Raw genomic sequence first — 130,015 nt, 5'->3', positions numbered from 1 at the left:
AATTAACATAAAATGCGACAGAAACGAAATGAAAATAAATCCAAACAGCTTTCCAACATCATTTTTGCCCTTGCATGTATTGTGTTACTCCCCAAGCCTGCACAAAATGTAGTCATTTTATTCATATTTAGTTTCAAATTTATTTTCCCTAAAGATTCAACTAAGTGTACTCCATCGAAAACGGCCGAATTAGTGACGTTGGCGTCTGTGGGAAGCCTTTTTCTCAAGTCCTTTAGCTCTCTCCTATTGGCCATCTTCTCCCTGCATAATGGTGTGCCGACTCCTCCCATGGGCGTGCCAAGGAAGCCCCCCTGGGCTTCCCCATCTCGTCGAAGAGCGTCGCAATGTCTGAAATACTCAAAACAACACCGAGCGTTTCTACGTCATCAGGGCCTGCGTCTGGATGTGCTGATTATCTTATCAGCCTTACGTCCCGTTCCCGCCGTTCCACCAGGGTGCCCTGACCTAGCACCACAGCTCAGTCAGTGAATATCTTTTGCATTAAATGTAATTTGTATTCAATCGTATAAAATCCTTTATAGTCCAATGTATAAAATCCTTCATAGCTTAAAAAAAGGCAGCGAGAGAGAAGCCTGGCCAGACCTGAACAAATTTGAATTTGAGTCGGGTCAGGCTTATGTTCACACCTCTGCTTCCTACTCTTGTGCTACTGCCACCTCTGGCCGAAAGTGGGACTGCAATCATGAAGTAGCTGTTTAGCGTCAACGACCTCCGTCTTTCAGATCGAATATCGAATGGCCAAGGACATCATTTCTACATCGATTCCCGTCTGTTAAATACTTTCCGCCTTTGATATGATATCGTGGAGAGCAGCTTGACAGTTTCAGCATTTCTTTGCGAAGTGATTTCATGCCGTCTGCATGTTCAACGAACAGAGAAAAGTGCCTCCACCTTCACTTTGGAAGCGGGATAGGATATTACCCTTAGCTTTCCGGGGCAAGGACATGTGCAAAGGCGTTTGGGACGCTATTATATCTTCACGTACGATGACAACTTGGGTGGTCGTTACGATAAATTTGAAGGGAATCATATATCTTTAAAAACTGAACAATTTCATATACGTGAAATTATCACAATAAGTCGATTTTACGCTTGCAAAGTCTGTAAAACACTAGAGTTGTTTTAGAGAATGCTTCTCAGATATTAAGACTTGAGCTTACCCGGTAGGTTTCTGTGATTGCCTTTGCTTGGCGCTTTCCTATCTATAAGCATTATTGCACAAATTATGCAATAATGCTTATAGATAGGAAACTATGTTGACAATATCTGTGTATTATTTGTCATTGTAACATCCATTGCAGCCTGGTCCTCCTGAAAGGAGGATTACCACCTGTACGGTCTCTTCTCAAGGTTTCTTCATTTTCCTCATGTTGAGGTTTTTGAGTTTTTCCTTGCCCTCATGTTGGTTTCAGATCAGGGGATGGTGTAATACTAGTCTGTAATAATAGTCTGTGCAATAACCTGCGCAGCTCTTTGAGACTCTTTGTGATTAAGGGCGTCACAAATAAAAATGACTTGACGCTCTCCCTGCGTGGAGTTGCAGAAAGCTTTAGAGTGGATTGAAGGGAATTTCTGGCCCCCCTGTTAGTATCACTGGAAATACTGGAACCATTATAAGGCTGATCAGCGTTTGGCTGAAGGCGTCTGGTTACGCCGTGCAGGGATTACACCTGGCCTCAGGAATAGGGGGGGATGTTTCCTAAATAGGCAAGCAGACGGTGAAGAAGACAGCCTGGATGCATTCCTTCACAATAAAGTATAAATCCTCTTCTTCACAGCGCATTACAGGAATGAACATAAGGGATTGTGTCATTGTTGCTCAGTAATCTGGATCAAACTCCTTGTTCTACAAATGGCCCTCTTTAAAAAGCTTGTTCTTTTTTGTTGGTCTTTTTTGGGGGTGGGTTCTTGATCCTGTATTAACCTGCTCTTTTCTCATCAAGAGGCTTTTGTTTCGTTTTGTTGAAATGTACAACAAAAGTGAAGCCCAATGTTAAATTTGGGTAGCGGTAGATGTTGGGGTACATTTTTAGGATTTGTACTTTTGATAATGTCAGGACCAGAACGGTGACAGGACCCACTCGCGAACGTTTCTCACAGTTTTATTGGGAAGAAGGGAAAGGAGTTCACATAAGATCCGGAGATCGCTGGTCGTGGGGAGTAGGTTGCTCAGACGCGGAAGTGGGACTTTCGTAGTAGACCAGCATTTTCAGAGCGAAGGCTCCGGACCGGAACATAGGTGAAATTTAATCTGAAAGATATGAGGGAGCAAGTCCATGCAGGATTTGGTATACTACCAACAGAACCTTAAAATCACATCTTAAGCGAACAGGTAGCCAATGCAGGTTCGCTAAAATTGGGGTCGTGATCAAACTTTCTTGTCTTAGTTCAAAGCTTCGCTGCAGCATTTTGTACTTGCTGAAGTCTATTGATTTTGGACTTTGGGAGACCAAAGAGTAGTGCTTTACAGTAATAGGGACGGGAAGTAACAAACGCATACATTTTAATCTCCGCATCCGACTGAGACACCATAGGGGCGAATTTTAGCAATGAGGCAAAGACGGAAAAAAGCTGTTCTAGTAATATTCTTAACTTGTGTTTAAAAGGACAGATCGGGGTCAAATATGACACCTACATTTTCGACTGAGTCACTCTGGGTGATATTACATTTGTCAATGTTCAGAAGAGTTTTGGAGAACCAGTCACGGAATTTAGATGGACCAATAACTAACATTTTGGTCTTTTCAGAGTTAAGGCCCCAGAAGTTGAGTAGCATCCATTCTTTTATCTCAGTGAGGCAAACCTCACCAACGGAAGATATAGTTGAGTGTCATCTGCTAACAATGGAAACTGATTATACTTGCGAATAATATCACCTAATGGAAGCATGTAAATGCTGAAAAGAAGGGGGCCAAGTATTGAACCCTGCGGAACACCACAGGTAACACGAAAGGGCTCCGATGTCATTTCGCCATATTTAACACAGAGCTGTGGCTTTTGGGTCCACAGCTTCTTGGATTTCTCCATTTCGCTCTTCCGCAGGTCCTCTGTGGCTGGTATCGGATTCTCCTAATTGCCTTTAATGACTTAATTGCCGCGACTATTCGCTTCATTAGCGCTGTTAGCTCTATTAGGAATGAGCAGAGGCATGGAGGAGACAGTAATTGGCGGAGTTAAGGACGGAAAATGTGTGAAATTAAGTGACAGTTGAGATGGATTTTCAGGACGGAGAAGCTGATTGGAAATGACGGTAGGGAGGAGGTAAAGCGAGGAATCGGAGCTGTTTTTTTTTTTTTTTGGTCCTGGGAGCTTAAACATTGTAAGCCTTCAACTTTCAGGAACTCATCTCCAGCTTAAAGTCCGCAAAGTACGGCAGATACAACGGGATTGTGGCTAAAGTAAGACAGATGTTCGAAAGGAAGCGAAGGGATTCTCTCGACAGATGAGATCGGTTCTTCGGAGCTTCTCGAGATCGCCTTAATTGAGGGGAAAGAATGGAGACGGGTAAAACCCAGGGCCGCACCTGAGACGGACAGTATTAGGAAGATTAACTCGAGAATGTGGAGATTATCGTCGAGTGAGTCGGACAATTTTTTGAAACATTGGAGTCTTGAGGTGAACAGTGTGAGTTTGGAAGGCTTAGCTGGAATTAGGAGAGAGGGAAAATTTAGCTCCAAGGATAAAGTGTCTTGAGGAGTGATGTAAAATAGTCTTAAGAACCAAGAACTAAGTAAGTATCACTTCATTTGTGTTAAAAAATTGGCATTTTTGAAAGATTTTGCCAAGATTCAGCCCTGGGAGGTATATTTATGTCACGTACCAGGAACGGAGACGGGACCCAATTGCAATCGATTTTACTCAGCTTTATTTAGAATGAGGAAAGACTTGCACCCACGATCCGGTGATCGTCGGTCACGGGTAGCAGATCGCTGGGAATGCGGAAAACAAGCTGATGGCCGGGGCGGAGGAACAAAAACATAAACGGGTTCAGAAAAAGGTCAAGAACAGGTATCAGACAGAGAACAGGGCAGGATAGAGTAAGGAGTCACAAAGGTTTGCCTAGCGTGTAGCGTAGGTTCACAAACGATCTGACAAATGTTGACAGGAAAGCGGTGGTTTAAAAAAGAGGAACCAGCCAATCAGTGTCCACGGCTGTTGGCGCCAACAGAGCAGACTCAGGTGCCCCCGCATCAGTAATCTGGCTTCCTGTCTTTCCACGCCAGACTGCTGCCTAACTTGCATGACTTCCCATTTCCCGTTAAATAAAAGGCTTGTGTGAGAACGTCACGCGTTTGGGTCCTGACACTGTTCTGGTTCTTGACAATTTGTGTTGGAAGTGGACTTCTTATAAAGATATTGGCAAGATTAACCCTGTAAGTTGATCTTAAATTCAGTCGCCAGGTCTGTCTTGAATATTCTACTGTCATGAGTAGCTTCTAGCGATCAAACTTTATGAAAGGTAGCTATTTAATTCAAACGGTAAAAGGTTTTTAAACTTGCATTGCTCTATGACAATCTAAATAGGCAGGTGTTGTTTCACCAGATGCAGAAAGACAAAGTCAATTGGTCCTTTGTGTTCATTGATTCAAATAGGCTTATCTTAGGGGATCATTTACCAATTAGCTATCTGTGCTACACCATGCTCCTAAAGCTACTGTTCCAACTAGTGGAATTATTTCTAAAAATCACTTAACAGAGAGGCACCAGAAAGGGCTGCCTACATTCTCTTCTACTATTTGCAATATTCATCGAGCCACTAACATCAGCTATACAGCAACAAATTAGGAAAGAATATATTGACTTTGGTGTTACAGAGCTCGAAATCAATATGTATTCTGATTATATACAGTATGACTTTACCTAGCAGAATACTGTAAATTCCGGACTGTAGAGCGCACCCACCGCTTTTTAAATGATTAGGCGCTTTTGTACTTGTACAAGCCGCACCCATGTACAAGTCGCATCCACTGCTTTTTGAGTGATTAGGCACTTTTGTACTTGTACAAGCCGCACCTATGTATAAGCCGCGGGCGCCAGCTGTAAAACTTGCGATACAGTCACGAAATTAACCAGGGCCACGCTGTAGGTTGCAAAATTGTAACTTCATAGATAGTATAAAAATTCAGAACCACAGTTAACATCACAAATAGCAAATGATACCCGTCATTAAGGTATGATGCAGACTTGTAAAGTCGGGGTCCCGTTAAAAGTAATCCAAGGAAACAAAATGTATATTTCCAAAGTTAAGGGTGGGAAAAATATATATCCACTATTGTCCGCTGCGACAACAGACAGATCTACCGGTAACTCAGCTTTACCACATTTCCCATCAGGCCGCGTTTTCTCCGCCCCTTATTTTTGATTTGTCCGTAGAACACATAACAGAATAAATCTCTAAAATAAATACATTACAAAAATATACAGTTGCAAATACATATTATACATGGTTACACATATTTTCGAAGAAAGACGGTACACCGAGAGAGTTTTCAAAGCTTTAATAATAATGATAATATAACTTTCATCCCAAACCGTGCCTTTTAAAGGTACCAACACGATAGTAAGATCACGCTCGCATTGTATCAAACATGCCTGTGAAAAAAAGGCACCCCGTAAATGTTAAATTCGCGGTAACTTGTCTTGAACTTCCTTCTTACAACTATCGCCATCAAGGGCATCTTCCTCAGTATCGGAACATATCCAAACTTTACAGAATACATGTGCTAAAACTTAGAGATTGCAGTCTATCTTGGCACACATTTTTAGCTGGTCTTAATCTTACCTCTGAAATTCCTGCGCCGCTGGTGGCCGTTAGAAAAATTCCATAAATTAGCCGCAGGGCTGAACATTTGGAAAAAAAGTAGCGGCTTATAGTCCGGAATTTACGGTATGTCTATTTTTGTCATTAGTACTGATTGATTATCTATTCTGTCTGTCTGTCCCGTCCTGTCCGGTATCGACCCCATCTGTCCGATATCAACTTGGGCAATTGGAATCGATCTCGTCGGTCTCCATTGGCGCCAACAGCCCTGGTTGCTGATTGGTTCCCTGACCCTTTTCAAAACCCCCGGCTTCCAGGAAGAAGCTGTCAGAACTTACGCTTTTGCTAGGCAAGCTCTGTACCTTCCAACAATCTCCTGCCCTGTTTTCTCCTGCCTGATACCTGTTACCGACCTGTTTCTGGACCCGTTTCTGCCCTGCTCTTCCGTCCTGTCCATCGACCTGTTTTGCCCCGTTTCCTGCCTGATACTTGTTGGCGACCCTTTTTTTACCGCCCTTGCTCCCCCGTCCCGGCTATCGACCAGCTTTCCTGCCGCCCACGACTATCCTTGCTCGACACGGAAGTGCCACTTCAGCGTTCCTGCCATCAGCTACCCGTGTACGACGATCATCGGATCGAGGAAGCAAACACTGCTCTCTTTCTCAATAAAACTGAGTAAAACGAACGCTATTGGGTCCTGTCTCCGTTTCTGGCTTGTGACAATTTATTATTATTTATTATTTATTATAGTGGAAGTATTCATTCTAATAACTATACTGTCTATTTCTCAGACTACTCTATTAATTAGACTCAATTTACAATACTCCTCATTACAAACACTCATGGCACCCTCCAATCCAAGACCTACTCTACTCATTTCCTACGGGTATTGTAAAATATTTAGGTTACACAATCTTAATTCAGGGCAGCACGGCGGCGCAGTGGTTAGCGCTTGTGCGGCACAGTTCATGTCATGGGAACCTCCTGCGTGGGTTCAAAGCCAGCTCCAGACTTCCTGTGCGGAGTTTGTATGTTCTCCCCGTGCTTGCGTGGGTTTCCTCCGGGCACTCCGGTTTCCTCCCACATTCCAAAGACATGCATTTCAGGTGAATTTGGCCGGTCCAAATTGTCCCTAGGTGTGAATGAGCGAATGAGTTGTCTGTCCCTGTGTGCCCTGCGATTGGCTGGCAGCTCCAGCCCCCCCCCCCGCGACCCTAATGAGGATAAGCTGTACGGCTAATGAGATGAGATGAGAATCTTAATTCAATTAAGTGGAAACAAAGTCTGAAGAGCCAAGGACTGAAATGACACACAAAGTCTTCCATTTGTATTAGAAGTGGACATTTTAGACAGATTTTGGCGAGACTCAGTCCTGGAAGACATAATTTTGTCAATTACCGGAACAGGAGGAGGACCCAGATGCGTGACGTTTCTCACACAAGCTTTATTTTACGGAAAATGGGGCAGTCATGCACGTTAACCCAAAACGCCAGTGATTCGGCGATCGTTGGGCGGAAGACATAAGGCAGCAGTCTGGTTTGGAATGACAGGAAACCAGAGGCCGACGATATCAATATCAATTGCATGAGCAGATATCGGACAGATGGGGTCGATACCGGACAGGACGGGACAGACAGGGATGATATCAGCCACTGGAGACTGGAGTCCGATAACAAGCAGGACGAGATGGACGGAAACGATACCAGACACTGGAGATCGAATTTAAACTGAACAAAATAGCCGAGAACGAAACTGGAGTTTGATATTAAACAGGACAAAATAGACGGGAACGATACCAGACAAGAAAAACGAGCAGGAAACCGGACTGAGTCAAAACCCAGAGAGGTTCGTTGACGGACTGACAAAGGGTGAGTGAGAGCATAGAGCTTAAATAGGAGGGAAGCCAATCTGTCAACGAGCCGCAGCTGGCGCCACACGGGCGGGGCCAATTGGGCGCCATGGGTAACCGTGACAAATTTGGCATATTAAACTCCCAAGACCAGGCGTGCACATGCTTATACGTCAATGCACATCACACAAGAGCTCAGTTCTCAAGAGGTTAACATGCTATGTTGTAGCTACAACTGTCACGGTTTGATAGACAAAAAATTCCCAAGTCAAGTCAAGTCAAGTAATTTTTATTTGTATAGCCCTTAATCACAAAGAGTCTCAAAGGGCTTCACAGGTTATTACACAGACTATTTTTTCAGACTATTACTACACTATCCCCTGATCTGGAACCAACATGAGGGCAAGGAAAAATCAAAAACCTCAACATAGATACATAACAAAGCCTTAAGAACAAAGGACTGAAAAGACACACCCAGTATTCCATTTTCGAGTCAAAATTGACATTTTAAAAAGAATGTATGGTACCTTTTCTGAATTTTGTAAACAGTCACCCCTCTGCTATAAAGTTACTATGTCTTTTGACATTGTGGAATGTAGTAGCCAGGTCTTTGAGTATGTATGTACATGAAAAAGTACTGATAAAGGACTGATAAAACACAAAAAGTGGTGTTATGATTACTCATTATACTCACCTGGGCCCGCTCGTTTGGCGCCATCTGCTGCTGGTTACCTGATTGGTTCCCCGTCCTATTTAAGCTCAGCCCTTTCACTCGCCTGTTGTCAGTCCGTCAGCAAACCTGTTTTCACAAGGCAAGCATTTTTTATTCTGACTCCCGTCGGTCCCATTTTGTTACCTGTTTTCCACTTGTCCGTTTGTCTCCGGCTACGACCCGTTTTTTGACCCTGACCATGGTTTGATCTCCCGTCCCGGCTGACGACTCGTTTTTTGACCCCGACCATGTTCTGATCTCCCGTCCCGGCTAACGACCTGTTTTTCCGTCTAACGACGCTACGATCTCCTGCTCCGGAAGATCCACTTCTGCATTCAGAACACGCTCCGATCCCGTGAGTGGCTTGATTCCGGCGTCCAGCGAGCACCGGATCACTTGCACTGCCTTTCCTCTATATTTCAATAAACTTGTGAGTAACGTTACGCATCTGGGTCCTCCTTCTGTTCTGGTCTTGACACAAAGTGTCATGATTACTCATTACACTCCCCTGTGCCCGCTCGTTTGGCGCCATATGCTGCTGGTTACCTGATCGGTTCCCCGTCCTATTAAAGCTCAGCCCTTCACTTGCCTGTTGTCAGTCCGTCAGCAAACCTGTTTTTACAAGGCAAGCATTTTTGATTCTGACTCCCGTCTGTCCCGTTTTGTCACCCGTTTTCCACTCGTCCGTTCCTGATTTCCCCGTTTGTCTCCGGCTATGACCCGTTTTTTGACCCTGACCACGTTCTGATCTTCCGTCCCGGCTAACGACCTGTTTTTCCGTGAAATTCAGTCACTGTACATTAAAAATGTTTTTAAAATGGTATTTATTGTTTAGTTTTATTTGAAGCCACAGTTCTTGCTCAAAACTCACATTCTATCATTTCTGTTATTGTTATTAGTATCACAGGATTTCTAAATCATCTTAGTAAAAGATTTTTGAATAATCAAAATCAATATCATCTTTACATTATCATCACAACTTAAGAGCTTTAAAATAAAAACGAGCAGTGCGTCGTTTGAAGTGTCCTTAAAAAGTATAAATATAAATATTTTCTTTATGAAGTATGTGTTAACAATGCCTGTGTCATGATTACCGATCGGAATCACCTGTGCCCGCTCGTTTGGCGCCCACTGCCGCGGGTTCAGATTGGCTCCCTGTCACTATTTGAACCCCGTCCTGTCAGCCCACTGTTGTCAGTCCGTCTGCGAATCTCCGTGTTTACTAGGCAAGCCTTTTTCGACCCTGACTCCCACCTGTCCCGTTTTTGCTCGCGTCTGTCTCCGGCTATGACTTGTTTTTGCTCCTGACCACGTCTGTTCTCCCGTCCCGGATTACGACCTCTTTTTGTCCCCGATTAGTCTACTCTCCCGTTCTGGCTTACGACTCGCTTGCGACCCTGACCACGCCTTGCTCTCCCAGTCCCGGCTACCGACCCGTTTTTCCGTCCCTGACACCGCCATCGCTCTCTACGGAAGATTCACTTCCGCGTTCGGAGCACAATCTGAGTACGAGAGCGACTTGCTTCCCGCGCCCAGCGAACACCGGATCGTGGGCCCAGCCCTTCCTCTCTCTTTCAATAAAACTTGTGGTACAACATCAAGCAAGTGGGTCCTGTTTCTGTTCTGGTACTGACAGCCTGACTGAGTTCAAAGAGCATTTATATATTTTTCCACTGTGCTTTTGTACTTTTCTCTTACTTTTATCATTGGTGTTCCAGCCCCGAAGCGCATTACAATGGAGGAAAGGAGATGGGTGAAAATGGTGAGAGTAAGAAAAGGACTGTTCCAAATTCTACCCAAACCCCCCAAAAAGATGAGAAATTAAATGAAAGAATTTCACATATTTGCACACGCAACAAAAGGAGCTGCAATGATGATTTCAGCCAGAAGATGGCGTCAGGAAGTAGAATTGTTTTAAGTGACGGACACCACTTTCAAACATGTAAAAATGCACCGATGCACGAAGTAAAACTAAAGACAAAATTCAGTGATTGAATATTAAATAAGAAATCACCAACGTAGTAAGAAAAACAGTTTCAGGTGATGGGTCATTGTGATTTTCTAGGACGAAGGTGTCAAACAGGCGGCCCGCGGGCAAGATCAGGCCCGCTAAGGGATTGAATCCGGCCCGCGAGACAACACTCAGAGAAGCGCGAGAGAAAAACAAGCTGCAGGTTGAAATATGTCAACTTGATGTTGCCAAAGCCAGGTGCCTCTCAGAAAGACACTGTACTTGTAATTATTTCTCTCTCTATCCCTCTCTCTCTCTCTCTCTCTCTCTCTCTCTCTTTCTCTCTTTCTCTCTCTCTCTCTCATCCTTTCTTTCACTGCTTTCCAGTTTTTTTTGCGCTCTCTCTCTTTCTAAGATTGTTGACCCCTGTAGTAGGGTCCTACTATAACATTCACAGATGTCCTTGCAGGAGAAACTTCTGCAATATGCAGTCTTCTTTGGCTCTCACAGAAAATTCAACACCTTGCTCCATGATCTCACCTTTTCTTCTCTCCCAAACTCTTGTTCTCTCATCCTTTCTTTCACTGCACTTCCAGATTTTTTTGCCCTCTCTCCCTTTAAGATTGTTGACCCCTGTGCTAAGGTCCTACTATGACATTTACAGATGTCCTTGCAGGACAAACTTCTGCAATATGCAGTCTTCTTTGGCTCTCACAGCAAATTCAACACCTTGCTCCATGATCTCACCTTTTCTTCTCTACCAAACTCTTGTTCTCTCATCCTTTCTTTCACTCTTTCTCCAGTTGTTTTCGCCCTCTCTCTCTCTCTAAGATTGTTGACCCCTGTACTAGGGTCCTACTATAACATTTACAGATGTCCTTGGAGGAGAAACTTCTGCAATATGCAGTCTTCTTTGGCTCTCACAGAAAATTCAACACCTTGCTCCATGATCTCACCTTTTCTTCTCTCCCAAACTCTTGTTCTCTCATCCTTTCTTTCACTGCACTTCCAGATTTTTTTGCCCTCTCTCTCTCTAAGATTGTTGACCCCTGTACTAGGGTCCTACTATAACATTTACAGATGTCCTTGGAGGAGAAACTTCTGCAATATGCAGTCTTCTTTGGCTCTCACAGCTAATTCAACACCTCCTTCTATGATCTTACCTTTTCTCCTCTACCAAACTCTTGTTCTCTCATCCTTTCTTTCACTGCAGTTCCAGTTTTTTTTTGCTCTCTCTCTTTTTAAGGTTGTTGACCCCTGTGCTAAGGTCCTACTATGACATTTACAGATGTCCTAGGAGGACAAACTTCTGCAATATGCAGTCTTCTTTGGCTCTCACAGAAAATTCAACACCTCGCTCCATGATCTCTCCTTTTCTCCTCTACCAAACTCTTGTTCTCTCATCCTTTCTTTCACTGCTTTCCAGTTTTTTTGCGCTCTCTCTCTTTCTAAGATTGTTGACCCCTGTAGTAGGGTCCTACTATAAAATTCACAGATGTCCTTGGAGGAGAAACTTCTGCAATATGCAGTCTTCTTTGGCTCTCACAGCAAATTCAACACCTCCTTCTATGATCTCACCTGTTCTCCTCTACCAAACTCTTGTTCTCTCATCCTTTCTTTCACTCTTTCTCCAGTTGTTTTCGCCCTCTCTCTCTCTCTAAGATTGTTGACCCCTGTACTAGGGTCCTACTATAACATTTACAGATGTCCTTGGAGGAGAAACTTCTGCAATATGCAGTCTTCTTTGGCTCTCACAGAAAATTCAACACCTCCTTCTATGATCTCACCTGTTCTCCTCTACCAAACTCTTGTTCTCTCATCCTTTCTTTCACTCTTTCTCCAGTTGTTTTCGCCCTCTCTCTTTTTAAGGTTGTTGACCCCTGTCCTACAATAACATTTACAGATGTCCTTGGAGGACAAACTTCTGCAATATGCAGTCTTCTTTGGCTCTCACAGCAAATTCAACACCTCCCTCCATGATCTCACCTTTTCTCCTCTACCAAACTCTTGTTCTCTCATCCTTTCTTTCACTGCATCTCCAGTTTTTTCGCCCTCTCTCTCTTTTTTTGCAGCACATAGGTGGATTAAGGCAGAGGGGGCTTTTGTTTAGATAAAGCGAAGGATTAGGTAGAGATTTGCCCCCATAAAGTTGTGGGCTTGATGGGCCTTTTATCCCTGCATGTCCCTAAAGCTGTGTTGCCTCTGGATTAGGACCATACAATGGGGCCCCTTGTGCAGAGGGATGTGGGCCAGAGAGAGAAAGAGAAGAGCCAAGGAGAGGAAAAGAAAAGACGACGGAGGAATTGAGACAAGGGAGGAGAGAAGGAGGTGGGTCATTCGGTGGAGGGGCGGAAGGGGGGATTCTGCGACTATTAGAGGAAAGTGACAGGTTGAAAACTTTGAGATGTGGGATTTGTCGGCAGGGATCTGCAGATCTTGTCACAATGAAGGCCATATTAGGAGGATTGGGCTGACAAAACCACCTCACGCCTTCTTTAAATCAATTTTTCTCATGCGCCTTTGGAAAATAAATAAAAGGGGGGAAAAAGGGACTCGGGTTTCGAAATGTGACTGTGTGCAAAAAAAAATGAGGCTCAAGGCAAATTGCTTTGTTATTAAAAAAAAGAAAAAAGAAAAAAAAAAAGCTCCCCTGGAATAGTCGATATTAAACTGCACTTCAAAAATGATTAATCGCTGTGGGATGAACAGATGCTGAAATACCCTTGAATGGTGGCGCCCAGGCGGACTTTTGCGGGATTGAGCACTTAATGTATTCATGCAGTTGCAGAAACATCATTAGGAACGTTAATTAGCCATTCGGGAGGCTCGGTCGCCGTTCACGAGGAAAGTCACGGGCGTTTTCAGACGGAAACGACAAAATCGCCTGAAAAAAGACAATAAGAAAGTACAGATGTTAGTAAATGCATTTTGTTTTATACAAAAATTAATTCTAAATCCAGATTAACAAGGGAGTTGGCTCACTTCAAATACATTTTTCCGTTCTTTATTGTGAAATAGTCAAGTCATGTTTTGTATAGCCCTTAATCACAAGAAGTCTCAAAGGTCTGCGCAGACTACAGACTATTACAGACTACAGACTATTATGACACCATCCCCTGATCTAAAACCTACATGAGGGCGAGGAAAAACTCAAAACCTCAGCATGAAGAAAATGAAGAAACCTTGTAAAGTCATGTTTATTTGTATAGCCCACTATCACAAGAAGTCTCAAAGGGCTGCACAGACCACAGACTATTACAGACTACAGACTATTATGACACCATCCCCTGATCTAAAACCTACATGAGGGCAAGGAAAAACTCATGACCTCAACATGAAGAAACCTTGTAAAGTCATGTTTATTTGTATAGTCGTTATTCGCAAGAAGTCTCAAAGGGCTGCACAGACCACACTCTACAGACTATTATTACATCACCCCCTGATCTAAACTCTACATGAGAGCAAGGAAAAACTCAAAATCTCAACATGAATAAAAATAAAGAAACCTTGTAAAGTCATGTTTATTTGTGACGCCCTTAATCACAAGCAGTCTCAAAGGGCTGCACAGACCACAGACTATGACAGACTACAGACTATTATGAAACCATCCCCTGATCTAAAACCTACATGAGGGCAAGGAAAAACTCAAAACCTCAACATGCAGAAAATGAATAAACCTTGTAAAGTCATGTTTATTTATATAGCCCTTGATCAAAAGAAGTCTCAAAGGGCTGCACAGACCACAGACTAATTCAGACTACAGACTATTATGACACCATCCCCTGATCTAAAACCAACATGAGGGCGAGGAAAAACTCAAAAACTCAGCATGAAGAAAATGAAGAAACCTTGTAAAGTCATGTTTATTTATATAGCCCTTGATCAAAAGAAGTCTCAAAGGGCTGCACAGACCACAGACTATTACAGACTACAGACTATTATGACACCATCCCCTGATCTAAAACCTACATGAGGGCAAGGAAAAACTCATGACCTCAACATGAAGAAACCTTGTAAAGTCATGTTTATTTGTATAGCCGTTATTCCAAGAAGTCTCAAAGGGCTGCACAGACCACACTCTACAGACTATTATTACATCACCCCCTGATCTAAACCCTACATGAGAGCAAGGAAAAACTCAAAATCTCTACATGAATAAAAATGAAGAAACCTTGTAAAGTCATGTTTTTTTGTATAGCCCTTAATCACAAGCAGTCTCAAAGGGCTGCACAGACCACAGACTATTACAGACTACAGACCATTATGATACCATCCCCTGATCTAAAACGTACGTGAGGGCAAGGGAATACTCAAAAACCTCAACAAGAAGAAAATGAAGAAACTTTTTAAAGTCATGTGCATTTGTATGGCCCTTAATCACAAGAAGTCTCAAAGGTCTGCACAGTTCACAAACCATTACAGATTACAGACTACCATGACACCATCCCCTGATCTAAAACCTAGATGAGGGCAAGAAAAAACTCACAAACCTCAACATGAGGAAAATGAAGAAAGCTTATTGTTCCAGCTCAGTGGCTTTGGGGGATGGGGGCCCATCCCAAGACTGCGAGAATGCTGGTTCGAGTTATACTTAAGACATACAACATTGGTACCTATTGCCTAACTGCTTGGCATTAGGGGTTGGAACTGGGGGTTTGATCACTTAATGACTCCCAACGATAGGTATTGCGACACATTGGCTGGGTTGAGCGATGGGGCTGGGAATCCCCTCCTGTAAAAAAAAAGATGTGAGTATGTCCTTGACCCGAGCCACCTCCCACTAGGAGGATATTGCTCCGATATATACATACATTTTTAATTGTTCTCGTAAAATGAGAAAAAAAAATGATTTTTATTTTTACATTTGTTATATTAGTATTCTTTAATTTGTATATTAATTTGTATATGTTACAATATGTCTCTAGAAAAAAAACGTTTTTATTATTTTAACTGTTCTATCAAAATTACAAAAATGATAATGTATATTCTATGTACTACTTCGTCCTATTTCAATTATATGAATATTTTATGCTATTATATATTTTCAATATTTAAAATATTTGTGTTAAAGCGGTCATCTTAGAGATATCGCATGTTCTATTCCCGGCACCTCGGGTTAAATGTCGAAGTGTCCTTGGGTAAGGCACTGAACCACTAATGCCCCCAATAAGCAAGTAGGTGCCTTGCATGTCTGACGCCGCTATCGGTGCGTGAGTGAGTGTGTGAATGGCCAACTGTGAAAAACGCTTTGGGAGGTTTTCAATGACTTATAAAGGGTTTTATAAAGTGTCTTGTGAAACTATTTGCTCCCATTGAACTTTGTGACCTTTTGCCACATTTCAGACTTCAAACATCAAGATATAAAACTGTAATTTCTTTTGAAGCATCAACATCCATTTTACCTGTCCCTGCCGGAGAAAACCAGGCCCAAACCATGATGCTGCCACCACCATGTTTGACATTGGGGATGGTGTGTTGAGGGTGATGAGCTGTCCTACTTTTACGCCAAACTTAACGTCTCGCATTGTTGCCAAAAAGTTTGATTTTGGTCTCATCTGACCACAGCACCTTCTTCCACATGTTTGGTGTGTCCCTCAGGGGGCTTGTAGCAAACTTTAAACGACACTTTTTATGGATATCTTTAAGAAATGGCTTCCTTCTTGCCACTCTTCCATAAAGACCAGATTTTTGCAGTAGACGACTGATTTTTGTCCTTTGGAGAGATTCTCCCGCCTCAGCTGTAGACCTTTGCAGTTCATCCAGAGTGATCATGGGCCTCTTGGCTGCATCTCTGATCAGTTTTCTCCTTGTATAAGATGAAAGTTTAGGGGGACGGCCCGATCTTGGTGGATTTGCAGTGGTCTGATACTCCTTCCATTTCAATATTATTGCTTGCACAGAGCTCCTTGGGATGTTTAAAGCTTGGGAAATATGTTTGGATCCAAATCCAGCTTTAAACTTCTCCACAACAGTACCTCGGACCTGCCTGGTGTGTTCCCCGTCTTTCATGATGCTCTCTGCGCTTTAAACAGACCTCTGAGACTATCACAGTGCAGGTGCATTTATACAGAGACTTGATTACACACAGGTGGATTCCATTTATCAACGTTAGTCATTTAGATCAACATTGAATCATTCAGAGATCCTCCCTGAACTTCTGAACAGAGTTTGCTGCACTGAAATTAAAGGGGCTGAATCATTTTGCACACCCATTTTTTCATTTTTTATTTGTTAAAAAGGTTTAAGATATCCAATAAAGTGTGTTCCACTTCTGATTGTGTCCCACTTAATGCTTCACAATAAATGACAGTTTTATATCTTTATGTTTGAAGTCTGAAATGTGGCAAAAGGTGTCAAAGTTCAAGGGGGCCAAATAGTTTTGCAACCCACTGTAATTTGGACATTTTGCAATATAAAAATTATTGAGCTAGATGATTTGATATGATGGATGCTTTTTTGTCATTTCAAGAATGATTCATATAGGAAATCTTGCTTTTCAAGTATTATCAAGATCATTTTGTCAAAACAAACGCACCCAAAAACAGCAACACATACCTGTCAACCTCTATGTTTTTGCCGTGCAAAGTACGTTTATTATGCATTCTTAGACGTGTACGACGTACAAGAAAATCTGTACGGAAAAACGCAAATTTGTCAATGATAGATACCATCCGGTATACACTGATTATCACGAAACGGCAAATCAATCAAGTCAAACGAGTTCGCCGCAGTAGCCTCTATCTCTGTATCGTTTTTTTTTTTCGTTGCAAACCAAGCAAGCGGTTCGATGCTACTGTGCGCATGCATATGCGGCCTCGGATTTCATGTGGTAGTTATGTAGTGAAAGGAGGTCCGTCTCTTTTTAGAGAACCGGCTTTTTCGGCTCAGCTCATTAAAGAGAGCCGGCTCTCAAACGGCTCACTTGCTTTGATGCATTATATTACAAGTTATGATGTTGTATAAAGAAGTTAAGAAAAAAAGGAAGTATAAAAGGAGAAAATGAAAAAAGATAAGTTTGTGGTTATGTCACGAAACGGAACGGGACTGTCTGGAAACGGGTCGGGAAGCAGGAAGTTGGAACTCATTTGCGTAGACGATCTGTCACTTTAATTGAGAAAGAAAAGTTGTCCAACACACAAACGGACCAAAGACAAAACAAAGCAGGCTCAAATGCAGGCAAAACTACAGACTTGGCATTTAACGGGATTAAACAGAACTTGCAGGAATCTCTCAGAATGTTACACCAAAGTGCAACAAAGAATAAACAGGTATGAACAGGTTTTCAACAAGGGTAAACAACGATCTGGTAAAGGACAGTTCCAAAAATACCCATAGGAGTAATCAGGAAATGCAGGTCAGCCGGTGTCAAGGGGCGGGCCAGCTGGGCGCCATGACAACCGTGCAGGACATGACAAGTTATCCCTTTAATCAGTATATTACCAACAATAATTTAATGCAGAAAATAAATCAACAATTTAAATAAGAAAATTCTATTTTATTCTATTTGCATGTATTTTTTTCTTCTACAGTGAACGTCCAAGCGACTTCAATTTTGAACTTTTTTTATAAAAAACCTCATATCTCACAACAACATGTTCATTAACAATATATATGATATAAGGAGGACAGCACGGCGGCGCAGTGGTTAACGCGTGTGCGGCACAGTTCTAAGGTCTTGGGTACCTCCTGTGTGGGTTCAAATCCAGCTACCGGACTTCCTGTGCGGAGTTTGTATGTTCTCCCCATGCTTGCGTTTCCTCCCACAATCCAAAGACATGCATTTCAGGTGGATTGGCCGGTCCAAATTGTCCCTAGGTGTGAATGAGCGAGTGAGTTGTCTGTCCCTGTGTGCCCTGCGATTGGCTGGCTACCAGTTCAGGGTGTCCCCTGCCCAATGCCCGATGATTGCTGGGATGGGCTCCAGCACCCCCGCGACCCTACTGAGGATAAGCGGTGCAGCTAATGAGATAATGAGACAACAAAACAACACAAAATTCATCCGGTGTGACATTTTAGATGACTTCTTTAAATTAATGCACTCATTAACATGAAATCCCAGCAAAATCCAAATTACAAAACCACAGCTGGGGGTCGCTGTTGAGCCAGGTTTTATCGAGCAGTGCACCATCACAGACTGCAGGGGTAAGGAGAGGGGTAAAGGGGGGAATCGGGGGTCTGTTTGGTGGGACGTCTAAGCCCCTCAGATGCGCTGGACAGCTCTCGTCGCTTCGTAAGAAGCTTTGGGTGGAGAGGCGCTCAGAAGAAAACTCTTTCTCGCTTTAATTGCTTTAGAGACGCTCCTTACAAAGAGACAGTGGCCAGATTTACCTCCCGTTTAAGTTCTTATTTCCATTGGTTCACAAGTTAATCCTCTTTCTCTCGCGGCCGAGGGGAGAGAGGGAGAGAGAGCGAGAAAGCGACAGAGCGACAGGGAGAAAGAGACAGAGAGAAAGAAAGAGAGAGAGAGAGAGAGAGAGAGAGAGAGAGAGAGAGAGAGAGACAGGGAGAAAGAGAGAGAAGGAGAGAGAGGGATAGAGAGAGAGAAAGAGATAGAGAGAGAGAGGGAGAGAGAGAGAAAGAGACAGGGAGAAAGAGAGAGAAGGAGAGAGAGAGAGAGAGAGACAGAGAGAGAGAGAGAGAGAGAGAGAGAGAGACAGACAGAGAGACAGAGAGAAAGAAAGAGAAAGAGAGAGGGAGAGAGAGAGGGAGGGGAGACTGAGAGAGAGACAGAGAGAGAGAGAGAGAGAGACAGAGAGAAAGAAAGAGAAAGAGAGAGGGAGAGAGAGGGGGGGAGACTGAGAGAGAGACAGAGAGAAAGAGAGAGAGAGAGAAAGAGAGAGATCGTGAGTGAGTGAGTGAGTGAGTGAGTGAGTGAGTGAGTGAGTGAGTGAGTGAGTGAGTGAGTGAAATAGAGAGACAGAAACAGGGGCAGAGGGAGGAATGAGTGAGGGAGAGAGGCATAAACAACTGGATATAGAGAAAGAAGGTAATGAGAAAGAGAGAGTGAGTGAAAGAGAGAAATAGAAAGAGGGAGAGAGAGATGAGGAACTAACAGAGAGGAATAAGTAAAATAGAAAAAGAGAGTGAAGGAAATACAGTGAGAGGGAAAAACAATGAGAGAAGGGGTTATGAGAGACAGCCAGCCAGACAGCCAGAAAGAAATAGATGGTGAGAGAGGGAGAGAGAGTGAAAAAGAGAGGGGAATAGAGCGAGACAGAAACCGAGGGACATAAAGGGAGGAACGCAAGAAGGAGAAAGGCAGAAACAACTGGATGTGAAGAAAGAAGGTAATGAGAGCCAGGGAGAGAAGAGAGAGAGAGTGAGAGAGAGAGAGAGAGAGAGAGAGAGAGAGAGAGAGAGAGAGAGAGAGAGAGAGAGAGAGAGAGAGAGAGAGAGAGAGAGAGGGGAGAGCGATGAGGAACTAAAGGAGAGGAATGAGTTAGAGAGAAAAGGATAGTGAAAGAAATAGAGTGTGAGAGAAAGACAAATGAGAGAAAGGGTTATGAGAGACAGACAGAAAGAAAGAAATAGAAGGTGAGACAGAGGGGAAAAAGAGAGGGGGAATACAGACTGAAAACCGAGGGACATAATGGAGGAATGGGAAAGGGAGAGAGGCAGAACGAACCGGATATGGAGAAAGAAGATAATGAGAGACAGAGAGAGAAAAGAGAGAGAGGGAAGGAGAAACATTGAGAGAGATACAAGAGGGGCTGAAAGAGAGGAAAGAGGAAGAGAGAGGAAGAGAGTGAAAGATAGGGGAATCGAGTGAGAGAGAAAAACAAATGATAGAAAGGGTTATGAGAGAAATACAGAGAAAAATAAATGGAATTGGAGAGAGGGAGACAGATACAGAGAGAGAGAGAGATAGGGGGGGATGAGAGATGAACAGGAAGAGAGAGAGAGAAGAGCGGCAGAAAGAGAGAAAGAGAAAGTGGAAAGGGTGAGAAAGAAGGAAAGAACAAAAGAAACGAGAGGATTGAGGGACAGAAAGAAAGAATGGGAGACAGGGGCAGAGGGAGAGAGAGAGAGAGCAAGAGAGAGAGGGGGAGAGAGTAAGAAGGGGCAGAAACAGAGACAGAGAAGAGGGGAAAAGAAAGACATAAAAAACGAAAGGAATAAGAGGATTGAGAGAGAATGAAAAAATGGGGCACGGAGATGGAGTGAGGGAGAGAGAGACAGAAAGAAAGAGGTAAAAAACGAAAAGAATAAGAGGATTGAGAGATAATGAAAAAATGGGGGACAGAGACAGAGGGAGAGAGCAAGGAACAATGAGAGAAAGAGAACGAGGGGAAACGAAAGACGGAAAGCACGAAAGAAATAAGAGGAATGAGAGAGAGAGATGGAAAGAATGGGAGACAGAGACAGAAAGAGGTATGAAAGACAAAAAGGAGGACAGAGAAAAAGACAGATTCGTGCCTGTTTAATAATATCATTATTATTGTTATTATCATTATCATTCATTTTATAATTTCAATTGTCATCATTTAATTATTATTTGTAATTCATAATTATTTTATCGTTAGGATCACTTCAATATTATTATCTTCATCGCCTCCTTCAAAATAAACTACAAAGCCATATATTTAAAGAATTAAAAGTAACTTAAATCAATGAAATTTAAAAAGAACGTTTTTTTCGTGCATCGACAAAATCATCAATATTTGTAGATCACTTTAATAGATATGAATTATATAACAAGAATAATACTAATAATTATTTTGAAAATCGTAATTCTCGAAAAACTAAATACATAGAATGAAATGATAATGGCGTTTAATATTATGAGAACGAAAACGATTGAAAACGCGACGTTGTCAATATTCGCCATTTTGTGACGATGGCCGAATAGAAATATCTCGAATGAATATTGCAATATTTTAAAATCAATACTTTACTATTCATCTTTATAACATAATAATTGACTAAATATAATATGCGTAAAAATCGTTTGTATTCTTAGATTGTACATTTTACTTTTGTGCTTAACGAATCACCCACTTCTGAAAAATCGATAATAATAATTATAATAATCTAAAAAATAATCGATTTTTTGGGCCAGAGTTCTGGGGATGCCGAGCACTCAGGGCAGGGGTGGGCAAACTATGGCCTGCGTGCCATAAGTCAGGCTTTTCCATCCGGCCCGCCAAATTAAAATGCTCAAAATGTAATGACAATATATTTAATATCAATACAGCACTACTAATAAAAATATGATTTTTAGTAGCAATTGTGTCCCTATTCTCCCTTTGTGTGTCTGCAACTAAATTCTACTACAAAAATACTACAAAAATACTACAAAATTACTATAAAATTAATGTCAAATTTAGTGCTTCAAAACAGGGACTTAATGTATTTTGATGAGAAAAAATACATAAGAAATACTAAAGATGTACTCCTATGGTATAATACTTTGATACAAAAATATTATTACACAAATATTACCACAGAAATATCACAAAAATCCAAGTAAAGTAATATTTATAAAAAATCAAAATACATACTACAAAGATACATAGCATGGGTACACTTCAAAAATAATTCTACAGAATTATTACAAAAAGGTACTATAGTAATACTTAACACAAAATACTGCTACGTACATTTTACCTCAGAAATACTACAAAAGTACAGCAATAGTAGTATTAAAAAATACTTTAAAATGGTTGTTAAGGGATCCAACCAACCAACTTAAAATACTAAAAAGATGCAAGTAAGAAAATACTTCAAAACACTTCTACAAAAATACTACTAAAAACACTAAAGTAAAAAAAATACTAAAGTAATGGTTGTTAAGGGATCCAACCCACTAAAGAAATACTACTACGGTATGACACTATGATACAAAATACTATTTCACACAAACATTACCACAGAAATACTACAAAAATACAACAACAGTAATATTAAAAAATACTTAAGAAATGTTTTTTAAGGGATCCAACTGACTAAAGGAATACTACAGAAATACTACTATGGTAAAATACTATGATACAAAAATACTACTTTACACAAACATTACCACAGAAATACTACAAAATTCCAACTAAAGTAGTATCTAAAAAAATAAAAAGTAATACTACAGAGATACCAGTATGGAAACACTTATGTTAAAAACAATCCTACAGAAATATTACAAAAAGGCACTACAGTAATACTCAACACAAAAATACTGCTACATAAATATTACCACAGAAATACTAAAAAAATACAATAACAGTAGTATTAAAAAATACTTTAAAATGGTTGTTAAGGGATCCAACCAACCAACTTAAAATACTAAAAAGATGCAAGTAAGAAAATACTTCAAAACACTTCTACAGAAATACTACCAAAAAAACACTACAGTAATACTTAACACAAAAATACTGCTACGTAAATATTACCACAGAAATACTACAGAAATAGAACAACAGTAGTATTAAAAAATACTAAAGAAATGGTTTTCAAGGGATCAACCAACTTAAAAATACTAAAAAGATGTGAGTAAGAAAATACTTCAAAACAATTCTACAGAAATACTACTAAAAAACACTACAGTAATACTTAACACAAAAATACTGCTACGTAAATATTACCACAGAAATACTACAAAAATACAACAACAGTAGTATTAAAAAGTACTTTAAAATGGTTGTTAAGGGATCCAACCAACCAACTTAAAATACTAAAAAGATGCGAGTAAGAAAATACTTCAAAACAATTCTACAGAAATACTACTAAAAAACACTACAGTAATACTTAACACAAAAATACTGCTATGTAAATATAACCACAGAAATACTACAAAAATACAACAACAGTAGTATTAAAAAATACTAAAGAAATGGTTGTCAAGGGATCCAACCAACTTAAAAATACTAAAAAGATGCGAGTAAGAAAATACTTCAAAACACTTCTACAGAAATACTACTAAAAAACACTACAGTAATACTTAACACAAAAATACTGCTACGTTAATCTTACCAAAGAAATACTACAAAAGTACAACAACAGTAATATTAAAGAATACTAAAAAAAATGGTTGTTAAGGGATCCAACCAACTAACCAAGTGAAAAATACTTAAAAGATGCGAATAAGAAAATACTTCAAAACACTTCTACAGAAATACTACTAAAAAACACTACAGTAATACTTAACACAAAAATACTGCTACATTAATCTTACCAAAGAAATACTACAAAAATACAACAACAGTAATATTAAAGAATACTAAAAAAATGGTTGTTAAGGGATCCAACCAACCAACCAACCAACTGAAGAATACTAAAAAGATGCTCGTAAGAAAATACTTCAAAACACTTCTACAGAAATACTACCAAAAAACACTACAGTAATACTTAACAATAAAATACTACTACGTAAATATTACCACAGAAATACTAAAAAAAATACTTCTGCAGTAACACTACAAAAACACAGGTATACTACAAAAATGTTACTACTGAAATTCTACAAAATAAAGTAAATATTTCAATGCAGTGCAGTAATTCCTGACACTGTGTTGTTTATATTTTACTTAAAAACTAAAAATTGTTATCATTTTAAAGCATATTCTTTCCTTTATGAGGGGAAATAGAGTTTTATAATTTTGGGGGGGGGGGTGTTTGGGTTACATTTTGGGGTGCATGACCACCCCTTAAAAAGGCTCTGGTTACGCCCCTGCTTGAAACTCGTGTCAAACACGGTCAAAGTGTCCCCCAAAACCAAACTGCCCCCTCGACAAAAATATGCAAGCTTATGCATTAAAAGGCTACTTTGCGTTGCCTCTAATTCCCCCGCACCACCTAAACGGTTTTGCTCCAAGAGAAAAAAAACCTCTCTTCCCCCAAAAAAGAAGAAAAAGGAAAGAAAAAAAGAAAAAGAAACCCCCTTCAAGAAGAGAAGGGCATTATTGCCGTAATCCTCTTACCCGCAGTCATTTTAAAACAGGGGCTTTTTCTTTCTTTCTTTCAGTTTTTTTTTGCAGGGTGGCGTCTTGGCTTCCCCATCCCGTCCCAAATCCTTTCAGACCGGGAGTCTTCGGGAAAAACTCTATATATTACTTTTACAATTAAATAATGTTTTTTTTCTCTCAATTTTTTCAACAAAAGACGTCAACACACTAAGAAAACAAAACAACAACATCTGCCAGAAATAAACCTCCTCAAAAAGCAAAAGTCTGCGGAACGCGTTGTCATTGGCTGCTTTGTTTGATTGACGTCCCTGGTTAGCCAATAGTGAGCCGGGATGACCCGGCCCCCAGCGCGCTCGTGGATAAAAATCCCCCCTGTGTGTCTCCCACGGACGAGAAAAGTGAACGGAAATCCACCAACACTTGCACTGTGGACTTGGAGACGAAACACGCGAGATCGTGACACTTTTTGACCCACGCAAGACTCCTTTCCGGTGGGCCAACTCGCGAAGATTACAAGGTGAGAGAACTTTTTTGTTAAAGAGTTTCTGCGCATGCTCAGTTTGATTGACTATCCTCAATAAATAAAATATAGTTTTTTTGACTTGTTAACGGATTTTAAAATTGGTTTCGGGTGTCCAAACAAACCATGTTCGATTTTCCAACTCTTTTTATCGACCCACGTGTCCAAGATTTGTTGAAAAACATTCCACAGTGGTATAAAAACACGGACTTTTTCATTCAATCAGCTATAATGCAAAATAATTGTACTGTACAGCTGTTTTTGTGAAAATATTTTGGGGTTTTTCTTTTGATAATTAGTCGTTTTTTTGTGCTGGGTTTAAATAAAATGACACAAACAAACACAATAATATATGAATAAGAAATACTGTGTTTTAAATAGTATAATATTAAAACAATTGCAGAGAGCCCATACGAATAAAATACAAAACGGCCAAGGGGTTCTATTTTTCCGATTTATTTTCATTACAATCGAATCCAATGAAACTTATGACATTATATATATGTATATATATACACTAATAAACACCTTATTTTTAAACAATGTAGGTCTTGACATTATTTGATATCGTAGCTATATATTTTAAGACTTTATTACATTTGTACCATTATTATCCAAAGACAAATCTAACTCTATTAAAATATAGAATTTCCTGCTGTATGAGAACGGTTGAACGCCTAATTATTACTCAAAATGGTTCATAAATTGTGAAATATTTTGTTTAATTAACTGATGTAAAATTGTTTTCATGATGTAGATGTGCTCAACGTATTAAAAGCATTAAAAATAGTAAATATAAAAATATGAACGCAACACTATTGGAAAATATATATTATATATTAAAATAAGCTATTTGAAATTTAATTCACAATTAGTATTAAAATTGTCTTTATTGTCTGATAATAACGAGATTAGACGTGGCACTCCAGGATGTATGTGTAATAAAAGACTTAAAGAAAAAAAAAAGGAATTTGGGGATGGATAGCCAAATATATACAATATAATGCTTGTTGTATGCCCTAAAAAGTAAGTAATTAAGAAAATACTGCAATGATATGTTATTTTCCAAAATAAAAGTCCAGAAATGAAATATGAATATTTATTTTTCAATACACAAAGGCACGATAAATATAAATTTCCACAGTCTTGTTCAAAATATTGCAATGACTAAAATAAGTGCATAGAGAGGTAAAATATAAATATACGTTTTATAATATATATTTAATGAGTTTTTATGTAATAACATTACATATGTGACAAATTAGAATTTCCGATGCAAAACATTAACGATCTTATGTTTTAGTTCTGTTATGTTTAAAGAACATACTGTTGTATTTATTTCACTGATTTAAAAAGCTCTGGATGCAAGAAAATATTAATAAGCGAAATTTGGCTTACAATATTTATTTCGTATTTAATTTATTGTATTTATCTTTTTTTCCTCCTTTAATTATTTTATTACATGTTTAACCTGGAGTGCCACGTCTAATCTCGTAGACTTACCGAGAAGATAACGACTTCAAAAGTATTTTTATCTTCACAATCGATAATTTTTTTCTTGAACAAAAATTCTATCATAAAAAATAAAATAAATCGGAAGGAAAAAAAAATCCCCATTAGCGCTAAATTCCCAAAAGTGTGTCTAAACGCTTGGTTGCGTCCGGAACCCGGAGCAGCTTGTCGGGGCCCCCAGGGACCCCCATTTTTTTCCTCATTGACTCCAAAAGAATCGCAACTGTACATGCCAATTTCCATAATGACGCCTTCATAATCGAAGCATTGAGCGGCGCTGCCAGCCATCATCCCCCTACTCCAATTCACCTCCCTTTTCAGTCTTACTTGAGAAAAAAACAATAAAACATCACAAGAGTACAACCTGACCAATAAAATACACATATATAATATAATATTTATATTTAATCCTCACTTTGCAATCGTCGCCCCGTCCAAGGCCCTGCCGCTGCTCTGCGCATGCGCCGGCGTTGATGATAAATGGAAGGCCTCGCAGTCGAAACCTATTTGCACTTCCATTAGACGAGGGGGGCGTTCAAGGGGTGTGGGGCAAATGGGGATCAACATGCATATTTTTAGCCCCGGAGAAGCCATACATCTCAGCCAAAACGTTGCCCGGGGGCGATGGGATAAGAGGCCGCTAGAGAGGGGAGGGAGAAAGGGTCGAGAGGGGGGGGTGAGGCATTCAAGTCAAATACTTGAGGGAGGAAAGTAAATGTTTAGCGAAGCACCTTCTGTCCTGGGGAATTAAACCAAGCAAGACCACCCCCCCACTCAGCCCCCTCCCCAAAATACTGCAGACGTGTCACATCCATCAATTGATGCAGCGGAGCTCTGCGGAATGCGCACGCGCAGAAAAATAATCATTAAAAAAATGAATCACCAAATGTGGGGTGCGTAGTTTGAGGTGTCCTTAAAAAAGTTGGAAATTAAACATTTTTCTCCATGAGTGCAACCAGCCAGTTTTAAGGGGGTTCTCATCCCAAGCACCCCCAGAAATTACAGCATATTTAAACTCTCTTTCTTATATGTGATGAGAAACTTAGATATTTTTTAAGTAAAATAAAACAAAAATACTAACAACGCGTGGGAAATACTCTTGGAAGGGTTCAGTCCATTTGATTCCTAGCACCGCTATGATACTTTGTTTTGTAGTACTACTGAAGTTCTATTTTTTTATATTTTGTACAACTTCTGCAGTCACATTTTTCTAGTTTTCTGTATTTTGTTAAATTACTGTAGTACTGTAGTTATAGTATTTTTCAGTATATATATGCAATAGTATTTTTGGTACAATTTCCATAGTAGATTTTTTGTAGTATATCTGTGGTATTTTGGGAGTATTGATGTAGTTGTGTTTTTGTAGTATTTCTGTTGTAATGTTTCTGTCATAGTATTTTTGTATTATAGTATTACTGAATTTGTATTTTTATAGTATTTTTTGGTATATATGCAATAGTATTTTTTGTACAATTTCCGTAGTAGATTTTAGGTAGTATATCTGTAGTATTTTGGAAGTATTGCTGTAGTTGTGCTTTTGTAGTAGCTCTGTTGTAATGTTTCTGTCATAGTATTTTTGTATTATAGTATTACCGAATTTGTATTTTTATAGTATTTTTTGTATATATGCAATAGTATTTTTTTGGTACAATTTCCATAGTAGATTTTTTGTAGTATATCTGTAGTATTTTGGGAGTATTGATGTAGTGGTGTTTTTGTAGTATTTCTGGTGTTATGTTTCTCTAATAGTATTTTTGTATTATAGTATTACTGAAGTTGGATTTTTGTAGTATATAAATATTATTGAATTCTTGTCGGACAAAGGCAAAATAATTTATTAGGTCCCTGTTTTTAAGCACTACATTTCATATTTAGTTTTGTAGTAATTCTGTAGTATTTGAGAGTATTTTGTATTTTAAGTGTCAGACACACAATAACACAATGGATAGAAAATTTGCACCCGAAAAAACATTTTGCCGGCGTGATCGTTGTTTTCTGTACTTGTAAGGTGAAAATGGTGAAAGTAAGAAAAGGACAGTTTCGAAAACAGTTTAAATGCCAATGCAAACTTCCAAAAATATGAAAAAGGAAGAGTTTATCTGAGCGCGTCTAAGATTTGCACATACTGCATGAAGGAACTGCGATAATGATTTTAGTCAGATGATGGCGTCAGCGAGTAGAATGTTTTTAAGTTACATACATGACCTTTAAAGAACTTGCCATATAGGAAAATGAATGAATTTGGCAATTATAGTTGTCAGCGACCACCGGAAGAAATAAAAGTTGCCTTATTTTTATCTTATGCGATATACTATTAGACAGTTTTTATTTTCTACCCACAAACAAACTCAGAATTTGGGTTTTACAGTCGTGCGTTTACGTATTCGCGCAATGATTAAACAGTCGAAAAATATCGCTGACTACATTTACAGACATTGTCACGGGGAATCAAACCCGGATCGCAGCGGTGAGAACACTAAATCCTAACCACTAGACTACTAACCATGCAGACGACATTGGAAAAGCCATTTTTGTTCATGTCATCATCACCATTTTCACTCACAGTACCACTGTGTTCAATCATTTATTGACGACGTACAATACAATTGACAATGTATGTATTCAGTGTCCGATTCATCATCAAAAACACTAAAGAGTTATTTCTCTTGTAGTATTTTTTTTGCGTTTACTGTATTTCTTACTTTAAGGACAACATTCGTTTTTACCATTTTATAGCATTTGTCTCATGTACCAAAAGCAAAAATAGTGTAAAGATGATATAAAATCGAATGCCTTTTCCTATGTCATCTACACCCCTTGTGTTCTCGTGATTACACAGTAGAATTGGGTTTATTATTATCATTATCATTGTTATTGTTGTTATTATTTGTCCGGGCAGTGAGAATATTATCAGTTAGAGACCATTTGTTAGGAGAAACCAATAGTTTTCCTCAAAACATAAAGAAATTTGTATTATAATTATAAAATAATTATTATTTTGACGCTTCATGGTGACAATTTATGGGGAAACTACTAAAAACAGCACCATATATTTTTGTATCTTTTGAAAACACAATTGTGAAAAACGTATTTTATAAAACATCTCATTTTTATATTCATTTCTTATATTTTTATATATACTTTTTCATATTTATATATTTTGTGCATCGATTAAATGACCCAAAATAGTAGAGCGAGAATATGTTTTATGTTGGGGTTTATCGTCCAAAATTATGTTTTCTTCTCTTTTTTCTCAGATTGTATTTAACATTTATGCACAGAATGTTTTATTTTGTGATTCTATGTAGAAGCATTTATATCATTTGATTATTGTCATTTAATTTGTGTTAATTAGTGGCAGGTTCCCCCCTTTTGTTTATTTTATTTTGAAAAGTCAAATAAACTAATGAAAAATCATGAAAATGTACTATAACAACATATAGATAGATGGATAGATAGATAGATAGATAGATATTTCCTAAAAACAACAGAAATAACACCAATTTATTAAAAATGGCGGATTTATTCCCTAAATAACCGACAGCGAACACATCATTGAGAAATACCAGACAAATATTATATGAAATCATTTTAATAATGAAAAATATGAATTATTGCAAATACCAATTATGAATATTTAGAATATTTTAGAATTAAGATTGTCATTGTGAGCCTATTTTTTAACGAGAAGAGAGCACAACCATGTAATATAATAATTACAATAGGGAAAAAAAATCAATATTTACAAGGTAGAGCTTGTAGACTGACCTAAGTCTTAAAAGCATGAGAAATATACTACAATAAAAAATAATGACATTTTATCTACAAGTACCAAAAAAAAAACAGTAGTCGATAAATGAAATATGACGTATTTTCCATAGTTTAGTGGGCTTATTTAGGGGGGTGATGGCCCTAGGGAAGAAACTCACTTTAAATCAAGTAGTCCTAAAATTTAATATATCTATATATATATGTATAATAAAAATTTAGAAAAATACGGTAAATTAATATATATTTCAAAAGAAAGGATCTCCTTATTTCGAATATTAGATAAATTAAATATAGCGTATAGGAAGGTAAGATTTGCGTGGCAATTAATAGATTATTAGTAAAGATAAACACACTTGCCTATCTGTAAGAAATTATATAAAAATCTAATATTAATATACGTCAATGTCTTCAAAAATTCGAATAGTGTGATTTCATTTCTGTCAATGCGCTTTAAAAATAAATTACAATCTTGAATCAATTACAAATAAAAACTGAAATATAGGAATTCTATTATTTTCTTATTTGAATAATCATAATTTCCCCCCATAATCAGCAGTATTGAAATACTAAAAGGCTTGCAAAGTACTTCAGGTGATTTTCTGAAGAATCCAGAATATGTATATGTTTTTTTTTATTATTATTTTACAAAAATACAGAACTTTATCGCAATACTACTTCTATTTTTTTTACGACAGTCCCACAAATATATATCTATATATATAACATCTATTCAAACATTTAGTCTCATATCATTTTCCCTTGGGGAATTCCCCTTCTCGCGCACCCCCTCCACATGTATACATATCTAATACTAAGCGCTCCACACTAATACATATCTAATCGGGTCCTCCGGCGCTCCATTTAGCACCTCTCGGGCCGCTTAGCCACAACTAAAACACATTTTTCGCGGAGAATATAAACATTTTGAGTCGTCATTCTCGATTTTCATGATGAAATATCTCTGTTTTATAAATTCGCAGTTAATAACGGTTAATCAGGGGTGCGTTCGATGCGTGAAAGCGAACATTTCCCGCTGGGGGATTTTTGTCTCGAGAGGGATCACTTCATGAATAAAAAGCATCGGTTACGGTTCATTATGGCGACGAGTGATAATTGCTCTCAATTAAAAGCCTCTTTGTATAATTAATAGAATGAGCGGGGCGATAATTGGATGGTAATGGATAACGCGTTACTTGGGGGGCGGCGCGCGCATGAAAGGCCCCTGGAGCGCTTCGTTTATACATGCGAAAAAAAGGTATCTGCAACATAAATACTAAAAAAAAAATACCATAAAACTAAATAATGAATGTAGTACTTAAAACCAGCGACCTACAAAATAATTTGTATTTATTCTGATAAGAAAAAAAAAAGCCTAGAGAAATACTACGAAAATAATACCGCAGTAATACTATGACGCGAAAATATTACGGAATTATTTCAACGGGAATACTACAAAAATATATCCAAATTGCGATTAAAAGAAATACTAAATAAATACTAGAAAGATACAAGTTTAGAAATACTTCAAAATACATGAACAAAAAAACTTTATACTAGAATACAAAACACTGCTACATAAATATTAAGACTGAAATTACAATCAAAACACTACAAAAATCAATGACAGTAATACTACAAAAATACTACAGATATACTACAAAATTTTTACCAGCAAAAGAATACTACATAAATAAAACAACAGTAATACTATGACACGAAAATATTACGGAATTATTTCAACGGAAATACTACAAAAATATATCAAAATTGTGATTAAAAGAAATACTAAATAAATACTAGAAAGATACAAGTTTGGAAATACTTCAAAATACATGAACAAAAAAACTTTATACTAGAATACAAAACACTGCTACATAAATATTAAGACTGAAATTACAATCAAAACACTACAAAAATCAATGACAGTAATACTACAAAAAATACTACAGATATACTCCAAAGATTTAACCACAAAATACTTCAAAATAAAAGTAGAATAATACTAAAAAATACAGCAGAAATACTACAATAATATAACTGCAGAAATACTACAAAATTCCCACAAAGATAAAACTAAAGTAATACTACAAAAACTCTGCAGATGTACTTCAAAGATTCTACCTTGGAAATACTAAAAAAATGCAACTGCAAAAGAATACTACATAAATAAAACAACAGTAAAACTATGACACGAAAATATTATGGAATTATTTCAACGGAAATACTACAAAAATATATCAAAGTTGTGATTAAAATAAATACTAAATAAATACTAGAAAGATACAAGTTTGGAAATACTTCAAAATGCATGAACAAAAAAACTTTATACTAGAATACAAAACACTGCTACATAAATATTAAGACTGAAATTACAATCAAAACACTACAAAAATCAATGACAGTAATACTACAAAAATACTACAGATATACTACAAAATTTTTACCAGCAAAAGAATACTACATAAATAAAACAACAGTAATACTATGACACGAAAATATTACGGAATTATTTCAACGGAAATACTACAAAAATATATCAAAATTGTGATTAAAAGAAATACTAAATAAATACTAGAAAGATACAAGTTTTGAAATACTTCAAAATACATGAACAAAAAAACTTTATACTAGAATACAAAACACTGCTACATAAATATTAAGACTGAAATTACAATCAAAACACTACAAAAATCAATGACAGTAATACTACAAAAAATACTACAGATATACTCCAAAGATTTAACCACAAAATACTTCAAAATAAAAGTAGAATAATACTAAAAAATACAGCAGAAATACTACAATAATATAACTGCAGAAATACTACAAAATTCCCACAAAGATAAAACTAAAGTAATACTACAAAAACTCTGCAGATGTACTTCAAAGATTCTACCTTGGAAATACTAAAAAAATGCAACTGCAAAAGAATACTACATAAATAAAACAACAGTAATACTATGACACGAAAATATTACGGAATTATTTCAACGGAAATACTACAAAAATATATCCAAATTGTGATTAAAAGAAATACTAAATAAATACTAGAAAGATACAAGTTTGGAAATACTTCAAAACACTTGAACAAAAATACTACAAATATACCCTTACAATTATACTAGAATACAAAAACACTGCTACATAAATATTAAGACTGAAATTACAATCAAAACACTACAAAAATCAATGACAGTAATACTACAAAAATACTACAGATATACTACAACATTTTTACCACAAAATACTTCAAAATAAAAGTAGAATAATACTAAAAAATACAGCAGAAATACTACAATAATATAACTGCAGAAATACTACAATAATATAACTGCAGAAATACTACAAAATTCCCACAAAGATAAAACTAAAGTAATACTACAAAAACTCTGCAGATATACTTCAAAGATTCTACCTTGGAAATACTAAAAAAATGCAACTGCAAAAGAATACTACATAAATAAAACAACAGTAATACTATGACACGAAAATATTACAGAATTATTTCAACGGAAATACTACAAAAATATATCCAAATTGTGATTAAAAGAAATACTAAATAAATACTAGAAAGATACAAGTTTGGAAATACTTCAAAATGCATGAACAAAAAAACTTTATACTAGAATACAAAACACTGCTACATAAATATTAAGACTGAAATTACAATCAAAACACTACAAAAATCAATGACAGTAATACTACAAAAATACTACAGATATACTACAACATTTTTACCACAAAATACTTCAAAATAAAAGTAGAATAATACTAAAAAATACAGCAGAAATACTACAATAATATAACTGCAGAAATACTACAATAATATAACTGCAGAAATACTACAAAATTCCCACAAAGATAAAACTAAAGTAATACTACAAAAACTCTGCAGATATACTTCAAAGATTCTACCTTGGAAATACTAAAAAAATGCAACTGCAAAAGAATACTACATAAATAAAACAACAGTAATACTATGACACGAAAATATTACGGAATTATTTCAACGGAAGTACTACAAAAATGTATCAAAATTGTGATTAAAAGAAATACTAAATAAATACTAGAAAGATACAAGTTTGGAGATACTTCAAAATACTTCAACAAAAAAACTACAAAAATACCACTGCAGTCACACTAGAATACAAAATACTGCTACATAAATACTATGACAAAAAAATTACAATCAAAACACTACAAAAATACAATAACAGCAAAACTACAAAAATACTACAGATATACTACAAAATTTGTACTATCAAAAAGACTCCTGTAGAAGTACTACAAAATACTTCAAAATAAAAGTACAACAATACCCAAAAATACTACAGAAATACTACAATAATCTCACTGCAGAAATACTACAAAATTCCCTCCAAAAAAAGTAATGCTACAAAAATACTGCAGATATACTTCAAAGACTATGTAAATACTAAAGAAATACAACTTGAAAAAACAATTCTACAAAAATACCACTACAGTCACACTAGAATACAAAATACTGCTACATAAATATTATGACTGAAATACAACAAAAATACTTCCGCAAAAATATTACGACTGACACACTTCAAAAATACAATTACAGTAATACTACAATAATGCGACAAAAATTGTACTATCAAAATACTGCAAAAGACTCCAGTAGAAGTACTACAAAATACTTCAAAATAAAAGTACAATAATACCGAAAAATACTACAGAATTACTACAATAATCTCACAGCAGAAATACAGCAAAATTCCATAAAAAAAAAAGTAATGCTACAAAAATACTGCAGATATACTTCAAAGATTCTACTACGTAAATACTGAAAAAATATAACTTGAAAAAAAATACTACAAAAATAAAACTACATTAATATTACAGGAATACTATGAAATTATAGGACTACAGAATTTTTTTTTAAAATCCATGTCTTTCTCTTTCTTGCTTTATCTTTATCTTCTTTCTCACGCTAACTCTCTCTATCTTTCTCTTTTTTTCTCTTTCTCTGTCTCTCTCTTTCTTTCCCTCTGTCTTTCTCTATTTCTTTGCCTTCCTCTCTCTTGCTTTTTCTCTTTCTCCCTTTCTTTTTCTTTCTCTCAATATATCTCCCTTTTCCACTCTTTGTCTCCTCTCTCTCTCTCTCTCTCTCTCTCTCTCTCTCTCTCTCTCTCTCTCTCTCTCTCTCTCTCTCTCTCTGTCTGTATTCCTATCTTCCTCTCTCTCCTTCTCTATCTATCACACTCTCCCCTCTCTCTTTCTGTGATTCTTTCACTTGTTTTAACTCTTTTTGTATTCTTTCCTTGTCTCTCTCTCTTCTTGCTCTCGTTCTCCATCTTTACCCCCCCCCTCTTTCTCCTGGTCTCTTTCTTTTACTCCTTCTTTCTCTTTATCTCTCTCTTTTTTCCTTTCTCTATCCTTCTCAGTTTCTCTTTCTTTTTTTCTCTCTCTCTGTTGCTCTCCTTCTCCATCTTTACCTCCTCCCACCTCTCTATCCTGGTCTCTTTCTCTTTCTCACTCTTTCTCTCTCTCTCTCTCTCTCTCTCTCTCTCTCTCTCTCTCTCTCTCTCTCTCTCTCTCTCTCTCCATCTTTATCCCCTCTCTCTGGAGCGCTTCGTTAAAATGCTATCCTGTCGACATTTTTTATGAATAAATATAAAAACATGTATCAGACGTATAAATATTATACTGTATATGTGTGTATTTGAAATACAATTATTATAATAAATTCGTTTCAAACGCTAATATTAAAGCAAAATAATGCATTAGGATATTTAGATTTCAATTTCTGTAAGCAGAGTTTTGTAGTAATTCTATTGTAGTTTTTTTTGTAGTATTTTCTTCTTTTAAAGCGCTCAATTATGATATTTAGTTTTGGGGTATTTTTGTTGGCCTGGAGAGGAATGGGCGCCACCAGGCTGTACTCGCCCATGACACACCATAGGGTCAATACACCCACCCACCCCAGTATTTCCGTGGCAGCGTTTTTATATTATTACTGTAGAATTAGATTTGTAGCAATTCTTTAGCAGTATTTCTGCAGTGTTATTTTTGGATTATAGTATGAGTATTTTTCTAGTACTTCTGTAGTATTGTTTTAAAAATAATATTAGGTCCCTTTTTCAAGCACTATATTTGATATTTAGTTTTGTATTGTTTCTGTAGTAGTAGTATTTCTGTAGTAGTATTTCTGCAGTATTATATTTGTAGTATTTCGGTAGTATCATTTAGCATTACTGTAGATGTTTATGTAGTTTTTTTCTGAAATCATATTTTGTAGTATTTCTGTAGCAGTATTACTGTAGCAGTATTTCTGCATAATAATATTGCTTAAGTAGTGATTTTTTTGCATTTCTTTAGTAGTATATTTGTAGTATTTCTTTAGTAGTATTTCTGCAGTGTTATTTTTGTATTAAAGTTTTAGTATTTTTCTAGTAGTTCTGTAGTATTGTTTTCAAAATAATATTCCGTCCCTTTTTTGAGCACTACACTTGATATTTAGTATTTTTTATTGTTTCCGTAGTAGTCATAATGTAGGATTTCTGTAGTGGTATTTCTGTGGTATTATACTTGTAGTGTTTTGGTAGTATTATTTAGTATTACTGTAGATGTTTTTGTAGTTTTTTTAGAGTAATATTTTGTAGTATTTCTGTAGCAGTATTACCCTGCATGATAGTATTACTCAAATAGTTTTTTTAGCATTTCTGTAGTATTGTTTCATTTTTCAGAATAAAAGCAAAATAATATTAGGTCCCTTTTTTGAGCAATTAATTTGGTATTAAGTTATTGTGTTTCTGTAGTAGTATTTTGTAAGATTTCCGTAGTAGTATTTCTGTAGTAGTATTTTTGGAGTATTTCTCTAGTATTTTTTAGTATTACTGTAGATGCTTTTGTAGTATTTCTGGAGTAATATTTCGTGACATTCCTGTATCAGTATTAGTAGTGTTCTCCATTATAGTATTATTTAAGTAGTATTTTTTGTAGAATTTTTGTAGTATTGTTTCATTTTTCAGAGTGAAAGCAAATTAATATTAGGTCCCCTTTTCAAGCACTGAATTTTGAATTTAGTTTTGTAGTATTTCTGTAGTAGTATTTCCGTAGTAGTAAATTTGTAGTATTTCTGACGTATTTTTTAGTATTACTGTAGATATTTTTCTGAGTACTTGTGGAGTAATATTTCATAGTACTTATGTAGCAGTTTTAGTGTAGAGGTATCTCTGCATTATAGTACTACTCAAGTAGTATTTTTTTAGCATTTCTGTAGTATTGTTTCTTTTTTGAGAATGAAAGCAAAATAATATTAGGTCCATTTTTCAAGTACTAAATTATTTAGTTTTGTAGTATTTCTGTAGTAGTATTTCTGTAGTATATTTTAGTATTGCTGTAGATGTTTTTCGTAGTGCTTCTAAAGTAATATTCCGTAGTATCTCTGTAGCAGTATTACTGTAGACTAGGTATCTCTGCATTATAGTATTGATTAAGTAGTATTTTTGTACCATTTCTGTAGTATTGTTTTCGTTTTCAGAATGTAAACAAAATAATCTTAGGTCCCTTTTTCGAACACTTAATTTCATATTTAGCTTTGTAGTTTTCCTGTAGTAGTTTTTCTGTAGTAGCAAATTTGTAGTATTTCTGTAGTATTTTTTGGTATTACTGCATATGTTTTGTAGTACTTCTTGAGCAATATTTCGTAGTATTTCTGTAGTAGTGTTACTGTAGCGGTAAATCTGCTTCGTAGTATTATTTAAGTATTTTTGGAGCATTTCTGTAGTATTCGTTTTCTTTCCAGCATGTAAGCAAAATAACGTATTAAAACCCTGTTTTAAAACCAAAATTTGATTTTTAGTTTTCTCGTCATTTTGTAGTATTTCTGTAAAATTAGTACTTTTATATGTTGTCACTATACTTTTAACATTTTTGCTCAGCGGGACGGAGAAAAAAACCCTTCGGGCTAGATACAGACCACGGACAGTCGCTTGCCTACCATTGATCTATCCTCTCCTTTTTTTTTGGCAGCATGCAGCACTACGGCGTGAACGGCTACTCCTTGCACGCCATGAACTCGCTGAGCGCAATGTACAATCTCCACCAGCAGGCGGCGCAACAGGCGCAGCACGCGCCCGACTACAGGCCCTCCGTGCACGCGCTCACTCTGGCCGAGAGACTTGCTGGTAATTGAGTAGAACCGGAAACAATTCATTTTTAGCGTTATAGCAAACTGCTGCCTGCGGGCCACATGCGGCCCGTCAGGCTTCTTCAAACGGCCCGCCAAACAAAAAAGGACGAATATATATATTTATATATATATATATATATATATATATATATATATATATATATATATATATATATATATATATATATATATATATATATATATATATATATATATATATATATATATATATATATATATATATATATATATATAAGAAATACTACGAAAATACTACCAGAGTAATACTATGACACAAAAATATTACGGAATTATTTCAACGGAAATACTACAAAAATATAACTAAATTGTGATTAAAAGAAATACTAAATAAATACTAGAAAGATACAAGTTTGGAAATACAAAATACAGTTATACTAGAATACAAAAAACTGCTACATAATTATTAAGACTAAAATTACAATCAAAACACTGCAAAAATCAATTACAGTAATACTACAAAAATACTACAGATATACTACAAAATTTTTACCACAAAATACTTCAAAATAAAAGTAGAATAATACTAAAAAATACAGCAGAAATACTACAATAATATAACTGCAGAAATACTTCCCACAAAGATAAAACTAAAGTAGTACTACAAAAACTCTGCAGAAATACTTCAAAGATTCTACCATGGAAATACTAAAAAAATGCAACTGCAAAAGAATACTACAAAAATAAAACCACAGTAATACTACAGTAATACTACAAAATTATGACTACATGAATACTAAAAAGAAAATAAAACTACAGCAATACTACAGCAATACTACAAAACTATGATTACAGAAATACTTAAAAAATACTACAAAATAAACCTACAGTAATATTACAGGAATACTATGAAATTGAAGGACTACAGTTTTCACTGCATTTCACTTTCTCTGGGTCTCTTTCTTTTACTCCTTCTCTCTCTCTCTCTCTCTCTTTTTCCTTTTCTCTATCTTTCTCTGTTTATCTTTCTTTATTTTCTCTCTCTCTTGCTCTGCTTTTCCATCTTTACTCCCCTCTCTCTCCTGGTCTCTCTCTCTCTCTCTTTCTCTCTCTTTCTCTCTCTTTCTCTCTCTTTCTCTCTCTCTCTCTATCTCTCACTTTCTCTATCTTTCTCAGGTTTCACTTTCTTTTTTTATCTCTCTCTCTCCTTTTCCATCGTTACCCCCCCTCTCTCCTGGTCTCTTTCTCTCTCTCTCTCTCTGTCTCTCTCTCTCTCTTTCTCTCTCTGTCTTTCTCTCCCTCTCTCTCTTTCTCTCTCTCTCTCTCTTATTTTCTCTATCTTTCTCAGGTTTCTCTATCTTTTTTTATCTCTTGCTCTCCTTCTCCATCTTTACCCCCCCTCTCTCTCCTTGTCTCTTTCTTTTTCTCTATCTTTCTCTGTTTATCTTTCTTTTTTCTCTCTCTCTTGCTCTGCTTTTCCATCTTTACCCCCCTCTCTCTCCTTGTCTCTTTCTTTTTCTCTCTTTCTCTTTCTCTCCCTCTCTTTCCTTTTCTCTATCTTTCTCAGCTTTCTCTTTCTTTTTTTATCTCTTGCTCTCCTCCATCTTTACCCTCCTTTCTCTCCTTGTCTCTTTCTTTTTCTCCTTTCTCTCTTTCTCTTTCCTTTTCTCTATCCATCTGTTTCTTTCCTTTTTCTCTCTCTCTGTGACTCTCTTGTTTTATCTTGTTCTCCCTTTCTTTCTCTTTCTCTCGAAGTATCTCTTTCCTGCTCTTTCTGTCTTCTTTCACTCTCTCTTGCTCTCCCTATCTTTCTTTATCCCCCTCTCTCTTTCTCTTTAATCTAATAGTCTGGCGCCTGTGAGAATTCTTTCAACACGGTTTACGGGTTTCCTATATGTACGACATTTGAGTATTAAAAAGACGTCAATCTATGAAAGGACTCCTGCTCACTTCCAGACGTTTTCAATGGAAACAAGTGAAATGCATTTCCAGGAGAGCGTCGAGACCCAGCCGTCACCTCCGTCGTTCCTGTCTTTCTTGTCCCCGTTTTGTCCTGAAATCTAACGATCCCTTGGTTTTGTCTTCCAACGGCTGCGCATTTCAAGACATCATCTTGGAGGCTCGTTACGGCTCCCAGCACCGCAAACAGCGCCGCAGCCGGACGGCCTTCACGGCTCAGCAACTGGAAGCTTTGGAGAAGACTTTCCAGAAAACGCATTATCCCGACGTGGTCATGCGGGAACGGCTGGCCATGTGCACCAACCTGCCCGAGGCCCGAGTGCAGGTAAGGGACCCCAGCTATTAGGGGGGGGGGGGCAGTAGCTCAGGAGGTAGAGCGCTCGTCTTGGGATCAAGGGATCCCAGTTCGAATCCCGGCTCGTCCGTGTTACACGTGGAAGTGTCCCTGGGTAAGACACTGAACCCCTAATACCCCCAATAAGCAGGTTAGTGCCTTACATGGCTGCAAGGCCGCTATTGGGAAATGTGAAGCACATTGTAAAGCGCTTTGGGAAATCATTGACTTGAAAAGCGCTATATAAATGCAAATCATTTCATTGCATTTCATATTGCTAGCAAAGTTGAGTGATAGAATAAAAGTTAAACAACAAAAACGAATCCGTCCATCGATCCTCTTAGATCAGGGGTGTCGAACTCAATTTACCTCGGGGGCCACAGGATAGAACAAACCTTCTCTCGGGGGCCGGACTAGTAGATTAGAGAGAAAGAAAGAGAGAAAGAAATAAGACAAAGCAAAGGAGAGAAAAAGAGGGTGGGACAAAGAAAGAGAGAAAGGGAGAGAGAGAGAAAAACAGAGAAAAAAGAGAGAGAGAGAACGTGAAACGTGAGAAACAAGAGATAAAGACAAATAATGAGAGAGGGGGAAAGAAAGAAAAAGAAAGAAAAATATCCAAAGAGAAATAGAAAGAGAGAAGGAGAGGAAAAAAGGAGAGAAAGAGATAATGGGCGAAGGGGAGAATGGGAAAGCAAGAGAGAGAAAGAGAGAAGAGAGAGAGAAGGAAAAATGGAAGAGAGAGCAAAATAAGGCAAAAAGACAAAGAGAGAGAGAAAGAGACAAAGAGAAACAAACAAAGAGAAAAAGAGAGACACAGAAAGTGAAAGAGAGAGACAGCAAGAGAGAAAAGGGGAGGGGAAGAAAAGAGCGAGATAGAGCAAGATAGAGAGAGAGAGAGAGAGAGAGAGAGAGAGAGAGAGAGAGAGATTAAGAGAGAGAGAGAGAAATGCAAGTCCACCGTCTTTGTGAGAGGCACCTGGTTATGGCAATATCAATTGGACATATTTCAACCTGCAGCTAGTTTTTCTCTTGCGCTTCTCTGAGCGTTGCCTACGTTGTCCAGACAATAGAGCGCACCTGATTATAAGCTGCACCCACCACATTTTAAGAGGAAAACCGATTTTGTACTTACACAAGCGGCACCTGTATATAAGCCGCATGCGCCCACATTAAAAAATGTAACACAAACACAAAATTAACCCAAACCCGACTTTAAGTCCCACGATTGAAACTAAATGTTCAATAAAGTACACAGTCCAAAAATCACAGCCGGCAAAATAAAAAGAAAATGATACTTGTACTTAAGGTTTGATGCAGACCTGCAGAGTCCGGGCCCCGTTGAAAGTAATCCAAGGAAAAAAGTGTATATTTCCAAAGGTAAGGGTGGGAAAAATATATATCCACTATTGTCCACCGTGTCCACAAACACTCACCTTTACTGGTTCCCACTTCCTGTCAGCCCGCGTTTGATACGCCCCTTCTTTCTCATTCGCCCGTGCAAAACATATCAGAATAAGTGTCTAAAACACAAATAATACATTACAAAAATATACAGTTGCAAATACATATTATACATGGGTTACACATATTTACAAATAAAGACGGTACACCGAGAGAATTTTCAAAGCTTTAATAATAATAATATAGTTTTCATCCCAAACGGTGCCCGTGACAGGGCAGTTAATGTTAGCAACACGCTAGCAACACGCTCGCAACACAGTAAATGGGTCTGGTAAAAAACACATACCGTACTTGTAAAAATCACGGTAAACAGTCTTCATCTTCCTCCTTAGAACTGAAGCCATCAAAGTCGTCTTCCTCAGTGTCGGAAAGAAACTTTATCATACAGACCTTTTGTACTCGAGCGCCGCTGGCAGCCGTTAGAAAAATTACATAAATTTGCCGCTTCACTGGATAAGCCGCAGGGTTGAAAGTTTGGGAAAAAGATAGCGGCTTATAGTCCGGAATTTACAGTAATCGGATTTTCCATGTGTTTTTATTTTCCGGACACACAGTAAAAAGTTAACCGTTTCGGTCTCCAGGAGCAGGATTTATTGGGTATCAGGAGGAAAACTGTTATCAAATGATTTCAACTAAACTTAATACTCCTCCCCTAAGTACATAAGAAAAGGACAATCAGTCCCTGCAATGCACGTGTATGTAAGTGGCCTAGGTAAACCAGCACTCACCTGAAATCCTTCACCCGTTTCAGGTCTGGTTCAAGAACCGTCGAGCCAAGTTTCGCAAGAAGCAACGAAGCCTCCAGAAGGAGCAGCTTCAGAAACAGAAAGAAAACGGCAACGACGGAGTCGCCCAAAAAGAGGAAGAATCCATCCCTGCCTCCTCAACCTCCGTCCTCCCCGACCACCAGTTACCTCCGTCCACTTCGGCTCCTTTGGAACCGGAGAACCCGGCGCCGCGTTCGATGCCGGACATGGAATTGAACGTCACCTCGGCCGAGCAGTCCGGCAGCGAGTCGGCCACGGAGGATAACGCCACTGATAAGGAGGAGGACGGCAAATGTCAGCTGGAGGACAGAGCGCTGCCGCGAGGAGATGTTTCTCCACCCTGTCCCAAAGCAGGTTAAACCTTGTTTTTTCAAGTCACGTTCATTTGTATAGTCTATTGGTTACAATGACGCCATCCCCTGATCTTAAACTAACATGCGGGCAAGGGAAAACCCAAAAACTCAGCACGAGGAAAATAAAAAACCTTGAGAAGGGGCCTCACAAGTGCTAATCCCCCGAGGATGACCAGGGTGCAATGACCAGAACATAGGGGGGAATTAAATCTGAAAGATATAAGGGATTAAGTTCATGCATGATTTTGTATACTACCAAGAGAACCTGAAAATCACATCTTAAGCTAACAGGGAGCCAATGCATGTTAGCTAAAATCGGGGTCATGTGATCAAACGTTCTTGTCTTAGTTAAAAGCCTCGCTGTAGCATTTTGGAACCAGCTGAAGGCTCTTGATTTTGGACTTCAGGAGACCGGAGAGTAGTGCATTACAGTAACCGAGACGAGAAGTAACAAACGAATGAATTATAATCTCCGCATCTGACTGAGACAGCATAGGGCGAATTTTAGCAATGTTGTGAAGATGGAAGAAAGCTGTTCTAGTAATATTCTTCACGTGCGTTTGAAAAAAATGTCCACAGTTTAGTGTGGTTGATTCCTCCATCGGAAGATATAGTTGAGTGTCATCTGCGTAGCAATGGAAACTGATATTATGCTTGCGAATAATATCACCTAAAGGAAGCATGTAAATGCTGAAAAGAAGGGGGCCTAGTACTGAACCCTGTGGAACACCACAGGTAACGCCAAAGGGCTCAGATGACATTTCATCATATTTAACACAGTGCGTCCTATCTGAGAGGTAGGATCTGAACCATAAGAGGACGGTTCCTGAGAGACCAATCCATTTTTCCAACCGTTCTAGTAAGATATTATGGTCCACGGTGTCAAAGGCAGCACTAAGGTCCAGCAGTAGCAAGAGTGATGAAGCGCGTGGATGACAATAACAACGCCTCAAGCCTGTAAAATTGTCCAAAAAGCAAGTTATGAGCCCTACCACCTTAGAGTGCCTCATTGTGATAAACTGTCACGGGACCGGACCAGATCGGAGTCAGGAGGAAGGAAGGGTGAACTCATTCGCGTTAACGATCAATTACTTTTATTAAGGAAATAAAAATCGTCCAACACTCAGGGACAAAAACAAAAACAGGCTTACAGGCAAACAGGAACTCAGATTAGGAATACTCACAAAACAGGCTTTTACTCAGAATAGGCAAGTACAGGTTTCCTCAAGTCAAACAGAACAGAATAATGCAACGTAATGCAATGAACCCGCAACCGGCAATCCCCAAAACCCGCCTTTAAGAAGCACACACGCAAATTAGAAAATCTGCTACAGCCGGTGCCAAGGGGGCGGGGCCAGCCGGTCGCCACGGCGACCATGCTGGACATGACATAAACACTTGTTTTCAAGGGAGCATATTTCCCTGTTGTAGAAAAAGACATTGATAGATAGTTAACATCTACGCCTATTTTCAAGAACCGAAACATCATCTTGAGATTTACGTTCTCCCTTTACGATCTTCTCCTTTCACAGACTCACCACTGGCCTCCCCGTGCGTGACCCCGTCCCCGTCCGGCGGCGGTCTAGGTCCTCTATCCCAGAACCACTCGTACTCCTCGTCGCCCTTGAGCCTGTTTCGCCTGCAGGAGCAGTTCCGCCAGCACATGGCGGCGACCAACAACCTGGTGCACTACCCTGCTTTCGACCTGGCCGCCCCTTCTTCGCTTCCCTACCTGGGCGTGAACGTTAACATGCCCCCGGCCCCGCTCGGCACGCTGCCCTGCCAGTCTTACTACCAGTCCCTGTCCCATCATGCCCAGCAAGTGTGGGGCAGTCCTTTGCTGCAGGCCTCCAGCGCCGGGGTACCTGGAAGCCACAACAGCAAGACCACCAGCATCGAGAACCTGCGACTGCGGGCCAAGCAGCATGCCGCCTCGCTAGGACTGGACACCTTGTCCAACTGAGGAAGAAGATCCGGTCTGGGTGCAAAGATGGTCCTTAGTTTCTGGACATCGTGCATTTCTGAAGGAAAAAAATAAAAGGAGTACTGTAAAAACTCTCCGAAAATATCATAAGGAGGACACAGACTAAGTGAATGTTTGTACACACATGGACATCCATATTTTAGGTCTAAAGAAGAAATAGAACGTGATGTTTACAAGAATAATGCAAATTTGTGAGGCACTTTTGGAGGCTTGTCTGTCCCTGTGTGCCCTGCGATTGGCTGGCAACCAGTTCAGGGTGTCCCCTGCCCACTGCCCGATGATTGCTGGGATGGGCTCCAGCCCCCCCCGTGACCCTACTGAGGAAAAGCGGTGCAGCTAATGATAATGATGACTTTTGGAGGCATTGCTGAGAAATAATAATAATAATAATTTCCTTGTATTGTCATTCTGTGTAACAATGTACACAGAACGAAATGTCGATTGCACCTGACCCGTTGTAGCGAGCCGATGCAGCCGCAGCCAACAGAGGGCGCCGCCGACCACTTTTTAAGTCTTAGGAATGACTCGGCCGGGGCGCGAACCACCGACCTCCCAGTCTCAAAGCGGGCGCCTTACCATCTAGGCTACTGAGCTGGTAACACTTAGCATTTATGGAGGTAGATATGTCTTTATTATTCAATCCAAGAAAAATTCTTTCAATCAAGTCAAGTCATGTTTATTTGTATAACCCAAGGAGTCTCAAAGTGTCATGAACCAGAATAGGATCAGGACCCAAGCGCGTGACGTTCTCACACAAGCTGTTTATTTTACGGGAAATGGGGAGTCATGCATGTTAGGCAGCAGTCTGGCGCAAAATGATAGCAAGCCAGAGGCCGACGAGATCGATACCAATTGCCTGAGTAGGTATCGGACAGATGGGGTCGATACAGGACAGGACAGGACAGACAGGATAGATAATGAAACAGGATATCGAAAATAAACAGGACAAACAAGACGGGAATGAAAACTGGAGAGAATAATAAACAGGATAAAAACGGACGGGAACGAAACTGGAAACGATATCAAACAGGACAAAAATAAACGGGAACAATACCGGACTGGAAATACCAACAGGAAAACAGGACCGAGTCAGAACCCACGTCTTGCGGGGCAGAGGTTCGTCGAACAAACACATCTGACCAATGAGGAATCACCCGCCCACTGCGAGATATTTGCGTCAAAATGATTCGATCCGAAAAAAAACGATTTCAAAACTTTTTTCACTTCATTCAAAACAAAAAGTTCAATTATTTATTTTGTATTTTATATATTTGCATTGAAACTTTTTTTGTTTGATTGAAAATATATATTTCAATTGAAACAACTTTTTGGGGACTGAATGATAAAGACACAAATCTACCTCCATACAGATTATCATTAGAAACATGTAAAACATGGTGGTGGCATTATCAGTACTCTTGACAATTTTAATATGAAAACTGGGATTATTAAGTCATCTTTTTATGAATCGGCTCATTTTTACTTATACTAGATTCAAGATTTACTCACTTAAATCGAATATTAAGAGACACGCATACATTCCTTATTTGGGGAGAAAATTTACACCTTAAATGTATAATTTCTAGTGGTGGTGAGCACAGATTGACACTAGGTGGTACTAGGGCTCTTGCCCCTGAATCATACTGCCCATGTGGATTTTTTTTCTTGGTTATTTGTAAACTGTAACAGTTAACTGAGATTAATAATAATACACGATTACAGAAATAAGTACTCAATATTTTAGACACGAGGAGCATAATCTCGACTGGTGGCGAGCGCAGATACACTAGGCGGTGCTTGGGCTACTGCCTGTATTCGCTTTCTAAAATTCATGGTTTTTTTTTTCCCCAATTATTTGTTAAAAACAAAAAATAATACCAAGACCAATAAGGTGAATTACAATAATAACTTCCATATCTTTTAATTTGAAGAGAAAAATTCCACTGTATATAAATTATCACATGTGATGGTAAGGAAAGGGGAGCCGGGGTTCTGTCCCTGAATCCCTTTTAAAAATTGTGGATTTTTTTTCAATTATTTGTAAAAAAAATAAATTCAACAGTTAATTAAGGTTGAAAATGTAAATTATAACAATATTTTCTCAGGAATTTAAATTTGAGGGATCAAAATATCCCCTTATTTTCAGGAGTTAGTGTGAGAACATCTCAACAGTGCCCCTAGTGGGAGTATCAAGCAATTGATTTCGGTCAGTAATACCAGTTCTAATGAGAACATTCAGGAGAGTTGCCCCACTAAAAATGTACTTATTCAATTCTTAATTTAAGGTTTTTTCTTAAGTTAAAATCCTTTTTGGAACAAGTCACGGCATTTAGATATCTAGCATTTCGGTCTTATCAGAGTTAAGGCGCAAGAAGTTGAGTGACATCCATTCTTTTATCTCAGTGAGGCAAGCCTCCAAATTTCCACAGTTTAGAGTGGCAGATTCCTCCATCGGAAGATATAGTTGAGTGTCATCAATGGAAACTAATATTATACTTGCGAATAATATCACCTCATGGAAGCATGTAAATGCTGAAAAGAAGTGGGCCAAGTACGGAACCCTGCGGAACACCACAGGTAACACGAAAGGGCTCAGATTCCATTTCACCATATTTACCACAGTGCGTCCTAAAGTGTCTCATTTAGTGGATTGCAAATAACTTGAAAATGAAATTGAAGCATAGAAATGACTTCAAATAGTCCTTCAAGGAAAAGTAATATAAGCACTTGTACACTGGCTAGTATTATTCATCATCCACACAATATCAAACAAAAAACCACTCGTGCACTCACACCATTTTAAAATGTATATTAGAAAATATATGGTAATATTTGTAAAGTACTGTGCTATGTTGTATGATTGACTACAAACTCCGATTTATTCGTCTGGTGGGGAAAAAATGGTCGGGACTTCTACATTGGGATATATGTAACGAAGAAATAAATAGTCTGTTTTTTTTCTCCTTGGGGTTGTACCACTCTTGTTGTCATTCACCCCCCCCAACTTGATCCAAGTGGTAGATACTGTAGGTATAAATGTCATATTTTGGGGGTAAATGTTTCCTTTCCACTTTCTGTGTAAACTCGATGTTGCTGTAAAATATTGACAAATAAAAAACTGCTTGGAGATGTTTATATCGGAAATGTGTCTGTTGGGTTCGTTTTAGGATTAAAGTCGACTCGGGGTTAGGGTGTTCCTGCTTTTTTTGCTTTTATTCTGAAAAGGAAAATAATACGACAAAAATGCTACAAAATTACTACTTCAATGATACTATTATACAGGAATACTTCAAAATATGACTCAAAAATACTACAAAAAACATCTACAGTAATACAAAAAAAATACTACAGAAATACTCCAAATATGCTACTACAGAAATACTATGACGGGAATACTACAAAAATACTACTACAGAAACACTACAAAACAAAAAATCAAATTTAGAACTCGAAAAGGGGACTTAATATCATTTTGCTTTCATCCCGAAGAGTAAAAACACTACAGAAATACTATAAAAGCACTACTATAGTAAGACTATAATACAGAAATACCACTGCATAAATACTACTCAAGAAATACAAGAACACTAATGGTACAGTAATACTACAAAAACATCTACAGTAAAACTAAAAATACGACAGAAAAACTACAAACATACTACTAGAGAAATACTACAACAGGAATACTACAAAGCTAAATAGCAAATATAGAGCTCAAAAAAGGGACCTAATATCATTTTGCTTTCATTCTGAAAAGAGAAACAATACTACAGAAATTCTACAAAATTACTACTTCAATAATACCATTATGCAGTAATACTACAACAGTAATACTACTACGGGAGTACTACAAAATATGACTCCAAAAATACTAAAAAAATACTACAAATATACTACTACAGAAACACTATGACGGGAATACTACAATAATACTACTACGGAAACACTACAACACTAAATATGAAATTTAGTGCTCAAAAAAGAACCTGATGTCATTTTGCATTCATTCAAAAAAGAAAAACAATACTACAGATATGCCATAAAATTAAAACTTTAATTATACTATTATGCAGGAATACTACTACAGGAATACTACAAAATATGACTCAAAAATACTACAAAAAACATCTACAGTAATACAAAAAAAATACTACAGAAATACTCCAAATATGCTACTAAAGAAATACTATGACGGGAATACTACAAAAATACTACTACAGAAACACTACAAAACAAAATATCAAATTTAGTGCTCGAAAAGGGGACCTAATATCATTTTGCTTTCATTCCGAAGAGTAAAAACACTACAGAAATACTATAAAAGCACTACTATAGTAAGACTATAATACAGAAATACCACTGCATAAATACTACTCAAGAAATACAAAAACACTAATGGTACAGTAATACTACAAAAACATCTACAGTAAAACTAAAAATACGACAGAAAAACTACAAACATACTACTAGAGAAATACTACAGCAGGAATACTACAAAGCTAAATAGCAAATATAGAGCTCAAAAAAGGGACCTAATATCATTTTGCTTTCATTCTGAAAAGAGAAACAATACTACAGAAATTCTACAAAATTAGTACTTCAATAATACCATTATGCAGTAATACTACTACAGTAATACTACTACAGGAGTACTGCAAAATATGACTCCAAAAATACTAAAAAAAAAAACACTACAAAATTACTACAAATATATTAGAACAGAAACACTATGACGAAAATACTACAATAATACTACTACGGAAACACTACAACACTAAATGTGAAATTTAGTGCTCGAAAAAGGAACCTGATTTCATTTTGCATTCATTCAGAAAAGAAAAACAATACTACAGATATGCTATAAAATTACTACTTCAATTATACTATTATGCAGGAATACTACTACAGTAATACTGCTACAGGAATACTACAAAAAACATCTACAGTAATACTAAAAAATACTAAAGAAATAATACATAATACATATTACTACTTGAGTAATACTATTGTGCAGGGACCTAATATTTTTTTGCTTTTATTCTGAAAAGTAAAAACACTACAGAAATACTAGAAAAATACTTCCATAGTAATACTATAATAAAGAAATATCACTGCAAAAATACTCCTAAAGAAATACAAAAAAACTAATTTTACAGTAATACTGCAAATATACTACAGAAAAACTACCAACATACTACTACAGAAATACTACTGCAGAAATACAACAAAAATACTACTACGAGAACACTACAAAGCTAAATATCAAATTCAGTGCTCGAAAAAGGGACCTGATATCATTTGACATTCATTCTGAAAAGAGTAACAATACTACAGAAATTCTACAAAATTGCTACTTCAATAATACTACTATGCCGAAATTCTACTACAGTAATACTAAAAAATACTAAAGAAATAATACATATTACTACTTGAGTAATACTATTGTGCAGGGACCTAATATTTATTTTGCTCTTATTCCGAAAAGTTAAAATACTGTAGAAATACTCCTAAAATACTTCCACAGTAACACTACAATAAAGAAATACCACTGCAAAAATACTACTAAAGACATACAACAAAACTTATTCTACAGTAATCCTACAAAAACCTCTACAGTAATATGAAAAAATACTACAGAAAAACGACAAACATACTTCTAAAGAAATACTACTACAGGGATACTACTACAAAGCTAAATATGAATATGAAAAGGTACCTAATATCATTTTGCTTTCATTACGAAAAGTAAAAATACGACAGAAATATTAGAAAAATACTACTATAGTAATACTATAATACGAAAATACCAGTGCGGAAATACTACTAAAGGAATACAACAAAACTAGTTCTACAATAATACAAATAAAACGTATACAGTCATACTAAACAATACTACAGAAAAATTATACATATACTACTACAGAAATACTACTACAGAAACACTAAAAACTAAATATCAAATTTAAGTGCTTGAAAAAGGTACCAAATATAAATTGGCTTTTTTCCAAAAAGTAAAAATACTACAGAAATACTATAAAAATACTACTATGGTAATAGTATAATACGGAAATACCACTGCAGAAAAACCACTAAAAAAATCAGACAAAACTAATTCTACAGTAATACTACAAAAATAATACCACAGAAATACTGGGGTGGGTGGGTGTATAGATCAGTTAACCAAATGGGTTGTAGGGGCACCATTTCCTGTGGTGTGTCTTGGGCAAGTACACCCTGGTGGTGCCCATCTCTCTCCAGGCTAATATATCTTTCCTTTCGGTCTCGAACCGGGGACCTTTTGCATGTAGGCAAATGTGCCAAGAACGTATATCGGTTAATTCAAAAGACACACCCCACCTTTTCGGAAAATGTCAACTCATTCAGAGCCATAACATGTATGTATGCGTCTTCTTGAGTGCCAAAACCTAAAAATTTGTTAGTTTTATTTTTTTTAAAACATTCTAAAGGCTTTGGCGCTCCTGATCGGTAAGTATCAAGCCCCTGGGAATCATTTCAGTATGATTAATCACCACTCAATGGCAGGAATGGCATTGATCAGATCTTTGTCCACACATCTAGGAGGCCCCCCACTGTCTTGCTTTGCTTCCTCTATCCAGCGATTTAGAGTGTGTGGGCAGCTCACATCACCTAGACACATTGGACGGTGAAAAGTTATTGCAAAGTTCATGCATAAGCAGAGTTGGGTAGGGTTACTTTAACTTGATTACTTTCAATTACTTTTGGATTACTCTAATCTCAAATATGCTAAAAAAAAACAAAAGAAACTAAATATGAATAAAATGACTAAATTTTGTGCAGGCTTGGGGAGTAACGGAATACATGGAATGGCTAAAATTATGTTGGCGAGCTGTTTGGATTTATTTTCATTTTGTTTCTGTCGCATTTTATGTTCGTTTTGCCGGAGATCAAAGAGATCAAAGCCGGGAGAGAAAGCTTACCACGTGTTGTGAGTCATCATTTTATTCATATTGAGTTTCTTTTGTCTTTTATTAGCATATTTGGTATTGGAGTCATCCAAAAGTCATAGAAAGTAATCAAGTTAAAGTCACCCTACCCATAATTTTATATGAATGAATGAAAACTTTTATTTCGAACATTAAAATAAAAACAGGACAAAAACAATGAGTCAACAACAAAATAATGTTACATAACATCGAAAAGGGGTAGTCAGAAGCAGATGCTTATTTTCCCTACCCCTTCATCTTCCCTATTAAATCCATTTTACAGATCCTCTTCTCCTCTCGTGTCTAATATAACAAATTCTCATGGATATACTTATTACATAGGTCAGATATCAATAATGAAAATAATAACAATAGTCACTTATTTTATACACTAATCTTCGTAATACCCATCCCTCAACGTCATAATGCCAATAGTTACCAAACATCACTGCGGCACCAATGATAATAACAACAATAAAAATTAAAATAATATTGCAGATTTGATTTTGTCATCCGCGGAATACCGTATTTTCCGCACTATAAGGCGCACCTAGAAGCCTTTATTTTTTCAAAAGCTGACCATGCGCCTTATAATACAGTGCGCCTTATATATGGATCAATATTAAGTCGCAAAGTCTTGCAACTAAAGCAAGCAGCCGCCGACTAGATTTTCCCCCGAAAGCCAAGTCGTCCGCGGTGTATGCTGGGATTGATATACCGGCGTTTCATTTCCTAACCAATGTGTCAATCATCATTTGAATTGATCACTATTGGCTAAAGTTATTCGGAGGTAAAGGGGGCGGATCCTTTTTAGCATTTACAGGCTCGCATGGGCTAAAGGGGCGAAACAAAGCCTGCAATTGGCTGAAAAAGATGAATGTGAATCACAGGTTGGGTTGCACTAAGGCATAGAGAAAACATTTTTACTAGTCTTGTAAATATTTTGCACAGTTGCATTTACTACACTCACGGTTGTAAGAGGACCATGGTTGTGTATCATTATTGAACGTGATGGCTGCAAGAGAACTTTGGTGAGCTATGCGGCTTTATATTTTCCCGGTATCTTGTTTTCGAACGATCTTGATGTTTCTGTGATGAGTCTATTTTTAAACTCAATTCAATTCAAAGTGTTTATTGTCATATGCACAGTAAAGAACCCCGTTTCCCTGCACGATAAAATTCTTACTTTGCTGTCCACACAGTTGCCAGCAAAAAATAAAATGGAAACTAAGAAATGTTTGGCATTTCTTGAATCCCAAGACTTGAACCTTCCGAATGATATTTGGAACGATGCATTTGAGTGATTGGTGACATCGTACAGACACTGTTTCCGGACATGTCTGAGACACGTATTGGCTTCTCTGCAAGCTTTGGGAATGTTAAGGGGGTAATAAGTTGGACTGAACTATCTGACTGTTTTGTCCACGTTCCCATTGTAGCGCCTTATTATCCGGTGCGCCTTATGTATGGAAAATATAGGACCAAAAACTATTTTTTGGCGGTGCGCCCTATAACCCGGTGCGCCTTATAGTGGGGAAAATACGGTAGTTTAAAAAATATACAATTACAAACGGCAGCATTTAAAAGAACAAATAGAATCTGTAAAATAAAAAAAGGAGCCATAAGCCTTCCCCAATGAATAAGAAGGCCATTATCCTGAAGAATGACGGCCTGAGGCTGTGATTATGCCGCTATTATATCTTTAACAGCATGGTTTGTCAAAATAGAACACACGCCCCCACCTCCTTGCTAACCACACACACTCTATTAGACAAACACAAAGGGGGGGACGGTCGGACGTCTGGAAAAAAAAAAAACATGGCTCCTTCTGGTGTGTGAATCCTAACGCTTGGAGCAATAGCTGATATGGTCATGAATTAACCCCCCTTATAAATGATCCGACCAGATTAGCGGCATTAATAGCAACACGACACGTCACCTCGACCTTGTTGTGTTTCATTACTCTGCCTACTCACGTAAATTGAGTGTTTTCATCCAAGGGCGTCCCGGTCAAGAACACACACAAGAAAATCTAGCCAGCGCACAAAAATGAGGGTTCAAAATTACTAATTAAGAAGCGACTTAAGTCAAAGTTACAGTGCATGACGGTAAAACTACACGGGTTCCCCTGACGTTGTGTCCTAAATGCGGTATTTTGAAGTCGAAGTAGAACGAAGTTGAGTAAAGTCAGTAGAGTTTTTCGAGAACCGGCTTCTTCGGCTCGGCTCACTAAAAGGAACCGGCTCTTTCGGGTCCTAAACGGCTCTTCAGGTTGTTTTGCTCCTTTAATCCCAACATGAACAAATATTATGTAAAATTATGCACAAAATGACTTAAAGGAAGGGGGGAATAGAACTAAAAAAGAAACAAATACCAACATGAAAAATTAGTGAAAGGAGAAAGAGAAAAAAAGAAAGAAAAATTTATAAAAGAGCCGGAAAAAAAGAAAAGAAAGAAAAGTAGGAAAAAAGTAAATAGAGAACAAAAAGAAAAAAGTATCAGCTCGGAAAAAATAAACACAATGAGATTCTTTTAAAGGAATTTAAAAAAAGGTGGAAAAAAAAACATATAAAAAAAGAAGAAAAAGTTTGTGTTGCATTAAAATAATTTCCAATGATATCAAGTCAATCTTGTTGCCAACATTGTACTTCCACTCAAAAATGTGATTAAGTACAGTTCTGTATCTTACAACCGACTAAATAAGCCCCCAAAAATGTTAATATTATGCGACAAAATATGTCAGGAAATAAAAAGAAATGGATATCTTGTAAAAGAATTGTAAGAACAAACGACGTTTGTAGGCCCTACAACCTTTTCAATTCATTCAAAAGAGAAAAATAATTTTGCATTGCCGGAAACTCAGCAAAATGTAACTTGATGTCAAGTTTTGGACATGTTTGATAATGACTTAGTTGCCACACTTGGGATTGCTGTTGCTCACTGTTGTTTCAAGCGTTGCTCACCGACTTTGTGTGAACGCTCAGACCCGTAAGGAACATTACAGGGAACATTGGTCCCGATAGCACTCGTGCTACGATCTCACCGCCGATGTCCTTGTTATCCGCGGCCCTTCCAGGTACACGGCGTGATTTCCTCCCACGGGGCCGCACAAGTGGTTAGCGTAACACAATACTCTATCCCGAATGTTCTCTCGAACACACGCCCGGGGGTTGAACATGGATGGCGAGATTGTACTGCCGCAGGGTCACGCGCCCTTGATGCCGGATCAGGCTGTTTCCATCCCCGTATTTTCTGTTAGGATCCAGCACACTACAGTCCTCAGATGCCAGTGTACAAATTGACAAATTGAGAACGGCTGGCTCTAATCATCCGCACCAGAAACTCGTTAACTACTTGGCTTATAATGACTGTGTCCGCAGCAAAAGCTGTAGGATTGTTGCTTTCCATGCTGGTTAGTAAAATCAGAGGCGCCGCCGCGAGCGGCAGCCTTTCCAGCAGCTCCGTGTTATTTTGCTCTTTTTGTGATTTATAGTTTTAATTGTCTGCCTTTATCTTTGGTGTTTTTTGTCCTGTTTAACAACTACACTTTGGATTACTTTAAATCCTATCACTATGGGTTTTAACGAATCAACTCCTTGCCCTGAAGAATTCATGTGCCGGCGTGATGAAGGGGCCCTATCGTGAATGGAGAGCCGGAGCTAGCTAAGCGGTTAGCGGCGTTATAAGTCTTCGGTACCGTCTGTAATCATGGTAAATGTAAACTCTCTACCAAATAAGACCGACGAACTGGCTTTGCTGGTGAAAAACATCAAAGCGTACAGGGAGTGCAGTTTACTGTGTTTTACGGAAATGTGGCCCACGTCTAGCATCCCGGACGCTACCGTGGAGCTACCCAGAGCTTCAGCGCTGTTAGGGCAGACAGAGACACAAAATCCTGCGGGAAGCGGCAAGGAGGTGGACTCGCTATCTACGTGAACACGAGGTGGTGTAACCCTGGGCACAAAGATTTCCATCTGTTGCAGGGACGTCGTACTTTTGGCCTAGCATGTGATGTCATCCACTTCGCTGTTGCTAAACTGCAACACAGCACCCCGAGGCCATCCTGTTAATCTGTTAATAAACAACAAAAGGATACTGCTGGAAGTGTGAATTTGCCTACAGGATGAATACATTTTCTGCTGAAAAGCTTTACGTAGATGAAAATTTTATTTTTCAGCACCAGCCGGCACCTGTTCACGGTGCCAAAACCACTGGTAAACGGTTTGCTGATCATGGTGTCACTGTGCTGAATTGGACTGCCAACTCTCCTAACCTGAACTCCATAGAGAATCTTTGGGTTAATGTGAAGAGGAAGTTGAGATACACCAGACCCAACACTGTGGATGATCTTAAGTCAACAATGGAAGCATCCTGGACCTCCATAACACCTCAGCAGTGCCACAGGCTGATTGCCTACATTGAAGCAGTCATTTCTGCAAAAGGATTCCGGACCAAGAACTGAGTTCATAACTGAATTTATTTGAAGGTTGATTTCTATTCAATTGAAAACACTTTTTTTTTATTGGTTGTATGAAAACTGCTAATATTTTGGGATAAGGATTGCTCGTGTGTCTGTCCTTGCTGGTTTACGCAGGGGAACCTTTCGTGCCATGCATGATTTCAAACCAAAGTTTTAGTGTGTTACCTTCAGCAACCTTGGAAACGGTGGTTCCAGCTCTTTTCAGGTCATTGACCGACTCCTGTCATGTAGTTCCTTGGCTGATTCCTCACCTTTCTTAAAATCATTAAGACCCCACGAGGTGAGATCTTGCATGGGGCTCCACTCCATTCCATTTTCTAATGATTGCTCCAACAGTGGACCTTTTTTCACCGAGCTACTTGGCAATGGCTCCATTTCCAGCCTTGTGGTGGTGTACAATTTTGTCTCTGGTGTCTTTGGACAGCTCTTTGGTCTTCACCATATTACAAGTTAAAGTCTTACTGATTAAATGGGATGGGTAGGCGTCTTTATGCAGCTAACAACCTCAAACAGGTGCATCTGATGCAGGATGATACATTGAGTGCCGGTGGGCTCCTAATGGGCAGACTAACAGATCTTTCAGGGTCAGAATTCTAGGCTTTCAAATACTTATTTGAAGCTGTATCACCCAAAGTGTTAAAAAAACATGCATTGTGATTTCTGGATTTTTCTTTTTAGTTTATCTCTCTCACAGTAGACATGCACCTACGATGAAAATTTCAGACCCTTCCATGATTTCTAAGTGGGGGAAATAGCAAAATAGCAGGTTGTTCAAATACGTATTATCTTCACTGTCTATATCAGGTGATCATAATAGCTTGGCATTATAGTTATTACCGACAAAGTAAGCATCGTTCGATATATTAATAAAGTCCAACTCTCATCTCTCAAACAATACTTTTCAGAGACATGTTTACTGAAGTGGCGCAATTAGAACTATACACAGGGTAGGTTATCGAGATCATACTAATATTTTATTCCTGCAGTCCAAATTATTAAAATTAGATGATTTAGTGAAGTTTTTCACTGCACAACTGTTATTTAAAGTCAACAAAAACATGGTGCCAGAAAACATCCAACAACTATTTATTCGGAAAGTGGGAAATTATAACTTGAGGGGCTGTAGTAAATTCCTAATCCCAAAGGTGAGAACCACCAGGAAAAGTATGTGTGTGTCTGTGTGTGGGGTCAAACCTTTGAACAATTTACAAGACGAGATCAAACAATGTCCAACTATTCACTTGTTCGAATTTAAATACAAAAAAAACATTCCTGGCGGAAAACAGAGATGAAGAAGATCGGGTATAAGTAATACGAGAGATTAGGAACAGTGCGTCTAGAACTATGATGAACTTTGTGTTATTGTTGCTGTTGTTATATCATAACTGTTATTATTAATATTATTACAATTGTTGTTGTATAATTGGTGTGTTTAATAGGGAAGATGAAGGGTTAGGGAATATAAGCATTCGCTTCTCACTCCCCCTTTTCGAACATATTATGTACCGTAAATTCCGGACTATAGAGCGCACCTGATTATAAGCCGCACCCGCCACATTTCGGGAGGAAAAACGATTTTGTACATGCACAAGCCGCACCTGTATATTAGCCGTATGCGCAATTCAAACACAAAATCAAACCATACCCGATACAGTCCTAAAAACACAGCCGGCAAATTGAACGGAAAATGTTACCGGTACTTAAGATTTAATGCAGACCTGCAGAGTCCAAGTGCCCGTTGAAAGTAATCCAAGGAAAAAAAGTGTTTATTTCCAAAAGTAAGGGTGGGAAAAATATATATCCACTATTGTTGGCCGCGTCCACAAACACGTCTCACCTTTACTCCACTTCCCGTCAGCCCGCGTTTGCCCAGCCCCTTCTTTCTCATTTGTTCGTTCAAAACATATCAGAATAAGTTTCTAAAATAAATACATTACAAAAATATACAGTTGCAAATACATATTATACATGGTTACACATATTTACGAAGAAAGACGGTACACCGAGAGAGTTTTCAAAGCTTTAATAATAATATAACTTTCATCCTAAACCGTGCCTGTGAAGGGTAGCAAAACGCTACTAGCAACACGCTCGCAACACAGTAATAAGCTCTGTTAAAAAAACATACCGTTCTTGTAGTAAGCACGGGAAACCGTCCTCATCTTCCTCCATATAACTGATGTCATCAAAGTCGTTTTCCTTCAGAATGGGAAAGAGACTTTGTCATATAGACGTCGTTCCACGCTCTCCCTTTTATCAAAAACACGTTAACGTCACGCTCGCAAAGTAAAGTTAACGTGCGGTAGCTCTGTTTCCTTATATATCGGACTGCTCGATTGCTTTTAGCTTGAAAGTCGCGTCTTGTGCCTTTCTTATTGCTACTTGCATGATGAGAATATGTCTACGCTATTTCAATTTGTGCACAAGCTAAGAAATTGCAATCTAAATCTTACCTTTTGTACTCGAGCGCCGCTGGCGGCCGTTAGAAAAATTACATCAATTGGCCGCATCACTGAATAAGCCGCAGGGTTGAACGTTTGGGAAAAAAGTAGCGGCTTATAGTCCGGAATTTACGGTAATATTATTTTGTTGTTGAGTTATTGTTTTTGTTCTGTTTTTATTTTAATTGTCGAATAAAGTTTTCATTCATTCATTCAATGTAATTGTTAACCAAAAAAAACAAACACATGAAACCTATTGGGTTCTGCATGCTTTTTCATTGTTTTTCCTGAATTGAGCGTTTACACAAAGTCGGTGAGCAACGCTTGAAACAACAGTGAGCAACAGCAATCCCAAGTGTGGCAACTAAATCATTATCAAACTTGACATCAAGTTACATTTTGCTGAGTTTCCGGGAATGCAAAATTATTTTTCTCTTTTGAATGAATTGACTCATGTACGATTGCCTACAAACGTCGTTTGTTCTTACAATTCTTTCACAAGAAATCCATTATTTTTTCTTCCTGATATATTTTGTCGCATAATAATAACATTTTGGGGGGCTTTTTTGGTCGGTTGTAAGATACAGAACTGTACTTATTCACATTTTTTGTGGAGGTACAATGTTGGCAACAAGATTCACTTGATATAATTGGAAATTATTTGAATGCAACACAAACTTTTTCTTCTTTTTTCCGTGTTTTTTTTCTACTTTTTTTTTTAAATTCCTCTAAAAAAAAATCTCATTGTGTTTATTTTTTCCGAGCTGTTACTTTTTTCTTTTTGTTCTCTATTTACTTTTTTCCTACATTTCTTTCTTTTCTTTTTTTTTTTAATTTTTCCTTCTTTTTTTCCTCTTCCTTTTTTTTCTTTTTTTCTCAGCTTTCCACTACTTTTTCATGTTGGTATTTTTGTCTTTTTTGTTCTATTCCCCCCTTCCTTTAAGTCATTTTGTGCATAATTTTACTTAATATTTGGTCATGTTGGGATGAAAGAAGCAAAAACAACCTGAAGAGCCGTTTAGGACCCGAAGGAGCCGGTTCCTTTTTAGTGAGCCGAGCCGAAGAAGCCGGTTCTCGACATACTCTACTAACTTTACTCAACTTCGTTCTACTTCGACTCCACTTCAAAATACCGCATTTAGGACACAACGTCAGGGGAATCCGTGTATTTTTACCTTCATGCACTGTAACTTTGACTTGAGTGGCTTCTTAATTAATAATTTTGAGCCCTGATTTTTGTGCGCCGGCTAGATTTTCTTGTGCGCTGAGAATGTGCAGTTTAGAGGGAACACTGTTTTGCACCATAAGAAATTCCCCAGTTGTTGCTACAAACTTCCAGTTGCGCGCTCCCCGTCTTTTTCCGAGGCCCACATTAGAAATGCAACCGTAAATTCAGGCTGAAGCCAGATTAGAGAGCGACAGAATGGAGGTTTTCTTCTCCCTAAGAAGATTACCCGGGAGGGGCGAGATGGCAGTCAGGGTGTTTAAGGAAAAGGGAGGAAAAAAAAAGACAAGAAGAAAATAGAAGATGAGCTGGAACTAATGGAGGGTGGGCCGGCATGCAGTTCAGCCACCTGTTGTTCTTCATGGCTTCTCCTTAACTACTCTTTATCATCACTTGCAAAGATCCAAGGCAAGGTAGTTTGCGTTTCCTTCTTTAACATTGCTTACTCAGCCGCCATCCAGATTGTTCTTTTAAGTTCCTGCGGGCGGTTTCCAGGAGAGCTTTGATGTGTATCTGGCCAATGCACACTATTAGAGGGATTTCCCAGGGCCTGACAGCTCAGATAATATGCTGCGAAATGGCCATGCCAGTGGGCTAAAAGAATGCTGGAAACAGGATTAGGATCATTTTCTGGCAGACCTTGTCACCTTCTCAATCGGCCGAGGGTTTTTTGGGGGCGCCGGCGTTTTCCTTTTTTGGGGCCGTGGTTAAAACCTTTAAGAGAAGCATAGAGAGGGGGCAGAAAGGGAGGTATTGAGTGAATGGTACACTGTGATTTTTGTATGGGGAGGTGTTCTCTGAGGGCTCTCTGTTTAGAGTTGGAGCTAGGGGGCTTGGACACAAACTTGTATAACCTCAATTCTTGGACAGAGTTGTTGAAACTTTTTCTTTTGAGGACCACATACAAACACAAACGAGTTGAGGTATTTTTTGACGTCTTAAAACTAATTCTTGAAGCAAACTTAGTAGAAACCCAAATATCCTTTTGTTAGATTCCAATTTTGCAAGAGTAATGGGATTTACGGATAAAAATTTTAATGTACTTACCAGCAGGGTTGGGTAGGGTTACTTTAACTTGATTACTTTCAATTACTTTTGGATTACTGTAATACCAAATATGCTAATAAAAGTAAGGCCAAGTTTGCATTTGAATAAATGTTTGAAAAAAAAACATTTTTGTGACCCTGGTGAGGATATGCGGCAGAGAAAATGGATGGATAATAATGATGGAATGTGGTTGCGTAACTCAAGTTAAGTCATGTTTATTTGTATAGCCCATAATAACAAGGAGTCTCAAAGGGCTGCACAGACCACAGACTACTATTACACCATCCTCTGATCTAAGACCTGCATGAGGGCAAGGAAAACCTCAACATGAACAAAATGAAGAAAACTTGAGAAGGTTATCCCCCTCCAGGATGACCAGGCTGCAACAGATGTTGCAAATAACAAGTAATATACAGATATTGTCAACATGAATTATGTCATTCAAAAGTTATATAAGTGTGTTTTAAGCCTAGATCTAAGCAGTTCCACTTAGGTTGCAGATCAAATCTCAGTGGGCAGAGCATTCCACAGCACCGGGGCCCGAATGGGGAACGCTCTCAAACCTGTGGATCTCTTCTTGGCTCTTGGGATCACTAGTAGACCAGCATTTTCAGAGCCAAGGTATATAAATCCAAGTATACACCGCGGACGACTTCGCCTTCGGGGGAAAATCTAGTCGGCGGCTGCTTGCCTTAGTTGCAAGACTTTGCCACTTAATATTCATCCACATATAAGGCGCACTGTATTATAAGGCGCATGGTCAGCTTTTGAAAAAAATAAAGGCTAGGTGTGCCTTATAGTGCGGAAAATACGGTAATTTTAAAGTGTTGTTCTCTTATAAATTCTGATGGGGCAGGCAACTTGCTCGGGAGGTAACTTTTCAGAGTTGTCTGCCCTGGTGTCTGGTAAATTTTTGTCATGAGTTTCAGACACTAGTAGAAAATGTTCTTTGTAATAATGCAATTCCGATTTTATTTCCTGTCTTTTTAGTCAATTAGCTACACTTCAGAATTTCTTCTTTTTTTTTGCTTTTTAGGTATACCCTATAGTCTGGTGAGCAGGGTTGGATAGGGTTACTTTAACTGGATTACTTTCAATTACTTTTGGATTACTCCAATACCAAATATGCTAATAGATGGTAAGGCGCCCGCTTTGAGACTGGGAGGTCGGTGGTTCGCGCCCCGGCCGAGTCATTCCTAAGACTTAAAAAGTGGTCGGCGGCGCCCTCTGTTGGCTGCGGCTGCATCGGCTCGCTACAACGGGTCAGGTGCAATCGACATTTCGTTCTGTGTACATTGTTACACAGAATGACAATACAAGGAAATTATTATTATTATTATTATTATTAAAAGACAAAAGAAACTAAATATGAATAAAATGATGACTCACAACACGTGGTAAGCTTTCTCTCCTGGCTTTGATCTCTTTGATCTCCGGCAAAACCAACATAAAAAGCGACCGAAACAAAATGAAAATAAATCCAAACAGCTTGCCAACATCATTTTTGCCGTTCCATGTATTCTGTTACTCCCCAAGCCTGCACAAAATTGAGTAATTTCATTCATATTTAGTTTCTTTTGGTTTAGTTTCATGTGCTCTTTAGTCCAGACTGCCTTGCTAGACGTTTCAAAAACACCAGAGAAATATTGATCAGGTCTTCGTGGACTTCAAAAAAGCGTTTGACAGAGAAAAGCAAGCTCTCTTGTAGGACATCACACGTTAGTACAACATGGGCCAGAAACTGGTTGAGATCATTGAATTGCCAATGCAACAGTGCAATACTGATCGATGGTAACATTGGAGCAGGGTTTCAAACCAGTATGAGACAAGGTTCCATTCTCTCCAACTTTGTTCAACTTTGCCAGGAGAGGATCATAACCAAAACCCTGGACCAACATGAAGGTGCAGGCAGAATCGAGGGACACAACATCACATACCTCCCTTGGCAGGAGAAGAACAGGAACTTTAGAGATCTGGTCAATCACCTTGATGAAGCACGGAAATTAGCACAGGAGAAAAACAGAAATAATGAAATAACAATGAAAAATGAGAGAAATGAAATAACAACCCACGAGGAAGCGCCACAGACATTACCATCAACCACCAAAAGCGTGAACCTGTATCCAAAATAAAACATCAACAAAAGGGGTCAGAACCAGAAATCACGGCCAGGATAGCTCAAACCACAGCCGCACTTGCCAGACTTAAACCCATCTGGAGGGACAAGAACATAGTAGTGACATGAAAGATCAGACTCATGCAAGCACTGGTCACTTCCATCTTCCTCAAGGCTTGCAAGACATGGACTCTCACAGCAAAACTGGGAAAGAAAATCTAGGCCATTCTAGGCATAGGCTACTTAGCCCATGTGACAAACGAAACGGTGCCCAACACCATCAGAGGGCACATTGGACCCTATGTAGAACTGCTGTCAACTGTGAGCGAACAAAAACTGCAGTAATGGGGCAGTAGTAGCTCAGGAGGTAGAGTGCTCGTCTTGGGATCCCAGTTCGAATCCCGGCTCGTCCGTGTTACATGTCGAAGTGTCCTTGGGTAAGACACTGAACCCCTAATACCCCCAATGACATGGCTGCAAGGCCGCTATTGGGAAATGTGGAGCACATTGTAAAGCGCTTTGGGAAGTCATTGACTTGAAAAGCGCTATATAAATGCAGTCACTAACAGGGAAAATCTGTTTCACATCGTATAGTGGAAATATTGTAAGATATGGACGCTTAAAGGATTTTATACGATTAACTACAAAGTACATGTATTCAGTTCAATGCAATATATTCATTCATTGTTTTTATTCAAGGTATATTAGAAGGTTAGGCTGTGTGGAATGCATCAGACGTATTTCTGATAACAGAATTCCTGTGAGTTCTGACGGAGAAGGCCAAACGCAGAAGGGCAGATGTCGGGGCGCCGCTGGTATGCGAAGATTGTGGAGCCCAGCCAACACGCCCTCATGCGGGGAGAAGACCAATAAGAGAAAGCTAATGATAACTACAGATGTCACATAGCACATAACCAATGGGATGTCTTTTCTTTGTTTGTTGAAATGTATAAATGATCCGGGGCAACTGGGAGGGGGACGCGGTCTCCTGTTGATACACTTAGGTCTTCTGTTAGGAACAATAAACATCTGCCCCTGCGTGATCCTTCTGGTCACTTCTCTCTCAAAAAACGAGCGTGCATAATTGTTGGATGAATGTGGGTCGTGTTTGGTAGATGGAGTCAGATAACTAATTCGGACAATTTGGTAAACGGTACATTTTGATAGATGAGTTCCCAACACGCTGTTTAATCATGTATCTGCTTTGGTGCTTCACCATTAGTGTGACTTCATTTTTTAAACTCCGAATTTACAAATACAGTGGAACCTCGGTTTTCGAACGCCTCTCAGTTCGAACAAATCGGAGTTGGACCAAAAATTTCGAGAAATTCTTGCTTCGCTGTTCGGTCAAAAATTCGGAGTTCGAACGCCGGTAATGCGTGAGTGCGTACGCTGGAGTGCGATGCTGAGCGGGTGTAGATCGCGTAGATGGCCCCCACCCCTCGTGACCAACTGTTATCACGTGCCTACTTGCCTCTTTTTGCTTTCGCTTTTAATATCGGTGAACAGAGTGTTTTAGCCCCTAACTATGCCTCCAAAGAAGGTCGGTGCAAGCAGGACAGCTGAAAAAAGAAAAGTTGTTCGTACAACTATTGCCTTTAAGAAAGACATAATAGCTAAATATGAAAGAGGTGTGCGAGTTTCCGATCTTGCTAGGGAAGACAGCATGCGCCTTTTGCTGACCACCACAAAGGTAAGAAATCCTATTCATAATTCTTTTCTTTATCTTTTTTTTTTTTTACACGTTCGTGTTAGCGTAATCTTTCGTACGGAAGATTACGATAACGCGAACGTACGATTAGCCTGGGTTAGCTTTATGATCAGGTTGAGCATTCAGGTAAACATTCAGGGTGTTGGAACTGAGCCCAAAATTCAGGGTGTTGGAACGGAGCCCCCTTTCCAATGAAGCGCTAGCCACTTGTGGTGCTAAATGATTTGTAAACGACCATTATTTTTTATTTTTTACACGTTCATGTTAGCGTAATATTTCGTACGGAAGATTACGATAACGCGAACGTACAATTAGCCTGGGTTAGCTTCGTGTTTACGTTAAACATTCATGGTAAACATTCAGGGTGTTGGAACGGATTAAAACTATATACATTATTTTTAATGGGAAAAATGATTTCGGTGATTGAACAAATCGGTTCTCGAACGGATTATGGTCGAGAACCGAGGTTCCACTGTAAGTTGATCTGTCCAAACTGCTTACATAGATAATTTCCTGGTAGGGCATATCTTTTCCAGTTCTTCCCGTGAGTGTTTTGCATGTTTATTGACAAAAAATAAATCATATAAAATCGCTTCCCAAAGACTATGTTAAACCCACCATATTATTCTCCCTAATACGCAGCATCCGTCTTTCTGCTACCCGACTCAAGTGCACAGCGCCTCATTGGCCAACTCAATAAAGTCCAGACAAGCAGAATACAACGCTAACTGATCTCGAACAGTCTCCCGTCTCCTGAGTGTTAAAACATGTAAATTTATGGAAGGGCCACGGGAAATAGCATATTTACAAAACCTTTAGGTAATCACAAAAAGACGCGAGCAAGCATTCGAGGCCCCGGAGACGAAAGCAGTCAATACAAAAATAGTTTTTATGTGTCATTAATTCCCTCCGCTTTCTCCAATACATCCCGCTTGTACCGCTGTAATACAGTAATCACTCACAATCGCTCAGATAATTATCTGCACTCATCTGTAGAGGGGGGAAATCAGAGGGAGGGGATGTCCCATTTTAGCAGTCTGCCTCTAATGTTCATCTGGGAGTCAGCTCAGTGCTCAGAATATCTAAATGATAGCAGCCAGCGGATGACACTTCAATGTCTCGTTTAGACACTCTTTTCATGCTACATTGACTGGCTGGGAGAACAGAAAGGGTCATCTGTGGTGTGATGGGGGGAAAAAATGAGACACTTATCGGGGGCTGACGTTATATGCAATGCTATCCTGCAAGTTGCACAAATAGAGTCCTCAAAAATTGCCTGGGTGTTCATTTGGAAGCTCTGCATTATCAGGAAAACAAACCTTATAAATAGAGTAGCTGTCGTTCGCTAGAATGAAAAAAACAGCATTTTGCAGCCCATAAAATCAATGCAACTTTACTAGCATACTATAGCGGCCTCTAGTGGACGAACAAAATACCGTTTTACCTTCCTGTTCTCGGGTCAGAATGAACCACCACTGTGTTGTCTCATCTCATCTCATTAGCCGTACCGCTTATCCTCATTAGGGTCGCGGGGGGGCTGGAGCCCATCCCAGCCATCTCCGGGCAGTGGGCAGGGGACACCCCGAACTGGTTGCCAGCCAATCGCAGGGCACACAGGGACAGACAACTCATTCACACCTAGGGACAATTTGGACCGGCCAATTCACCTGAAATGTATGTTTTTGGAACGTGGGAGGAAACCGGAGTGCCCGGAGGAAACCCACGCAAGCACGGGGAGAACATACAAACTCCGCACAGGAAGTCTGGGGCTGGATTTGAACCCACGAGAGGTTCCCATGACATGAACTGTGCTGCACAAGCGCTAACCACTGCGCCGCCGTGCTGCCCCCACTGTGTTGTTATATCTCAAAATAAAATCTCCTAAATTATATATTTTAACATGTTATAATATTTCATAGATAGGTCCCAACAGTACCAAAAACGAAATGTTGTTTTTACTCACATTTCTATGTAATCTGTATTAAAAAAAGACAAAAAAAATAGAGCGGAGTAAACAGCGGCAGCTCTGCTAACTCCTGAGAATCAAGACAGCTCATAATATTGAGATTTTTAAATGCCTGCGGTAGCAAAACATGCATGTGATTAAGAGACAGCATTAAAAGAGTAGTCAACTTGTTTCAGGGAAGCCCATTCAGGTGGAGACTGACATATTAGCTCTTATCATAACATTTGTTAATCAAACATGTGTTTGGGTTGTGATTAAGAAATAACAAAAAGCACACTTTATGTGGATTTTTGGCTGACGCTGCTATCGGTATGTGAGTGTGTGTCAATGGGTTAAGTGTGAAGCACATCTTAAAGCACTTTGGGAGATCTTCATTGACTTGAAAAGCGCTATATAAATGCAGACCATTTACGTTTTAAAAATAAGGTCACTGAGGACACAAGGATTAATATTTGGATGGCTTCGATTTTAGTGTACTTTCGTCAAAGAAAACAAATTAAAATAAAAATGCATCAGATATACCTTGACGCTACTTGGAACATACAAGAACGCTTGACAGGGAATACATCAATTATTTATACATAGGAGGTCTTCATTGGGGGCGGCATTAGCTCGTCTTGGGATCAGGAGATCGCAGGTTCGATTCCCGGCTCCTCGGTGTTATATGTCGAAGACACTGAATCCCTAATGCCCCCAATAAGCATGTTGGCGCCTTGCATGGCTGCACGGCCGCTATTGGTGTGTGAGTGTGTGTGTGAATGGGTAAGTGTGAAGCACATAGTAAAGCGCCTTGGGTGGATGCTGCGTTACCTCTCACACCGCCACTCGCAGCGGAAAGAAGCACTACAGTAATGTCCTGTGTACTACGAAAAAGGTGCACACAATACAAAATCCAACTTACAGCAATGTCCGGATATTTTTCCACATCCGGATTTTTTTTCGTATCTTCCGTTTTACGTAAATCGAATGGTCGTAAGTCGGGGAGCGTCTGTACAACACTGACACATATTGTTTTGGTTTTTTTGCCTTTGCAAGGTTTTCGATAACCAGCTTTTTGTACTTGAGCACATATCAAAATTTTAATCAGGAGACGTTTGTTTTCTTTGCACAATAATGCGATTTTTTTTTTGTATAAAATACATGAAATGAAAAACATTTACTTTGCGAATGCATACTTTCTAATTCACAGAATATTGCTCACAACTTTGAAATACTCTTCACTGTGAATTTTATAGTGACATCGATTAAGAATGACATGCACAGTGGAAACATGAAGAAAATAGTTTAAGTGAGCCTCTTCATCTTGCACATATAAATAGGCCCAAAGTTAGCAGCTAAGTGTGGGATGACCATCTCACCCAGACAGAGGTCAGAAGCAAAGTGGAAGGTATTCCGGAACATGTGTGTGAGCGGCTGCAGGTCTACCACCTAGAAGAGAAACAAATATAAATTCCAGGGATAAATAATGTGTTTGTGATGATGTTACGTCGAAATTGAGTCGATCCATGCAGAGTTGGCTTTCATTCAAGGGGGGGATTGCGCATAGTGAGGCTGCTTATTTTTCGTTTTGCACACGAGAAGGAAAAAGATGGAGAACAAAGGTAAAACGGGACCATGTTTTGAGTCACTTCGCTTCCACATTATTAATAGTCGCAGCTTATTTTTCGTTTTGCACACGAGAAGGAAAAAGATGGAGAGCAAAGGTAAAACGGGACCATGTTTTGAGTCACTTCGCTTCCACATTATTAATAGTCGCAAGCCAGATTTTAGCTAATGTTTAGATGTTAACCATACAGAATGAATTTGTAAACACGTACTTTGTGTGTGACTAAGTCCGTTGGTCCCCTAACTGGATGGGTTGGCACTAAGCTGTGTGGAAGGACGATTTAATTTACTCTTATCATAATTTTTCTATTGCGATTTTAAGAGATTGACTTGTTCAGGGTTTCTTCTGCTCAATTCAAGTTAAATTCAGGACTTAAAGCAGTGTCTGAAACTCATGGCAAAAAGTTAGCGGACAGCAGGGCAGACAACTCTGAAATGCTGCCTGCCCAGCCATAAAGTTGCCTGCCCCATTTTCCCCAACTTGAAACACAATAAGACGACTAATCGCAAAAGAAAAAACATTGTTGCAAAGTATTAAGGATTGATAATTAGAATATATAAGAGAACAACTCTTTAAAATTAAGTTTATTATAAATCTACTTATAACATCCATTGCAAGTATATGACATCGCTGTTTTCCATCTGGCATCAGTATGTACCTGTATTAACTCATCTTCATTCATTGAGTTGCGTCGTCTACTACAAGCCACGTTAACTTCTTTTTCCACGATGCTCTTAACGTACCTTTACGTTTTGTAGCGTCATCAATTTTGTTAGCTTCTTTTGAATCTTTCCTCTGGGGCAGAGGTTTTGGCTTAATTCCTGTTAAGGATATGTCAGAGTGTGCAGTTTCCTCATGCATGAACTGTGGTTCAGCCTTTAAGCGTATTTATTCCTAGTCTACAGCAAGCAAACAACAACACGGCTCGATTCAATACAACATGGCGATCAACAATTCGCAAAACGAAAAATGGTGCGTGCGTAATGACGTCACACAAAGGAAAACGTCTTACCGCAATACCACGAGTAAAGGCGCTATTAAATTGACTAATGTTAACAATTCCTAAACACTTCTCTATTTTTCTTGTGTTCTCTGTGCGGCTACTTTGGAAAAGGATATGCAAATGCGCAACCTTATAACGCTCGGAAAAGTCCGGAAACACGAAGTTATTCGATGCAGGCTTCTGATTGGCTGCCGAGTATGCAAATTGCCAAACGAACCGAAATTCCCAAAACGAATGAAGATTTTGAAATCAGTATAGAACGTTTTATTAGTAAAAATAAATAAATAAATAAATTAGAAAGTGGGGTTTTTTTTTCCCCCTTGAAAAAGTTGTCGGCCACCCGGGCGAAGACGTTGTGTAAGTTGTACCCCCAACGTAAAAGATGCACGCCCCGGGCGTCCGGGCAGACGTTATTTCAGACACTGCTTAAAGCATTTTGAAATCAAATTTAGGCCCAAGTCGAGAAAAAGACAATTGAAACAAACAGAAAACATCACATGAATTAAAGGCAATTTTAGACAGTTTTTTTTAATCACATTTTGGTCCAGCTCAAAACTTTCCTCTCTGAAATTCTCCAAAATTTGGGAGATGGAAAACAACAAATAAAGGGGGAGTTTACAGCAGATCATGGATCCTCAGTCAAAACTGGCAGATAACTACTAATTCCATAGAACTCCTCTCCGACATTCTTGAAGCATTTTTAATCATAATGCACAAAAAAATGACTTTTATACTCCATCTCATTAGTTCATCCATCCATTATCTGCACCGCTTATCCCCAGTAGGGTCGCAGGGGTGCTGGAGCCCATCCCAGCTATCTTCGGGCAATGGGCAGGGGACACCCTGAACTGGTTGCCAGCCAGTCGCAGGGCACACAAGGACAGACAATTCACTCGCTCATTCACACCAAGGGACAAATCAGACCGGCCAATTAACCTGACATGCATGTTTTTGGAATGTGGGAGGAAACCGGAGTGCCCGGAGGAAACCCACGCAAGCACGGGGGGAACATGCAAACTCCACACAGGAGGTTCGATTTCATGACCTCAGAACTGTGCCGCACACGTGCTAACCACTTCCCCGCCGTGCTGCCCTCTTTTTAGTTCAAACAAATATAAATTTTATAAATGTGTTCCCATTTTCAAGACTTTCAAAAACCGAATTAAAGACATTTAAATGCAATTTTATAAATGAATTGAATGCCTTTTAAGAATTTTCAAGGATCCGCGGCAACCCTGGCTGGGCTGCACTGACATTGCACCATCATCCTTGTCATCATCCACTTTCCTCAGATAAACTTCTCATTATCTGCATTTTAGTACTCTTAGCAGTTTTGTGTCATCTGTTGCACTTAGATGTGCACTTCAGGCCTTTCTTAATAATATGAATGAGTAAGTCTTTTAAGTCTTTAAATCAGCATCTCGTAAAACACCAGTCAGTTGCCTTTATCATTATGGCTTCTTTTACTTTATTTTCAGCAAGTCAGTGCAAAATAAATGTTTATTTTTTTGGAACTGATTTTGGTGATGCTGCTTTGGTATTTTAACCAAGCGTATCACATTTTTGGTTTTGGACCCAAATTTTACCGTGCATCCACAATTTCCAAATTTTGCAAATAAGAACATGCTTCCATCCCTCGGTGTATTGGTAATACTGACCTGCAGCTGGATGCCGTGGTTCTCGCGTGCCAAGTGGATGGCTTGCTCAACCACACCCACATTCTGGATGTGGGAAAGCGTGCATGTGGAGTACACAATCTCACCACCTGGACGGGCTGCGACGACTCCCGCCCTAAGGTGTAGAAGCCAGCGTTTTTATTGGTAATCTTGAACTGAATTGTCTCTATTGTCGTTAATAAGAAAGTAGTGAAATATTATATGCAACAAGATTAGACAAGGCACTTCGGGGTAAACACAAAATGAAGACTTTAAAGAGAAAACTAAGATAAAAGACTGTAAAGGATAATTGGGAACATATTTAAAATGTATTGCTTAGAGACTGGCCTAAGTAGTAAAAAATTAGTGCACTGAAAAAAAGTTCAATGAACGGTATTGCAATAACATTTAGCAGCAACTCAAAATCCTAAATAACTCCCAATAAATTAATCCATGAATTCAAATATAAAAGCAACTCACAGGGAACTTAAAACAAGTGTACAGACGCTCCCCTACTTACAACCATTCGACTGACGTAAAACTTTATTGTCCTCTGATTAAAGTTTGATTTGTGCTCAAGTACAAAAAGCTAGTTATTAAAAACCTTGCAAAGGCAAAAAAAACCCAACAATTTTTGTCAGCGACTTATGTAAAACGGTAGATAAACATTTTTTTCGGGATATCACAATAGATAATTTAGATTTTGTATTGTGTCCACCTTTTTCCGAGTAGAGGACATTACTGTAGTGCTTCTTTCCGCCACTATCGGCATGTGGCGCTGTGAGAGGCCACGAATCATCTTACCCGAAGAAGAAATCCGCTTCCTCTTCCTAGTTCGTGCGTAAATATTCCATATTGTGTCTCCAGCGCCATTTGACATTTTTATTGTTTAATATCTTGTGCATCGATTCAATATGGTTGGTGTATAGCGTAAAAAAGAAGTGAGCCGTTTCTTTTGAAATGAAAGTGAAATAAGAAAGCCTGATGCGGTTGAGGAAAAAGGTTTAATCGCTTTTTTTTCGTCCACTCTCTACCACGGAAGAGGACCTCTTGAAGCCCATCTTCCAAAAGTAAGTTTAACTTCACTTTATGCATCTTTATAGAGCATATTATTTTAAGAAATGTTTATTTTTTAGTACAAAACAATACAGGTTACTTATACAAGCCTTAAACATACTTATATAAACCTTAAACATACAAAATATAGCACTGAAGTAACTGACGAACAATCGTCCGGAATTTATCGCGTTTGTAAGTAGGGCAGCGTCTGTATTTTTGCCACTGAGCACCTCAGTGTGGACCTAAGGTTTAGATGTGTACTTACAGAAGAAGATCCAACTGCAGCTGCGGCAAGCGTCGCCTCTCTCCGGTTCTGAACTTATTAAATATATTATTTTCATCCTCCATGACGGAATGTCGGTCTGTGGTGCAGGGGACATCGACAAGAACCTAAAATAAAGTGTTGTAGGTATAAACATTGAACAATTGCTTTAATCTATAATCTGAGTAGAAACACTCTTACTCTGTCAAAAGTATTCTCTTCCATTTCTCCCCATTTGGTGCCGTCCAAGGACGTGATGCGCAGCTTTTCACTGGTCAAAAGGTCTTTTGGCACGTAGCTGTGGAGTACTTTCCTCAGTCGGGACGTCCGCGATATTGAAGCATCGTTCAAACACAAAAAACCTACAGAGTATAAAAATAAAACAAATGGTCAATTATTGATATGGGCTCAATACTGCGTACAAATACACACACGTATGTAGCAAACGAGAAGCTGTTCTAAAACCAGTGAGTATAAATTTGAACTTCAGCAGAAAATTGCTATTTTGGGAATGAACTGTTTAGGTTGTTATTCTCTGAAAATCTTGTTTACAGTATTGAACATACTTAGTTAATTTGTTATCAAACCTTTTTAATGATCCCACACAAGATCCATCTTATGGGAATTGCACTGTGTACTAGCGTAAAATAAATAAAAAAGGGAAAAGACAATGACGGGGGAAAATAGTGACAAGGGAAGTAAAAGTGTAATAAAATAATGTACTGTGGGATTTACTCAAATTATTACACAAATTATTATTAAATATATGCAAGTTTAATATGTATTTTTTAATTTTAAAAAAATACAACCGACTTAAAGTTAACAAATGCAAACTACACTCTATTCAAAAGTAACCGGTATACAATTCAAGTATCAATTTTGAAGACATAAAACTAGTCCGACTTGACACCACTAGAGGGCACCCGAGGCCCACAAATTGAAAATATGTATACGCTAAACCTTGCTTAAATGTTTCAGAATTTAACAAGTCATGTAAAAGATAGCTATGTCGTATGTGTTTAATATTACTCGAGTTCTGATTATTTTTTTAAATCTGGGTGAAAAATTATATTATATTATATAATTCCTGGCATGGATAATTGAAAACATATTGGATGACAAAAAAGTGACAACAGCAAGCAAATCTTAGTTAAAAATCACTTTCAATCTGCTCTTTAAAATAAATCTTCTGATTAATGTGTTTCAATGTGTGACAACCTTCCTTCAATTGATTCAAGTAACCACATTAAAGACCCCTGTTTTAAAGCCGCAGTGTGGAATATTTCACCACTAGATGGCACTTGATTGTCGAATGCGGATGAAATCCAGTCACGAGAGCACAGCACAGCAACAAAATGCCAGACAATTATGGCGGCATGTTCTAGGTAGGGATTCCACTTTGTAAAAAATGTACAGATCTCGTGACTTACGTTTTTTTTTTAACAAAAATTAACAATAGTATGATAGTTTTAAATTTGAGCCTATTCAATCATTTCAGGTTTTTGTAACATTAGGAAGCACTAAATATTACAAACTGTCCCTTTAAGCTCTCAAAATCCACATAAAATGATGTGGCGGGCCACATTTGGTGTTTGACACATACTGTACGGCAAGGGTGTCAAACTCATTTTAACTCGGGGGCCACACGATAGAACATTCTGTCAGGGGCCGGACGAGTAGATTAAAGGGAAAGAAAAAGAGATAAAGAAATAAGAGAAAGAGGGAGGGAAAAAGAGAGAGGGCGGGACAAAGACAGAAAGAGAGAGGGAGAGAGCGTGTGAAACAAAAGATAAAAAGTCGTGAGAGAGGGGGAAAACAAAGGGAGAGGAAGAAAGAAATCCAAAGAGAAATAGAAAGACAAGAGAGAAAAGAAAGCACAAAGGGTATGAAGAGAGAAAGACAAAAGAGAAAAAAGGAAAAAAGGAAGTTAGAGAAAAAGAGGTTAAAAGACACAGAGCAACAAAGGAAGAGAAAAAAAGAGACACAGAGAGAGAAAGAGACAGAGGCAGAGTGGGAGAAAATGGGTGGCACAGAAAGAAAGAAAAAAAGATAGAGAAAGAGAGAGAGAGAGAGAAATAAATACAAGTACAGTGTCTTTGTGAGAGGCACCTGGCTTTGGCAACATCAAGTAGACATATTTCAACCTGCAGCTGGTTTTTCTCTTGCGCTTCTCTGAGTGTTGTCTCGCGGGCCGGATTCAATCCCCTAGCGGGCCTGATCCGGCCCGCGGGCCGCCTGTGCTGTACGGTGTATCCACAAATAAAGTGAGTTGTTTACCAATGGCCTGGGACTGGAGCAAGGCAACAGTCTTGCCTCCTGGTGCGGCGCAGAGGTCCAGCAAACTTTGTCCCTCTTGAACATTGAGAGCCAGGCAAGGCAACACGGACGCGGCATCCATCAAGTAGTAGCCCAATAACCCAAACGCGTCTGGTCTTGAGGAGTAAAAACAGAGTTGAGACCAATGATAGACCAATATCATTCAGTTAATAAGATACATTAAATATAAATCGATAAACAGACCTAGCTGGCTTAAAACGGGTGATATCGCCTCTTGGAAAGACTGAACACCTGATATAAGGGCTGAGGGGCAGTTGAGATGAGTGTTGCTGATCAATAATGTCCGCTTTCTCCACAGGGGTGGATTTAGAATTCTCACGGATTTCCACTACTGGTTCTTGATCCATACATGCATGTTCTGCATGGATAGTGAAAAAGACATGGCGTAAATTCCGGACTATAAGCCGCTACTTTTTCCCCCAAACATTCAACCCTGCGGCTTATTCAGAGATGCGGCCAATTTATGTAATTTTTCTAGCAGCCGCCAGCAAACTTTACTTTGCTAGCGTGTCTTTGAATAAGGGAGCGTGGGACGACATCTATATGACATATTCTCTTTCCCATACTGGGGAAGACGAATTTGATGACTTCAGTTATAAGGATGAAGATGGGGACGGTTTACCGTGATGACTATAAGTACGGTATGTTTTTTTAACAAAGCCGTCTACTGTGTTGCGAGCGTGTTGCTAGTAGCATTTGCTACCCTTCACAGGCACGGTTTGGGATGAAAGTTATAATATTATAATTAAAGCTTTGAAAACTCTCTCGGTGTACCATCTTTCTTTGTAAATATGTGTAACCGATGTATAATATGTATTTGCAACTGTATATATTTGTAATGTATTCATTTGAGACAATTATTCTGATAAGTTTTGCGAATTAAAAAAGAGGGGCGGAGCAAACACGGGCTGACAGGAAGTGGGGTTAAGGTGTGTGAGACCTGTTGTCGCGGCGGACAATAGTGGATATATATTTTTCCCACCCTTACCTTTGGAAATATACTTTTTTTCCTTGGATTAGTTTCAACGGGTACCCGGACTCTGCAGGTCTGCATCAAACCTTAAGTACCGGTATAATTTTCCGTTCAATTTGCCGGCTGTGGTCTTCGGACTGTGTACTTTATATTCAGTAACAGTCGCGGGACTCAAAGTCGGGTTTGGGTTAATTTTGTGATTGTGTTACATCTTTAAATGTGGGCGCATGCGGCTTATATACAGGTGCGGCTTGTGTAAGTACAAAAGCGGTTATCCTCTTAAAATGTGGTGGGTGCGGCTTATAATCAGGTGCGCTCTATAGTCCGGATTTTACGGTATATTGATGCGATGACAGTTGGCGGTTTCTATACCCATCTCGGGAGCATCGGTGGCCCACCTTTGCTGTCGGAGACAAAGTCTCGGCATCCTTGGGAAGCAAGAGAGTCCTCAAAGTCCTCGATGCAGAATTTATTAAGCAGAGCCCCGTATTTTCTCTCCGAGAGTAGGGCAATCCGTACGGATGGCCAGAGCTTCCCCAGCTGACTGCTGTAGGTGGCGTCGAAATGCTTCAGGGCTAAAGTCGTCGCGGGGAACCTGGGGCGAGTGGCAGCCTGTCAAAAACAAATAGGTATTGTATATACTGTACAGTATATTCGAAAAATGTATCAACAGCAAATTTTTAAAAAACATTTGTAGAATTCAACACATTTCTAAAATAATTTCGTATTACAGTGGAACCTCGGTTTTCGTACGCCTCTCAGTTCGAACAAATCGGAGTCCGACCAAAAATTTCGAGAAATTCTTGCTTCTCTGTTCGGTCAAAAAAATCGTAGTTCGAACGCCGGTAATGCGTGAATGCGTACGCTAGGGTGCACTGCTGAGCGGCGTACGGGTGTTTTAGCCCCTTATTATGCCTCCGAAGAAAGTCAGTGCAAGTAAAAGAAAAGTAGTGCGTACAACTATTGCATTTAAGAAAAAAAATCCTTCCAAACAATAATTTTCCTTCCTCCTCCATCCCTCTCCCCACCGTCCAACTGCGCCTTCTGCTGACCACCACAAAAGGTAAGAAATCCCATTCATAATTCTTTTCTTTATCCTTTTTTTGAATTTTTACACGTTCATGTTAGCGTAATCTTTCGTACGGACGATTACGATAACGCGAACGTACGATTAGCCTGGGTTAGCTTTATGTTTACGTTAAACATTCAAGGTAAACATTCAGGGTGTTGGAACGGAGCCCAACATTCAGGGTGTTGGAACAGAGCCCCCTTTCCAATGAATTGCTCACCACTTGGTGTGGAGACCCGGGTGCTAAGTGACTTGTAAACGACCTGATTTTTTTATTTTTACACGTTCATGTTAGCGTAATCTTTCGTACGGACGATTACGATAACGCGAACGTACGATTAGCCTGGGTTAGCTTTATGTTTACGTTAAACATTCAAGGTAAACATTCAGGGTGTTGGAACGGATTAAAACGATTTACATTATTTTGAATGGGAAAAATGATTTCGGTGATCGAACAAATCGGTTTTCGAACAGGGTTCTGGAACGGATTATGGTCGAGAACCGAGGTTCCACTGTACTTGAAAGAAAACGAGACTTAGAAGTTTAAAAAAGTGTTTCATAAAGGTCACCATCTGTAAATAAGGCAGCCCACTGAGAACAGCGCAGTGGTTCGCCACCCGGTTCTGAAAATAGCTCCCCAGTGATGGGTCAATATGATTTACTTGCAAATTTGAGTTCTGACATTAAAAGTCATTGACATGATCAGTGTCTTCAAATACATGATTCATTCTTACAAAATATATTTTTTTAAATAATCCTATAATTTATACATGTTAATCAGTCAGTGCCATTACACAAAGCAGATGTTTTAGTGGTTCACTGAGCCTCTTTTAACCTTACTTCTCATAATTACCTACTGGCAATAGAATAATAACATAATAACATAGTAATAACATGATGGGTTATTAGAGAAATCAGCCATTGTGCTAAATAGTAAGTAAAAAGTAGCTAAATAATCTTACGGGGGGAAAAAATCCATTTGCTAAGTAATAGAGTTATACTGATTTGATAGAGGACAGCACGGCATGGTTAGCGGGTGTGCGGCACAGTTCTGAGGTCATGAGATCGAACCTCCCGTGTGGAGTTTGCATGTTCTACCCGTGCTTGCGTGGGTTTCCTGCGGGCACTCCGGTTTCCTCCCACATTCCAAAAACATCCATGTCGGTCTGAATTGTCCCTAAGTGTGAATGAGCGAGCAAATTGTTTGTCCCTGTGTGCCCTGCGACTGGCAGGGAACCAGTTCAGGGTGTCCCCTGCCCACTGCCCAAAGATAGCTGGGATGGGCTCCAGCACCCTGGCGACCCTACTGAGAATAAGCGGTGCAGATAATGGATGGATGGACTTGGCATTGTTCAACTGTTTACTAAACAATGGTAAAAGCTAGATCATAAACATTTTCTAATGTAAGATGAGCGTTGAGGCTTCATTTGATATGTACTATGTCTAAATAGGTACAAAACTAAATTTTCTGGAGGCTTTCAAAAATTTTTTGATATGGAATACAACTTGCTGGCACTGAAGGAGTTAATACAGCTTATAGACGATATATCAAAAACACTTTTTCCTATTTAATATTATTTCAACATTCGATGATTAACACGTACCCATTTTTCTTTTATTCGATGTCCTCTGACGGTTAAACATCTTAAATCTCTAATTTTAAGCAACAAGCGCCTGGCATCCGAGCGCAGCGCCATTTTGACGTTGCACCTGTGTTTTATATCCGACTTTGCCCTCTTATCTGAAACACAAGTTCCGGGTGACGCCATGCTAAAAAGAGGCGGGACTCGAAACACATTATTGGAATACAATTGGATGACATTACCATCAGTTAGAAATTATGACCAATGAGAGAGTGTTTCCGGTAAGCGATCTCGACGTTTCCTGCGAGTGACCGACCCCGATGTCCTCAAGTTGCAGCAACTCAAGCAGTCATAAAAGGACTTGAGTCTTTTTCTGGCAAATTTTGGGCCAAATCCGAGAGAAAATCATGGGGTTTGAAAGAAAAATGATCACTAATGGCGATCCAGAAGACGAGGTAAAGAAATTCACCCGATTATAACGACACAACTCGTGTTATTGAGTTTGTGTAAGGGTGCGTTCAATAACCACGGCGGCGTTAGGTTTTATTGCTATATGAGCACAAACGTAACCAGTCAAAATGTATTAAAATTGTATTGCAAGCACAATATTTTTTAAAATATTCGTTGTCTTAGCCCTAGAATGAGTTTTTTTCTTTGTAAAAAAAAAGGGGAATTCAATTGTAATATCGCCATCTATCACGTGCATCGTTTAAGCTTATGTTAAACATCCAGGAGGCTCTTAAATTGTCACCTTGTTGTTGTTGTTTTTTTGATAAATCAACGATTTTTTTTTAAACTCTGCATTAGGAAGATGCCCCTGAAGAGGCGGAAGAAGAAGAGGAGGAAGAAATGGTGGTATGTTGTAGGTTTTATTTTTCTATTGATAGTTTAATTTATCTATCTACCCTGGTCATATCCCATGAGAGGGGTGACCAACAGCAAGGCAAACACATACACAAAAGAAAAGAAAAAGGTAACAAACATACCACATTTTTACCATAGCCAACCCAAATGCCCAAACACCCAAAGAAGTTGAGCACCTCGGTACCCAAGTTGGTGATGCTTTCGTCCCTCCAGATGAAATGGAACACAAGAAAGCGACCATGTCACTCTGGTCATGAGGACACAACACGCTCTTCTGTTTAACAGCAGGGCCTGACAGCTTTCACTGGTTTACCCCTGCCGTATCATATAGTTTCCCTGTCCATCCCTTAGAACACGTCCAAACATCCCACTATCACAACTCCTCTCCACTCATTCCTATCACCAACAAGAGCTGTAGCTTCTGCAATTCACTCATAACACCATCCATCCACGTCAATCGTGGCCTTCCTTTTGGTCTCCTTCCATTTACTTCTGCTCTGTAGATCCTCTTCAACATTCGCTCCTCATCCATCCTCTCCATTTGTCCAAACCAACTGAGTACTCCCTATGCCACACTGGCTCAGTTCCACTACTACTCCAGTTCTGCCCCTCACAATTTCATTTCTCAATCAATCCAATCATGTTACTCTTAACATACTCCTCAAACACTTCATCTCAAAACGATTGATTTCCTTCTCAAATCTGCATTCAGGCTTCAAGTCTCTGCACCATATAACACAGTCGGCACAATCACACTCACATACAGTCTTAGAATAGAATAGAATAGAATTTACTTTTATTGTCATTCTTGTAACCATGCACACAGAACGAAATGTTGATACACCTGACGATGCAGCTGCAGCCATTTTTTTTTTAGTCATTAGGTGAACAAAGCCCCCAATTCCGACCCTTAATGCCGAGCGCTAAGCAGGGAGGCATTGAGTACCAATGTTGTAAGTCGGCCGAGGCTTGAACCAGCGACCTCCCAGTCTCTGAGCGGGCGTCCTACCATCTAGGCTACCGAGCTGGTGTTAACATCCATTCTCATTACACTTCATGTATCTAAAATGGAATACGGGACTGTTTTCACTGTTATTTTGGGCGTTCGTGCAAAAGTTGGTCATTTAAAACAAAAAATGTCCTTCAAATTGCAGCTGTGCCAACACTTGCTCTGGACAAAGGTCACACCACTTCCTGTACTTGTAAATTGTGATGTATGCTACAATAAAGCCTGGACAAATTGCTTAAAGTAGTCATTTTTGAAGAACGTTTTTACCAAAGGGAATTGCACGCCTACCTTCTAAAATGTTTATAAAAACTGGCAAATTAGTCCTTTGAAATATTAAATTTAGATTAAATATTTAATTAAGCCTTTTCACGTATATAAACCTCTACAAGGCATATGTCATGGTGAATACTGTGCTACTAAATGCCACAAACCTACTGTAGTTTACCCCGCCAGTGTATAGCAAATGGCGAAGAATGCATTTTCTTTAAAAACTACAAAAAATAAAAAGGAAACAAATCAAGTTATATCATTTTTGTATTGACACATTGATCGTTCCTTGTATTTTTACGGTGCATTTTTGCCATCTGCTGGACAATTGAAGTAACATCAGCTTTGATTTGCTTTTTATTTTTCAAGGATCCTTGTGTATTATTGGAATACTGAAAACGAGTGCTAATAATAACAAGGCAGGATACCAACTACTGAGACTCAAAGTGATTAAACTGCACTATTTTCTTGCTTTTGCCCATTCCTTCAAAAGCGTTTTTTTTTTTTTTTTTTGGTACATGTATTAGCAAGATGGCAGACAATGAAATTAAATGTGAAATGATCTGCATTTATATAGCGCTTTTCAAGTCAATGACTTCCCAAAGCGCTTTACATTGTGCTTCACATTTCCCAATAGCGGCCGTGATTTGTGCAGCCATGTAAGGCGCTAACCTGCTTATTGGGGGTATTGGGGGTTCAGTGTCTTACCCAAGGACACTTCGGCATGTAACACGGACAAGCCGGAATCGAACTGGCATCCCTTAATCCTAAAGCGATCGCTCTACCTCCTGAGCTACTGCCGCCCCAATCATGTCAGGTCCCTTTAGTTGGCCTCATGTCATTTAGATAAAAAAAAAATCGATTCACCAGTATTTAAAAAAAAAAAGCATTTCATTATGATAGTTATTGTTCTTTTTTGGCTTTTGAGGTCCTTTAAAAATACATCATAATTTAATGACACACTTATTTCAAGAGGCCCCAAAATTCAACTCATAGATACTGCAATAATTTGCTGCATGGTTACTGAGTAAATCAAATAAGATGCATTTAACAACGTTCAGTGCTGTGAAAAAGTATTTTCCCCTTCCTGATTTTGTTTTTTTGCATATTTATCACTCAAAGGTTCTGATCATCAAACACAAGGGAAAACAAAATTCGCTTTTGAAATGTTGATTCCATTTATTAAGGCACAAAAAGTATCAAAATCTAGTTGCGAGTTGGGCCAACTTTGGCAATCGGTAAAAGAAATCAAACAATTACAATTGATAAGAAGTAAAAACGTGTGGAGGAATTTTGGCCTTAATAAATGGAAACAATATTTCAAAAGTGCTTTTTGTATTTCCTTGGGATATTGCTGTGGGATATTAAGATTGGTTTGATGATCTGAAAACTTTGTGGGCGATACATATGCAAAAAAAACACAGAAATCGGAAAAGGGGGATATTATTACACGGTACTGCATAACAGGGATTACCGACGTGGGCACCAGACAGCCCAAGAACAGCTAGGTAGCCTGCAGACCGATTCTGATCGCTTACCAGTGACGAATCATTGTGATTTTCTAGAAAATCAGATTTTTAACTTGCATGAGAAAAGATCTTTTAAATAAAAAAAAAACATGACAATGTTTTAAATTTTTATTAGAAATAGCTTATATGTACATCATTTAGTGCCCTAATACAAGGTTGCTGTTTTAATGGTTGATTGAGCCCATGTTAATCCCTCTTCTAATTATTACAACCGGGTAATAACATAATGATACAAAAAAAACCATGGTAAGGATATCAAACTGGTATGCCTTTCACTCATGGGTGACAGAAAAATGTTGACCCCTGGTGTGAATCTCCAAAAGTCACCATTGTAGTCAAATTTTGTCGGTCTTCTCCAGGACCCCTTAGAAACAATCCGCGCCAAGTGTGAGGAAACTGAACACTGCGTGCACTACAAGGAGATTCTGGAGACCTGCCAGAACAGAGTGAGCTCCAAATCCAAAACAACGGAGGAGTGTACAGAAGAACTCTTTGACTTCCTGCACGCGCGTGACCACTGCGTAAGTGCAGAACTTGAGAAGATATCAGTAAGGTCCGCCACCTTTTGTCTTAATCAGTTTTTTTGCCTTGCAGGTAGCCCACAAACTGTTCCACAACGTGAAATGATCGGCCGACTGACTTCCGGCAGCTATGTGGTTGACTTACCTGCTATAAATGTAAAATCATGGAGAGTACTTGCAAATTGTTCTATAATAATACATATTGTATGGAGATCCCAGGATGAACAAGTCTTTCTCACTGTGTAAATTGCATATATTGTATTGGGCAGTTTGTACAGTTAGAGTAAGCACGCGTGTGTGGAATTTAGTATCGTGGTCAGATTCTTTAGGAAAACTGTCAATGCAGGATGGCCATTGTGGGTATCTCTTACGCTAAATAAAAGTTGTCTTTGGTTACCGGCTCAGCTTTATTAGTTTTAATTTTTCTGTGTAGAAAAGGGCTGTTAGAAAACTAATATTCTGTTATACAAATTTGTGTGTAAATAAATACTTAAGGGTATTGACTTCAGACCTTTTTCGAATTTAGTAGGCTGGTAATGATGATTTAATAATATTAATGTTTATAGCAATAGATTTTCATGAAGTGTCCATTTGTCATTGTACCGTTGTCTCAGTTAAGGTATTTACATAACTTCCATAGCACTGTTGCTCAGGTTTTAATTACTTTTACTATTTAATAAACATATATATATAAATTATCCTCAGGTTTTATCTATGTATATATTATTAGTGTTGGGCAGCACAGCGGTTATCGCGTGTGCAGCGCAGTTCTGAGGTCATAAATTCAAACCTTCCCGTGTGTAGTTTGCATGTTCTCCCCGTGCTTGGTGGGTTTCCTCCCACATTGCAAAAACATGCATGTCAGGCTAATTGTCCGGTCCAAATTGTCCCTAGGTGTGAATGGGCGAGAGTGTTCTGTCTGGCAATCAGCTGGGATGGGCTCCAGCACCCTCGCAACCCTACTGAGGATAAGCGATGCAGATATTGGATGGATTTTAGTGATTCCTAAACAAATTGAGGATCAAGTACAGGCCCAACCCACCATCTTTGATTGACAGAAGCCATTTTCCTTAGAACAGCATTCTATAATCAAAGGGCAATTGAGAAGGACGGTTAGCAATAAAAATGGAATTTGTCAAAATTCTACCATAGAAAGTATATGAAAAAAAATTATGTATAATATCATACATTTTTTATTATTTTTAAAAGAATAACTAGTTACACCATTTCATGACCCATTATTTAAAAAATAGCCATATTCTTTAATTTAATATGGGCAAAACTATTATTTTTAATTCATTATATTTTAGGCTTCCCTAGTAAGTATCTAAAATAACACACTATTGTTATTTTATACAACAAAGATTCAGAGATCAAGCAAAATGCGTTTATTAAAAACTTTATTCCGTATAAAAATCCTAATAAATAGAAGTGTCGAGGGCTCATAAAGAACATAATTGAACACATGATGGCAGTGTGGCAACAAGGTAGCATATCTTGGCAAGTGCGGACGGATGCGATGACGGTGGAGAATAATTCTCACCAGCAATTCTCTTTGTTGCTGATGTCAGCATAGTCATCCATGGAAGTCTATAGGCAAAAGATCGAGATCATCATTTTATACAAACACACACTAAAGTGTTTTCGTTTTACAGTGTGGAATATGATGTTTTTTGGCCTTTTTTTACAGTAATTTTCCCACTATAAGTCTTCAACAACAACTCATTTCACGGGCCCTAAAACGAGTAAAATTCAAACTTTACAGTGATTGTGCATCCCCAAGATGCCCGTCTTGTTATTTATCCACATCCTATGAAAAAAGGGTCTACCATTGGTTTTTGCTTCACATCAGTCAACGCCCATATGCCTTTTACTGAACTACCTCCAACAATGCCTTTCTTCATACAAAGTTCTGACTCGCGTGTGCTTTGTAAAGAATTGGCGAGTTTGCGATACAGTGGAACCTCTCTAGTTCGCGGTTCCACTTTTGCGGGTTCAGAGCTTCGCGGGTCTAAAAAAATATACCTTACCTTCTCAATAAAAGCATTTATTGAGCGCGAGCTTATGTCAACTGAGGACACGGTGTGGACACTCTTATTGTGAAGGGGAGGGGGAGGCCCTGATACAATGCTTAGTCATTGCCGCTTCGCTCACCCCCCCTCCTTCAACTCCTCCCACCTCACCCCCTTCTTATGTGGCGCTCAGTTTATCAAGGAGGGAACTCGGCGACGCAACATAAGTATATTCTCTTCTGTCACATTTCATCTCAAGTTTAACTTTACTATACCAAAAGCAAGTGGTTGTTTGTACTACCTAAACACGGCTATTTGTGTGTGGTTTTGTGTATTTGTTGTAAAAGCCATTCGATGCCACTAGCTAAAGTATGTTGTTATTGTCAGAAGGTAACTCTTTCATTAAAATGAACACAGACCATTTTTTTCACTGTTGTTTCCCAAAACGCTTCACAAACACTCATCAAATATCAAATTTTCACTGTTTTTATTTTCAATATGTAACCGGTAGTGTTAACAAGCGAAATAAACTGATTGCTGCATGTGGTTGAGAGCGGTTAATACAATCATACTGAATGGTTCGTAGTGGTTTCGCCGCAGTACTATTCCGTGTACATACAACATATTTTGCAGTTTTTTTTTGTTATAACATGAATTTCACTCTCTCTACCCATATTCTATATGGTGTACTATATACAGGGGGGTATACTATATACCTGTATACGTTTTTTTAAGCATTTTTGAAGCGGCGCAGCTACTTTGCGGATTTTCAGTTTTCGCGGGTGGTCTTGGTCCCCATTAACCGCGAAAACCGAGGGATTACTGTACAATGCAGTTGTCTTTCTACATACAATTCGAGCTACACCGGTTACAAGAAATGCGAGATGTCTTTCGAGCAAAATTCCTGCCCGAGATGAGAAAATCCAAGTCATGAGAATTTCTACACGCTACCACTAGAGACCGCCAGAGACCGATCACCGTTCGTTTCAGTAATCATGAGCGTTTCACGCTGAAGTTGGTCGTAACGAGTTACATATACTTAAGTTTAAGAACATGTTGTACTTCTAGGAGTATTCTTAAATCACTACACTTTTTACTTGATTGGATTTGTAAAAAAGAAACTTATTCCGCTACATAGAAACTGTTACTTAAATACCCTCTACGCAAGTATTTGTCTGTCTCTGCCAAGGCGCAGTTATTTTGTCAGAGACCTCGTTCCTCCTATTTAGATTTGACCAGTGACCTAAACAACCACCAGGAATAATATGAATAAAATTACTAAATTTTGTGCAGGCTTGGGGAGTAACGGAACACATGGAACGGCAAACATGATGTTGGCAAGCTGTTTGGATTTATTTTCATTTTGTTTCTGTCGCATTTTATGTTCGTTTTGCCGGAGATCAAAGAGATCAAAGCCAGGAGAGAAAGCTTACCACGTGTTGTGAAACATAATTTGATTCATATCTAGTTTCTATTGTCTTTTATTAACATATTTGGTATTGGAGTAATCCAAAAGTAATTGAAAGTAATCCAGTTAAAGTAACCCTACCCAACCCTGGTTGGCCCCCCACCTATGAAACCAACACAAATGCTTCAAAGTTGCGCTCTTCTCTCCGGCACCTTGCTCAACACAAGCTCTTCAGCCAAGGCCCACCCCCACAAGCCAATCCTGAAAAGGCGTGCTGGTCTTTGTTTCCTTAGCATGCCGATGCCATACGCCAAGGACTGAAGCAGAAGGTCAGCGTCTTTTGTCCCAACATCCTTTTCAACAAACTCTTCTAACAAGATACCTTTTGTTCCCGTCCAAGAAAATATTTCACGACAAAATGTTTTTGGTGCACGGGGAAATGATATGACATTTCTGACGTGCTGTAAAAGAATTTCCGGTCTACGAAATAAATTGATTATTTTAATACAGCAAGTTCTTTATTGGTTTGTGTACTTATACCTTTTTTCATTTAGACTGATCAATCGAGTTTTCACGGACTGCAAAATTGATCATTTTAAGATGTTTTGGAGAAATTGCCTCACATATTAATGGCCACAGCCCATATCCAATACATTGTGCAGAAGTCTGGGGCAATAATTACAAAAGTTCACTACAGCCCCTTTTTATCCTCAAACGTGCAAATAGAACCATACACAGGGTAAGATATCGAGATCATACTAACATTTTATTCCTGCAGTCCAAATTATTAAAATTGGATGATTTAGTAAAGCTTTTCACTGCACAACTGCTATTTAAAGTCAACAAAAACAGTGTCAGAAAACACCCAAAAATGATTCATTCGGAAAGAGGGAAATTATAACTTAAGGGGCTGTAGTAAATTCCTAATCCCAAAGGTGAGAACCACCAGGAAAAGTATGCGTGTGTCTGTGTGTGGAGTCAAACTTTGGAACAATTTACAAGACGAGATCAAACAATGTCCAACTATTCACGTGTTCAAATTTAAATACAAAAAAACATTACTGGCGGAATACAGAGATGAAGAGAAAGGGGTATGAGTGATACGAGAGATTGGAAATAGTGCGTCTAGAACTATGGTTAACTTTATTGCAATTGTTGTATCATAACTGTTATCAAGATTATTACTATTGATGTTATTATCAATGGTGTATTTAATAGGGAAGATAAAGCGGTAGGGAAAATAAGCATCTGCTTCCAACTACCCCTTTTCGGACAAGTTATGTAACATTATTTTGTTGTTGAGTTATTGTTTTTGTTCTGTTTTCATTTTAATGTTCGAAATAAAGTTTTCATTCATTCATTAAATCATTCATTCAATCCTTGTTTTCTTTATGTAATGTTCATGGTTCTGTTGTAGTGTTAGTAAAAACAAAACCCCATAAATCCAAGAATGCGGGCATGTTTCTTGATTAAAGTATATTAAACTCAGGGTTGGGTAGAGTTACTTTAACTGGATTACTTTCAATTACTTTTGGATGACTCCAATACCAAATATGCTCATAAAAGACAAAAGAAACTAAATATGAATAAAATGACAATTTTGTGCAGGCTTGGGGAATAACGGAACACATGGAATGGCAAAAATGATGTTGGCAAGCTGTTAGATTTATTTTTATTTTGTTTCTGTCGCATTTCATGTTCGTTTTGCCGGAGATCAAAGCCGGCAGAGAAAGCTTACCACGTGTTGCGAGTCATCATTTTATTCATATTTAGTTTCTTTTGTCTTTTATTAGCATATTTGGTATTGGAGTCATCCAAAAGTCATTGAAAGTAATCCAGTTAAAGTAACCCTACCCTGATTAAACTATCAAAAACAGTAAAAGTCATTCACTTAAGGTTGCTAGGTAGCCGATCAGTCAAATTATGAGACTTCAAAGATTTTATTCCGTTTCCCTGATATAATTACCTAAAAACAAACGTGGTGCTCCAAGAAAGCAACACGAGTTTAAAAAGAAATAAACTCATTGATTAAATTGCTCAATAACGTTTTGGTTAAAATCGTTTTTAAGAGTTTTTCCTTGCCCTCATTTAGGTTCTAGATCAGGGGATGGTGTATTAACAGTCTTTGGATTTTATTTACAATAATCTGTGGTTTGTGCAGCCCTTCGAGACTTCTTGTGATAAAGGGCTTACCAGAAAACATGACTAAAAGAATTTTGTGTGAAACCCTTTTTGCGACACAAATCAAATCGAATATTTTTAAAGTGCTGTGACAATTTTTTTGCACTATGATGACTATTTTTGCACCAAATGCATATTGCACAAATTCTTACGATACCAAACTGTATGTGACATCTAACATGCCGACATTTCTTGTTTAAATATTGTGTAAATTATAACTATAACCTTATCCTCCTTGTTTTATACGTATCTTCTCTGTTCCTTTATTTTCTTGTTTTTTTACCTCACCGTGAATGTGTGAAACTGGAGTGTCATGCCCAATTTCGTTGTCACAATATGTTAACCCATTTTGTAACAATGACAATAAAAGTATATTCTATTCTATTCTATTCTAAAATCCCAACTAAACCTCACCCCCTCCGACAACCCAAAACAACACACCTGCATAAGCAGCCTCTCCTTCCTCAAATTTTTGTAGAAAACGAGAACATCCGGGTCCGCCCGAACCACGTGTCGGTCGAAGTCCATAACCCGCAGGCCCTCCAAACTCCTGGCCCGAGACAAGGCCACGTAAGCCTGGCCGCACTCGAAAACCCGCGCCAGAGAGATTTCCACACAGTCCAACGTCATCCCCTGCAATGAATGAAGGGACACTCATGTCATGTTGATTTGTGATGCCCTTAATCACAAGAAATCTCAAAGGGCTGTACAGATCACAGATCAATGTTCCCTGTAATTTTCCTTACGGGTCTGAGCGTTCACACAAAGTCAGTGAGCAACGCTTGAAACAACAGTGAGCAACGGCAATCCCAAGTGTGGCAACTAAGTCATTATCAAACATGTCCGAAACTTGACATCACGTTACATTTTGCTGAGTTTCCGGCAATGCAAAATTATTTTTCACTTTTGAATGAATTGACTCATGTACGATTGCAAAGGTTGCAGGGCCTACAAATGTCATTTGTTTTTACAATTCTTTCACAAGATTTCCATTCTGTTTATTCCTGGTATCTTTTGTCGCATAATACTAACATTTTGGGGGGCTTATTTAGTCGGTTGCACGATACAGAACTGTATTTAATTACATTTTTTAGTGAAAGTACAATGTTGGCAACAAGATTAACTTGATATCATTGGAAATTATTTGAATGCAACACAAACGTTTTCCTCTTTTTAGGTTTTATTCTCCTTTTTTTTAAATTGCTTTTTAAAAAAATCTCATTGTGTTTATTTTTTCTTGCTTTTTTGTTCTCTTTTACCTTTTTTCCCTTTATTTGCTTCTTTCTTTTCTTCTGGCTTTTTTCAGAATTTTTCCTGCTCTTTTTTTCTCCTTTTGTTTTGTTTTTTTTTCTCAGCTTTTCACTACTTTTTCATTTTGGTAATTTTTTCTTTTTTGTTTTATTTCCCCCCTTCCTTTAAGTCATTTTGTGCACAATTTTTCATAATATTTGGTCGTGTAGGGATTAAAGAAGCAAAAACAACCTGAAGAACCGTTTGGGACCCGAAAGAGCCGGTTCTTTTTAGTGAGCCGAGCCGAAGAAGCCGGTTCTCGAAAAACTCTACTGACTTTACTCACTTTCGTTCTACTTCGACATTGACTTCAAAATACCGCATTTAGAACACAGCGTCAGGGGAACCCGTGTATTTTTTACCTTCATGCACTGTAACTTTGACTTAATTCGCTTTTTAATTAGCAATTTTGAACCCTGATTTTTGTGAGCCGGCTAGATTTTCTTGTGCGCGGAAAAGCCCTGGGTAGTGCGCAATTGCACACACACGCAGTTTAGAGGGAACATTGCCACAGGTTATTGCAAACCATAGACTATTATGACACCATCCCCTGATCTAAAACCTACATGAGGGCAAGGAAAAATTCAAAAACCTCAACATGAGGAAAATGAAGAAACCTTGTAAAGTCATCTTTATTTGTGACGCCCTTAATCACAAGGAGTCTCCAAGGGCTGCACAGACCACAGATTAATGCAAACCATAGACTATTATGACACCATCCCCTGATCTAAAACCTTCATGAGGGCAAGGAAAAACTCAAAAACCTTAACATGAGGAAAATGAAGAAACCTTAAGAAGAAACCGCACAGGATGACCAGGCTGCAATGGATGTTGCATTAACAAATAACATTGTTTTTTTAATGTTTTGTACAGTTACAGTTAGTGCTCCAACATAATCTGCATTGTCTTTCATGTTTTGGTTTCAGTTAGAGTTAATGTTTCACTGTCTACTGCAATGAAGTGGATACTTAATGCAATTGTGACTGGGTAGCCCACTCGAACCTGTCAACTGGTCTGCTTCCGCTCACCATCCCCCACAACCCCAATAAACTCATTTCCGGTGTGGAGGGATACACGTACGCTTTACCTCGCTTTCTCGAGTGTAGATTAAACATTGCTGACACGGAGGTAGCGACAAACGAACTCAATTACCTTGAAGGCCGTCTTTCTGGCAACCTTTTATATTTTATTTTTTTCCCTCGAACTGATTGTACGGTCTGAGGTCGGGATATTGGACTGTGTCATCAAGACTGAAGAGAAATTTGGAAAAGCTCAATCATGGAGACACAGGGAAGTAATATTAAACAATTTCTACAGTGGTGAAAATATTTCGTGTAGATTATAATGGGAGCTGGATTTGGAAATTGCACATCATTAACAAATAAATTGTTGAAAAAAAAATCATGCATTGTGATTTCTGGATTTTTCTTTTTAGTTTATCTCTCACAGTGGACATGCACCTATGATGAAAATTTCAGACCCCTCCATGATTTCTAAGTGGGAGACATAGCAAAACAGCAGGGTGTTCAAATACTTATTTTCTTAACTGTATATATTACATTAATGTAACAATACAAAATTAAGAGCTCTGTAAAACAAAACACTGTTTAAATAGCAAATAATCAATGTAAATTTATGGGAAACTAGTGAAAATATTTTTTGATTATAGTAGTAATATTTACTGATGGGCAGTGTTCCCTCTAAGCTGCGTGCGTGCGCAATTGCACACTGCTCGCACATTGTCAGCGCACAAGAAAATCTAGCCATCGCACAAAAATGAGGGCTCAAAATTACTAATTAAGAAGCGACTTAAGTCAAAGTTACAGTGCATGAAGGTGAAAATACACGGGTTCCCCTGACGTTGTGTTCTAAATGCGGTATTTTGAAGTCGAGTCGAAGTAGCACGAAGTTGAGTAAAGTTAATAGTTTGTCGAGACCCGGCTTCTTCGGCTCGGCTCACTAAAAGGAACTGGCTCTTTCGGGTTCTAAAGGGTTGTTTTTGCTTCTTTAATCCCAACATGAGCAAATATTATGTAAAATGATGCACACAATGACTTAAAGGAAGGGGGGAATAGAACAAAAAGAAAAAAATACCAAAATGAAAAAGCAGTGAAAAGCTGAGAAAAAAAGAAACAAAAGGAAGAGAAAAAAAGAAGGAAAAATTTAGAAAAAAGCCAGAAAAAAAAGAAAAGAAAGAAATGTAGGAAAAAAGTAAATAGAGAACAAAAAGAAAAAAGTAACAGCTCGGAAAAAATAAACACAATGAGATTTTTTTTAAAGTAAAAAAAGTTAAAAAAAAACACAGAAAAAGAAGAAAAAATGTGTGTTGCATTCAAATAATTTCCAATGATATCAAGTGAATCTTGTTGCCAACATTGCACTTCCACTAAAAAATGTGATTAAGTACAGTTCTGTATCTGACAACCGACTAAATAAGCCCCCCAAAATGTTAATATTATGCGTCATCAGTTTTCCTGTCCTGTCATTATTACTAAAAATATTCACAAACTCTGAAAAGAAAAACGGCAAAGTCAGGTCTTTTATTCCTTCTTTTGTTCTGAAGCCGTTCATCTAATGGATCATAGCAACATTCATTTGTATCTAGGCCAGTGTCCAGAGTAGTTTATTCAAATTCAAATGTGGTGCATGGAAGGCAGACATAACGTTTCGACTCAAATGATGCTGCTCGACCTTGAAGACGAGTGATTACGCTTTAAGAGTGGGGGATTCTTTCATGTGTGCATTTTTCTCTAACCCTAATTTTTCTTGAAAAATCGGACAAATATCTATATAAACATACTTTAATTATTCGCTTTAAGTGTTGGCAATCTTTTGACGTTGAATAAAATGCACTTTGAATATTATTTTGTATTGTAGATAACTCTTTGGTAACACGCATTCTCGATTTTAATAAGCAATGTAATCAACTTCCTCAAGAGGCGGTGGTCATAAAATCATATTTTTTTCTTTGTTAATTTGATAAACTACACTATATCTACTTTCTTCATGCAATGAAATGTAGTGAATTTATATTTTTACGGGGTATTTTGTTTAAATACCAGCTCGGTGGCCTTGGGGGTAGGCCGCCCGCCCCGAGACTGGGAGGTTGCCGGTTCGAGCCTCGGCCGGGTCATACTTAAGACTTACAACATTGGTACCCATTGGCTCCCTGCTTGATGCTTGGCATTGGGGGTTTGGCCACCCAAAGAGATATTGCAACACATCAGTTGGATTGAGCGAGGGGGCTGGGAACCCCCTCCTCTGTATTATTCTCCCGGAGTCGAAAATGTGAATGTGTTCTTGACTCTAGCCACCTCACACTAGGGGGGTATGGCTCCTGTCATGATTACTGATGTGACTCAGCTGTGCCCGCTCTTTTGGTGCCAACTGCCGCGGGTTCTGATTGGCCCCCGATCAGTATTTGAACCCTGTCCTGTCTGCCCCCTTTTTTCAGTCTGTCTGCAGACCTCAGTGAACACTAAGCAACCCTTTTTCGACCCTGACTGGCACCTGTCCCATTTCTTGCTCCCATCTGTCTGTTCGACCCTTTCTTGATCCTGACCACTTCTGCTCTCCCGTCCCGGCTTCCGGACTCTTTTTGTCCCAGACTACATCTTTTCTCCTTTTCTGGCTTACGACTCACTTCCGACCCCGACCACGTTTTTGCTCTCCTGTCCCAGGTGCCGACCCGTTTTTTCCGTCCCTGACACCACCATTGCTCGCCACGGAAAGATCCACTTCCATGTTCGGAGCACAATCCAAGTACCAGAGAGACTTGCTTCCCGCGTCCAGCCAACTTCTTCCAATAAAAACTTGTGAGAAACGCAACGCAAGTGGGTCCTGTCTCCGTTCTGGTCTTGACAGCTCCGGTCTATATAATGTTGTTTAAATATTTCAAGTCCCAGTAGTAGTTGTCCACCCTGTTAGAATGTGGTCAATTTCCCCCACAAAAATATTACAATTCCAAAAAGCCACTTACAGGAAGTGACATTTAATTATAATAATATGATCTATATAATGTATGCGTTTATGAACAAAACGTCTTTAAAATATAAGCTTTGTGGGTGAAATATTTGGGGAATTGGCAGGGTGGAAAACATTCAGAGACACTCAATTATAATTGAATCCATACATGAGCGTGACCACTGTGTATTTCTTAGTGTTAAACATATTAAAGTAAATAGTAAATAAAATCATAAAACAATATATATAATAGGATATTTAAAATTCATCTCATCTCATCAGCTGCACCGCTTATCCTCAGTAGGGTTGCGGGGGCGCTGGAGCCCATTCCAGCAATCATCGGGCAGTGGGCAGGGGACACCCTGAACTGGTTGCAAGCCAATCGCTGGGCACACGGGGACAGACAACTCACTCGCTCTATCACACCTAGGGACAATTTGGACTGGCCAAGTCACCTGAACTGCATGTTTTTGGAATGTGGGAGGAAACCGGAGTGCCCGGAGAAAACCCACGCAAGCACGGGGAGAACATACAAACTCCGCACAGGAAGTCTGGAGCTGGATTTGAACCCACGCAGGAGGTTCCCATGACTTGAACTGTGCCGCACATGCGCTAACCACTGCGCCGCCGTGCTGCCTGATACATATATATATATATTTAAATTATAATAATAATCACGACACCAAAATGTGGCTGCAAACAAAGAATCACCCGAATACTATAACGAAAAGTGTCTTTCGGGACATGCAGACGAGCTTGGACACGGAAAAAAAACACAGTAAATCATAAGGTTTAGTCGGCTAATCGAATAATTGAATTTGACAAGCATCGAGCGAGTCGGGAAGGTGGTACGGTTGTTGAATCCATAAAGGGAACACGAGATCATTGATCCATTTGTGCGTGATTCGAGAAACCCACCTGACTCTTGTGGATGGAAATGGCCCAAGCCAGTTTGAGTGGCAGCTGCTGTCGGCTCAGGTAAGCCCCGCCCCCGGATTTAAACGTCCAGCGTTCAGGCTTCAGCACCTCGGTGACGCCACAAAGGAAACGCACCCGTGGGAGTCCTGAGAGGAGAAAGTGGAGAACAGTTTTTGCAAATTATTGTTTTCGATGAGTTAGACCAGGGGTGTCAAACGGGCGGCCCGCGGGCCGGATTAGGCCCACTAAGGGATTGAATCCGGCCCGCGAGTCAACGCTCGGAGAAGTGCAAGAGAAAAATGAGCTGCAGGTTGAAATATATCCACTTGATGTTGCCAAAGCCAGGTGCCCACTCTCGCTCTCTCTCGCTTCCCCCTTCTCTCTTTCTCTCTCTCTCTCTTGCTTCCCCCTTCTCTCTTTCTCTCCTTCTCTTTTCTCTCCTTGTCTCTTTCTAATTCTCTCTGGATTTCATTCTCGCTCTCTTTCATTCCCCTCTCTCAGTATCTATTTTGTTTTTCACGCTCTTTCTTTTATCTCTCCCTCTCTCTTTTTCCCTTTCTCTCCTTCTTTGTTCTACCCTTTCTACTTTTCTCTTCCTCTTTCTCTTATTTCCTTTTTCTTTTTTTTTTTTGCTCTCTCTAATCACTAGTCCGGCCCCCGAGAGAATGTTTGTTCTCTCGTGTGGCCCCCGGGTTAAAATGAGTTTGACACCCCTGAGTTAGACAGAGGGTCAGTCATGTTTTGGACGCTGAGAGCTACTTTTTCTGCAACCGATTAGCATGTAGCACGTGGTAGAAGATTCATTCTCACGGAACTGGACTAGTAACTGAATGGCATAAATAGCATTAATAGTACGCTCTGAAAATGCTGGTCTACTAGTGACCCCAAAAGCCAGGAAGAGATCAGCAGATTCGAGAGTTCTCCATTCAGGCCTCAATGCTGTGAAATGCTCTGCCCGAGATTCGATCTGCAACCTCAGTGGAACCGTTCAAATCGAGGCTTAAAACACACTTCTATTGAAATGAAATGAAAAGATCTGCATTTATATAGCGCTTTTCAAGTCAATGACTTCCCAAAGCGCTTTACAATGTGCTCCACATTTCCCAATAGCGGCCATGTAAGGCGCTAACAGGCTTATTGGGGGTGTTAGGGGTTCAGTGTCTTACCCAAGGACACTTCGACATGTAACACGGACGAGCCGGGATTCAAACTGGGATCCCTTGATTCCAAGACGAGCGCTCTACCTCCTGAGCTACTGCCGCCCCATTGCTTATGAATGACCTATATTTCACCTTGACAATATCTGTGTATTGTTTGTTATTGCAACATCCATTGCAGCCTGGGGGTGTTAGGGGTTCAGTGTCTTACCCAAGGACACTTCGACAGGTAACACGGATGAGCCGGGATTCGAACTGGGATCCCTTGATCCCAAGACGAGCGCTCTACCTCCTGAGATACTGCCGCCCCATTGCTTATGAATGACCTATATTTCACCTTGACAATATCTGTGTATTGTTTGTTATTGCAACATCCTTTGCAGCCTGGGGGTGTTAGGGGTTCAGTGTCTTACCCAAGGACACTTCGACAGGTAACACGGATGAGCCGGGATTCGAACTGGGATCCCTTGATCCCAAGACGAGCGCTCTACCTCCTGAGCTACTGCCGCCCCATTGCTTATGAATGACCTATATTTCACCTTGACAATATCTGTGTATTGTTTGTTATTGCAACATCCTATGCAGCCTGGTCATCCTGAGAGGGGGATGACCTCATGTGTGGTCCCTTCTCAAGGTTTCTTTATTTTCCTCATGCTGAGTTTTTTGAGTTTTTCCTTTGCCCTCATGTAGGTTTTAGATCAGGGGATGGTGTCATAATAGTCTGTGGTTTGCAATAGTCTATGTTCTGTGTAGCCCTTTGTGACTGTCCCTTCTCAAGGTTCTTTATTTTTGTTGAGATTTTTGAGTTTTTCCTTGCCCTCATGTAGGTTTTAGATCAGGGGATGGTATAATAATAGTCTGTAGTTTGGGACAGGTGGGAGTCAGGGTGGAAAAAAGGCTTGCTTAGTGTTAACTGAGGTCCGCAGACGGACTGACAAAAGGGGGCAGACAGGACTGGGTTCAAATACTGATCGTGCAGCCCCTTGAGACTCCTTGAGATAAAGGACTATACAAAAACATGACTTTACAGCAAACAATAGAAATGTAAGCACCAAACTGTTTTGCGCTAGCTCTTTTTTTGTATTTTTTCTTATCCATGTGTTTTATTTTGTAAATAATACTTAAATAAACCAAATATATTTCTTAAAACGCACACTAAAAATAAAACCAGCTACGAGATTGCACCTTTTAACACGGTGCATCCCATGGTCGTGAAAATACAATAGTATTTTTTTTTGCAGTACTGTTTAATAAAATGTGGCAGAAGCAAAGCAGAAAAAAACTAAGAAGCCCGAAGGTGACCTATTAGTAACAGTAGTATTAGTACCTTTATTAATGTTATTTACAGGGTTGGGTAGGGTTACTTTAACTTGATTACTTTCAATTACTTCAATACCAAATAGATAGATAGATAGATAGATAGATACTTTATTCATCCCCGTAGGGAAATTCACACTTCCAGCAGTCTACCCCGTTGTTTATTAACAGATTAACATGATGCCCTAGGGGTGCTTGTAGCGGAGCGGATGACGTCACACGCTAGTCCAAAAGTTCGACATCCCTGCGGCAGATGGAAATCTTTTCTTTGTGAAAATCCAGGTATACACCACCTCGTGTTAGCAAGTCCGCCTCCTCTCCGATTCCCCCCGGCCTTCGTGTCTCTGTTTAGCGGCGTTGAAGCCGGATTGCTCCGGGTAGCTCCGGATGGCTACACGTTAGCGTCCGGAATGCTAAACGTGAGCCACGTTTCCGCAATACACAGCAACTGCGCTCCCTGTGCGCTTCGATTTTTTCCACCAGCACTCGATGATCTTATTTGGTCGTGAGTTCGCATTTACCATGATTACGGATGGTAACGAAGACTTATAACGCCGCTAGCCGCTTCGCTAACTCTGGCTCTTCTTCCACGATAGGCCCCTTCATCACGCCGGCACGAGAATTCTTCAGGGCAAGGAGTTGAAATTCCTTGAATACACGCATTTTTTGAGCGCTAAAACCCATGTCCATAGGATAGAAGTAATCCATAGTGTAGTTGTCAAAACGGGAAGAAAAGACAATGCTTATAAAAGACAAAATAAATTAAATATGACTAAAATGATGACTCACAACACGTGGTAAGCTTTCTCTCCTGGCTTTGATCTCTGGCAAAACTAACTTAAAAAGCGACAGAAACAAAATGAAAATAAATCCAAATAGCTTGCCAACATCATTTTTTTTTTGGCGTTCCGTGTGTTCCGTTACTCCCCAAGCCAGCACAAAATGTAGTAATCTTATTCATATTTAGTTTCTTTTGTATTTTATTAGCATATTTGGTATTGGAGTAATCCAAAAGTAATTGAAAGTAATCAAGTTAAAGTAACCCTACCCAACCCTGGTTATTTAAAACAAATTTCCATTTCTCAGTAGAACCCTTTCAAAATGAGGGAGCAGACACCGGGGGATAAGATTTCCTCAAATCCATTTAAAAGATCACCTTTGAATGTTCTCAGCTCGGCCGGGCAATAACAAAATAAGTGTGCGCTAACCGTGTTTCCCGGGCTCAAACGCGACCACGACCCCTCGGGCTCCGTTCACCAAGCCCCGAGTGACGTCCAGATTCTTGGTCAGCATGACCTGCAAGATGAAGTCAACAGCATGCAGCACATGATGAATGCCCGATTGTTAATTAGGAGTTGATGATTAGAACGGCGTGCTTTTCAAATGAAGACCGACCTGCGCTCCCTCTTTAAGATGAAGCACTCTGCTGACGGGGCTGTGAGCGTCGATGGTCCGGACCGAAGCCGGGTCGCTGTCCACAGCTTCATACGTTCGTAATGATCCTGATGAACATCAGAGTAGTTTTCAAACGGATTCTCCGTAGGCGTGACCACCAATGTTCCCTGTCATTTTCCTTACGGGTCTGAGCGTTCACACAAAGTCGGTGAGCAACGCTCGAAACAACAGTGAGCAACGGCAATCCCCAGTGTGGCAACTAAGTCATTATCAAACATGTCCAAAACTTGACATCAAGTTACATTTTGCCGAGTTTCCGGCAATGCAAAATTATTTTTCTCTTTTGAATGAATTGACTCATGTACGATTGCAAAGGTTGTACGGCCTACAAACGTCGTTTGTTCTTACAATTCTTTCACAAGATTTCTATTTCTTTTTTTTCCTGGTATCTTTTGTCGCATACTACTAACATTTTTGGGGTTTATTTAGTCGGTTGCACGATACAGAACTGTACTTAATTACATTTTTTAGTGGAAGTACAATGTTGGCAACAAGATTGACTTGGTATAATTGGAAATTATTTGAATGCAACACAAACTTTCTTCTTTTTCCCTGTTTTTTTCTATTTTTCTTTTTAATTCCTTTAAAAAAAAAATCTCATTGTGTTTATTTTTTCCGAGCTGTTACTTTTTTTTTTCTCTATTTACTTTTTTTCCTTTGTTTCTTTTCTTTTTTTTCTGGCTTTTTTCTGAATTTTTCCTTCTTTTTTCTCTTCCGTTTGTTTCTTTTTTTCTCAGCTTTTCACTCCTTTTTCATTTTGGTATTTTTTTCTTTTTTGTTCTATTCCCCCTTCCTTTAAGTCATTTTGTGCACAATCTTACATAATATTGGTCATATAGGGATGAAAGAAGCAAAAACAACCCGAAGAGCCGTTTAGGACCCGAGAGAGCCGGTTCCTTTTAGTGAGCCGAGCCGAAGAAGCCGGTTCTCGAAAAACTGCGCTGGCTAGATTTTCTTGTGCGCTGAGAATGAGCGGGCAGTGCGCGATTGCGCACGCGCATCTTAGAGGGAACATTGGTGACCACGCTTAATGAAGTTCGAAATTATAATTTGCCATTAAATAGGATGAAAATTATATCAGTCTTTCAGCCATACTTTATTTGAAAAAAAATTGTAATAAAGGAGGAAACGTACTGTGAAGAATGATTTCTTTTTGATTAACTTAATGCAACCCCTTTTGGAGCATGGATTTTGTAAATGGTATCTGGAGTTATTTTTTAACAATGTGTATATACTGTATATATATATTACCGTAAATTCCGGACTATAAGCCGCTACTTTTTTCCCCAAACGGCTTATTCAGTGATGCGAACAATTTATGTAATTTCTCTAACGGCCGCCAGCGGCGCTCGAGTACAGAAGGTAAGATTCAGACTGGTGGAATATATGCGCCGAGGAAGACTGCAACTTCTTAGCTTGCGATAAGAAGGAAACAGAGCTAATGCACGTAAATTTTACTTTGCTAGCGTGTTGCTAGCGTGTTTTGGAATAAGGGAGTGTGGGACGATGTCTACAAGTTTCTTTCCGATTCTGAGGATAACGACTTTGATGGTGTCAGTTCTAAGGAGGAAGATGAGGACGGTTTACCGTAGTTTTTACAAGTACGGTATATTTTTTTAAGAGACCCTTTTACTGTATTGCGAGCGTGTTGCTAGTAGTGTGTTGCTACCTGTCACAGTCACGGTTTGGGATGAAAGTTATATTATTATTATTAAAGCTTTGAAAACTCTCTCGTTGTACCGTTTTTCTTTGTAAATATGTATAACCATGTAAAATATGTATTTGCAACTGTATATTTTTGTAATGTATTTATTTTAGAGACTTAAGGCAGTAGTTGATAATTGGCAATAGTGGATATACATTTTTCCCACCCTTACCTTTGGAAATATAGACTGTCATCGGTTACCTGGACTCTGCAGGTCTGCATCAAACCTTAAGTACCGGTATCATTTTCCATTCATTTTGCCGGCTGTGGTATTTGGACTGTGTACTTTACATTCAGTTACAATCGCGGGACTTAAATTCGGGTTTGGGTTTGAATGTGGGCGCATGCGGCTTATATACAGGTGCGGCTTGTGTAAGTACAAAAGCGGTTATCCTCCTAAAATGTGGTGGGTGCGGCTTAAAATCAGGTGCGCTCTACAGTCCGGAATTTACGGTGTATGTATATATATATATATATATATATATATATATATACATTATTTTTTTTTTTTTTTGCTTTTATTTGTCAACATGAAAATGGTGAAAGAGGAGGCCTTCTTCAAGCACAGTGCAAACGCCACAACGAACACCAAAAAGATGAACAAAAGAAGTTTGTTCAAGCGCATCTAAGAAATGGAAGTACTTGCACATGCATCATGAATGAGCTGACCAACACGGCAATGATGACAGGCCAGGAGATGGCGAAAGCGAGTAATCGAGTTCTAAATTCCATACAGCTCTTTTAAAGTCAAAAGTTAAATGCGGAAAGGACGTCTATTTGCGCAAAGACATCGCCCTTGAAATAGAAATACAGACGCTCCCCTATTTACGACCATTTGACTTACGAAAAACGGTAGATTCCAAAAAAAATTCGGGATTTCGAAAAATATCCGGACATTGCTGTAAGTTAGATTTAGTATTGTGTGCACCTTTTTCAGAGTACAGGACATTACTGTAGTGCTTCTTTCCACCACTATTGGCGTGTGGCGCTGTGAGAGGTAACCCAGCATCCACCCCAAAGAAGAAATACGGTTTCTTCTGCCTAGTTCATGTGTAAACATTCTATACTGTATCTTCAGCGCACTGATCTTTGACATTTTTATTGTTTAATATCTCGCACATCCATGCAATATGGTTGGTTTGAAGTGTAAAAAAGAGGCGAGCCGTTTCTTTTGAAATCAAAGTGGAATAAGAAAGCTTGATGCGGTTGAGAAAATGGTCGGACAGCTTTTTTACAGTCACTTTTGACCATGGAGGAGGAATTCGCCTAACTCTTGAAGCCCATCTTCCACAAATAAGTTAAACTTCACTTTATGGAGCATATTTTATGAAATGTTTTTAGTACAAAACAATACAGGTTCCTTATACAAGCCTAACCATACTTTTATACAGTGGGACCTCGCTACTTCGCGGTTCCACGTTCGCGGGTTCAGAGCTTCGCGGGTCTAGAAAATAATAATAATAAAATAAAATAATTAATAAAAAAAAAAACATTTTAAAGCATTTTTGATGGGGCGTCGCTACTTTACGGATTTTCACTTTTCGCGGGTCGTTTTGGTCCCCATTAACCGGGTCTAAAAAATAATAATAATAAAATAAAAATAAAATAAAATAAATAAATAATATATATATATATATCTATATATATATCTATATATATATATATATATATATATTTATTTTTTTTTAAGCATTTTTGAAGGGGCGTCGCTACTTTGCGGATTTTCACCTTTCGCAGGTGGTTTTGGTCCCCATTAACCGCGATAACCGAGGGATTACTGTACTTACATACAAAATATAGCACTGAAGCAACTTATGAACAAATTCAACTTACGAGTGTTCGTCCGGAACCCATCTCGTTCGTAAGTAAGCCAGCGTCTGTACTCAAAAATGCCGTGCATACTAGTTTGTCTCCAGGCATGTAAATAATTCATTAGAATTGCTCCAAAAATCCGATTTATGCTCCCATTCGGGACTATTCCCTGCAGTTTAACATGGTCAATCAAGTTAACAACTCTAATAAGTCAAGTTTGCACTTGCTGTAAAATGTCAAAAAGGAAAAAATAAAAATGGCATTGCCCTCTTGAGTGTAAGTACCGTATTTTCCGCACTATCAGGCGCACCGTGTTATAAGGCGCACCTTCAATTAATGATATATTTTTAAACTTTTTCCACACATAAGGCGCACCCCATTATAAGGCGCTATAAGTGCATGCTGGTTTAAGATCAGGTAATTGTGCAATTTTGTAATTGTAATCCTGTGCAGTCCTTCGAGACATTTTAGTGATTAAGGGCGTCATAAATAAATGTGACTTAACTAGACTTGGCTACAGTAGAGGATGTAGTCACGTTATGCAACCGTTAGATGCGCTAAAGGGAATGTCAACAAAACAGTCAGATAGGTCAGTCAAACTTTATTAATAGATAACAAACAAGCTTTCCACAACTCCTTTCACTCCCCAAATGAATAAACAGCAGTTTTATTATTTTCTCTGAGGTAAAGCAGTTTCGTGACACATCTTTAACATCTTTGAACAACAGCAAGGCATAACATTTTACTTTTCCTCCATTTAGTCAACACGCAAAAAAACGTCTGATACTGTTATGGTAAATTAAACTTTAGTGCAATCGCAATATAGTGACACTCGTAATGTGCGAAAAAAACAAGTGCAAAACAATAACAGTAAAACAATAACATAATAACTGTAAAATGTAAAACGTTGTAGTGGGTTTGACATAATTCACCCATGGAACCATTGTTCAGTTAGCGGGTTCCTAGGGGGACTCTTAATTTGCCGGCTCGAGTCACCCTCGTGTTCGATTCATTAATGTTGAACTCTCTCGCTGCTGCTCTATTCCCGTGTTCTACTGCGTGACTGATCGCCTTGAGTTTAAACTCTGCGTTGTAAGCGTGTCTCTTAATAGGAGCCATTTCAGGGTCTTTATACAAACGCACAAATAAAAGAGAATCGTTGTTTAATATTTCCCAGTATGCACAGCGCACTTCTTTCTCTACGCAAAAAATGGCGTCTGTGGCTGCTTACCGTAAGTTGCCAGACCTTGTAATTCAATATTGATCCATATATAAGGCGCACTGGATTATAAGGCGCATGGTCAGCTTTTTAAAAAAAATCAGATTTATGTGCGACTTATAGTGCGGAAAATACGGTACATCAAACAAAATCCGGACTTAAGTTAGTCATCAGGAAGTTTGTCAACTTTTGCAAACTTTCTCCCAGTCGACTTTTTTCACAGTATAGCAAAGGACTCAAATAAATAGTGACGCTAGAAGTACGGCATGAGTCACGCTACAAGGCGACTTTATTTGCCAATTATCACCGGAATCTCGACAAACAGCTGCAGAGAAGCGAGACCGAAGGCGTCATACCTGGCAGCTGCTGTAGCTTGTTGTCATTGGTGAGTTCCACATCATCTTTGTGGGTGCACAAACGGGTTGCCACGATGCCGTCCCTGTTGATCTGACGCTGGGCGCTCTCAATCAATTTATTCGTGACCTCTTCCGTTGCCCTGTGCGGAGTTTATGGGGTTTTTCGGCTGAATTATCTTTTTTGTGTGTGTTCGGATAGCCTTTGTGCAGATTAGATTAGGAAATTACCTTCCGAGCCTTACTGCCTGGAGGAGGGAGATGAAGGTGTGATCAGTTTGCCGCCGCACTTCTGTTAGCTCCAAGTTGACTTGGATGACTTTACGCCAACATCTGGCCTAAGAAAGGAAGACAGTAAAGACAGTGTCATGAAAATGTATTTGCGCCTTTCCTGATTTTGGTGTTTTTTGCGTATGTATTTTTGTATTGTATTGTATTTATTTATTCAGCCAGTATAAACATAAACATGATATATACAAGAAATCATTTGACACGCGAACACTCAGAAATGATAAAATAATAGATTTTAAAGAATAAAAAGATTGGAGTAAAAAAGATATTGTATATTATCTTCCGCTTATCCGAGGTCGAGTCGCGGGGGCAGCAGCCTTAAAAGGGAAGCCCAGACGTCCCTATCCCCAGCCACCTCCTCCAGCTCATCCGACGGGATCCCGAGGCGTTCCCAAGCCAGCCGAGAGACACAGTCTCTCCAGTGTGTCCTGGGTCGCCCCCGGGGCCTCCTGCCGGTGGGACATGCCCGGAACACCTCCCGAGGGAGGCGTCCAGGAGGCATCCTTATCAGATGCCCGAGCCACCTCAACTGGCTCCTCTCAATGCAGAGGAGCAGTGGCTTCACATAGAGTCCCTCCCGGATGACTGAGCTTCTCACCTTATCTCTAAGGGAGAACCCAGACACCCTGCGAAGGAAACTCATTTCGGCCACTTGTATCCGGGATCGTGTTCTTTCGGTCATGACCCAAAGTTCATGACGATAGGTGAGGGTAGGAACGTAGATCGATTGGTAGATCGAGAGCTTTGCCTTTCGGCTCAGCTCCCTCTTCACCACGACGGACCAGTACAGGGTCCGAATGACGGCAGATGCTGCACCGACTCGTTCCATCCTACCCTCACTCGTGAACAAGACCCCAAGATACTTGAACTCCTCTACTTGGGGCAAGATCTCTTCCCCAACCCATAGGGAGCATGCCACCCTTTTCCGACTGAGTACCATGGCCTCGGACTTGGAGGTGCTGATCCTCATCCCGGCCGGTTCACACTCGGCTGCGAATCGCTCCAGCGAGAGCTGAAGATCACAGCCTGAGGAAGCCAACATCACCACGTCATCTGCAAAGAGCAGTGACGCAATGCTGAGGCATTGTATTGTAGTGTATAATACAAGGTAATTATATAGAATAGTTTAAAAAGAAAGAATATGTAAATAACAAGACTAGAGTAGAATAGGTCGGAGGAACGCCGTTGGCATAATAATACTATACATGATAACCTAATTCAATTCCCGTTGAACATACGGATAGCGGAAGGGTAAAAACTCTCTTTAAGACGTGAAGTCGGCGACCTGACGGCAGGTAATCAGAGTACCTGTGAGCAGGGTGACTGGGATCGTCCATAATTTTTAGTGTCCGTTTTCTAGTTCGATCGATATAGATACTTTGCAGGGACGGGAGGCCAGTACCTATTATTTCCTCTGCCGTCCTCACTACTGATTCCATCTTTGACCTTTCTGATTGAAGCGACCAAACCAAACCGTGATTTACCTAGTTAAAACGGATTCAATGATAGCACGATAAAAATGGACTAGAATGGATTGACGGACTCCGAATGATTTGAGTTGACGAAGGAAGTAGAGCCTTTGTCTGGCTGACTTTAGAATATCAGTAGCATTGACAGTCCATGTGAGGTCAGCTGACAAGTAAGTACCCAGAAACTTGAATGAATGGACCAGTTCCACATCAATACCATTAATTGACAGTGGCACATGCGGGGGGAGGCTTAGTACGGAAATCTATTATCATCTCCTTAGTTTTACCTACATTCAATAACAGATTACTCTCATGACACCATGTATCACTCACAAAGGATTCACATTATCAAACCTATATTAATATCACAATAAGAAAACACCAGGAAATACAAAATGTGGTTTTAAAAAAGTGGATTCCATTTATGAAGTAATAAAAAAGATCAAAACCTGAGTGGCCCTGTGTGAAAAACCTATATAGAGCGTTCGGCCACCTTTGGCAGCGATCAATCGTTTATGATAATTGAAATGAAATGAAATGATCTGCATTTCTATAGCGCTTATCAAGTCAATGACTTCCCAAAGCGCTTTACATTGTGCTTCACATTTCCCAATAGCGGCCGTGATCTGTGCAGCCATGTAAGGCGCCAACCTGCGTAATTGGGGGTTCAATGTCTTACCCAAGGACACTTCGGCATGTAACACGGACAAGCCGGAATCGAACTGGCATCCCTTAATCCTAAAACGATCGCTCTACCTCCTGAGCTACTGCTACAACTTACAGAATGACTCCGACCGGGTGGCCTACATCTTTTTCAAGAGGAGAGAAAAAAAAAGCTTTTTTTTTCTAATCAAAAGTTTGCTTTAAATAGATTTCGAAATTTTCGTTCGGTTTGGAATTTTCAGAATTTCGGTTCGTTAGGCAATTTGCATACTCGCCAGCCAATCAGAAGCCTGGAACAAATAACTTTCCCGAGCGTTATAAGTTCGTGCATTTGCATATCATTTTCCAAAGTAGACGCAGAGAACACAAGTGGTTAGGAATCAAGCCAAAACCTTAGCCCCAGAAGAAATATTAAAAAGAAGCTAACAAAATGTATGACGCTCCGAAACGTAAACATACATTAAGAGCATTGTGGAAAGAGAAAATGTTGTGGCTTGTAGCAGACGACGCAACGCAAACATTGCATGAATGAAGATAAGTAAATACAGGTACATACTGATGCCAGATGGAAAACAGTGATGTCCTATACATGCAATGAATTTTATAAGTAGATTCATAATAAACTTAATTTTAAAGTGTTGTTCTGTCCTATATTCTGATTATCAATCCTCAATACTTTGCAACAACGGTTTTTGTTTTTGCGATAAGTCGTCTTATTGTCTTTCAAGTTGTGAAAAATGGGGCAGGCAACTTTTCAGAGTTGTCTGCCCTGGGGTCCGCTAACTTTTTCTCATGAGTTTCAGACACTGCAGTAACCATTTAAGAATTAAGCAATTTAAGTGGTGAATCCTGATTTAAGGATTATTATGTTCTATTAAAAAGGTTTTTACAATCTCTTGACATTTCTTTTGATGCATAGTAGTTTTAGCTTCATGTGCATTACTGTCCGGTGCCCTTATACAGTGGAACCTCTGTTCTCGACCATAATCCGTTCCAGAACCCTGTTCGAAAACAGATTTGTTCATCACCGAATTCATTTTTCCCATTAAAAATAATGTAAATCGTTTTAATCCGTTCCAACACCCTGAATGTTTACCTTGAATGTTTAACGTATAGTTAAAGCCAACCCAGGCTAATCGTACGTTCGCGTTATTGTAATCTTCAATACAAAAGATTACGCTAACATGAACGTGTAAAAATAAAAAAATCAGGTCGTTTACAAGTCATTTAGCACCCGGGTCTCCACAACAAGTTGTGAGCGGTTCATTGGAAAGGGGGCTCCGTTCTAACACCCTCAATGTTGGGCTCCGTTCCAACACCCAGCATGTTAACTGAATGTTTAACGTAAACTTAAAGCTAACCCAGGCTAATCGTACGTTCGCGTAATCGTAATCTTCCGTACGAAAGATTACGCTAACATGAACGCGTAAACATAAAAAAAAAAAAGATAAAGAAAATAATTATGAATAGGATTTCTTACCTTTGTGGTGGTCAGCAGAAGGCGCAGGCAAGATCAGCAATAGTTGTACGCACTACTTTGCTTTTTTCACCTGTAGCAACTTTGCTGCTTGCACTGACTTTCTTCGGAGGCATAATAAGGGGCTAAAACACCCGTACGCCGCTCAGCATCGCACCCTAGCGTACGCACCCACGCATTACCGGCGTTCGAACTCCGATTTTTTGACCGAACAGCGAAGCAAGAATTTCTCGAAATTTTTGGTCGGACTCGAAAACCGAGGTTCCACTGTATGTGAAAAAATATCTCCTAAAAAAACAATTTTAGATAGTGCGCCTTATCATCCAGTGGACCCTATAGTCCAGAAAATACAGTATTTGGCAAAACAGAAAAAATTATGAATCTTCAATACAATATATCTCTTTACCTGGAAGCAAAACTTAGCCTTTTCCTTCCCCTTTGAAACAGGAGGCAACTGAAGAAAATCGCCACAAATAATCAGCTGAATCCCTCCAAAAGGTTCGGTAGACCTTCTCACTGACCTGTGCATGGATACAAATCTTTTTGTTGCTACCTATAAAATAAGAACTTGCTAAAAGGATGCATCCCCCATTACACACCACTGTTAATTACAGTGTATCGATCCTACCTGGCCACAGACTCCAGCTTGTCGAAAAAAGTGGCGTCTACCATGGAGATCTCATCGATGACTAGATGTCTGCAGCTGGTCCAGTGCTGAAGCACCCCAGGCCTCTGGGCCAGCTCGATACACTGCTCAAGAGGGGCAGAGCCAGAACCGATACCTGGACAGGATTGAGAGGTCGGTAGACGATGAGGTTGGTGACAGGAACCCAAAAACAAAACATATAAAGTGCTCGATCAAATTATATTGTTGATGGATGGGCGATTACCGGAATCTGTATCGGTGCCGGTATCAGCCTTGTTTTAATGTATTGGTATTGTGTACCCTCTAGAGCAGGGGTGTCAAACTCATTTTAACTCGGGGGGGCCACACGATAGAACAAACATTCTGTCGGGGGCCGGACTAGTAGATTAAAGAGAAAGAAAAAGAGATAAAGAAATAAGAGAAAGAGGGAGGGAAAAGGAAAGAGGGCGGGACCAAGATAGAAAAAGAGAGAGGGAGCGAGCGTGAGAAACAAATGATAAAAAGTCGTGAGAGAGGGGGAAAAGAAAGCGAGAGGAAGAAAGAAATCCAAAGAGAAATAGAAAGACAGAAGGAGAGGAAAGAGAAAAGAAAGCACGAAGGGTATGAAGAGAGAAAGAGAAAAGAGAAAAGAGGAAGTTAGAGCGAAAGAGGTTAAAAGACACAGAAAGAGAAAGAGCAACAAAGGAAGAGAAAAAGAGAGACACAGAGTAATAGAGAGGGAGAAAAGGGGTGGGAGAGAGAGAGAGGTCAAAAAAGGGAAAGGAGGGTGAGAAAGAGAAAAATAGAAAGAAGGAGAATTAAAGTGTAAATTAGAGAGAGAAAATAGAAAGAGAGCAAGACAGAGAAAAAGAGTTAGAGAGAGAGAGAGAAATAAATACAAGTACAGTGTCTTTGTTTGAGGCCCCTGGCTTTGGCAACATCAGGTTGACATATTTCAACCTGCAGCTTGTTTTTCTCTTGCGCTTCTCTGAGTGGGCCGGATTCAATCCCTTAGCGGGCCTGATCTGGCTCGCGGGCCGCCTGTTTGACACCTGTGCTCTAGAGGCCATTTTACAATGAGGACTGATGGAGAAATATTGTATTTGCTTTTAATTAATACTGATTAAAAAATATTGTTCAGGGTTTTAATGGTATATTGTGGGTGGCACGGCGGATGGGTGGTTAGCGCGCAGCCCCACGGTGCAGAAGTTCAGGGTTCAAGTCCAGCTACCGCAACCTCCCCATGTGGAGTTCGCATTTTCTCCCTCTGCGGCACTTCTGTTTTCCTCTCATATTCCAAAAACATGCAGGTTAATTGGCCAGTTCAAATTGTCTCTAGGTGTGAATGAGTGAGTGAATGGTTATCTGTCTCTGTGTGCCCTGCAACTGGCTGGCAACCAGTTCAGGGTGTCCCCTGCCCACTGCCCGAAGATAGCTGGGATGGGCTCCAGCACCCCTGCGACTCTACTGAGGATAAGGGGTGCAGATAATGGATGGTACTTTGTTATAACGAGGATGTAAGGAAGAATTAAAAGCACTGGTAGTATCAGTATTGGTATCATATGTATAAGAACTATCGAACATAATTATTATTGATGTTTCATACCAATATTTTTCTACTTATGAGTGGTTATCGATACCCAAGTCCCTTACCAATACCAACATATTCTCTCTGACTCATTTCTAATAGCTTCAAATCCTCTCATAGTATTAAATGGGGATCTACCATTCCTCCAATTTTGTACTCTTTCAAAGAAAAAAAATATGTAGTGATATTATTATCAGTATTTTTCGTGAGATTTGAATGCACTGGTACAGGTGTACCTCTACTTACAAATGTCTCTACATACAAAAGTTTCAGGTTATAAAGTACCTGAACGGGAAAAGATTGCCTCTAGTTACAAAGGCGTTTCAGGATACAAAGTCAAAAATACAGTACGCGCTGGCGACCCGGTGCGTATACGTGAATTCCGGCACGCTCTTCGTGTCCCTTCCTGCTCTGTAAACAGTCTACTGTATGGCATCTGATATATTTTTCCCACCCTTACCTTTGGAAATGTACATCTGCATCAAACCTGAAGTACCGGTATCATTTTCCGCTCATTTTGCCGGCTGTGATTTTTGGACTGTGGACTTTAATGAAGGACATTTAGTTTCAATCGCGGGACTTAAAGTCAGGTTTTGGGTTAATTTTGTGTTACATGTTTAAATGTGGGCGCATGCGGCTTATATACAGGTCCGGCTTGTGTATGTACAAAATCGGTTTTCCTCTTAAAATGTGGGGAGTGCGGCTTATAATCAGGTGCGCTCTATAGTCCGGAATTTACGGTATTTTTTATTTTTAAAAACCTCCACAAAAAGTTAGCTATTTCTCATGTTATGACAAATAAATGAATCAAAAAGATTTTATGCACACAGATTCTCCTGAGTATATTGTTGAAAACACCCTGATGAGTTGACCAGTTGGGCTCGAATAAGAAACCACCGGGACAAAGTTCCAACTTCCAATTCCAACAACAGCATTCCGATAAAGAATAATCCAATTGACCTGCAAAGCTGTGTAACGTGGTTCCTCCAATGTGACAAGCAGCAACTCCTGTGCTGGCGGTAGCAAAAGTGCTTTTTGGAGGAAGCGAGCCGATTATTCTTTTGAGGAGAAAAGATTTCCCAGTACCTGGAAGAAAGTGGAGTAAAGTCAGAAAGGCTGTGTTCTTAGCATACTCTTAAGTCCATTGTTGGGCGCCATTTAATGTAGGAGAAAATGCAGGTTCGATATCTTTTAAGTCTTCTTACGTGATTTAATAAAGTACACCGGGGCTTGCCATGAGGGGGAGCTCTTTATTTCGTCATCCCAAAGAAACTCAGAGAACTCCAGACATAACAACGCTTTTATAGCTTCAGTTTGAGTACAACCCAAAAGGCGGCCCTAGTCCTCAGTAACAACAAGGAAGATGCTGTCGTACCCTTTTTAGGACATGTTGTTCGCCTCAGTTTGCTCAGAGAGTCCTTGAAGGTCCCAAGGACCTTCCCAAAATGATGTCAACATTCTGTCACACTGTAAGCAAGTCTTTCTACATTTCTTTCTAAATGTATGCAACTCTATTCTACAAATGCAAGTCTATTTTCCACAACAAGGGGCATTTGCTCTCCTGTGAAACTGGATTTATAGAATAAATAATGGAATATTTGATAAACAGATATTGGGATTACGGTAGTCAAATCAAGTCATGTTAATTTGTATAGCCCTTAATCACAAAGAGTCTCAAAGGGCTGCACAGATTATTGCAAACCACAGACTATTATTACACCATCACCCGATCTAGAACCTTCATGAGGGCAAAGAACACACAGATACGCAGGTATAAGGTCGTAAACCTTTGGTAAATCATACCCGCACTGCCTGTAAAGAAGACGTTCCTCCCACTCAGCACAGCGCTGAGGACTGCAGCTTGTCCTTTGTTGAGTTTACGAGTCGGCAGAGAGAGGACGGTTTTCTTGTTGGGGTTGGATTTCACCTGGAATAATCACAAATTTAAAAACAGTAAAAATGTAGGCATCATTAAAAGCGGGATTTTTAAATATGAGGATAACAATAGTTTTTAATCCCATTTGCTTGCCTCGCACTGGTGGAAAATGTACATTGTTTCCCGCAAATAAATACAGAAATAAATAAACAAATTAATACACAATTAAAAATCTTGTTTTGCTAGACAACAAATAAAATAATGAAATGAAATGATCTGCATTTATATGGCGCTTTTCAAGTCAATGACTTCCCAAAGCGCTTTACATTGTGCTTCACATTTCCCAATAGCGGCCGTGATCTGTGCAGCCATGTAAGGCGCTAACCTGCTTATTGGGGGTATTGGGGGGTTCAGTGTCTTACCCAAGGACACTTCGACATGTAACACGGACAAGCCGGGATTCGAACTGGGATCCCTTAATCCTAAAATGATCGCTCTACCTCCTGAGCTACTGCCGCCCCCAAATAACATAATAATATGTATTGAAGATAATTGAGCTAATTGTGGGAGTATTTGTCATTAAAAAACACATACACATTCTTAGAAAAATTAAAAGTAATAAAACGTTATTTACAGTAACCATAACAATCAGTGGCATTCTTTTTATCTGATGTTTATCCTTTCTAAATAATATATGTTCATCCAGGAGTGCCATGTCTAAAATTACATTCTAAACAATGTTCACTACACTGTCATCAATGAAAATAAAAACTGTTCCATTCATAACTGATAATTAAACGTGAAAATATATCCAGGGAAGCTTATATTTTAAGTACAATGGATTCGATGCGGTGTATGGCATTCGTAGATGGGAAAATGAGTGAAGTTCTGTATCATACACCAAAAATAATTGTCATTTTGTTTTTTACTCCATGTTTCTTGTTCTTACACTTTCATTTATTGTAGTTTAGTGAATGATAGAAAATAGCTGTTATTTTTTTATGGTGATTTCAGACCACTTTTGCTAAAATATAGGCTGTTGTGTCTTAAAAGTTGAGGCTACAAGCCCATGGCCAGACCGATTAAATGTTAATTTGGCCTTTACAATCCGTTTGACTTGATATCCCTCTGATACCTCAGCAATACTTGAGGAAAACCAAAGGGAATTTCATTTAAATGAACTTTTGATCGTTGTGGGCAAGAGCTTAAGTAAATCAATGCATGGTAATATTCACCAGATTTAAAGGACAAAAGAAGATATTATTCTGTTTGTTTTTTATATACAACAGTAAGACAAACGTAGGTCACCTGTACATAAAATCGTTCGTCATGTGTATATAATTTATTATTTTTGTAAAATTTAATAGCACCATTTATTGATGCACTTACAATTCTGGCCAGTCTCCAAGCACTACCTTCTAAATATCAGCTATCATGATATTATTTTCAACTCTTTGTACATGTTCATCCTGAAATCACATTGTGAACAAAATATACAATATTGTAATCATCCATCCATCATCTGAACCGCTTATCCTCAGTAGGGCCGCGGGGCTGCTTGAGCCCATCCCAGCTGTCCTCAGGCAGTGGGCAGGGGACACCCTGAACTGGTTGCCAGCCAGTCGCAGGGCACACAGGGACAGACAATTCGCTCGCTCATTCACACCTAGGGATAATTTGGACCGGCCAATTTACCTGAAATGCATGTTTTTGGAATGTGGGTGGAAACCGGAGTGCCCGGAGGAAATCAATGCAAGCACGAGGAGAACATGCAAACTCCACACAGTAAGGTTTAATCCCATGACCTCAAAACTGTGCCGCACACGCGCTGACCACTGCGCTCATCACTAACAAGAAAATGTGATTCCAGTCATCAGATTTAGTGGGATAAATATTATAGTTCATTTTGTTTGTTTATTATATAGTACATTTTTTAACAGCAAGGCCAACGCTGCAATGTGCACATTAAATAGCTTATTTGATTTTTTTTGTACCCGTTGAAACAGCATTTATGTCAAAGTCAAGGCCCCAGAGACTGATTTTCTCCGGCCCTTGAAACTATCTTGATTCATTTCTGTATTATACACCAGAAATCATTGTCTATTTGTTTTCACTGTGTGTTACCTCTTGGAATTTACTTTATAGTAGTTTAGTAAATGATATGAAATAGCTGTTAATGATTTTTTAAGTTAGCCCAGTTTTGCTAAAGACATCCATCCATCCATTATCTGCACCGCTTATCCCCAGTAGGGTCGTGGGGGTGCTGGAGCCCATCCCAGCTATCTTCGGGCAGTGGGCAGGGGACACCCTAAACTGGTCACCAGTCAGTCGCAGGGCACACAGGGACAGACAATTCGCTCACTCATTAATTTGGACCAGCCAATTCACCTGACATGCATGTTTTTGGAATGTGAGAGGAAACCGGAGTGCCCGGGGGAAAGCCACGCAAGCACGGGGAGTACATGCAAACTCCACACAGGAGGTTCGATCTCATGACCTCAGAACTGTGCCGCACACGTGCTAACCACTGCGCCGCCATGCTGCCCTTTGCTAAAGACGGGGAATTCAATCTTTATCATTTGATCAGTCTGGCCATTTATTGGCTCTTAGCTTTATTTTTTTCATTCGGCTTCTCCATTCGTAGGACTTTGAAACCCTTGCGGAAGTCTTGAATGAGATACCAAAGGGAGACTGACGACAAGAGTGGCACCTAAACAACAACACGTTTTTATTAGTACTACTTTGGAATGCTCATCCTCCTGAGATTCGATCTGCAACCTCAGTGGAAATGTTCAAATCTAAGCTTAAAACACACTTCTCTATAGCATATGAATAACCTATATTTTATGTTGATAATGTGTGTATTATTTGCCCTCATGTAAGTTTTAGATGAGGGGATGGTGTCATAATTGCCTGTAGTTTGCAATAGTCTTTCCGGGACGCAACGTTTTTGACACAAAATTGTCATTATTACCCGATTTTTTTTAACAAAGATTTACCACACTCCAAACTTTTCGTCAGGCACATCCGCCATTGTTGTTTTGGTCTCGCGGTTCGAGTTTTCATCTGCACGCCGATCTCGGCAAACGAGACACGCCGATCTCGGCAAACGAGATCTCGTTGCTTCGAGATGACATAATTGTTGTGGTGCTTGTCGTCGATTTAAGGTGAACATCAACACAAAATTGGTAATTTCTTCAGTGTCCAGTAAAAAGTCAAAACATAATGCAGGAAGTGAAAACAACGGCAATAATTCCGGCACGAAAAAGCGGTGGAGAAATTCTTCATAAGATCGCGAAGGCAAGGAAAACACGTGCGTTGAAGCGAACGATTCGACGAAAGAATACAAAAGAATACTCCTAGCAAGAAAAGGACTTTTCTGCCAAAATGGACTAAATTATATTCCTGGTTACGCTATGAGGAGGATGATAATGGAGGCTACATGTTCTGTGATGCGTGTACCCAGCGTGACAAAAAAACTGGATTGCATAAATCATTTTGCAATACCAACTTTCAGAAAAGCACGTTGGATCGGCACAAGGACAATGAAAACCACAAATTACCTATGGAAATTCTGTTGCTGCAGGAAGAGAGACGCAGGTATGAACGGATACGACATCAAAAAGAATACATGCTTTCACTGCTAAAGATAGTTAAGTGGATGGCAGTATTTTCAGTATTTTGTATAATGTACAATATTGTGAGCTGAAAAATCTGAAGCGATAACTGCTTTGTATTACCAATTAAATGTGATGATTAAAACTGAATGAATATATAGATTTATATTACATATTTTTCACCGATTTACAATTTCAACCTCGATATCAATAAATTTTGGGGACCCATAGATCTCTGTTGGGACCCATAGATTTTTGAGCTTGCGAGTCACTTTTCAGAGGTAAAATGAACACTGGTCTTTGATCTGTGCAGCACTTTGAGACTCTTTGTGTTTAAGGGCTATACAAATAAACATTACTTGACTTGACTCATGTGCATTGCCATTGTATTTTCACTATTTTCCTTTGACCACAAGTGGCCCACGGGCCATAATTTGCACACCCGGTCTCATTATTCGGTAAATACAAAATGGTACTGAAGAACCTTGTACTCACAGGGCTGAAGTTGCAGTCACTCCTCGACCTTTTTATCTGTTGTCCAGTTCCAGGAGTCTTATTGGTACAGTCCGAAAGTCCTTTGGGCGGCACATTACTCCGATGCTCGTTGATCTTCTTGATGTCTTTCTGCTGCAGCGGGCTGATGGCCTCGAAGCAGCGTGGCAGCCCCGCTTTGAGCTTCTCTCGGGCGCTGAGAGTCTTCTCAGACAGCCCAGCTTGGTGTTTGATGCTCAAAGTCTTCAGGAAAAGGTTGAGCTGGTCAGGAGGGCAGTTGGAAATGAGCACTTGGATGTTTTCCGGGAGGAATTTGATGGTGCTCTTTCCATCACGGGCGAACTTGGTGAAGAGTTTGAAGTTTTTGAGAGGATAATTTTGCGGCACTTTGCCGTCGTGGACGCGGAGGACGAGCTCCTGGAACTCGTTGCGTCCCAGGAGAACCGTGGCTTTGCGGATGATTTGCCTCCGGGTGGCTTGTCCTGAGGCGTTCAGGTGCTCTGTTGTTACGCAGCACTGAAGCTGAGCCCCGCTGTCCTCCCCTCCGGACATCCCGGAAGCCTAGTGGGGATAATAAAGTTGAATTTGCAAGAAAAAACTTTTCAAGTGATGAGAAATTTGTGTTTGATATTTAAATGTATAATACATTTATTACAGAATCGGTATTTAAGAATAAAATGACAGAATTAGAACAGTCTTTACAGAGTGTACATTGTTCATACAGGATTAGATGTGGGATAAACAAGGTAATACTTTATAGGGACAGTGTGAAATATTTGATGACCAGATGTCGCGGTATTATGTAGTGCAACCAGAAACGAGTGCTACAAGGAAGAATATTAACTACGGGGACCAACAGTGACCAAAGCGCTGCAATTTTCTCCCATTTTTTGCCTAGCCTGTCACAAGAATTTGGTTTTTAGAGTTACCCGTAGCAGAAAGATGGCAGACTCTTATCTCATCTCATCTCATTGGCCACACCGCTTATCCTCAGTAGGGTCGCGGGGTGCTGGAGCCCATCCCTGCAATCATCGGGCAGTGGGCAGGGGACACCCTGAACTGGTTGCCAGCCAATCGCAGGGCACACGGGGACAGACAACTCGCTCGCTCATTCACACCTCGGGACAATTTGGACCGGCCAATTCACCTGAAATGCATGTTTTTGGAATGTGGGAGGAAACCGGAGTGCCCGGAGGAAACCCACGCAAACACGGGGAGAACATACAAACTCGGCACAGGAAGTCTGGAGCTGGATTTGAACCCACGCAGCAGGTTCCCAAGACATGAACTGTGCCGCACATGCGCTAACCACTGCGCCGCCATGCTGCCCGGCAGACTCTTACGTTATGTAAAATAAATACGAACTTTTCGACATAATAGTATTTTTAAAAATGCACGTAGCATGATATTTAATCAATGTTTGTTTATTATTTATGTAACGGGTGTAATAATAACTTTTGTTTTATTGAAATTCCTGCTGAAATATGTGTATAGTTTTTGGTAAGTGTCCTGCAATGATGAGTCCAACAGTGCCACCTGCTGGTACGGGGTAGGGTTTGTTTTGGCTTTTGACATGTGACCGGAAGGCGGGGTTTTGTTGGCAGTCTACAGAGCGAGCTGCCAACGAGATCAAAGAGATCAAAGCCAGCAGGGAAGCTAATCACGTGTTGTGACTCATTTAATTTGCAGTAACTGTAATAAAAACCTCATCATCCAGTCCAGCGTGAATGTGGATCTTTGGTGTGACAGGTAGACCGCGGTTACATTTAAATCAATCGTTTTCTTTTTTGGGGCGGCATTACCTCAGGAGGTAGAGAGCTCGTCTTGGGATCAAGAGATCGCAGGTTCGATTCTCGGCTCCTCCGTGTTATATGTCGAAGTGTCCTTGGGCAAGACACTGAATCCCTAATGACCCAAATAAGCAGGTAGACGCCTTGCATGGCTGACTCCCTATTGGTGTGTGAATGGGTAATGAATGAAATTTTACACTAGGCGGTGTTAAATAATACACTATGTCAATTTAATTCAGAGAATTATTTAAATGAAGTGCTGACCTTTATAGCTTTTCTTTATACCTGTATACCTGTATAATACATTTACACATAGGGCAGCACGGCAGCTCAGTGGTTAGTGTGTGTCCGGTACAGTTCTGAGGTCATAAGATCGAACCTTCCTGTGTGAAGTTTGCATGTTCTCCCCGTGCTTGTGTGAGTTTCCTCCCACATTCCAAAAACATACATGTCAGGTTAATTTTATCGTCGCCGACGACTTTAATCAAGCATGCTTAAGGACTGTACTTCCCAAATTCATTCAATATGTGGACTGAGCAACCGAGGAAAAAACACTGGACCGTGTGTACAGTAAGATCAAACATCTAGTTGGATCTGGCCATCTCTGTCTGTCCCTCACCCCCTCATACACCCCTCTCCGGAGGAAAACAAAGCCTATGCAACAAGGACAGTACAAACATCTTCTTTGTTCCTTTATCTATTTGTTTTCTTTGTCCTCACTGTAAAATGTGGACTTGGAGTGCCACGTCCAATATATTCAACCCATGTTGTAACAATGACAATAAAGGTATATTCTATTCTATTCTAATTGGCTGATCTAAATTGTCCCTAGGTGCGAATGAGCGAGTGAATTGTCTGTCCCTGTGTGCCCTGAGACTGGCCGGCAACCAGTTAATGGTGTCCTCTGCCCAATGCCTGAAGACAGCTGGGATGGGCTCCTGCTCCCCCGGGACCCTACTGAGGATAAGCGGTACAGATAATGGATGGATGGACATCTGCACATAATCAGTAATTAGAAATGATAGAAGTAGACTGTTTTTAATTGGCATTGGTTACAATGTTTTGTGCATTGTTCAACAAGGTTAAATCCGGAAATCCGGAATAGAAGTGTTTTAAAAGGCTTAAAAGAAAGACATTTTTGGGAAAGGCAACCATTTCCAAACGAAGTGCTTGTAAGTAAATCAAAAATACTGCAATGACATAATAATATCGAATAGCATATACATTTTCTATACAGTACTATTCATTGGAAATAATGTTTTCATGCAAATTTGAGCTTCTCATTAAAATTGCAATCCTGTGTCACAAGCTAGACTCTTGCCCTGGACTTTATTCTGATATTGATGAAGAGAACAAAAAAAAAGAATCTCTATTGCCTTTGATAACATCAGCGTGTATATCGTATACGGCGGATTAGACGTGGCACTCCTGTATAAACATGTAATAAAGGTACCGTATTTTCCGCACTATAAGTTGCACCTAAAAGCCTTTATTTTTTTTCAAAAACTGACCATGCGCCTTATAATACAGTGCGCCTTATATATGGATCAATATTAAGTCGCAAAGTCTTGCAACTAAGGCAAGCAGCCGCCGACTAGATTTTCCCCCGAAGGCGAAGTCGTCCGCGGTGTATGCTGGGATTTATATACCGGCGTTCCATTTCCTAACCAATGTGTCAATCATCATTTGAATCAGTCACTATTGGCTCAAGTTATTCGGAGGTAAAGGGGGTGGATCCTTTTTATCATTTACAGGCTCGCTTAGGCTAAAGGGGTGAAACAAAGCCTGCAATTGCCCGAAAAAGATGAATGTGAATCACACGTTGGGTTGCACTACGGCAAAGAGAAAACATTTTTTACTATTCCGTATTTGTAAATATTTGACTCTCCTGGATTTACTACACTCACGGTTGTAAGAAGACCATGGTTACGTATCATTATTGAACGTGATGGCTGCAAGAGAACTTAGGTGAGCTAGATAGATAGATAGATAGATAGATAGATAGATAGATAGATAGATAGATAGATAGATAGATAGATAGATAGATAGATAGATAGATAGATAGATAGATAGATAGATAGATAGATACTTTGTTCATCCCCGAAGGGAAATTCACATTTCCAGCAGCATCCCTGAGCTGAGAACAATCGAGAACAATCGAAAATAACACGGGAGCTGCTGGAGTGGCTGCCATTCGTGACGGCGCCGGAAGAAAAGATTCAATTTGAATCATGTACAAACAAACAAACAATTGAATCATATGTTGTTATGCATATAAAATATGCGGCTTTATATTTTCCCGGTATCTTGTTTTAGAACGATCTTGATGTTTCTGTGATGAGTCTATTTTTAAACTAAATTCAATTCTAAGTGTTTATTGTCATATGCACAGTAAAGAACCCCGTTTTAAAATTCTTACTTTGCTGTCCATACAGTTGCCAGCAAAAAAGAAAATGGAAACTAAGAATTGTTTGGCATTTCTTGAATCCCAAGACTTTAACCTTCCGATATTTGGAACGATGCATTTGAGTGATTGGTGACATCGTACAGACACTGATTCTGTACATGTCTGAGACACGTATTTGCTTCTTTGCAAGCTTTGGGAATGTTAAGGGGGTAATAAGTGTGACTGAACTATCTGACTGTTTGTTCGACGTTCCCATTGTAGCGCCTTATAATCCGGTGCGCCTTATGTATGGAAAATATAGGACCAAAAACTATTTTTTGGGGGTGCGCCCTATAACCCGGTGCGCCTTATAGTGCGAAAAATACGGTATTTGAAAAAAATCAAGTATTCAATATAATTATGACATATTCACAGGGCAGTGCTAGAAGAGTAGCCTAAGTTGTAAGTGCATCAGAAAAATAGTGCGTGAATAAAGTGCAATGACATTAGCAGCGATATCGTGCTAAAATAAAAAATACTGCACACATTACTGTACCTAAGCAACATATTTTTCAGTTTGTGTGCTTGTTTAGGGAGGTGATGGCTTTGGTTAAGAAACTGTCCCTGAGATTGCTAGTCCTTGTTTTAACGGACCAGAAGCCTGGTGAGCAGTAGGTTAAAGAGGTGGTGGCTGATGTTAGAGGGGTCCATTATAATGCTCTACTTCAATGTGCACAAGCCAGCAATGTCTTCGAGATTGGGCAGAGAGCAGGCGACAATATTCTGGGCTGTGTTGAGAACATTATGTCAAAAAACTTTCCCCTTTACGGTTTTATTGTTTAAAGTTAGTAATTTTGCTCGGGCTTGAATATGTTTTGGAGATTTTAATGAAAACTTGTTCACTCGTTATAGTGTTGCTGGAGTAAAACATTCAACGGACAAAATTAGCTCATTTAATTTATTACGTACGAGTTAGGTTGGCCTGATTGGCTATCCTCCTGAGTGCCTTTAGTCAGTACACGCAGCAGCATTAAGAGATTCCAGATAATGGATTACAGCCTGCAGTACGGCGGGGCAGTGGTGAGAGCGTGCGCGGCACAGTTCTGAGGTCATGAGATCGAACCTACTGTGTGGAGTTTGCATGTTCTCTCCGTGCTTGTGTGGGTTTCCTCCAGGCACTCCGGTTTCCTCCCACATTCCAAAAACATGCATGTCAGGTTAATTGGCCGGTCGGAATTGTTCTTAGGTGTGAATGAACGAAAGAATTGTCTGTCCCTGTGTGCCCTGCGACTGGCTGGCAATCAGTTGAGGGTGTCCCCTGCCCACTGCCCAAAGATAGCTGGGATGGGCTCCAGCACCCCTGCAACCCTACTGAGGATAAGCGGTGCAGATATTGGATATAATGGATGAAGTTAACAGCAATACAAATGCTGAAATTCACACATTAAATTGTTATGGTTTGATTTTGCTTTCAAGAAATTCTACAAATTTGGGTGATTTAATAAAAATGTTTTTGGGACAGTCTAAAAATTACCAATGACTTTAAACAATCTAAGTGATAACAAAAGAATAAAATGAATCTAAGCGATTCATTTGATCTATTTCTCAAGGTGATGCAATTTTTTGTTATGTAAATTCAACTTGATTGCAAAAATACAACCATATCAAGTGAAAATCCAATATGTTTGACTAATAATTAAAGATAAGAATCAAAATTAGTGCATCGTTGAAGGACATTTACAAGAAATGGATAGTTATGAATTTAAAAATTTAGTTTCCAAAACACATACAACGTGTCAAATGCAGTTACCCTATTTCAAATTTTTGAAGGGGAAAAAGCTTCAGTGTTTTATGGATTTGAATTTCTTACTTATTTTGTAATAAACAAGAAAGCGCAAAAACAATTTTGAAAACAAGGGGAAATATTAGAAATTAAGAGGAACTGGTATTTGTACTGGTAAGAAAGGATGCAAGATTGTTTTATACAATTAGAATGCAAAAACATTATGCTGCACTGTAGCACAAAAACAAGCTCTACACTAAATCTTTTTTGATATTTGTTAACTTCTATAAAGTCATGTTTTTTGTATAGCCCTTAATCACAAGGAGTCTCAAGGGCTGTACAGACTACAGATTATTGCAAACTACAGACAGCCCGCGGGCTGGATCCGGCTTGTTAGAATATTTAATCCGGCTTGCCATATTGTTCTGAGTATGTCAAAAATAGAAGTGGGTCTCAATGTCATTTTTCTGAAAAATGTTAGGATTTTGTTAAAATAAAATAAAACACTCCACCGTCCACTTGAATTTGTGTTACGTGACAAGTTGGTTCAGGTGTAAATTCTGCATTCACTTCACTGTTAAAAAACAACAGTTTACCACATTCAAGGGCAAACGTGAGAATCTTTTCCCCGTTGTTTGTAAATACATGTGTTGTGTTTAGAAAAGTAACCCTGCCCACCTCAGAACAGAAATCTTATGTAAATTATTAGGACAATTTTAAATAATAACAACTTCAAATGAAAACCCTCGAAAAACAAACTTGTGTAATATTGGGAGGATGAATAGTGACGGATCGTGACTGTTTTTGTCATTGATTCGTGTTGATCTTGAACATATTTCTCGATGTTTTACTTTAAAAACTAATATAAACAAGAAAAAAATGATAATTGAATGAGGGTAGTGTGATTTAAAAGTGGGCCGAAAGTATATCATTTTAAATAAAGCAACATGCAATAGTTAATCCAGTAAAGTCAAATGCAAGCACGGGTTGCAAGTATTACATAAACGCAGTTGTAAGATGCAAATCTAAATAAATATTTTACCTTCTTTTTGTCCAAGCTTGCAAGTTCTACTCCTCTCACGAAACGCCGATTTCAAATTGTCGGCGTGCGCACTTGAGCCAATCACATATCAAAACTGTGAACCAATCACTGCTAGCGATTTAAAGAAACAGCCAATGACAACGCGCATGTAGGATTGTCCCAACCAATTGCTGATTGCATGTGGGCGACGTCACAAGAACAGCTTTATTTACGGAAGCATCCCCAAAAGTACTTCCTTTCGGTTTTTTTAACATGGGAAAAACGATTTTATTTATTGAAAAACTTTTAAAAAGCCTTGTTTTTTGGAACGGCGAAGGTAAAGTAACTCCAATTGGAAGTTTTGATTGCGTAAATGTACCTCTAATTGTGTTGAGTGTGAATCTTTATAATGATAGTAAATCGTCAAAATATAACCCCAAGCATAATCTGTCCATTAACATTTTACAAGTTTACTTTTCCTTATTTACTAAAAAAGCAAGTTTGAATAATATTGGTAAACTGTTTTTCAAATGCAGCTCAACGTGTCGATTTTATGGTATATTTTGTTTTATGAGAAAAAAAGTTAAACGTCTAGTAAAATTTAGGGGGTGGCGGCATGATCCATCCATCAATCCATTATCTGCACCTGCATCTATCCTCAGTAGGGTTGCGGGGGTGCTGGAGCCCACCCCAGCCATCTTCGGGCAGTGGGCAGGGGACACCCTGAACTGGTTGCCAGCCAGTCGCAAGGCACACAGGGACAGACAATTCGCTCGCTCATTCACACCTAGGGACAATTTTGGACTGGCCAATTAACCTGAGATGCATGTTTTTGGAATGTGGGAGGAAACCGGAATGCCCGGAGGAAACCCACGCAAGCACGGGGAGAACATGCAAACCCCACACAGGAGGTTCAATCTCATTACCTCAGACCGTGCTGCCCAAAAAAGTTAGATGTCTAGTAAAATTATGGGGGTGGCGGCATGATCCATCCATCCATTATCTGCACAGCTTATCTTCATTAGGGTCGCAGGGGTGCTCGAGCATATCCCAGCCATCCTCGGGCAGTGGGCAGGGGACACCCTGAACTGGTTGCCAGCCAGTCGCAGGGCACACAGAGACAGACAGCTCACTCGCTCATTCACACCTAGGGACAATTTAGACCTGCCAGCCCCATTCGCAGCAATACTCGAATGGGGATAATTGATCGTGGCTGCAATGGTGCTGTTTCTGTTAGGAGGAAAGAGGAGGAAAGAGCCATCCCTCATGACACAAATTTACTCTGCCGGCCTCTGCTCTCAGTAATAGTGATCCGGGGATAAAGGATCGCGGCCGCAATCTTGCATTTCATTTAGGTTGGCCAGATTGGCTAGCTTCCTGACAAGATTACCTTCTGTCAGTACATGCTCGCAGCATAATGGGATTGCAGGTAATGGATTGCAGCCCGCAGCACAGTGGCGCAGTTCTGAGGTCATGAGATCGAACCTCCTGTGTGGAGTTTGTATGTTCTCCCCGTGCTTGCATGGGTTTCCTCCGGGCACTCCGGTTTCCTCCCACTTTCCAATAACATGCATGTCAGGTGAATTGGCCGGTCCAAATTGTCCCTAGGTGTGAATGAGCGAGTGAGTTGTCTGTCTCTGTGTGCCCTGCGACTGGCTGGCAACCAGTTCAGGGTGTCCCCTGCCCACTGTCCGACAATAGCTGGGATGGGCTCCAGCAACCCCGCGACCCTACTGAGGGTACGCGGTGCAGATAACGGCTGGATTACGGCCCCTCAAAGTGCATTCATTTAAGGCTGGAACCCAGTTACAGAAGAGACAGCTGGCAGGCATGTAAAAAGTGTGCTCTGCTGGTCTCAATATGCGATCAGGGATAACGGATCTCGGCCGTACGAGTGCAGTTCACTCTTCTGCAAAAAAGAGCCGCCTAACCCGACAAAAATGTGCTCTGCCGGTCCCCACCTGTAGAATTTTGCGATCGGGGCCAATAGACTGCAGAATATGTTCCAACCCGTGATGCACTGAGACCAGAAAGTACGATGACAATTTCTCATTGCAGTTCATTTTATCACCAGCTGGTGACTCCCATCTGTGTCTCTAAAGGTGACTGCATGCGTAGGATCTGTACAGATGGTGCATTTATAGTAAACAGTACACAGATGGATGAGCACTATTACCCAAAACATCACGTGACATTTCTACCTCTGAAGTTTTCATACACCGTGTTCCAAGTAAACAGACACCAAAATTACCCCCCGAAGATTTATCACCGGCAATGAAAATGGGAAAAAAAACACTTTTGTTTTGTTCTACAGTGGCAGTGCTTAGTAAGAAAAAGCTCAGACTCTTCTTTTTCTTATTCTTATTGCTTTTTCCCCGCAACATCAATTGCACTCGGTAACAATATGAATTGGAATACATTTTTATCATTGCTGAGAGAGCAAAATGCTCTCTATTAATCGAATGGCAATGAAGGAAGCATATTTGTCAATTTCCTCTCATTTCAGCCACTCTAATCATTAGCCTGATGTATGTATTTTGGTGTTATTGCGGCGGCGTTGGAAATAAAGCTTTTATGTAAATTTGAGCATCTCATTAAAATTGCAGTAATGCGTCACATGGTAGACTGTAGACCTTGAACGTCTTGGAGACTTTTTATGGGTGATCTCAGTTGGACTCAGTCATTACTGATAAGATGAACACGATAGAATTATCTTTTATTTTCTCTAATTACAATATTGGTGTATTGTATATTGTTTACAACAATAATTGGGGTTTCACTACAAAATAAACGTGTTATAAAAGACTTAAAAGATATAAATAAGATTACAAGAAAGAATATTAGGTAATATTGGTCTCAATTATATGTTAACCATAAAATAGTGCTGTCATGATTACTGCTCCTTTGGAGCCAACTGCCTCGGACGCTGATTGGCTGCTTGTCTCTTTTCAAAACCCCCGTCTTCCTGTCACCCATTGTCAGTCTGTCTGCGAACCTCAGCTCACGCTAGGCAAGCCCTTTCGACCCTGACTCTCTCCTGTCCCGATTCCTGTTTGATTCCTGGCTCTGACCCCTTTTCTGAACTTGCCGAGGTTTTTGCTCCCCCGTCCCGCGTCTGAGTAACCTGCTCCCCACGATCTTCGAACTACGGATCGTGTATTCTACCCTTTCCCTTCTTCCAATTAAGACTAAGAGAAACGCACGGAAGTAGGTCCTGTCTTAGTTCTGGTCCTGACAAATGCAATGACAAAATGGCAAAATTGAGAATAAATATATAAAATGTGAATATACATTTTCTATAAATAGTCAAGATAAATACAGTTGTTGTCAAAAGTTTACACACATGTGAAAAACATACCGTCATAGCTCTCTCGAGTTTCCAGTTATTTCTACAACTCTGATTTTTCTCTGATAGAGTGATTGGAACAGATAGTCTTTATCACAAAAAAACTTTAACGAGGTCTGGTTCTTTTAAGACTTTATTATGGGTTAGCAGAAAAGATATTCAAATCAGAAGGTTCAAAAATATACATACAGCAACACGAATTATCAATTTTGGGGACTTGGAAAGTCGTGTCAATGAATTGAGCTTGATAGCATGGCCCCTAATTTCTTGTGAGTGATTCTTGGTGACTACGGCTGGTGACTTCTCTGAGGCCATTTTTAAAGGGTTCATTGGATGTAAACGCCCAGAAACGCTACAATGGGAAAGTCAAAGGAGCTCAGCATGGATCTGAAATAGATCACCTTTGCTGTTAACCCATAAAAAATCATAAAAGAACCAAACCTCATGATTGTTTTTCGTGACAAAGAACTATCTGATGCAATCACTCTATCAGAGAAAAATCTGAGTTGTAGAAATAACTAGAAACTCAAGCGAGCCATGACATTATGTTCTTCACAAGTGTAAGTCGAATTTGGACCACAACTGTATATATAGAGACTGAACTTGTCTATCACAGATGTTACGTGCCCTAGAGAACCCATTAGAGGCTTTCTGTGAAGTAGAAACCTTTATTTTTTTTCCAATCATGAAACAATTAAATGCTCTATAGTTTGAAACCATGAGAAAAATCTTTTGACAGGCTCAAGCATTTGTTTACCATATCAAATTACTGTATCAACATTTTTTCCCAATATATTTATTTTAATCATCAAATAGAGAAGAGGGTGGAACGGTGGTTGACTGGTTAGAATGCCTGGCTCACAGTGCAGAGGCCCCTGGTCTGATTCATACTACTGGCCTAGTTGAGTGGAGTTTGCACGTTCTTTCTCCCCACACCTGCATGGGTTTTCTCTCCCATTCTCTTTGTTTGTTTTTTGTTTCGATTGTTCAGTCTCTTTTTCCTGTTGTGCTTGCTTGCTTTCTTGCTTGCCTTCTTGCTGTGTTGCTTTCTTGTCTTCTTGCTTTCTTGTTTTCTTGCTTACTCGCTTGCTTGCTTGCTTTCTTGCTTGCTCGCTTTCTTGCTTTCTTGCTTTCTTTCTTGCTTTCCTACTTTCTTTCATTCTTTTTTCCTTTCTTTCTTTCTTTTTTTCTTTCTTTCGGTCTTTCTTTTTTTCTTTCTTTCTTTCTAACTCTTTCTTTCTTTCTTTCTTTCTAGCTCTTTCTTGATTTCTTTCTGATTTCTAGCTTTCTTTCTTGCTTTCTTTCTTACTTTCTTGTTTTCTTGCTTACTTTCTTGCTTTCGTGCAGCCCCAAACCATGGCATTCCCAACACCATGCTTAACTTGAGGCACGACCCAAACATGTTTGTACGCCTCACCTGGTTGCCACCTCACATGCTTCAAACCATCTGACCCAAATAAATTAATCTTTGTCTCATCAGACCAGAGGATATCTTTCCAGTAAGCCATGGTCTTTGTAAACATACTTTTTTTTTATTGTGTCAAAGTGATTTTTTTTTCAGTGATGTTTTATTAAACATTATGATGAACTCTCTTCAGGAATGTGAGTGGTGTATTCACCTTTGTGACATACTGTATATTAGGAGAGATTTGTCTCAATAATTTTTACTCACATTTTTTGAGATTCACAAATATATTCTCAATTTTTTCAAGATCTAAAAATGGTATGCCTTGCTAAATTGTCATGATTACCGATGCGGGGCACCTGAGGCTGCCCCGTCGGCACCAACAGCCACGGACCCTGATTGGTTGTTGGACCCTTTTTAAACTCCTGTCTTCCTGAAAGAACTCGTCTGCGAACCTGTGCTCCCAGCTAGGCAAGCTTTTGTGACTCTCCGACTCTATCCTGCCCTGTTTTCTGTCTGATACCCGTTGCCGGCCTCTTTTCTGGACCCGTTTATGTTTTTGCTCCTCCGCCCCGGCTATCGACCTGTTTTTTCTCGCTGTCAAGTGCCATTTCCGCGTTCCGGCTATCTCCTACCCGTGACTGATGATTATTGGATCGTGGATGCAAGTCCTGTTCTCTTTCTGAATAAAACTGAGTAAAACGAACGCAATTGGATCCCGTCTCTGTTCCTGGTCTGTGACATAAATTAACACTCAAGAATATAAATCGCAAATGTAAACTGCAAATTCTTTGTATCTGCAAAGTAGATTCACACCGGGTTTTTTTCTTTTCATGGTACTGGAGAAATTGAAAAAAAAATGACTTCAAAAGTCCTTAAAAAGTGCTTAAATTTAGTCAATAAAAAGGTGTACGAACCCTGTACCAGAGGGCGGGGGATCTAAGATCTGGTGGCCAGTGTGAGATGTGTCCTTCATAATGTTGTCGGATCTGCTGTGGTACCGCAGGCCGACAATGTCCTCCAGATTGGCTAGGTAGCCGCCAAAGATTTTCTGGGTTGTGTTGATGACTCTCTGTAAGTGTCACAGTTGCCATGGCGCACAAATGGCCCCGCCTTTGTGGCGCCAGCTGCAGCTTGTTGACAGATAGGCTTCCCCACTATCCTGTCAATCCCCTTTTGTGAGTCCGTCTGCGAATCTCTGTTATTACACGGCAAGCCCTTTTTCGACCCTGACTCATGTCTGTCCCGTTTTTTGCTCCTGTTAATCTCCCGCTACGACCTGTTTTGATCTCAACCACATGTGAGTCCGACCACGTCTGCTCTCCCGTCCCGGTTTACGACTCGTTTCCGACCCCGACCCCGCCATCGCTCGCCACGGAAGTCCCACTTCCGCGTTCAGAGCGACCTGCTTCCTGCGCCTAGCGATCACCGGATCGTGGTGCAACCCTTTCCTTTTTTTCCAATAAGACTGAGAGAAACGTAACTTAAGAGGGTCCTGTCTCCGTTCTGGTCCTGACAGTAAGGTACTCCTATCCCCTGTCGTTCTCCTGTATATATTGTGATTTCATATGCCAGTATATTCTCCCCACTGTGGCCTGTTCATTTTTCCTGAGTATTATCAGGAAATGAGACTGTTTGTAATGAGGCAAGTATTAAAGGTTGAAAAACCCAGTTTCAGTCTTCCGCCCTATTATAAGCTTCATTCATGTCAGAAGAAAGGAGCAGTGCATTACTGCCAGGTCTGCTGTTTTTTAAATAAATCAATAGCGGAAATGCTAACGTCTATTTCCAACCAAGATGTTGATATTTGTTAAATGTTTTCCCTGGAAATCTATTTTCTTAATTTCCTAAAATTAATCTTGCTTGAACTTGCTTTCAGTACACATGTGAATGGAAATTTATTTGCATAATCAAATTTTAGCTTTGGTTGCCATGACAGTCTAATGTGGCGAGGAACCTCTGAATCAATAGTACTAGCCCATGTATTTGAAGAGCAAAATCAATTCCTTTTATTTTTGTTTTATTCTGGACTTGTTTGCTTTTTGGTTCAGAAGAACGAGAGCCACCATTTCAAATTAAATTCATTTTTTAGCATTTGCATCAAGATGTGGCAAACAATTGTATGAAATGAAATGATCTGCATTTATATAGCGCTTTTCAAGTCAATGACTTCCCAAAGCGCTTTAAAATGTGCTCCACATTTCCCAATAGCGGCCTTGCAGCCATGTAAACGCTAACCTGCTTATTGGGGGTATTAGGGGTTCAGTGTCTTACCCAAGGACACTTAGACATGTAACAGGGACGAGCCGGGATCCGAACTGGGATCCCTTGATCCCAAGACGAGCGCTCTACCTCCTGAGCTTCTGCCGCCCCCTTTTTGAAGCTACCATTTATATACCAATTTGATTTTTATTTATAGATAAAAACTCATGATTACTGATGTGACTCAGCTGTGCTCGCTTATTTGGCGCCAACTGCCGCGGGTTCTGATTGGCTTCTGATAAGTATTTGAACCCAGTCCTGTCCGTCCCCTTTTGTCAGTCCGTCTGCGAACCTCAGTAAACACTAGCCAAACCTTTTTCGCCCCTGACTCCCACCTGTCCCGTTTTATGCTCCTGTCTGTCCCGGCTTTGCCCCGTTTTGATCCTAACCACGTCTGCTCTCCTGTCCAGGCTTTCGACCTATTTTTGGCCCCGACTACGTCTTCTCTCCTAT

The 130,015-nt window shown here is 39.4% G+C and overlaps 4 protein-coding genes across 4 annotated transcripts; 2 read left to right on the top strand and 2 right to left on the bottom strand.

The window, feature by feature from the left end:
* Positions 1-24,586: 24,586 nt before the first annotated feature.
* On the top strand, positions 24,587-45,362 carry dmbx1a (diencephalon/mesencephalon homeobox 1a). The gene is made up of 5 exons (XM_088320199.1): positions 24,587-24,706; positions 37,997-38,151; positions 40,241-40,419; positions 42,641-43,010; positions 44,542-45,362. The coding sequence occupies exons 2-5, from the start codon at positions 37,998-38,000 to the stop codon at positions 44,970-44,972; spliced, it is 1,134 nt and encodes a 377-aa protein (XP_088176325.1). The 5' UTR covers positions 24,587-24,706; position 37,997; the 3' UTR covers positions 44,973-45,362.
* Positions 45,363-68,155: 22,793 nt separating this feature from the next.
* Positions 68,156-78,654, bottom strand: nsun4 (NOP2/Sun RNA methyltransferase 4). Its single transcript, XM_088320186.1, has 8 exons — positions 78,513-78,654; positions 76,238-76,451; positions 75,050-75,224; positions 74,807-74,961; positions 72,731-72,891; positions 72,533-72,657; positions 71,212-71,344; positions 68,156-68,372 (listed from the first exon to the last, which is right to left on the bottom strand). Exons 1-8 carry the CDS (start codon positions 78,603-78,605, stop codon positions 68,229-68,231), a joined length of 1,200 nt encoding a protein of 399 aa, XP_088176312.1. The 5' UTR covers positions 78,606-78,654; the 3' UTR covers positions 68,156-68,228.
* Positions 78,655-78,772: 118 nt separating this feature from the next.
* Positions 78,773-83,077, top strand: LOC148376606 (cytochrome b-c1 complex subunit 6, mitochondrial-like). The gene is made up of 4 exons (XM_088348997.1): positions 78,773-78,946; positions 79,299-79,346; positions 82,520-82,681; positions 82,755-83,077. Exons 1-4 carry the CDS (start codon positions 78,899-78,901, stop codon positions 82,785-82,787), a joined length of 291 nt encoding a protein of 96 aa, XP_088205123.1. The 5' UTR covers positions 78,773-78,898; the 3' UTR covers positions 82,788-83,077.
* Positions 83,078-84,064: 987 nt separating this feature from the next.
* On the bottom strand, positions 84,065-122,649 carry pif1 (PIF1 5'-to-3' DNA helicase homolog (S. cerevisiae)). The gene is made up of 13 exons (XM_088348985.1): positions 122,571-122,649; positions 115,573-116,130; positions 111,388-111,511; positions 110,545-110,670; positions 108,000-108,153; positions 107,778-107,892; positions 103,703-103,809; positions 103,475-103,614; positions 98,323-98,429; positions 98,136-98,223; positions 94,454-94,599; positions 88,724-88,915; positions 84,065-84,271 (listed from the first exon to the last, which is right to left on the bottom strand). The coding sequence occupies exons 2-13, from the start codon at positions 116,119-116,121 to the stop codon at positions 84,221-84,223; spliced, it is 1,899 nt and encodes a 632-aa protein (XP_088205111.1). The 5' UTR covers positions 116,122-116,130; positions 122,571-122,649; the 3' UTR covers positions 84,065-84,220.
* Between the last annotated feature and the right edge of the window lie 7,366 nt (positions 122,650-130,015).

This window comes from Urocampus carinirostris, chromosome 1, assembly GCF_059441175.1.
Source record: "Urocampus carinirostris isolate Australia breed hairy pipefish chromosome 1, RoL_Ucar_1.0, whole genome shotgun sequence".
Taxonomy (NCBI): Eukaryota; Metazoa; Chordata; class Actinopteri; order Syngnathiformes; family Syngnathidae; genus Urocampus; species Urocampus carinirostris.
The sequence above is the reverse complement of the archived record's forward strand: the minus strand, read 5'-3'. Positions and strand labels throughout refer to the sequence as shown.

Coding starts and splice junctions, on each gene's coding strand:
- dmbx1a (XM_088320199.1), top strand. CDS start 37,998: ATGCAGCACTACGGCGTGAACGGCTACTCCTTGCACGCCATGAACTCG. Junction 40,420..42,640: donor TGCCCGAGGCCCGAGTGCAG/GTAAGGGACCCC, acceptor CACCCGTTTCAG/GTCTGGTTCAAGAACCGTCG. Junction 43,011..44,541: donor TCCACCCTGTCCCAAAGCAG/GTTAAACCTTGT, acceptor CTCCTTTCACAG/ACTCACCACTGGCCTCCCCG.
- nsun4 (XM_088320186.1), bottom strand. CDS start 78,605: ATGGCGCTGCGCTCGGATGCCAGGCGCTTGTTGCTTAAAATTAGAGAT. Junction 75,225..76,237: donor CTTTGTCTCCGACAGCAAAG/GTGGGCCACCGA, acceptor CTATCCATGCAG/AACATGCATGTATGGATCAA. Junction 74,962..75,049: donor ACCCGTTTTAAGCCAGCTAG/GTCTGTTTATCG, acceptor TTACTCCTCAAG/ACCAGACGCGTTTGGGTTAT.
- LOC148376606 (XM_088348997.1), top strand. CDS start 78,899: ATGGGGTTTGAAAGAAAAATGATCACTAATGGCGATCCAGAAGACGAG. Junction 78,947..79,298: donor ATGGCGATCCAGAAGACGAG/GTAAAGAAATTC, acceptor ACTCTGCATTAG/GAAGATGCCCCTGAAGAGGC. Junction 79,347..82,519: donor AAGAGGAGGAAGAAATGGTG/GTATGTTGTAGG, acceptor GGTCTTCTCCAG/GACCCCTTAGAAACAATCCG.
- pif1 (XM_088348985.1), bottom strand. CDS start 116,121: ATGTCCGGAGGGGAGGACAGCGGGGCTCAGCTTCAGTGCTGCGTAACA. Junction 88,916..94,453: donor TTTCCATCCACAAGAGTCAG/GTGGGTTTCTCG, acceptor CATTCATTGCAG/GGGATGACGTTGGACTGTGT. Junction 84,272..88,723: donor AGGAGAGGCTGCTTATGCAG/GTGTGTTGTTTT, acceptor TTTTGCCTATAG/ACTTCCATGGATGACTATGC.